We start from the raw sequence: 124,688 nt of genomic DNA, 5'->3' as shown, positions 1-124,688 counted from the left end.
AGCTAAGGGAGAGTTCCATTTACAAGGAATATAATATAAAAAACGAAATAATAAGAAATGTAGACAGAATGATTAAGATAATGTCATATTCATTGAACTCAGGCTTCCTAACAAACTGTAATGACTGCATTAAAAGAACAAGACGAAGAAGAAGAAGAAGAAAAAGAAGAAGAAGAAGAAAATAAAAAGAAAAAAAAAGAAAAGAAGAAGAAGAAAAAAGTAGAAGAAGAAAGAAGAAGAAAAAGACAAAGAAGAAGAAGAAGAAGAAGAAGAAGAAGAAGAAGAGGAAAAAGAAGAAGAAGAAGAAGAAGAAGAAGACGAATGAGAAGAAGAAGAAGGAAGAAGAAGAAGAAAGAAGAAGAAGAAGACGAAGAAGGAGAAGAAGAAAAAGGAAGAAGAAAGAAGAAGAAGAAGAAGAAGAAGAAAAAGAGGAAGAAGAAGAAGAAGAAGAAGAAGAAGAAGAAGAAGGAGAAGAAGAAAGAAGAAGAAGAAGATGAAGAAGACAAAGAAGAAGAAAAAGGAAGAAGAAGAAAGAAGAAGAAGAAGAAAGAAAAGAATAAAGAAGAAGAAGAAGGAAGAAGAAAGAAAAAGGAAGAAGAAAGAAGAGGATAAAGAAGAAGAAGAAAAAGAAGAAGAAGAAGAAGAAGAAGAAGAAGAAGAAGAAGAAAGAAGAGGATGAAGAAGAAGAAGAAGGAAGAAGAAGAAGAAGAAGAAGAAGAAGAAGAAGAAGAAGAAGAAGAAGAAGAAGAAGAAAAAGAAGAAGAAGAAGAAGAAGAAGAAAAAGAAGAAGAAGAAGAAGAAGGAAGAAGAAAAAAGAAGAACAAAAAAGAAGAGGATGAAGAAGAAGAGGCAGAAAAGAAAAAGAAGAAAAAGAAGAATAAGAATAAGAAGAGGAAAAAGAAAGAAGAAGAAAGAAGAAGAAGAAAAAAAAATGATAATGAATAAAAAAGAAGAAGAAAGTAATACTGTGCAAACAGATACGGAACTTGTTCAAAGAAGAACCTTCTATGCAGACACCACCAACCCAGCGCTGTGTCCGAGGATGAGACTCCTGCGGAGTCATTGGTAGCGTTTATTGGCGCTGGGTAATGGGATGATTGGTTTTAATGATTGGACTGGTACTGCGATGGTACTCGCTGTAAATGCGGGCATTAAAGTCTGCTGTTTTAACTATAATGCCATTACCTGCCTGCCTTTCAGGGAGATTTGCATAAACTGCAGTGAGCTCACGAGGCTAATGATGACAGCAGTGATGGTGATGGGTGTAGTGACAGTGGTAGCAGAGTGATGGTGGTAGAGGTGATGGTGGTGGTGATGGTGATGATAATGGTGATGATGATGACGATGACGACGACGATGATGATAGTGATGATTATGATGTTGATAGTGATGATGATGATAATTATGATGATGATGATGATAAGGAAGAGGAGGATGAGGATTAGGTGATAACGATGATGATGATAATAGCGATGATGATGATGATGATGATGATGGTGATGATGATAGCGAGGACAACAACAACAACAGCAACAACAATGACGACGCCAACGTCGACAGCTACAACAACAACAACAACAACAACAACAACAACAACAACAACAATGAAAAAAAAAATAACGGAACCAAAATAACTAACACAGCATAAGGCGCAACAGAAACTATGGACGACGCTGAGATCTGAAAGGAACAAAAGAATAAAATGGGGGAAAATAGAAAATAGAAAATAGAAAATAGAAAATAGAAAATAGAGAAAAGGCAAACGTCAGCTCCGTTCCATTGCTATTCCATCAGCTCCTCCGTTATGGAAAATGCACAGCTCGTTTGGCTCCAACAAAAAAGGACAAAAATAGGGTGAAGTCGTGGGGAGAGAGCGGTGAAGGAGGAGGAGGAGGAGGAGGAGGAAGAGCCCAACCCTTTGCGCTGCAATAAATGCTTCAAATATGGTCACCTAGCCAAATTCTGCAGCAAACAAACAGTCGTATGCGGTAAGTGTGCAGGCGAACATCCCATGGATGCTTGCTCTGCTAAGGTGTTTCAATGTGTCAACTGCCCCTCCAATAACAACCATGCATCCACCTCCCGAGACTGTCCCACTTTCAATGTAGAAAAACAAATTTGTACCGAAAAAGCAACTTGTGGCATATCCTTTTACGAAGCAAGGAAGCGTGTGATGGAAAGACTAGTCACCCCAACTAGTACCTCCGGAGCAACTTCCTATGCTTCGGCAGTAAAGAAAACTTACAGAACCATTGAAACGCAAACTGAGAGCAAGCACTCCAAGGACAAAGAACACCGCCAAAGTAACAGGCAAACTCACTCGCACCTTCCTTCCCCGGCCATCCCAGAGCCTTCCAAACGTGTGCCCACACGTACTGAAGAGGATGTCGATATGGAGATCTCCGTTTCCCAAAAACGACTTTTAAGTCCAATTTCTAGCCCAGACCGTTCATCCGGGGCTAAACACACCTCTCCCACTAAGGCCAAGAAAGGAAGAAACCGAAGCAGATAAAAAAAAAAAATAATAATAATAATAATAATAATCCAGTGGAATTGCCGAGATGTTAGAAGTAATGTAAATGACCTTTAAAAATTTAACTCGCTCAACAACCCCTCAGTAATATGTCTACAGGAAACACTCCTTAAGCCCAGTGTAGAGTTTACACTAAAAAAATTCACCGTATATAGGAAGGACAGATTAGCGCCTGGAGGGGGGTCGCAGTTGCAGTCAGCGACTGCCTTCCCCAAGTGGAATTACCACTATCCACTAACTTGGAGGCAGTCGCAGTTAAAACAACACTGCAAAACAAATTCGTTACCATCTGCTCCATCTACCTACCTCCCGACCCTCAATTCCCACTAAGGGAGCTTAACAACTTAATCAGACAACTACCCCACCACAAACTCTTGGTGGGGGATTTCAACTCCCACCATCACATGTGGGGTAGCAACAACATATCTCCTCGAGGAGAGCAGATGGAAGAGGTGCTTAATACCAACAACCTGGTCCTCCTAAACACTGGCAGTCCCACTCGAGTAGACAATACTAGGGGTTCCTTTTCATGCCTTGATTTATCCATATCATCTCCTGCGTTGTCTGACATGATCCAATGGACCACGCATGACGACACCATGCTTAGCGATCATTTCCCAGTTATCCTAAAAATAGGGGGTGACCACACTACGGCTACTCCAGCCTACGGAGACTACCCACCCCCTCCCTGTCCCAAATTTAACATCAAAAAAGCCAACTGGGAAATGTATCGCACAACCACCAACGTCAACATCACAGGGGATAATATGGATAACAAAATATCAAATCTATCAAACTCTATTTTGAATTCAGCTATTAAGCATATACCAAAAACCTCGGTATTTCACAAGCATAGAGTTCCTTGGTGGACATCAGACTGCAGAAAAGCACTTTGCAAGCGGAATAGGGCTTATCGAACTTTTAAAAATAACCCGATTGCACCAAACTTTATTACTTTTAAAAAGACGCAAGCAGAGGCCCGTAAAACCATCAAGCAGGCCAAACGAAAGTCTTGGCGTGATTACATCTCCACAATAAACGCAAACACTCCTCTAACACAAATCTGGTCAGCCGTCCGGAAAATCGACGGCAAATATACCCCTAACATCAAGACCCTGAACATTGGAAACACGTTTGTAGATGCACCCAAGGTCTAAATATACAGGTCAGACCGTTTGAATTCTTGTGCGCAGCTTCTGACGTCATTTGGCTGAGTCCATTTTCTCTTTGTGAAACACTGAAGAAAACTGTGAAACGCCAAGGAAGACAGGAACTATAATATTTTATATATTATATATATATATATTATATATCATATATATTATATATTCATATATATAGACAGGAACTATAATATTCTATATATATTTATATATATATTTTATATAATATTTGTCAGAATATAACTAATTGCGTGGAGCGGTGCGAGCGAAGGGAACGTCTTTCCCAAATGACGCACCAGCTTCAACTGACAGCTATAGGACCCGCCAACCCCACTTTGAACAGCCAGGTGACGTTCACGGGCCCGCTGCGCCAACTCCCTCGAAATTCGGTCGGAAGTGGTTAGACCTTATATTCTTAGATCTTGGATGCACCCATGGACATCGCAAACACAATCGCAGACACATTTACGCAAACAAGCAACACGAATAACTGTTCTCCAACCTTCTTACAACACAAACAAAGACGGGAAGCAGAACCACTGATCTTCCATACACAGACATACCATGACTATAACACCCCCTTCCAACTACACGAGCTTGAACAAGCCTTAAGCTCGTGTAGAAGAACCTCTGCTGGCCCAGATGGGATTAGGTATGAGATGCTGCAACATTTGAATTCAATTTCACTGGAAAAATTACTAGAAATATACAACGCAATTTGGATTAGTCAAGAATTCCCAAAAACATGGAGACATGCCCACGTCATACCTATTCTCAAAAAGGGGAAGGACCCAAAGAGTCCTTCCTCTTATCGTCCTATAGCGCTTACCAACTGCTTATGCAAAGTATTAGAACGTATGGCCAATAACAGATTGAAATTCATCCTAGAGTCTCAAAATTTAATAGTTCCTGCCCAATGTGGTTTCAGGAAAAATAGAAGTAGTCTTGACCATTTGGTCAACTTAGAACAAGATATCCTCTCCTCTTTCGAGAGGAAAGAATATCTTGTTGCTTGTTTTTTGGATTTAGAAAGAGCCTACGACATGGCATGGCGACGTGGTATCCTCGAAAAACTCTATGCACTTGGCCTTAGAGGGAATCTCCCTATTTTCATTCAAAATTTCTTAAAAGAACGAACTTTTTCAGTTAAAAATCAAAATGATTATTCAACAATACGCACACAAGAAAATGGCGTACCACAGGGAAGTGTGTTAAGTCCCACATTATTTATGTTACTCATAAACGATATTCTACCCGCTCCACCTCGGAACCTTAAATACTCATTATACGCTGACGACGTCGGAATCTGGCATTCCTCACCGAACGCCAAGTTTTCCGGCTCTCGCGTACAACTGGCCCTGAACTCGCTCCAGGACTGGTCTGACAAATGGGGATTTAAGTTTTCGGAATTAAAGTCAACAGTAATTGTATTTTCACGCAGAGCCCAGGCAGAAATAAATCTGCAATTACATGGTAATCCCATTCCAGTACAAAACTCAACCTTTTTCCTTGGCCTGAAACTGGACTCCAGGCTAAACTGGAAGGCCCATGTAAAATACTTAGTTGATGCGTGCAAGAAGAGAATTAATTTGCTACGTAAACTAACGGGCACAAATTGGGGAGCAGATAGGAAATCCCTGCTAATGATTTATAAGTCCCTAATTAGATCTAAACTAGACTATGGGTGTCAGATTTATGGTTCGGCAACACCAACCACGTTACAACCCCTGAACATCTTCCAAAACAAAGCGTAAGAATAGGACTTGGAGCATTAAGCTGCACAAGAATCGAGAGGCTGGAGGTTGAAGCAAATGTACCCCCCCTCCACTACAGGCGCGAGCACCTCACACTCCGATACGCCGCCAAAGTGCTTCGCAACCAACAACATCCCTGCAAGCAAACGGTAAACCAGCACCAACACTTCACCAACTCCAGCCTAAATCCCCTTTCCATCAGGATCCGATTCTTGTGCGAGCAGTATTCAGTGCCACTGTGGTCAATAGAAATGATGGAACATACGTACCCACCGCCGTGGAAAAGCATCGCCCTGAACGTTAATACCAACCAGGACCTCAGGAAGAAATCGTCTTCAGTAGAAGAAGTAAAACAGAAGACCCTACAAATCATCAACAAGTACAATGACCACAGGGCACTGTACACGGATGGCTCCAAGTGCGGCCACAAAACTGGGACAGGGTTATACAGCACCAAAACCCGGATGATGTTCAGATTGCCGGACCATATGAGCATATATATCGCAGAGCTCTTCGGCATATACAAAGCCATAGAAAATGCTCAATCTGACACACATAGTAAGTTCGTCATATTCACAGACTCTCTGAGCGCACTTCAAGCAATTAAGATAGGTAACCATATGGAAAAATTCCTCCTGGGCAAAATCATTAGCACATTGTCGACGACTAACAAGTCCATTATTCTCTCTTGGGTTCCCAGCCACATTGGGATCTTCGGGAATGAGAAAGCGGACACCTTAGCCAAATCTGCCTTAGAAAAAGACTCTATTACAGACATACCCCTGGACATAGGAACATTCAATTGTATACTAAGGAAACAATTACACACCCACTGGCAACTCCAGTGGGACAACCTTGACATCTCTCACAAACAAAAGGAACACATAACAGATTGGTCGACATCATACAGAAACAACAGACTCGAGGAAATCGCCATAGCAAGACTGAGGATGAACTCGACCCGCCTCACCCACTTAAACCCATATATAAACGGCGTATTCCCTCCCCAATGCAACACCTGCAACACTATACTATCCATAAGACACATACTCCTACACTGCTCAAGATACAACACACAGCGCCAAGCGCTTATACAACACTGTAAACTTAAAAAAATCCAACTAAACGCTACAAATCTTTTGACCGATGACCGTTTACTTATTGACAAAGTAGTATTTTATTTGCGCACTACAGGACTATTGTGGAAATTATAATGGTAGAATAAAAAGGATCGCAGGTTCACACCAGGCTTAATGACCTCATTATAGGTCGATAGCCTTAAAGAAAAAAAAAAAAAATGACGGCAAGACGAACAGCAGCAGCTGACAGGAGAAGACGTCGTGATTCCCGCGCATATTTAGTATCGTGCTTGTAAGCTGTAGCGAGGCTTCAAGTAGCCTTTCGAGGGTTGGCAAGCGACCCGAGGTGCCTCCTACAGCCCAGTATTGTTTTTGTAGTGATTCTGCGTAAATAGAAATATAAATAAACTTGGCGTTTTCGTCGCCTTGGGAACTCAGCAAGGAGACGAGGTGACAGGCAGCTGGGCGAAGCTCAAGAAAATTACCGTCGCGTCTGTCAATGATGCGCCGAACCCACGGATCCTCAATCGAGTGACGACCTTCAGTCTCTGGGGAGGTTTGTTACAGTGGTGTCAGAAGTGGGATGTGTAAGTATAAGTGCATTTTTAAGTGCGCCGCGGTGATCTATCGAGTGTGAGCGGGAGAAGCCGCGACCGTTTTGTCGTGACGGGTGACATTACACTAGTATGGCTGATACTGAAACCACACTAGCAGACGTTATAGGAGTTATGGCGGAACAAGGAAGGACACAGCACGCTGAACTGCAAGCAATGGTGAACCATGCTTTATCGGAGCAAGGAAAAGCACAGCGAGACGAAATTCAAGCAGTGGCGAACCGTGTTGACAGTGTGTTCGAACGGGTGCTTGGTCTCGTTAAGGAGGAGTGTTCGCGGGTGAAAGAAGAGGTTTTAAGTGCAGTTTTCACCAAGGACGAGGTGAAGGGAGAAGTTGAAAAAGTGGCCAGTGACCTTAGGAAGTATGTGGATAAAGTTGTGGCAGCACAAGTACCCCCTGCCCTCTCTCAGCATGAGGATACGCTGCACCGGGAGAGTGGGCAAGCTTGCGAGGCGGAAGATAGTGACGAGGACGAAGCTAATAGTCGGCACGGAAGACTCAAGAGCCTTTCTCCATTGGCAAGGGCGTTCCCGTCTCCCCCAGGTACCCCGGCGAGTATTTTGTCGCCTCCGCCATCCCCGCCGGCCTCGGTAATGTCGGGCCTCTCGGCTGCCAACTCCACGTCACGGAGGCTAAGGAGCGGGACGAGGCGCCGCCCGCAGGAGTTCGACGGAACAGTGTCTTGGAAAGCGTACAAGACACAGTTCGAACTCTTGACTAGCGCCCATCAGTGGAGCCGACCGGAGATGGCCATGCAGCTCGTGTGGGCGCTCAAAGGCCCAGCGTTGGAAGTCCTGAACCAGATGCCAGCCCCTCAGCGGACCTCCTACAGTAAGGTGACGGCGACGCTGGAGAGGAGGTACGGGCATCAGCATCAAACTGAGGTGTTCAGGACCAGGTTCCGGGCCCGGGTAAGAGGTCCGGGAGAGACCCTGACACGCTTAGCGCAGGATTTGGAGGTATTGGTGCGCCGTGCGTACCCGGAGGCCAGTGAGGAGATGATCACCATCCTCTTGCGGGATCAGTTTGTTGACGCCATCGACAACCAGCAGCTGAGGATATACGTCCAGCAGGCGCACCCTAAGGACCTACAGGAGGCCCTGGCGAGGGGCCTGGAGATGGAGTCGTTTCTCCGGGTTACGCGGGAGCGACCCAGCTGGAACAGTGACTCCTGCAAGGTGAGGGCAAGGAAGGGGAAAGTGGACAAACCCCCCTCTAGACCTGCATCACCCTCAGGTGAGTTCCGGGGTAAATGCTACTCTTGTGGGCAACAGGGGCATTCCAAAAAGTACTGCCCGCAGGGGACGAGTGGCGGAAAGGCTGTCGGTGCTGGAACAGGACCGTACGGGTACAAACCCTGCTGCTGGAGTTGTGGTGAGGGGTATAAGACGGCAGGGTGTGCCATCGTCTCCGACAAGGATAGCAAGAAGGTAGCGGGAAACTGGGAGGGGCTGGCGGAAGGGGTCGAATGCCAGTCGGAAGACGGGAGACCCCAGTCCGTTTAAGTTGCCGCGCCGAGGGCGCCCGGACCGTTCAGGTAGGCGGGCAAGTGGACGGTAAGTCTTGCTGCTTCACGGTGGACTCGGGCGCAGAACGCACATTCGTGCAGGACGGCATGGTGGCAACTGGACGACCCCCGGTGGCCCAGCAACAGCTGTGTGGGATCACGGGACACTGCACGCAGCTGCGGGGACCAGTGCATGCCAGGGTAACGGTTGCCAACACGGAGGAGCATCTTCCCGTTTTTGTAGCTGACGTCGGGGAGAACTTGCTCTGTCTAGACTACCTCCAGCAAAGCAGGACGGTGCTGGATTTCAGGGAGATGACCATGTCGGTCGGAGGTGACGTGGTGCCGCTTCGGGAGGGCGCCGTTGACGCAGAGGAAGCCCACACTGTACGACCACCTGAAACCAACCACCATTGCCGTCTAAGTAAAGAGCAGGAAGGGGAAAGCCTGGGCCCGGGCGAGGGTGGTGTACAGGCGACTATGGTCATGGAAGGTCACTTCGAGAACAAGCAGGGGAGTAACACTGAAGTCCCACTTCATCTGCAGGATCTATTGCAGAGGAGCTCGGCATGTCTGTCTGGGGAACAGGTTGACGAGGTGAGTAAAGTGTTGACTCAGTATGCAGATGTCTTCTCGAAGGGGGATACCGACCTGGGCCGGACCAGCCTGGTGAAACACCGTATACACACAGGGGATAGTCGGCCGGTCAAGCTGCCGCCCCGAAGGATCGCGCCCGCCCGTCGGCTGGAAGTGGAGAAAGCCGTGGAGGAACTGCGCGCACAAGGGGTAATCGAAAAATCGACCAGTCCCTGGAGTGCGGCCGTCGTACTCGTAAAGAAGAAGGATGGGTCCACCAGGTGTTGTGTGGACTATCGGGGCCTTAACGCGGTGACAACCAAGGACTCGTACCCTCTACCGAGGGTGGATGACACGCTTGACGCGCTCGCGGGTGCTCAGTGGTTCTCGACCTTGGACTTGAAGTCTGGTTACCATCAAGTTGAGGTAGCGGAGGAGGACAGAGAGAAGACGGCCTTCTCGTATAGGCAAGGGCTATATCAATTCCAAGTGATGAGTTTTGGCCTAGTGAATGCCCCGGCAACCTTTGAGCGCCTGATGGAGCGTGTGTTGGATGGGCTACTCTGGAAAAGCGCCCTGGTATACTTAGACGATGTGCTAGTGTATGGGAATTCATTTGAGTGTTCGATAGGTTCAGGGCAGCGAATGTGAAACTCAGTCCGAAGAAGTGCTACCTTTTTCAGAGGGAGGTGCCTTTTCTGGGGCACATAGTGAGTAGTGAGGGGGTGAAAACAGACCCTGGTAAGGTAGAGTCGGTTAAAGAGTGGCCGGTTCGGCGCAGTGTGACGGAAGTGCGCGGGTTTATTGGTTTGTGTACGTACTACAGGCGGTTCGTCAAGGGGTTCGCACAAATCGCAGTACCACTCCACCACTTGACTCGGAAAGGGGCCTCCTTTCACTGGAGTGAAGAATGTCAACGGGCCTTTGATGCATTGAAGGAGGATCTCGCTAACTCCCCTGTGTTGCCGTACCCGGACCCCACAAAGCCGTACGTGCTGGATTGTGACGCAAGTGCTGAGGGAGTAGGGGCTGTTTTGTCTCAGGAGAAAGATGGGCAGGAGTGGGTCGTATCCTACTTTAGCAGGAAGTTCTCAGCACCAGAGAGGAACTATTGCGTCACCCGTAAGGAGTTGTTGGCGGTGATTCTGGCCATTGACCACTTCCATCCTTACCTGTACGGGGCCAAGTTCAAGATCAGGACCGACCACGCTGCTCTGAGGTGGCTCAAAAACCTCAGAAATCCGGAGGGGCAGTTGGCTAGATGGATTGGGAAGCTGGAGCAGCACGACTACCACATCGAGTACCGGTCAGGGAACACGCATAACAATGCTGACAGCCTGAGCCGCCGCCCCTGCGATAGCGACTGTAAGCATTGTAGCCGCCGTGAAACGGAACCTGTGCGCGTGAAGGCTGCTGCTCTTGCTATTGACACGGAGTGGGGAGAGGACCTCAAGCAAGCCCAGCGAGATGATGCTGATATTGGGCCCATAGTGACACTGAGGGAGGAAGGCGAGATAAAACCGCCTTGGGAAAGTGTGGCGCCGCTAAGCCCGGCAGCGAAGGCGTTGTGGCAGCAATGGTCAGTATTGCGAGTAAGTGAGGGTGTGCTGCAGCGGCAGTGGGACTCGTGTGACGGCAGTATATCCTCCTGGCAAACCATAGTTCCCATTAATATGAGGGAAGCATTAGTGGGCGAGGCTCACAGTGGCAGTGCGAGTGGCCACTTCGGTGTGAAGAAAACCCTGGGGCGCTTAATGCAGCGAGTGTACTGGGTGGGCATGCGGAAGGACGTGAGCGAGTGGTGCAAATCTTGCGACGTGTGCGGTGGGAAGATGGGCCCCGGGAGGAGAACAGCTGCTCCCTTACAAGTGTATCAGGTTGGGGCACCTATGGAGAGGGTGGCGGTGGATATCCTAGGACCATTTCCTCAGACGGCCCGAGGCAACCGCTTCGTGTGTGTGGCCATGGATTATTTTACAAAATGGCCGGAGGCATACCCGTTGCCGAACCATGAGGCTGCCACCGTGGCAGGCGTGTTAGTGGACGAGTTTTTCGCCCGGTTTGGAGCGCCGCACGAGCTGCACTCCGATCAGGGAAGGGAGTTTGAGTCGGCAGTATTCCGGGAGTGCTGTAAATTGCTGGGCATCAAAAAGACTCGTACCACGCCCCTGCGGCCGCAATCAGACGGCATGGTGGAACGCTTCAACCGCACGCTGGGGCAGGAGTTGGCGAAGTGTTGTCAGGAGAGTCAGGAAGATTGGGACTTAAAAATCCCCCTGCTTCTATGGGCCTACCGTTCAGCTGAACATGAGGCAACCGGGTACACGCCAGCTCGGTTGATGTGCGGGCGGGAGCTGCGGATGCCGGTGGACCTTGTGACTGGCAGGCCGCCGGACGAGGACACGCCCACTTCGGCCACCCAGTACGCAGTGGCCCTCCGGGACCGCCTCCGTGAGGTGCACCATCAGGTGAGATCTAACCTGAAGGTGTCGGGCGAGGCGATGAAGGATCGGTACGACCGTCGAGCTACGTCACCGCCCTTTAGCGAGGGGGATCAAGTGTGGCTACACAACCCTCGACGTAAGAAGGGGTTGTCTCCCAAGCTCCAGAGCCCCTGGGAGGGACCATATGTGGTGGAGAAGGTCATCTCGGACGTCACCTTCTGGATCCGCCGGGGGGCAAGGAGGAGAGCATTGGTGGTGCATGCTGATAGGTTGTGGAGGTACCACGGCCCTGGCAACTTCTCCTGGGGGGAGCGAGCTTCTCAATCGAGCAGCGACGAGGAGGACGAGGACCGAAACCTGGGGGACGCCGAGCCATGGATGATGGGGGACAACGCGTCACTGACGGTGGGGGCGGACGGAGACCCGGACCCGAGGAGGACTACGTCACTGGTGCTGGAGGAGAGTGTAGCGGAGGAGCTGTGCCCCTTAGAGGGGGCACTCACAGACGTCGACGCTGGGCTCGTGGTGAGGAGACCCAGACGGGAGCGTCGTCTACCGGTATGGAGTGAAGATTACGTCCTCAGTTAGTTCTGTGATACAAAAAAAAAAAAAAAAAAAAAAAAATTATTTTCTCTTTTTGGTGATATATGGATGTAAGTGGAGTAGAGGATTGGGGAGCGAGGTCGCTCCATCTTTTTACAGGTGGGGGTAGTGTTACGAACGCGGCCCCCTATCGCATGGTGTGACGACTTCGTGGTACTCGTGGCGCCAAGGCCGGACGCCACCTGGAGTCACGTGACCTCGAGCAGCGACTGTAATTGGTCGAGGCGTGCTACCTAACCACGCTACCCGGCAATGACGGCAAGACGAACAGCAGCAACTGACAGGAGAAGACGTCGTGATTCCCGCGCATATTTAGTATCGTACTTGTAAGCTGTAGCGAGGCTTCAAGTAGCCTTTCGAGGGTTGGCAAGCGACCCGAGGTGCCTCCTACAGCCCAGTATTGTTTTTGTAGTGATTCTGCGTAAATAGAAACATAAATAAACTTGGCGTTTTCGTCGCCTTGGGAACTCAGCAAGGAGACGAGGTGACGGACAAAGGATTACAAAGGCGGAGCATGCCGACAGGAGAACTTTTGATCCATATCTAGGTCGGATGCGAAAAAAAAATCATATTAATAATAAAACAATAAATAAAAACTATAATAATGTAAATAACAAATAAAATACATAAATAAATGCATAGGTATAGTTAAATAATAAACAAACAGGTAAATAGTAAATAATAATAAATTGACATATAACTAATAATAAATGAAAATCAGACAGACAAATGATAACAAAACAAAAGCAAATAATATAAGATAAATTATAATCATTCCAGCATCTTACTTAGGTATTTATCTAACTGGTTCTTAAAGCTTTGAACTGAACTACATTGCACTACCTGTGCAGGAAGTTTATTCCATTCATTTACTACACGGTTGGCAAAGTTGTTTCTACCTACTTCCAAATTGAATCTATTTCCGGATAGTTTAAGACCATTGTTTCTTGTCTGATTCTCATTCAATGTGAAAATTTTGTCACTTTTGATGTTGTCAATTCCCTTTAAAATCTTAAAGACCTGTATCAAGTCACCTCTGAGTCTACGCTTTTTTTAGGGAAAACAGATTCATTTATTTTTGATATTTGGAATCAGTTTTGTGGTTCGCCGTTGTACTTTTTCCAGTCTGTCAATGTCTTAATGAGATTCGGTGACCATACAGAAACAGCATATTCCAAATGTGGATGAACTAACGATTTATATAGCTTGTTAATGAGTGATGGACTTTTGAAATCAAAAGATCGCGCAATCAATCCCAGAATCTTATTTGCTTTGTCAGAGGCTGAAATACATTGCTTGGATGATTTGAGGTCGTTACTGATAATTACGCCGAGATCTTTTTCACTATCCACTTTTGTTAACGAATTACCAAATAACTTGTAATCGTACTTACTGTTATTTTTACCTATGTGCATTACCTTGCATTTACTTGTGTTAAATTTCATTAGCCACTTTTCAGATCATTGCTGTAATTGATCTAAATCTTCTTGAATATCTAATTGATTTCAGTGATCATTTGCCACTCCGCACAGTTTTGTATCATCAGCAAATTTGGAAACAGTAGATTTTAGTCCATGGTCTATATCATTTATATATACTATGAATAGAAGTGGCCCAAGAACGGAACCCTGAGGAACTCCACTTGCAACACTTTTCCATCCAGAAGTTTTTCCATTTAAAACAACTCTCTGTTTTCGACCATTCAACCAATTACTAGTCCAACCTAATAGGCTACCACTTATTCCATGCAAAGCTAATTTAGTAAGTAGTCTTTCGTGTGGGACGGTATCAAAAGCTTTTGCAAAGTCTAGATATAACTGTGTTGTAGAATTCGAGTAAGTTAGTCACGCAAGAACGTTTCCGTCTGAAACCATGCTGGCTATCATTTATCAAACGGTTACTTTCTAAATGATGTTCGATAGCATCTCTGATGATAGTTTCCATTATTTTTCCTACGATTGAAGTCAAACTTATAGGCCTATAGTTATTTGGTTTCTTTTTGTCACCTTTTTTGAATATGGGAGTAACATTAGCTAGCTTCCATTCTCTTGGGACATCTCCGGATATGATGGATTTCTTGAAAATAATTTCTAATGGAACAACAATCTCATTTTTTATTTCCTAAGATTCTTGGATGCCAACCGTCAGGCCCTGGTGTTTTATTAACTTTGAGTTTGTCTATACACCTTTTAATTTTTTCTTTTGTTATATTTACCGTAGTGAGTAAGTTTACCCCAGACTTTTCACAGGTTTCTGTTTGGAATTCACTTTGAGGTGTTTCGTTTACGAATACCGAGCTAAAATAATTGTTTAAGATATTACACATTCCTTCATTTGAATATTCAAGTTGACCGTCAGCAGATAATAGTGGACCAATGTGATTCCTAACAACCTTTTTATCTCTAATGTAACTATAGAATTCTTTGGGATTCTCTTTGGATTTATCAGCGATGTTCATTTCGTACTGTCGTTTTCTTTTTCTTATTGTCTTTTTTAAATCTCTCTGTATTGATACATAAGTTTCATAGTCATTAGATGCACCCGAGCACTTATATTTCTTATAAGCCTGTCTCTTTTTAGCAATACTTTTTTCAGTTTCTTTGTCGAGCCACTTTGGGCGAGCCTGATTTGGGGGACGTCTGTCCTTAAAAGGAATGTAAGTTTGAATCATCTTAGTGAGCGTATTTTGAAATATTTCCCACATCTGATCTACAGGTCTTTCGTTTAATTTTGCCTCCCAATCTGTAAGCTGAAGCTCCTGACGTAGTCCTATGAACTGAGCTTTACTGAAATCAGGTATTTTAGAAACACAAGTATCTATTCTAAAATTGTTTAGGAGTTTGAATCTAACTAAGTTGTGATCGCTATTTGCAACAGATTCACCGACTTCTACATCAGTTACCATGCTTTCGCGGCTAGTAATCAAAAGATCGAGTAAGTTTCCATATCTTGTGGGCTCTTTTACATGCTGAATTAAGTAATTGTCACCAAGAAAATCAATCAAGCGACTACCTATATGGCCATGTTCAAGGGTCATCCAATCAATGTCAGTAAAATTGAAATCACCCATTATCAATAAATCCCGGTTGCAGAAACTAGACAGTTCTTGAAATAACAGTTGGTCGTCTGCTAATGATAATGTCTTTGGCCTATATATTACACCTATATTCATTTTTTGTCCATTTGTTTGGGTTAACTCAACCCACAAACTATCATATGCATCCTGTTTCACTTTCTCTAAAACACAAGCATGAACATTGTTTTTAACGTACAATAGAACACCCCCACCTTTCTTGTGGTTTCTATCCTGATGAAAGTATTTAAATCCCGCAATATTAAATTCACCTTCGAACTCTGTACCATTTAACCATGTCTCAGTTATTCCTATCATATCGGGTTTTTCGCTTTTGACATACGCCTGTATTTCTTGAAATTTGTTCCTAATACTGCGAGCATTAAAGTACATGATATTTTTTCCTCCACTATAATTACATCCCATCGTGATCTTTTGTCTTCCACTGACATTACATCCTATCTTGATATTTTGGCCTTCATTGACATTCTGTCCGGTATCCCTTCCCAAAATTATATTTTGTCCTTCACTGACATTATATCCTACCGTGATATTTTCTCCTCCATTATCATTACATCCTATCGTGATATTTTGTTCTCCACTATCATTACTTCCCATCGTGATCTTTTGTCCTCCACTCTCATTACATCCCATTGCGACATTTTGTCCTATGACATTACATCCTAATGTGACATTTCGTCCTCTAGCGACATTACATCCTATAATGATATTTTGGCCTTCATTGACATTCTGTCCGGTACCCTTCCTAAAATTATATTTTGTCCTTTACTGACATTATATACTACCGTGATATTTTCTCCTCTATTATCATTACATCCTACCGTGATATTTTCTCCTCTGTTATCATTACATCCTATCGTATTATTATGTTCTCCACTATCACTGACATTATATCCTACCGTGATATTTTCTCCTCCGTTATCATTACATCCTATCCTGATATTTTGTTCTCCACTATCATTACTTTCCATCGTGATCTTTTGTCCTCCACTGTCATTATATCCCATTGCAACATTTTGTCCTATGACATTACATCCTAATGTGACATTTCGTCCTCTAGAGACATTACATCCTATCATGATATTTTGGCCTTCATTGACATTCTGTCCGGTATCCCTTCCCAAAATTATATTTTGTCCTTCACTGACATTATATCCTATCGTGATATTTTCTCTATTATCATTACATCCTATCGTGATATTTTGTTCTCCACTATCATTACTTCCCATCGTGATCTTTTGTCCTCCACTCTCATTACATCCCATTGCGACATTTTGCCCTATGACATTACATCCTAATGTGACATTTCGTCCTCTAGCGACATTATATCCTAAAATTATATTTTGTCCTATATTGGCACATTGTTCTACATTAATGTTATACTCTACACTGTTTTCCCAAGTACATTCTATTTCCCTTTCCCTTTGGGCTTCTACCCTAAGGGTAGCGACTGTAATTGGTTGAGGCGTGCTACCTAACCACGCTACCCAGCAATGACGGCAAGACGAACAGCAGCAGCTGACAGGAGAAGACGTCGTGATTCCCGCGCATATTTAGTATCGTGCTTGTAAGCTGTAGCGAGGCTTCAAGTAGCCTTTCGAGGGTTGACAAGCGACCCGAGGTGCCTCCTACAGCCCAGTATTGTTTTTGTAGTGATTCTGCGTAAATAGAAACATAAATAAACTTGGCGTTTTCGTCGCCTTGGGAACTCAGCAAGGAGACGAGGTAACGGGCAGCTGGGCGAAGCTCAAGAAAATTACCGTCGCGTCTGTCAATGATGCGCCGAACCCACGGATCCTCAATCGAGTGACGACCTCCAGTCTCTGGGGAGGTTTGTTACAATACGCGCGCGCGCGCGCGCACACACACACACACACACACACACACACACACACACACACTGGAGCAAAGAAGAGAGAGAGGTGACCTATTGACCATCTACAGAATCATGAAAGGCACAGATACTTGATAGAGAGAACTTACTTAACTGGGACAAAAGAAACACAAGAGGACATGGTAAGAAAATAAATAAACATAGCTATAGAAGAGAACTGAAAAAAAACAGTTTTCCACATAGAGTTTTGGACACTTGGAACAAACTGGATAATGAAACAGTATGCGCAAAAACCATTCATGAGTTTAAAAACAAACTAGACACTGCGAGATACAATGGCGGGACAACACGAGCATAGCTCCCCTTCCCGCAAAATACAACTAGGTAAATACAACTAGGTAAATACAACTAGGTAAATACAACTAGGTACATACAACTAGGTACATACAACTAGGTAAATACAACTAGGTAAATACACACACACACACGGCTTGGTGGCGGATTGGTAAAGCACTGGCCTCACAAGCCGAAGAACCGGGGTTCGATTCCCCGGCCGGGCGGAGACAAGTTGGGTTTGTCTCCTTTCACGTGTAGCCCCTGTTCACCTAGCATCGAGTAGGTACGGGACGTTAGTCAAGGAGTTGTGACCTTGCTGTCCCGGTGTGTGGAGTGTGAGTTGTCTCAGACCTACCCAGAGATCTGCTAATAATGAGCTCTGAGCTCACTGCCGTAGGGTGGTGTCTGGCTGTCTCGAAAAGAGGCTACATCAGATCCGAGGTGAATACACACACACACACACACACACAGGGGCGTTAGTCAAGGAGTTGTGACCTTGCTGTCCCGGTGTGTGGTGTGTGAGTGGTCTCAGACCTACCCAGAGATCGGCTAATAAGGAGCTCTGAGCTCACTGCCGTAGGGTGGTGTCTGGCTGTCTCGACAGAGACTGCAGCAGATCCGAGGTGAATACACACACACACACACACACACACACACACACACACACACACACACACACACACACACACACACACACACACACACACATATATATATATATATATATATATATATATATATATATATATATTTTTTTTTTCCTCTTTACATTTTGCCTATAGCACCGGTAGGCATGTAGGGTAGGTTAGTGCTTCCTTCGTTCGTGATGCAGGCAGGATTTTTAAAGTGACGTTACAAAACTTGAGTTGTGACTATACACCATAGTAGGATGAAATTTATTAAGATTTAAGTCATAAAGGCGACTCGAACTTGGGACGTCACTACTACCTCACGAGTCTTTTACCGGTAATTCCGGTAAAATACCGGTAAGTCCGGTAAAATACCGGTAATTCCGGTAATTCCGGTAACGGCATTGTTGTTTACCAGTAATTCCGGTTCTGAAATTAGCGGTATTTGCCCAGCACTACTGACGCGTATTTCAGACTTGGACATACCATCGTTTCGATGTGGGTTTTTTTCATCCTCTCTTCGTCCACATAGTGGATCGCCAGTTTAATCTTCTTATGCGTCTGTCAGGTGGCTGGTTGTCTTTTATCATGTAAACTGAATTCAAACCCTTTCTTTTGAGTATTAACTTCTTTGGAGACTTGGAGAAATATGTTAGGTGGATGATATCTCATATTGCCCATATGAATTGTAAATGCCAGTTGTGATTTTAAAAACTCAAAAAATAAGTTCCTTCAAGCATTTCAGTGGTTATCGACAATTTAAGTAAATAAAGAAAGAAAATAGAATAGAAGTGATAAATGTCACAATTTTTTAAATTGTGACACCCAGCTCGTTGTCTCCCTTCCCATTTTTCTCACGTCCGATTTCTCACCACTACGGCCCTTTATTCCCTATACTCGGGGGAATTTCCAGAGTCCTTAAGACTTCTAGTAGCTACATCCTGTCCTTTCTCCTCCTCATTATCCTCTTTATCTGTCATGTCATTTTTTGACAATCAATTTCAGTGCCTTAACGAAGGGAGAGACTTCTAATTATCTAGAAACACCCCCCCCTTTTTTATTTGTGTTCTCAGAGCCATGCTCAACGGTTTTCGCGCCCACACAAAGCGCTCAAACACACACACACCCCCTGCGCTCTGCCACATATTTGTTTAAGCTAGGCAATTAGAATAATTAGGATTGTGTCTAACCCGCTCGTGAACAGTGTCTACCTCAAGGAACAATTGCAACTGTGTCACCTCCCACATGAACATTATTCGTAGTACCCTTCACAACTAGGGACGGAGACATAGAACTATTGGCAACGTCGGAAGCCGGCTAGCGAGCATCACGACCTGACATGCCGTGAGACAGAGGTCAGTCTAGCGTGGGTTCTCAGAGAACATGAAGTAACTCCTACGCGGTCTCGGAAGATTCAGGTGCATTGGTCTCGCACAGTGGCTGCGATGATTCACTTCGTTAATACGAACTAGTTAAACGCTATCCAAAATTCAAGACCGATTGACCCCTAGTGTCAGGTGAACACGCGTAACTAAAACATAAGTGTCAAGGAACTCAGTGCTACGGCGTTCCGTGTTACCTGTGATCAGGATCTCATCGCCATCGTGTAGATTACCAGGATCATCGCATCAAGGTCGCGAGATGCAGATACATCCCCTTTCGGGACATCCAGACCGGAAGGACGTTAGCGGAATAGCGGAGAGACGCCTACCCAGCCGTCTTCAGTGCCCGCTCGGAGATACCAACCGTGACCAGGCAGTTCCCGCCCATCGCTACAAAGGCCTCATCCGAGGTGCGAAGCCGTGCTCGTCTGAACACACTCCCACCACCAACAGTAGATGCTAAGTTTAATTTATTTGATGTTACTGTAAGATGTTTAGTTGAAGCGCAGGGAGACAGAGTACGATAGGAACCATTAATTAACTTTTAGACCAACCTTTATAGACTATACTAACCATATTTGATATTTGAACAAGTTATCAATTAAAGTCACATTAGGAATTCTGGGTTTCATTACCCAAAGACGGTCATCTTTATGAGTTGTCCCCACACCCCTCTTTGATTTACGTACATACACGTTTGCTGTGAGGAAGCACTCGTGGTCCTGTGTGGTAATGCGAATCTCCTGGACTTCGGCTTCCCCACTGAGATTATCCTCCTCCTCCATTCTTCACTCCCTTGAGGTACGTATTTCCCCACGCCCCCTCAACCACCTCCTCCTCCTTCCACTGTCCAGGAAATTTGTAATAATAAATAAAAATAGAAAACAAGAAATGAAAAAGTTAACAAACAAGTTATCAAAGAACATGTACAAATAAACTCCAAAAATATTTTAGATTATCTTAATATTTAGCGCATCGTGACTAATAAATCTAAAATTTTAGATGGTAGATTATCAAATCAATGAATTATGCTATGTATCCGTGTTATCACATTATTTTACGTTGAATAATGTTATTGCCTACTTATGCGTTTTAGTTGGGTATATGTTATATGGGTTTGGTTTGACATGCATATTTGCTATTCCTCTAGCTTGTAATAATTGGATAAAGAAATCGGACATAATCTGGGAGGGTGTTACTTTATTTCATATTTTTCATTAAAGTAGCCATACCAGTTCAATGGCACTATCAACACTTTATACGAAAAGGTCAGAAGTAGAACAGTTTAAATAATTCTTACAAGATAGGCAACATTTCAGTCTAAATATCACATTGATTATATATAGTGCAAAATATTTTAAAAGTTGTTCATTTAAGGGATATGGAACATGTTCCAAGGGAATATTATAATTTCAAGTCAATTATGAGGAAATCGAACTCTGAACTGCTCGACCAATTGAGAGTAGCCAAGCAGGCTACTCTATTCTCATTGGTTGTTTACATGTTTGGATAGACATTGGAGTAAGGACGCAAGTTCAGAAGACAGCTGTGGGTGGCGGTAATCAGAAAAGGTGTACAAATCTAAGTCAGGGCTAGAAAGGTTTGAGAGGGAGTGACATTTCCTGCACATTCAGAAATATGATTACTACAAAGTTATTACCACTATTGGCATTTGTGTCTTGGGCAACAGCTGTTTTATCGGAAGAGCAATGCCACACATTTGCGGGAGGTGCCGTCTACCCGAACACAGAAGGGCCAGCATCAGGCCATAAACTTCAGTGGACAAAAGCAATGAGTGAGTTTGGGGGTAGTTTTACTGTAAAATTCTATTATATATTAATTATTTGCAGCATATATGCCGTGCAAGTTAAGTATAAAATTTATATTTTATTTTGGTAGTTGTATATTTAGTCCAATAATTGGAGGTGGTTGTGTGACAGGTTTTCACTAGAGAGGTATTTGTACAGTTAGAGCTACATATAGGATTGTAACTTTATGATATATTTCTTATGGAGAATGATATATTTCAGCACAATACAAGCATTTTGTATTAATGCTATGTATTTGTAATTGTGCCAGATTATTTATTCGTTAATCCCCTCCATTACAAATAAAAACTAGTAAACCTCAGTAATGCATCAGTATTATCAGAAAGAAAGCCAAAATGAAGCCATTCTATTACTTGAGTATATCTAATAGACAACTGTTACTATAGTGACAAATGGGATGTAGTTGTCTGACTCAAGAAGTTGAAAATAATATCTTTAAATTTAAAAACTTTCATAGTATCTCAAGTGCCACCTCTGTCAATAAGGCCAAAGTCACTGGGTGTAGGCTGTCAATTACGTCCACTGCTCTGGGTCAGAAGCAGTGTTGCAAGACACAGCACATCCACAGCAAGGCCGCTTCATAAATTCAGCTATCCCCCCTCTCCGTCCCCTCATGTAGAAAAGGAGACGACGGGGAGAAATTCCTTTGGGCTGCGTCAAATTTTTTAATACATACTTCCTCACCCCCCATCCCCCACCCACTCCCCCTCTTGCATCACAACATCATCCATATACAACCATTCTCCATTTACCCTTATCTTCTGTCCTCTCCCGTCCTGCCCCTTTCACCCCATTCATCCATCTCATCCTAGGACGCCCCCTCATATTCATAAAAACCACTCCCACCCATTCCATCCCCAACATCTTCACCCTCTTCCCTCCCTTTTATCTTGGCACCTCCTGGATGACGGGTCATCCCTGCATCTTGTCCACTGCCCTGGGTCAGAAGCAGTGTTGCAAGGCACAGCACATTTAAATCGGCAACCCCCCCCTCCTCCGTCCCCTCATGCAGAAAAAAAAGAAGACGGGAGAAATCCCTTTGGGCTGCGTCAATTTATTTCTCACACATACTCCCTCATGTATCCCAGCATCATCCTTACACAACCATTCTCAGTTCACCCCTGTCTTCTGTCCTCTCCTGTCCTTCCTCAAAACACATTCCCTGCCTTCCCAGTCCCTGTTTTACCCCATTCATCCATCTCATCCTAGGTTGCCCCCTCATGTTCACTCCTTCAACTTCTGCCTTCCACACTTCTTTTAATAGTCTTTCATCACTCATTCTTTCCATGTGTCCAAACCATCCCATTACTTTTTCATCAACCCTATATCCCAACTCCCTTTCCACTCGTGTTCTCACCTCGTTTCTCACTGTCCATCCTAGTAACCCCTATCACACTTCTCAGGCACTCCTCTCTTCCTCTCTTATGTTCCATGTTTCTGCCCTGTACAGTGCTGTTGGCACAATTACTCCTTCATACAATCTCCTCTTAGCATTCATTCCAAAATGTCTGTTTTTCACTACACTTTTTAATCCCCCAAGGCATTTATTCACTTCTCTCAATCTACATTCTACCTCCACCTCCACTCCTCCCTTTCCAGCCACATTTGCACCCAAGTATCTAAAACTACCACTTCCTCTAGCCTCTCTCCCTTAATACTCACTTCCAGTCTGCTGCCATTTTCTCCCCTTGTACATATCTTCACCTTACTTTTACCCACATTTACTTCAACTTGCTTCTTTCACACACCTTCCCAAACTCTGTCACTAACTTCCTCAATCCCCTCTGATCCTGCTACAAGGGCAGTAAACAACAACTGGCTTATCTCTCACTTTTCTCCATTTCCTTTAACCATCTCCAATCCCGGACCCACTACCTTTGTATTCACCTCTCGCACCACCCCATCCATGTACAAGTTGAACAGCCAGGGTGACATAACACCTCCCTGATGAAGTCCCACCTTCAACTCAAACCACTTTCTTTCCATTTCTAATCCTAACATGAGCTCTACTACACTTGTAAAAACTCTTGACTGCTCTTAAAAAGCTTTCCTCCTATCCCACATATCTGCAAAAACCTCCCACTGTGACATCCTGTCTACCCTGTCACAAGCCTTTTCCAGATCTATAAAAGCCCAAAAAACATCCTTACCATTTCCTATAGCTTTTTCCCATATCTGTCTATCTGCTATATTATGTAGGTGTGCACTTCAAAAAAAAAAAAAAAAAAAAAAAAAAATTAATATTCGAAATCACTCATTTTGAATTTGCACACCCCTGCCCCTAATAGTCTGGGAGTTCCATGTTGTTAGGGCTGGTTTGGTTAGGTTATATATATGAAGGACTATGAAGTATTATATGATTTATGTATAGGAAGAAATATGTTTGAATGTGTAGATTTTTAAGAGCATAAAATGGTAATTGGGGATGAGGTAGATGTAATAGTAATACAGAAGAACCCATAAACTGTGGCCACTGAAGCAATGGAATTTGGTAACCATGATTTTTTTTTTTCTTTTCTTTTCTTTTTCACACCTACTCAATATAGCAATAGAAAATAAAGCATTCATTTTGTAAATTATAATACATCACTGTAAGGTACATTTTTCTTGGATGTCTGTAACTAAAACCTTACTAAGAGCAAATAAACTAATGAACAATGGTGTGGCAATAGGTTTGAGACGCCGTATTGTCGTTTGTCCAGTCTCATCAGTGTCATTTTGATGATGGCATTGACATGTACTGGGTGTTCTCCCTCTCCAAGTGATGTTGCCACACTGTATATTTTTTAAACATTGCTACGGAGTTGAAATTCATGATTTTCTTCGAGCTGTGAAACTTCTCTACACCCTGCAGTCTGATTAAATGCCAAAACTGGCTGTCAGCATCACTGATGACAACAAATCTGATGCCCTCTAGAATTATATGAATGAATGTGTGATTTTTGAATAATTATTTTAGCTCGGTATTCGTAAACGAAACACCTCAAAGTGAACTCCAAACTGAAACCTGTGAAAAGTCTAGAGTAAACTTACTACAGTAAATATAACAAAAGAAAAAATTAAAAGGTATATAGAGAAACTCAAAATTAATAAAACACCAGGGCCTGACAGTTGGCATCCAAGAATATTAAAGGAAATGAAAAATGAGATTGTTGTTCCATTAGAAATTATTTTCAAGAAATCCATCATATCTGGAGATGTCCCAAGAGAATCAAAGCTAGCTAACGTTATTCCCATATTCAAAAAAGGTGACAAAAATAATCCAAATAACTATGGGCTTGTAAGTTTGACTTCAATTGTAGAAAAAATGATGGGAACTATCATCAGAGATGCTATCGAACATCATTTAGAATGTAACTGTTTGATAAATGATAGCCAGCATGGTTTGAGACGGAAACATTCTTGCATGACTAACTTGCTTGGATTCTACAATACAGTTATCTCGAATTATGACAAAAGAAACAATATAGATTTAATATATCTAGACTTTGCAAAAGCTTTTGATACCATCCCCCACAAAAGACTACTTACTAACTTAGCTTCACACGGAATAAGTGGTAGCCTATTATGTTGGACTAGTAATTGGTTGAATGATCAAAAACAGAGTTGTTTTAAATGGAAAAAATTCTGGATTGAAAAAGTTATGAGTGGAGTTCCTCAGGGTTCCGTTCTTGGGCCTCTTCTATTCATAGTATATATAATTGTTATAGACTACAGACTAAAATCTATTGTTTCCAAAACTATGCAGAATGGCAAATGATCACTTAAGCCAATTAGATATTCAAGAAAATTTAGATAAATTACAGCAATGGTCTGAAAAGTGGTTAATGAAATTTAACACGAGTAAATGCAAGGTAATGCACATAGGTAAAAATAATAGTAATTATAATTACAAGTAATTTGGAAATTTGTTAACAAAAGTGGATAGTGAAAAGGATCTTGGCATAATTATCAGTAACGATCTCAACTTATCTAAGTAGTGTATTTCAGCCTCTGAGAAAGGAAATAAGATTCTAGGACTGATTGCATGATTTTTTTTACTTCAAAAGTCCATCACTCATTAACAAGCTAAATAAATCGTTAGTTCATCCACTTTTGAAATATGCTGTTTCTGTATGGTTGCTGAATCTCATTAAAGACATTGACAGATTAGGAAAAGTACAACGGCGAGCCACAAAACCGATTCCAATTATAAAAAATAAATCATACAAAAATTGACTATATGAATCTATTTTCCTTAAAAGAGCATAGACTCAGAGGTGACTTGATACAGGTCTTTAAAGGGAATTGACAACATCAAAAGTGACAAAATTTTCACACTGAATGAGAATCAGACAAGAAACAATGGTCTCAAGCTGTCTGGAAATAGATTTAATTTGGAAGTAGGTAGAAATAACTTCATCAACCGTGTAGTTGATAAATGGAATAAACTTCCTGCAGAGGCAGTGCAATGTGGTTCAGTTCAAAGCTTTAAGAATCATTATATAAGCACCTAAGCAAGATGCTGTAATGACTACCATTTATTTTATACTATTTGTTTATAGGTTTTGTTATCATTTCTGTTTATTTGCTTGATTCTCATTTATTATTAGTTATACTGTATGTCAATTTATAATATTTACTATTTGTTTGTTTATTATTTAACTACACCTATGCATTTATTTGTTTTATTATTTTCATTATTGTAGTTTTCATTTATTCATTTGTTTATTTATTTATTATCATGATTTGATTTTTTTTTTTTTTTTTATCTGACCTAGATATGGACCAAAAGGTCTCTTGTCAGTATGCTCCACCTTTGTAACTACTAAATGCAGTTTAGACAAATTTATTATACTTTAATTTCTTATACCTCTGTATCTTTCAAAACAAAGGTGGCATCTCAAGCAGTCACTGCGGCTCTGTTTATTAGTGTATAGCTTTTAGCAACTTTTTCTGGTATTAATTTCTGCCAAGAAAAATGTATATTACATTAATATTTTCTATTGCTATAATCAATAGGTGGGCACTTCTAAAAATTTATCAGATCAATGTGAAAATTCCCACAAAAATGTGGCAAAACGGGCTCTTGGTGCTTCAGTTGTTTGTCTGCCTCACTTAGGGCCACATGACTGAACATTCTTTTAAATAATAACAATATTATATTAATACTGTACCAAGATTTAGGGCATGGTTGTGTGATCATGTGTTTATTTGGAGTTGCACTAATTACCAACAGCTGCCGATAGCTCCAGTGATATTGTTTTTTAGTTAATATTGGTATAAATAAACTATTTGTGCCATAGTTTATTGATTCTGTAATTTTCAAAGCATCTGGCCAGATCTATATTGAGATAATCAAGATGTGATACACTACTGACATCTCACTGCAGTCTTCAAGATGCCATGAACTGCCTTGTAGCTTGTTACCAGTCAAGTCAGCATATCCAGGGCATATTGGAAATCTTAATGCCTCAATATTGTTGTGATCACATGCTTTCAAACTTGCAGATGTGATGAAATATGGTACACCCACTCCTCGTTTAACGACCTACTCGGTTAACGACAACTCGGAGTAACGATGGGCTTTATGACAGACCAATATTCGTTTAACATAAATCTCCCGAAGTTACGACACCGTGTACGATAATTAAGTTGGCCGAGGCAAATTTGTATGATGTTATAAATGAACTTGTACGGTGGATATTAGCTGTGAGGTAAAGTGTTCTGAAGCTTAGGTCTACATTACCATCCTGCAAGCTGGAAAAACTACCTGGGGTACAATATATACCGGTAGTGGTAAATTTTTAGTTTCGACCATGGGCGCAATATAACAATAGAAAATTAATTATTAATTTTGTAAATTATAATGTATCAACGTAATATGCAATTTTGTGAGCGGAAATAAAAAAAAAAGGTGCTAAAACAAATTTCGTAAGTAACGAAGTCATGTTGGACGAATGGTACACCATGTTTGTTATGATAGATGCTGATGTCGAGGAAATGAAAGGATGATATATTCGCCTAACCTAAACTAAACTAACCTAACCTGTGTTTGATAAATCATTACCTGCAAATTAAATGTCATCTGGCTTGTCCTCATCATCGTCGTGAGAGATGTTGGCAGACAACAAGATGGCATCCCGAGCCTATGCTACCGACTTCGTTCATTAGCATATTTTCTTGTAGCATGGTATTTTTTACTTTCATTTCACCCACAAAATTGCATATTACGTTGATACATTTTAATTTACAAAATTGATAATTAATTTTCTATTGCTATATTGCGCCCATGGTCGAAACTAAAAAAAATACCCCGGTATTCAATATGGAATGTCAGCATATGTGGATTTGGTCATATACGGTAATTTCGGGAACATAACCACCGTAAATAAACAGTAAATAAAGCTTTAATGTACTGTATAAAAGAGGGAAAATACACGAAAATAAAGATACATGTATTGCTGGACATTGTACGTATATGTATACACTTTCGCTTAACGACGGCGCGCTGGTCCCAATTGTCGTCGTTAAACGAGGAGTAGTTGTATAATATAGGAAATATATATAGTGGTCATGATGGTAATTAAATGTAGTAACAGAACTGCCTCATAGCTCATGTTTTTATGGCAAGATTAAAATTTACCCATACAAGACAATGTATTTAAGTCCTAGTCCTACTACCACTCAGCATTCAAGATAGGCCCATCCTCAGACTTCCATTAGTCTTCCACAACGGCTCATGCTAATCACTAGGGTTGTGACAATATGCTTTAAGCATAAAGAATTATTCTTTATGCTTTTTGAATGTTAAAGCATATATGAATATTCTTTTTACATAAAGAATATTATATAAATATGCTTTTTAAGTAAAGCATATTCTCAATAAGGAAAAATATTCTCAGTCATGAAAATACCTTATTGCATTATTGGAACCTATCTAGAAGGCACTTTACATTCCAGATTTAACGGGCTGCCATTTTGCGTCTTACCACTTGCAAACATGCCTAAAATTGATAAAGCAAGACTACGAACAAAATTACTCTCTGATTATATAGATTTCGAAGATGTCAATGGAGTTATACAATGCAAGTTTTGTAGTTTAAAGGTGAGTAGTAAATGGTAGATTATTCGTATAACGTACGATTTTATCTCGTACCTAACCTAACATTTTCGCCAGTACACTATTACAGCACAGAAAATGAAATTGTTAAGACTATCTGGTGCAGCCTTTGTTTCAGCAGTATTATTAAAAAAGTCTTTGCCTCATTTTACCTAAATATGTCAACAAAAATACTGGATTTTGATGGGGGTGAAGATCCAAAAATTGACCCACTCTTGTTAACTCTTGAAAACTAAAAAGCACAGAGAAAATAAAGAGAAACATCAAGAGAATGATGTACATGATATTCAAGATGATATTCCTGAAGGAGAAGAAGTTCAAGAGCAGGAGGGTACATCCACGCAGAAAACATGTACCTTCAATAATGATCTCTGTAAAGCTTTATTATCAGCAGATATTCCTTTGAATAAATTGAGTTCTACACCATTCTGTGAATTTTTGGAAAAGTATAGGGGAAATAAAATACCAGATCAAAGTACTCTTAGAAAGTACCATGTCCAACACATCTATAACAGCACGATTAATTCCCTACGAAAGAAAGTCGCTGGTAAAAAACTGTGGGTGTCGTTAGACGAAACTACCGATGTAGAGCAGAGGTTTGTCGCTTGTTTTGTATTTGGTATATTGGGAGAAGAGGAAGAACGTAGCAAATGCTACCTCGGGAACATGAGAATGTTACAATCTGTCAACCATGCCACAATAACGGCATTTTTCAATGATTCGCTCAGAGTACTATGGCCTAACCAAATCCTTTATGACAATATTTTAATTGTCACAACTGATGCAGCTCCATACATGTCTAAAGCCATGCGTGGATTGCGTGTTTTATTTCCTAATATGGTGCACGTCACATGCCTAGCTCATGGACTGCACAGGATTGCAGAGTTAGTTCGATCCAATTATACAGATGTAAATCGGCTGATTAGCGCAGCAAAGAGCGTGTTCCTGAAAGCACCCCGAAGAGTCGAGAAATTCAGGGATATGTGCCCTGGAATACCTTTACCACCCTCGCCTGTAGTTACTAGATGGGGTACTTGGTTGGAAGCGGCACAATACCATTCCACTCATTTTCAAAAAGTGAGCAATGTTGTTATGTCTCTTGATGCAAATGAGGCTCAAAGCACAGTTGAATGTCAAGAGCTTCTGAATAATGCCGAAGTGAATACTAGCTTATCCTTTATATCAGCTAACTTTACAATGTTAGCTACAACTATTGAGAAGTTGGAAACACGAGGTCTCCCTCTGGAATCGGCAGTGCATTTGGTCGAAGAAGTTGAGGAACACCTTAGAAAATTGTATGATCAACAATATTTTTATAACTTGATGTCAATTTTAAAGAAAAATCAAGGGTTCTCAACTGTGAGAGAAATTAGCTCTATTTTATCTGGAAAACTGAAGGAGACTAAAAATGAATTCATCAAACAATCCTCCAGCTCTGATTTAACTGCATTTCTCTTCGCACCTGTTGTAACTTGTGATGCAGAAAGAGTTTTTTCAGTGTACAAAACTGTATTAGCTGACAACAGACGTAGATTTCTTTTTGACAATTTAAAACAGGTTATGATTATCAAATGTAATGAATGCTAGATTTGATTATTGTGAGAGTTGTTACTAGGATTTTGAGGTTATTTACTAGATAACAAGCTATCTAATTGAAATTGTTCTCAAAGATTTTTTCACAATTTGACATAGTACTTCATACCCTCCATAATATATAAATGTACGATAAATGAAAAATCTCAATTAGCCATATTACAAAGAAAATAGCTGCATATTATTGAGCATATAAAGCTAACCTTAAAGCATAATTTTTTTTAAATAGCATAAAGCATATTTAGAAAGCATAAAGAGCATATTTAAAAAGCATAAAGCATATTTAACATGCATAAAGCATAAAACATATGAGCATATTTCAAAAAGCATATTGTCACAACCCTACTAATTACTGTCTGGGCCATCCAGAGCTGTCCAGATGCCATCCAGCAGCGTCAGGACAAACAACATATAAATTAACATAATGCTTGTTTTTGTGGTGAAAATTATTTCTCTACATCATACATGTAGAAATAAGTAAAGAAATAAGTCTCTGCTGACAAGTGCTGATTCTTGCCACTACACCAACAAGTAACATATTTGGGCTGACAAGTATTCAAAATGACCGACAAACAGCATATATAATTTTCACCATAAAAACAAGCATTATGTTAATTTATATGCAGCTCTTTCGTCATTATGAGTTACTTGGTCCAAATATGTTACTCTTATGTGTGCAACTGAAACACAGGGGGGATGTTTGGAATCTTTATTGTCATGTCAAGTGTACATGGAGTGAACCACAATAGGAGAGCTACATGCTCCCAGTCAGACAGACGGGTATAGACTGACATGGGGGCAATGTCATATTCCTTGCGCAGAAGGAAAACAATGCCACGTTCTACATGTTAATGAGGGCCTTGTGCCCAAAGAGTCCCTGTAAACCTATGGTGCCCTGCTCGTATCAAACACCAGGGCCCCTTAGAACACTATAACACACCTCCCCACCCACTGTGGTGGAGGTGGAAGTGGGGGGATCCGTGCATGAGGACGGAAGGTCCTCCATCAAATGATGAGATGTGATGGGGTGGCATCTCCGGAGGCCAGTAGTCGCTCCTGTAGATGGCGGGGTGGCAAGGCGGGTTGGACGACACCAATCCTCGTCGGTAGAAAAGGCATTTTGGAGCTTCCAATGCGGAGAGATGGAGTTGGGCATAGCATGGTGGTTGAATCGAAGCCCAGAGGTCACGTAGGACAGCGGTTGACCATAGGCAGGGCATATCTGTGCTGTGGCCCTAGTCTTCAGAGCGTTACATTGGTGTCGGTTGCAGGCAATGAGTCGTCACCGTGAAGCACCAGTATTGCTGGTGACGGTGCTCCTGATGTGAGGAGGGGGATGAGCGGGCAATGGTCTGTCATCCATGAGAAGTGGGGCTATCCAAACGGATGTGGCCCAGGTGGCAGCAAGTGTCTTCAGTGGAAATGGTGTGTCGGGTTTCAGCATCCGTCGGAAACCGTGGGCCACACTGGACAAGGCAGAAGTGCCTGATATTTCAGTCCTGCATGCACACTGCGTCGGTGGTGGAGTTGAAGGGGATCCGTGTACGAGGACAACAGGTCCTCTACCGAGCAGAGAGGGCAGCCTGGTGCTTGAAAGGCACCAGCATGGGCAGCAGCGACGGAGCTCATGAAGTGCCTGGTATTTCAGCCTTGAGTGCACACTGCATTGGGGGCAGAATCGAAGGGGGTCTGTGCACAAAGACGGCAGGTCCTTCGCCGAGTGGAGAGGGCAGCCTGGTGCTAGAAGGGCACCAGCACGGGCGGCGGCGACAGAGCTTGCCTTACGGCAGGCGCAGATCCAAGGGGGGGGGGGGGCTGAAGCCCTCCCCAAATATATTCTTCCATGAATCATTGTAAGGATGTCATTTAATCGATTTTAGTACTTTCTGATGTTTTGCCAGGTCCGGGGGTTAAATAAACTGACATCATGTGTGCGGTATTTGGGCGGAATTGTGCTGTGTTTGGCATTTGTTTAATTCCATTTATCTGTTTTGTGCTGCGCGTGTTGTAGGGTTGCCAGGGTTGTGTCCCAGTTGTGCTGAAAAGGGATAGAAAGGAGATATACCACATTCGTTGGCCATTTAACATACCTGTATTGTCACCTATATGATTGTTTTGTGTTGTTGAAGCAATCAAGTTGAAGCAATCAATCAAGAAGTATCATCTGCAAACAGTAAGTATTCAGGAATACCACAGGCTTTATACGTTAATGTAAATAAAAAACAAAATAGGACCTAGAATACTACCTTGAGGTACCCCCATACTTACACCCATTAATCTCGATTTAAGACCGTTAAATAAGACAGCTTGATTACGATTAGATAAATATGACTGAAACATCTGAAGTTCAAAGTCTCTTATTCCGTACTCAGCCATTTTCATCAATAGAAAACTATGATCAACTGTGTCAAAAGCCTTTTTAATGTCTAGAAAAACTGCTGCACATATTTTTTATTAGATAGTCGAGTTGCAATATATTCATGTAAGAGAGCAACAGGCATATATGTTGAGTGGTTTTAACGGAATCCAAATTGATTATCGAAAATGATCCCATGGTACTCAAGGTAATCTACCAATTGCTCAAGAATAACCGTTTCAAGTACTTTAGACAATACCGGAAGGATCGAAATCGGACGAAAATTTGATACGTTTGATGTGGGCCCATCTTTATGGATCGGGTGAACTACAGCAATTTTTAGGACATTAGGAAAGCAACTGTTGAAAGCACAAAGTGATTAAATGCATGAGTAAATGAATTAATATTGAAATAGACTGTGTAATCAATGTATTTGCCCAAAAAAACAGGAGGTTGATGTTCGTGTGAGATCCCATGAACAATGCTGTGTGTTATTAATGTAATTTAGATACTTTTATTAACAGGTTCAGAAGTTCATACATGTTTTTGTTTGTATTTCTGTGTTTTAAAGCTACTATTATTTTTTATTACTTCCATGAGTCCATGTGCACTAACACTACACACGGATCCTGCAATAATTTCTCTCTATGCGAGAGTATACGCGTGCCAGTGCCTTATCACTGACTAGCACAAGCGTGTAACAATATAAAACGAATATACATTCTATTATATATGTCTTAAATACAGAAAAATCTGAAAAACATTATTAAGTTAAGTATACCTCAGACTTCTGATACATCAGACTACTCAGAGGAAGGAATTCAGGTTAGCCCCCCCCCCCCCAATTTTTATCCTGGATCCGCCACTGGGCAGGCATGATGATACCTTGTGGCTCCATTGTGTCAAGGTCTTCCTTGGCTTGAATCTGAAATGCGAACTATATCTGCCTGGCCATGTAGGCAGTGAGAGGTGTCGCATCTGCTTGCAGGTGGGTTCTCACGAGGGGGGGAGAACCATGGTCTTTCATAGGGGGATGGTGCTGGGGTCGCCCTTGGAGACCTGCACGTCACTAAAGTCCTCTAGGAAGTAGTTGCAAGTGGCGGCCGGTGAGCTGTCAATGAGCAATGTTAACTCTGTGCACCTGTTCGCGAACGTCATCGCCAGGACAGGCTCGGGGAAGTTGAGTGGAACTGGCCAAGCTGAAGGATAGGAGGGGCTTTCAGATTTCCCCATAAATCCGTATGGTGGCGTTGCGGACCCTGTCTCCGACGTTGAGGCAGTTCCCTTGTGGGGGGGGGGGGGGGCATGTGATGTATGTCGGCCACGTCGTCTGCGCCGAGAGTGGCAGCTAGTTCTTGATATTTCTGACATGCCTAGGTGCTGAGGGCCTATCCCCATGATTTACGCACCTGTGTAGGGCAGTGCATTACGGGCACTGACAGGTGGTGGAGTGCTGTGTGTCGGAAGGCACTAGGATGGCAGGTGCCAACCTTCCCAGGAGAAGGGGGCAGGGGACCCTTTGCATGGTGACTCGGCACGTGTGTGCAGGTCCTACTGAGCGTCTGAGACAGTCGCCATCAATGCCTCCTGTGTGTGGCAGTGGTGTCGCCACCTCCTGCAGTGACATAATTGCCATGAAGGAGCAGAGACAGTGGTAAAGGTTCCTAAGCTGGGTGGGTGTGGCTTGTGCAAGTCAGCTGGGCTCCTCGCAGGTGGCTTTTGCGGTGAATGGGAAGAAGCAGGACAAAGTCATCTTTGTTGGCATGGCCTGCAGTGGCCTGGGCCCTGTGCAGGGTGACGTTCGCAACTGGTAGTGGAGCAGCAGGACAAAGGTCTCTTGTTTGCCCCACTACGTGCATGGAGGCGTGCCACTATCATTATTGCATGATTTTGCATGGTCCCATGCATGCACACTGTAATCGGCGCCGCACTCATGGTCCAGTGTGTTCACTGTCGCCTGTTGGTCTAGTTCCATTGGTACTCCATTCATGTATGTACCGCTGATTCACATATTGTCCCATGTTTTACTGTTGCAAGCAATTGCAAGCACTATCCTACTCACTGCGCCATCTTATGTGTGCAACTGAAACGCGGGGGGACATTTGGAATCTCTATTGTGACGTTAAGTGTACATGGAGTGAACCACGATAAGAGAGTTATATGCTCCTAGTAGGACAGACGGGTATAGACTGATGTGGGGGCAGCGTTGTAATCCTTGCACAGAAGGAAAACAATGCCACGTCCTACGTATTTGTCAATGAGGGCCTTGTGCCCAAAGAGTCCTTGTAACCCTATGGTGCCCTGCTCATGTTGAACACCAGGGCCCCTTTAGAACACTGTACCACAGTTACTTGTTGGTCTTTAGTTTGACCCTATCTAAATGATAACATGGTGTCTGGGTGATGCCCTGACAACTCTTGATGGTGTCCTGAGGGTTCCAGACAGCTCTGGATAGTACTGCACAATGTCTGAATAGTACTGGATGGTAATTAGAATGACCATCCACTACAAACAAAAACAAACTTGGCATCTCGAAGATCACATTAAGCTACAAATTGTCAGTAGTGTATGACATCTTTAATCTTGATGCATCCAAATGCTTTAAAACTTAGATATGATATGATAGAATATAGCACAAATAATTTATTATGCCAGTATTAACTAAAAACAGTGTATATCATAAGAGTTGATGGTAGTTGTTGGTAATTAGTAGGACCCTTTATTTATATATGCCTTTGGGGATTGAAAAGAGTAATGAGAAATAGATATTTGCAAATAGATGCTAAGAGGAGATTATATTTACCTAGTTGTATTTAGCGGGAAGGGGAGCTACGCTCGTGGTGTCCCGCCTTTGTATCTCGCAGTGTCTAGTTTGCTTTTAAACTCATGAATGGTTTTTGCGCACACTATTTCCTTGTCTAGTTTGTTCCAAGTGTCTACCACTCTATGTGGAAAACTGCTGACAGCACTGTATGGGGCAGAAATATAGAACATAGGAGAGGAAGAGTTTAAATGTGTTTGAAATGCCTGAGAAGTATAGTAGGGGTTACTAGGCTGGATAGAGTGAGAAACAAGGTGAGGAGAGCGGGGATGGGAAAGGGAGTTTGGAGATAGGGTTGATGAAAGAGTATTGGGATCATTTGGACGTATGGAATGAGTGAATAAAGATTAGTAAAAGAGGTGCAGAAGGCAGAGGTGGAAGGAGTGAACATGAGGGGGTCACCAAGGATGAGATGGATGGATGGGGTAAAAGGAGTATTGGGAAAGAGGGAAATGTCTACTAAGGAATGAGAAGACAAGGTAGGGGTGAGTGGAGAGTGGTGTATAGATGATCATGATGCTGTGATGCATGGAAGGGAGTGGGTGGGGGATGGTGTGGTGAGGGAGTATGTGTGAATGATATCTGAGACAGCCTGAAGGGATTTCTCCCCTTTTTAATTTTTATATCTGCATGAGGTGACGGAGAGAGAGGGCTGTCCCTTAAATGAAGTGGCCTTGCTGTGGATGAGCTGTGTCTTGCTACATTACTTCTGACCCAGGGCAGTGGGCAAAATGCAGGGTCGACCTATCATCCAGGAGAAGTCAAGAAAAGCAGGAGGGAGGGATGGTGAATGGCAGTGGAGTATGTGGGGGTGAAATGGGTGGGAGTGGATATGTGCCTTTGATTTTGGTTACCTCATATGTAAGGCGGAAAAGGCCATTGGTATATGTATGCATGTACATTCAACACATGGAACCTACGGACAAATGTCTTTAACAGACCAGTAGTCCCCCCTCCCCCCTTTAGTTTGTAGTTTCCAGGTTCATCTGTAGTATGTTGCCCAAGTTAAAACTTAGTTATTCAGAGATTTTGGTGTTTATGAGTATTCAAATGATTAGATTAAAATGAGATTATGGAAGACTGTCACTGTTGCTATGTCAGAAATGTATTCAATTAGTACATACATACATACATATACCAAGGCTTTTTCCCCCTCTCAAGGGAGGTAGCCAAAAAGGGAAAGGCATAAAAAGACTCCCACCCATTTCATCCCTAAATACACTCCACACCCCTCCCACCCTCCCTCTCATCTGAGCACCTCCTGGATGACAGGTCATCCCTGCACCTTGCCCACTGCCCTATCCTCCTTCACATTTAGCAACTCCCTAAAATATTCTGCCCATCTTCCCCTTACTGCCTTCTCTTCCATTATCATCTCTCCATCTGCACCTTTTACCTTTTCTTCCCTACTTGATTTGCCTCCTCTTCCTCTCTTAATTTCTTTCCAAAACATCTTTTTATTACTTTCAAAATTTTCTGTCATACTCTTACCCCATTTCACATCTGCTCTCCTCTTTGCCTCCTTTACCTTTTGCTTTACTTCTCTTTGTACGTCTCATATGACTCCCCCGTCTGGGGTATTGGCCCCGTCTGGGGTATTGGCTGCTTGTTATTGTGGCAAAGTAGCATGCAGTCGATACTTTAGGGTCTATATGGGGCACCCCTACGGACCAGAGCCACACATCATTTTGTCTATGATAGAAGAGAACTCTGTTCATAGAGAAATGATGACACTTTTATACTACGACTGTCCCTCCGTTATGCTGTCCCCCAACCCCTTGTTGCTGTCCTGTACCATTTCTCTGAGTATTCTCTTTCTGTAATGGGGGAAAAGAATACTGGCACCAAGTATCCCACTTGGATCGTAAGAGGCGAGAAAAAAGGGACGGGGAGTGGGACTAGGCATCCTTCTCCCTGTAGCCCCACGGGGCATATATCCTAAAAACAAAAGTGAAGGCATAAGGGGTGCTGGAGGGCCTCGGACCAGCACCCTAAGGTTTGGGTCTTTTAATGTGCGTGGATGTAGTACAGATGAGAGTAAAAGGGAAGAGATAGGTAGTATGTTTGTGAGAAGAAAGATGGATGTGTTGGCTTTGAGTGAAACTAAGTTGAAAGGGAAGGGTGAGTGTAAGTGGGAGGTTATCAGGAGTGAAGAGAGGGCGAGGGAGGGAAGGGGTGGCTATTCTAGTAAGTGAGGAGATAGGTAAACAGGTAGTGGAGTGGAAGGAGGTTTCCTCAAGGATAATGTGGATGAAGGTGAAACTGGGAAAGGAGATGTGGGTCTTTGTAAGTGCATATGGGCCTGGCAGTGAGAAGAGCGTGGAAGAAAGGGAGGCCTTTTGGATAGATTTAAATGAGTGCATAGAGGGTTTAGGAAGAAATGTCAATGTAATAGTACTGGAAGACCTTAATGCTAGGGTGGGAAATGGTCCAATCGATGGTGTGGTTGGGAAGTGTGGAGTTCCAGGAAAGAATCGTAGTGGAGAGTTGATGGTGGAAATGTGTCTAGAAAGAGAGTTGATGATAGCAAATACAGTGTTTCAGAAGAAAGTCAAGCATAAGTACACATGGGAGAGGGTGGTAGATAGTGTTAATGGATTATGTAGTGGTAAATAGGATTATAATAGGAAGAGTTAAGGATGTACATGTGCTAAGGGGAGAGGGTGGGGGAATATCAGATCATTTTTTGGTGGAAGGTAAGCTGAGAGTGGAGGATAGATGGAGAAAGAGGAAAGGGACAAAAGGTAGGGAGGTTCTTAGAGTGAACTCCTTGAATGAAATGGAAAAGGAGAAGGAGTACGAAAAGAAGCTGAAGGAGGAGTGGGAGGGAGTAAAGGATGGAGCAGAGATGGGTGTGGAGGAGGAATGGGGATGGTTCAAGGAGGGAGTCTTAAAGTGTGCAAGGATGGTGTGTGGAACAAGAAGGACAGGGGGAAATAGAAGAAAGGGTAGTGAATGGTGGGATGAGGAAACAAAGAAGGTTGTAGATGAGAAGAAGCGAGCATTCACAGATTGGTATTCAATTAGTGATGCTATAAATTGTAGCCAGTATGTGGCAATACATACTGTATGCTCATAATGTTGAAATTATCTGACCAAACCTAGGGATTATTTACTTATTTATTTATTTTTATTCAATTTCAATGGTAACATAATTTACTTTTAGATACTGTATACTTATGTATGGACTACTTTTGATGGTGAGTCAAAATAATAATATTTCTGCCATAATATCAACAGTGCAACACATTTGGCCATTGTGGTAGGGTATGGCTTGAAATCTTTCTCAACATCATGCCACATAGGGTGACTTTGTCCTTCCATCCTATATGTGACACTTTCTGATTATAAAGAAAAAAATATAAAACGTAAGAATACCTGTGACTCGAACCTAATCACCTAATGTACTTAGAATCACAAAGTTTAGAGTCTTCCTGTTAAAAGAGATGGAAGATTGCACTAATATGTGACCTATTTACTCGTGGAAATATTGGCTAATATGTGTGTGGGTCCAGATTTTTTTTTATTTGTTTATTATTTTTTTTTATGTATTTATTTTTTTGCTGATGAACTTTGTACAATGGATATTGTCAAAGGTCGTTTGAAGTCATGAAATGATGGTAGTACTCTCATCTTAATTTATCCTTATTGCTTTATGATTTAGTGGTAAATAGGGAGTATGATAGGAAGAGTTAAGGATGTATATGTTCAAAGGGGAGAGAGTGGGGGAATATCAGGTAATTTTCTGGTGGAAAGTAAGTTGAGAGTGGAGGATAGATGGAGAAAGAGGAAATAAACAAAAGTTAGGGAGGTGCTTAGAGTGAAGTGCTTAAATGAGAAAGAAAAGGAGTACAAGAAGCTGCTGAGAGAGGAGTGGCAGGAAGTGAAGGATAGAGTAGAACTAGGAGTGGAGGAGGAATGGGGATGGTTCAAGGAGGGAGTCACAAAGTGTGCAAAGATGGTGTGTGGAACAAGGAAGATGGGAGGAAATAGACGGAAGAGTAGTGAGTGGTGGGATGAGAAAGCAAAGAAGGTTGTAGAAGAGAAGAAGCAAGCTCTCACATATTGCCTACAAAATAGGATGAGGGAATCATATGAGAGGTACAAAGAAAAGAAAAGTAAAGCATAAGATAAAGGAGGCAAAAAGGAGAGCAGATGAGAAATGGGGTAAGAGTATAACAGAAAATTTTGAAAGTAATTAAAAGATGTTTTGGAAAGAAATTAAGAGAGGAAGAGGAGGCAAATCAAGTAGAGAAGAAAAGGTAAAAGGTCCAGATATAGAGATGATAATGGAAGAGAAGGCAGTAAGAGGAAGATGGGCAGAGTATTTTAGGGAGTTGCTAAATGTGAAGGAGGATAGGGAGAAAAGGGTAGTTGCATTGGGAAGCACTAAGAAAATGACCATGATGAGTGAGGAAAATGGAGGAGTAATTAGGAAAGATGAGGTGAAGGCAGTTAAGATGAGAGCAGGTAAGGCACCTGGGTTGGATGGATGTCATGCAGAATGTCTGAAAAAAGGAGGTACAGTGATGGTGGACTGGGTGGTGAGGTTATTTAATGTTTGTTTAGGAGAGGGTAGTGTGTCGAAGAACTGGAGGAGTCCTGTATAGTTCCACTTTACAAGGGAAAAGGGGACAAATGTGAGTGTAGTTTCAGAGGGATCAGCTTGTTAAGTGTAGTTCGGAAGGCTTATGGAAGGGTCTTGATTGAGAGGATTAGGAGAGGAACAGGAGTAATTGGTGAGGAATAGTGTGGGTTTAGGACAGGTAGGGGTTGTGTAGATCAGATTTATGTGGTAAGACAGATATGTGAGAAAGCTATAGGAAAAGGTAAGAATGTTTTTTGGGCTTTTATGGATTTGGAAAAGGCTTATGACAGGGTAGACAGGAAGGCACTATGGGAGGTATTGCAGATATGTGGGACAGGAGGAAAGCTTTTAGGAGCTGTCAAGAGTTTTTACGAGAGTAGTAGAGAGTGTGTTAGGATTGGAAATGGAGAGAGTGAGTGGTTTGAGGTAAAGGTGGGACTTCATCAGGGATGTGTTATGTTGTCCTGGGTGTTTGATTTATACATGTATGGGGTGGTGCAAGAGGTAAATGCAAGGATAGTGGGCCAGGGATTGGAGATGGTTAAAGAAAATGGAGAAAAGTGGGAGATAAGCCAGCTGTTGTTTGCAGACGACACTGCACTTGTAGCAGGATCAGAGGAGGGATTGAGGAAATTAGTGACAGAGTTTGGGAAGGTGTGCGAAAGAAGGAAGTTGAAGATAAATATGGGTAAAAGTAAGGTGATGAGATGTACAAGGGGAGAAAGTGGCAGCAGACTGGAAGTGAGTATTAAGGAAGAGAGACTGGAGGAAGTGGATAGTTTTAGATACTTGGGTGTGAATGTGGCAGGAAAGGGAGTGGAGGTAGAACGTAGATTGAGAGAAGCAAGTAAATGCCTTGTTGGATTAAAAAGTGTAATGAGAAGTAGACATTTGGGAATGGATGCTAATAGGAGATTGTATGAAGGAGTGATTGTGCTGAACATAAGGGAGAGAGGAGTTTGAATGTGTTTGAGATGAGGTGTCAGAGAAGTATGAAAGGGGTCACTAGGCTAGAGTGAGAAATGAGGTGAGGAGAAGAATGGGAGTGGAAAGGGAGTTGGGAAATAGGGTTGATGAAAGAGTATTGGGATGGTTTGGATACATGGAAAGAATGAGTGATGAAAGACTAGTAAAAGAGGTGTGGAATGCAGATGTGGAGAGAGTGAACATGAAGTGTCGACCTAGGATGAGATGGATGGATGGGGTAAAAGGGACTTTAGGAAAGAGGTGAATGTCTGTTGAGGAAGGACAGGAGAGGACAGAAGATGGGTGAATTGAGAATGGTTGTATATGGATGATGCTATGATGCATGAGGTGGAATGAGTGGGGGTTGAGGGAGTATGTATTTACCTAGTTGTACATGCATACATATACCAAGGCTTTTTCCCCCTTCCAAGGGAGGTAGCCAAAAAGAGAAAGGCATAAAAACACTTCCACCCATTTCATCCCTAAATACACTCCACACCCCTCCCACCCTTCCTCTCATCTGAGCACCTCCTGGATGACGGGTCATCCCTGCACCCTGCCCACCGCCCTGGGTCAGAAGCAGTGTCGCAAGACACAGCACATCCACGGCGAGGCCGCTTCATTCAATCGGCGACCCCCCCTCTCTGTCCCCCCCTGCACACAAGGCGAGGACGGGGAGAAATCCCTTCGGGCTGCGTCAAAATTTACTCACATACCACCCCACCGCCCACTTCCCCGCCCATTCCTCCTCATGCAGTCACAACATCATCCATATACAACCATTCTCCACTCACCTCTGTCTTCCGTCCTCTCCCTTCCTTCCTCAACAGACATTCCCCTCTTCCCCAAAGCCCCCTTCACCCCATCCATCCACCTCATCCTAGGACGTCCCCTCATGTTCACTCCCTCCACATCTGCCTTCCATACCTCTTTTACTAGTCTTTCTTCACTCTTTCTTTCCATGTGTCCAAACCATCCTAATATTCTTTCATCAAACCTATCTCCCAAATCCTTTTTCACCCCTGTTCTCCTCCTCACCTCCTCATTTCTCACTCTATCTAGCCTAGTAACCCCCACCATACTTCTCAGACACCTCATCTCAAACACATTCAAACTCCTTCTCTCTTCTTCTCTTATGTTCCACGTTTCTGCCCCATACAGTGCTGTTGGCACAATCACTCCTTCATACAGTCTCCTCTTCGCATCCATTCCTAAATGTCTATTCCTCATTACACTCTTTAAACCACCAAGGCATTTACTCGCTCCTCTCAATCTACATTCTACCTCCACCTTCACTCCACCTTTTCCTGCTACACTTGCACCCAAGTATCTAAAACTATCCACTTCCTCCAGTCGCTCTCCCTTAATGTTCACTTCCAGTCTACTGCCACTTTCACCCCTTGTACATCTCATCACCTTACTTTTACCCACATTTATCTTTAGCTTTCTTCTATCACATACTCTCCCAAACTCTGCCACCAGCTTCCTCAATCCCTCCTCTGACCCTGCCACAAGCGCAGTGTCGTCCGCAAACAACAGCTGGCTCACCTCCCACTTTTCTCCATTTTCTTTAACCATCTCCAATCCCTGACTCACTACCCTAGCATTCACCTCTCGCACCACCCCATCCATGTATAAGTTGAACAGCCAGGGCGACATAACGCATCCTTGACCTAGTCCCACCTTTACTTCAAACCACTCACTCTCTCCATTTCTAATCCTAACACATGCTCTACTACTCTCATAAAAACTCTTGACAGCTCCCAAAAGCTTTCCTCCTATCCCATAAATCTGCATAACCTCCCACAGTGCCTTTCTGTCTACCCTATCATAAGCCTTTTCCAGATCCATGAAAGCCCAAAAAACATCCTTCCCCTTTCCTATAGCTTTCTCACATATCTGTCTTACCACAAAGATCTGATCTACACAACCTCTACCCGTCCTAAATCCACACTGTTCCTCACCAATTACTCCCTCTGTTCCTCTCCTAATCCTCTCAATTAAGATCCTCCCATAAGCCTTCCCTACTACACTCAACAGGCTAATCCCTCTGAAATTACTACATTCACACTTGTCCCCTTTTCCCTTGTAAAGAGGAACTATACAGGCACTACTCCAGTCCTCCGGTACTCTACCCTCTCTCCAGCAAACATTAAATAACCTCACCAACCAGTCCACCATCACTGCACCTCCCTTATTCAGACATTCTGCATGACATCCATCCAGACCAGGTGCCTTACCTGCTTTCATCATCTTTACAGCTGCCTTCACCTCATCCTTCCTTATTTCTCCTCCATTCTCCTCACTCATCACTCTCATTTTCTTCGCATTTCCCACTGCAGCTATCTTTCCTTCCCTATCCTCCTTCACATTCAGCAACTCCCTAAAATATTCTGCCCATCTTCCCCTCACTGCCATCTCTTCCATTATCAACTCTCCATCTGCACCTTTTACCTTTTCTTCTCTACTTGATTCGCCTCCTCTTCCTCTCTTAATTTCTTTCCAAAACATCTTTTTATTACTTTCAAAATTTTCTGTCATACTCCTACCCCATTTCACATCTGCTCTCCTCTTTGCCTCCTTTACCTTTTGCTTTACTTCTCTTTTCTTTTCTTTGTACGTCTCATATGACTCCCCTGTCCTCTTTTGTAACCAATCTGTGAATGCTCGCTTCTTCTCTTCTACAGCCTTCTTTGTTTCCTCATCCCACCATTCACTACCCTTTCTTCTATTTCACCCTGTCCTTCTTGTTCCACACACCATCCTTGCACACTTTAAGACTCCCTCCTTGAACCATCCCCATTCCTCCTCCACACCCATCTCTGCTCTATCCTTTACTCCCTCCCACTCCTCCTTCAGCTTCTTTTCGTACTCCTTCTCCTTTTCCTTTTCATTCAAGGAGTTCACTCTAAGAACCTCCCTACCTTTTGTCCCTTTCCTCCTTCTCCATCTATCCTCCACTCTCAGCTTACCTTCCACCAAAAAATGATCTGATATTCCCCCACCCTCTCCCCTTAGCACATGTACATCCTTAACTCTTCCTATCATAATCCTATTTACCACTACATAATCCATTAGCGCTCTATCTACCACCCTTCCCTCCACCACCCTCTCCCATGTGTACTTATGCTTGACTTTCTTCCGAAACACTGTATTTGCTATCATCAACTCTCTTTCTAGACACATTTCCACCATCAACTCTCCACTACGATTCTTTCCTGGAACTCCACATTTCCCAACCACTCCATCGATTGGACCATTTCCCACCCTAGCATTAAGGTCTCCCAGTACTATTACATTGACATTTCTTCCTAAACCCTCTATGCACTCATTTAAATCTATCCAAAAGGCCTCCCTTTCTTCCATGTTCTTCTCACTGCCCGGCCCATATGCACTTACAAAGACCCACATCTCCTTTCCCAGTTTCACCTTCATCCACATTATCCTTGAGGAAACCTCCTTCCACTCCACTACCCCTTTACCTATCTCCTCACTTACTAGAATAGCCACCCCTTCCCTCCCTCGCCCTCTCTTCACTCCTGATAACCTCCCACTTTCACTCCCAAACTTACACTCACCCTTCCCTTTCAACTTAGTTTCACTCAAAGCCAACACATCCAACTTTCTTCTCACAAACATACTACCTATCTCTTCCCTTTTACTCTCATCTGTACCACATCCACGCACATTAAAAGACCCAAACCTTAGGGTGCTGGCCCGAGGCCCTCCAGCACCCCTTATGCCTTTCCTTTGATTTTTAGGAATTTGCCCCTTGGGGCTACAGGGAGAAGGATGCCTAGTCCCTCTCCCCGTCCCTTTCTTCTCGCCTCTTACGATCCTAGTTGTACCTAGTTTTATTTTACGGGACAAGAGCTATGCTCATAGTGGGCTGTTTTCATATCTCTCTACATCCAATTTATTCTTAAAATCGTGTATATTTTTGGTATTCACTGTTTCTCCATTTAGTTTGTTCCAGACATCAGTCACTCTTATGTGGGAAGCTATTCCTTTTCAGGTCTCTTCTATAACTGTCCTTCTTTAGTTAGTTTTTGTGTCCTCTTGTTTCTCTTCTGTCCCACTTTAATAAGTCGTCTCTATCAAGAATTTCCATCCCTTTCATAATTCTGTAAATTGTCAATAAATGTTGACATGTAAATTCTCCAATCTTTGTTCGTATGTCAGATTTGACAGTGTAGGTGCCATTTTTGTCGCTGCTCTTTGGATTCTTTCTAATTTTCTTATGTTCTTCTTTGTGCTGGGTGCCCACAGTGCTGCAGCATACTCTAGTTTAGGTCTTATCAGTGTAACCACTATTTTTTTTTAACCATCTCCTCATCTATGTAGTCAAAGGCCACTTTCATTGATCTTAATAAGTTAAAAGTCTCTCCAAATAATTTATTGACATGTTTATCAGGTGTCAAGTCACTTGAGATGATTACTCCCAGGTCCTTTTCTGAATAGACTTTTTTTACTTCTTTGTTTCCAATTCTATATTGACCTGATACAGTACTCTATTTTTGCTTTTTCCAAATTCCATTATGCTACATTTCTTAATGTTGAAGTTTGTCTCACATTTCTGACTCCTTTCCCATATTTTGTCTAGGTCTTCTTGTAGCAATCTGCAATCTTCTGTTCTTACTCTCTTGAGTAATTTGGCATTGTGAGAAATAATTTGACACAGCCCAAAGGGATTTCTTATCGTCTTCTCCTTTTCTGCATGAGGGAACGGAGAGGGGGGGGGTCACCGATTTAATGAAGTGGCCTTGCTGTGGATGTGCTGTGTCTTGTGACACTGCTTCTGACCTAGGGCAATGGGCAAGATGCAGGGATGACCCATCATCCAGAAGGTGCCAAGCTAAGAGGGTGGAGGGGCATGGAGTATGATAGGGATGGAAAGGGTGGGAGTGGTTTTTATGTCTTTGTTTTTTGGGTACCTCCCTTATAAGGGGGGGGAAAAAACCTTTGGTATATGTATGTATGTTTCATGATTACTTGTAATGGGCTATTTATAGCTGTTATTGTCAATTGTGCAAGTTCAGTGACAGTGGAAGGGAATTTCATTCCATATATGCCTTCATATATTTTTTACTATATATCTTGTTCATTTCATTACCATTGACAAATTTTGGAATGATACATGAATAAATGGTATTTGTTTGAGATTAATCAATCAGTCCCTTTGCTCTAGGTCTCTTACAAAAGACCAGTTTGTGAGAACAAGTACAGTGCGTATGCAGTATTCCTATACTTTATCAATTTTATTTATGTATATATTGTTATTGTGCTGGCTGTGGGCAAATGTGTGAAACCAGGATGAATGATGAGTAATTGCAAATGGTAGTCTTGCAAGATGACATCAGAAGGAATAGTCTCCCCACTCCATCTGAAGGTGCAATCCCAACAAATATATACTATTTGTGGACTACATTCCAATGTCTATTCACCAACTTCTACCAGTATTATGTCTATTTTTTCACATAAAGAGCTGACAAGTGGCAACTGCTCCCCTTCTACTATAAGGTGATAATATTGAAACTGTCCCACACTAATACAACACAGATAACTGCAAAGTTTCTTCCTGGAAAGATATATGGGAGGGCCCAAGGACTACTGACAGATATTGTTGGGCTGCAGGCTTCCAATCTGTTGAAGGAGAGGGGGTTGACAGATTTTAGTTATGGTACTTTTCCCTGCCAGCCATTTTGTAGGGCCTCCAATAGCAGGTGGTCCCTGTGTTACAAATATATGGAATAGTGGTTAATTAGTTAAAGGCAGTCAGACATTTGAACATTAGTAGGGAATGTATGAGGGTTGTTGTTGTTGTCGTTCCCTAGACTGTCTGTCCGAGCAGTCCCGTCTCCCCAAGGAATGCCACAGCCGAAACTGGGTTTTCCCACAAATCCTTTATAGAGTGTATGTTGTGTTGTTTGCATGCATGATTGTGTATAATGCAGTCTTCCATTATGTGTTGTATGGTATGGGGTGAAGTGTTACATCCTGGTCCTGGAGCTGCAGTGTCTATGTCGTGGCACCACCCCCCAACCCCAAGAGTTGGGGGCCAAACGGCGGCAACTAGCCCTGGCCACCGGCTCTACGCAGGTGGCACCGATCCCCAAGAGGAGCTACGTCTGCCTTGGGGAGTACCACAATCATTTTTCTCAACATGTATGAGTGCTATGGTTGCTCAACATCTGATAGGGTGACAAGGGAGGGTTTGGAATTGGGTGAAAATGGAAGACTAGATGATGTGCAGTATTAGTACTTTCTTGGTTGTTGTTGTTGTCGTTCCCTAGACTGTCTGTCCGAGCAGTCCCGTCTCCCCAAGGAAGGCCACAGCCGAAACTGGGTTTTCCCACAAATCCTTTATAGAGTGTATGTTGTGTTGTTTGCGTGCATGATTGTGTATAATGCAGTCTTCCATTATGTGTTGTATGGTATGGGGTGAAGTGTTACATCCTGGGCAGCTGTTCACAACACGGTCGTCCAGCCTCTTCTGGTAGCTTAGAAGTGCTGGGTGGTGACCGCATCGCAGTCTGGCCAAGTGGACTCTGTCCTTTCGTGGGAGAGAGGATTCAGAAGGGTGGATATCAGAGGGTCTGGCATGCAGCAGTGTGTTAATGGAGCGGTGAGTGATATGATTATGAATATGTTTCCGGAGGCTGGTATTTGGTGGTTGTGGAGGAAGAGAAGAGAGTATTTGTGCGTATTAAAGGTCTTTGGGTGTTGTTTTAATGTTTCTTGGTGTGTGTGGGTGTTCTGCTATGTAGTGTAGTGGGTGTGATGTGTTTGTGGTGGCTGCAGCAAGTGTTTGTGTGCCTCTCATGTCGAGGTGGTCCTTGACTTTGAGGACTTTTGTTTCATGGTGTAAATGGTCTGTAGGTGTTGTATTTGTGCAGCCTGTAATTGTTTTTAGGGCTTTGTTATGTATGATTTGAAGGGTGTTGTGGTGTGTCTCACTGAGATTAGGAGCCCATGCAGGACTCGCATAATTCATCACTGAGCGTATGCATTGTTTGTATATTGTTATATTAGTTTCTTTGTTTTGTCCAAATGTTGTTCCAGTGATTGACTTAAGTGCGTTAAGTCTAGGTGTGCATTTGTTTTTTATGTTTGTGAGGTGTTGTTTGAAAGACATGGATGTATCGTATGTTACACCAAGAATTTTCGGTGTGTTTGTGTGTGGTATTTGAGTGTTGTTGATGTAGAGATGAGGTATGTATTTGTGTTCTTTTGTCCAGTTGGTGAGAAGTGTTGCTGTAGATTTGGTTGGAGCTATTTTGAGTCTGTTTGTGATGAACCATGTGTTGAGTGTGTCAAGGTAAGGCTGGATTATTTCTGCAGCTTTGTGTTACGATGTGTGCATGTGATTGTTATGTCATCTGCGTAGGAAGAGATTTGTATTTCTGAGGTGTCTGGTGTGGGTAAGTCATGCATGTATAGATTAAATAATGTGGGGGATAGAACTGAGCCCTTTGGTACTCCGTTCTTAATGTTTCTGATGTGCTATGATTGGCCATTATATGACACATGAGCATTCCTGCCTGCCAGATAATTGGCCAGCCATCTTTTGGTGTTATTGTGCATGTCTGTGTTATATATTTTATTTGTTAGGTTGTGGCAGGGGATAGCATCAAAAACTTTACTAATGTCCAATGTTATAAGAAGTGTTCTGTGGTGGGGCCTATCTGAATTGATGCCATTTAAAATTCTTTGTGTGAGGTTTGTCAGAAGAGTGTTTGTGGAGTGTAGTGGCCTAAAACCGTGTTGTTAGTCAGCAAGGGGAATATATGGTGTGACAAGTTTAAGTATTAGGCGTTCAATGACTTTAGAGGGGGTGCAGAAGTGTGATTGGGCGGTGCGATGTTGGGATTGTTGGGTCTTTGTTCGGTTTTGGAATGGTGATTATTTTACCATGCTTTCAGATGTCGGGTATAGTGTTGTGTGAATAGCTGTAGTTTGCAATGTTTGTGAGTGCGTGTATACCTTGTGGTCCAATGTGTTTTAGGTGGATGTTGCTTATGTTATCAGGGCCACAGGCGGATGAGTGCTTGAGATTATGCATTATGAGTTTTGTCTGACTGTCTATGAAGGGTGTATAGTCTGAGTCTGTGGGGAAGTCTTTCTTACGTCGAATGGTGTGTCGGTCGTCAGGGTGAGATGTAAGATGGCTCGTCTGTGCAAAAAGACGTATGAGTGCGTTTGGTTGTTGTCTGTTTGAGGGTAGATTATCTGTTGTTGTGATTATTGCTGCGTGAGAGCGTGTAGTGTTAGTGTTGGATAGTGTGATGCTGTTGAGTGTTTTGTACAATTTGCTGGTGTTTGTTTTGTGATCAAGTGTATTGATAAAGTTTTGCCAATTTTGTGTTTTTTGTTCATGTATTTTATTGGCAATCACAGTGTTTAGTGTTTGTATTTGGTCTGCTATGTTTTGAGGAATAGGTGTGGGGGTATCGTGTTTAAGTGTGTCACGTTGTCTGATGAGGCCTTGGATTTCTGGTGTGAAGTTGGGGTTGTGTGATTTTCTGTTGCCTCTAGGGATGTATCTCTTGTCTGCGTTTTGTATGATTGTATTAAAAGCGTGCACAGCATTGTTTATGTTTGATTGGTGTACTGTTAAGTGTTTCAAAATGTTGTTCTGTCTCTTCAGTAAAAGCTTCCCAGTTAGCTCTCTTGTAATTGGTGTAAGTGTGTCTGTGGCCAGCTGGGGTGCATCTTGTTTTGGTGGTGATGATGATTGGAAGGTGGTCAGAGCCAAGGGCTCCGACCACTCTCCATGATGTTGTTGGGGTTAGGCAGGGGGAGCAAAAGGTGATATCAGGAGAGGAGGGAGTGTAGAGGGCTTGGTATGGGATATGTGTATGATTATGCGTGTTGTTCATGATAGTCAATGAGTCGAATTGAGTCTGTATATCAAGCCCTCTGTCTGTGTCAGGGTTGTCGACATACCAGGCAGATGACTTGGTGTTGAAGTCACCACCCATGATCAGGTTGGGGATTGAGGTTAGTTGGCTAAGTTGAGGTCTGAAGGTGTTTGGAACTGTGGGGGATGATTGGGGGGGAATGTACATGTTAACTATTGTCAGTGTTGAATTGTTGCCTGTGCGGATTCGAATGGATTGGGTTTCTGTTGTGTTATCTGTGGTAGGGAGGAGAATTTAGGTTGTGGCACTTTTGTCCACAAAACAGATGTTGTTGTTGTTGTCGTTCCCTAGACTGTCTGTCTGAGCAGTCCCGACTTTCTTGGTGGTAACCATTGCTTGTCTTAGTGAGGTTTAGTATTAATGAGGTGATGTCAACTTGTTTAGTTAACTGACTTCTTCACTGATATAGACTTAGAGATGCAAAGAAAGCCATAAATTAAGTATTATTCATGCTGTAGACTGCAATTCTAATTAGGTAGTTCTATTTTGATTTAATGCTTAAGAGGAAACAAAAATTACAGGTAATATTTAGTGTTGCATTTTTGTATTTCCATTTACTATTGCTTATTAATCATTTGTTTAACATGTTTTGCAGTTGAAATGTATTCAAGCATATTAAACTTTCATTTTGAAGGTTGTTAATATTGTTATGTGGGGCAAGTATGCACATAATTCTTTAGGTTTACACTTTTTGAGGGGTTGAGGGGCTCAAGGTCTTCATTTGCCCATTGATTGTGGTTATATACAAGATGACTCTGAAGAACCTTCTTTAATGTATGTGAATCTTGACAGTCAGCCAACCAGCTCCAGACTGGAAAGGTACGGCAGTTGTTGATGGACAGTTCCAAGACCTGAAGCTATCAGACTTCAAGGGAAAGTACCTCGTCTTCTTTTTCTACCCATTGGACTTGTGAGTGGATTTTATGTACAAAAGAATGCTTAATTATTGAATTTTGAAGTACATTGTAATAACCTACCTTAGGGATCCCTTATGCATGTGGACTAGTGACAGGCATATGCATGAGATGATTCTGTTGAACAGATATTGGAGAGGATTGTCAACATTCTCATTGTATTGGGGGGGCTGAGGGGGGGGTTGACACAAAGACCTAGCAATTTATCTTTGGATTTGGCCAAGGTATTTCATTCAACTTCTATTTCACTACTTTTTCACAAAGGGAGAACAGACAACCAATGACTTCACATCTCTTTTTGACACTGATGTAGAAAGCCACTTCTGTAACATAACATGGACAACTATCCAATATTTCATATATGGTGTATTGACCCAAAGACTAGTGTTAGCTTAGGGTTTTGGACAGAGAAAGTTATAATTCTATTAATGACAGTACTTGTTTCTTGATACCCAGTTTCAATTTGAGTTTAGGAATGAGAAGGCATTGTTTATATACAGGGTGTTTGGGATAATTTTATTTATTTATTTTATTTATTAATTTATTTATTTTTTTATCTTGTCATTTCAGAACCATTTGAAGGATTTAATAACGGTAAAGTGCAAAGGATAGCTGATTCTGTGTACTATTGGTGGGTTTTAGAGTTAGAGAGCATGGACAACTGGAAGGCACCAGAATATTGGAAGAGAGTGACCTGCATTATGCTGATTCACACTGGATTAAAAAATTCAGAAATCTTAGCTGTAGCTCAGTGCTCCTTGAATATCGTGAGATGTGAGCTGGAGAATTGCAATGGAGCTGTGGAGGCAATGGCTAGCAGGAAGGATCACAGCAGGCGTTCTGAATGAAATTCATCGAGAAGCTGCAAAATAAGGTGTGGCAAGATCCAGGCAAGGCGATGGGGACCTTGGCAAGAGAGATGGACATTGGAGTGGCAACTATGAAGAAAGTGCTGAATGAGGATCTTCGCTACTCGTCATACAAGAAGCGCAAGGGCCAATTACTTGCCGCCAAGGCCCAAGAGAACTGCCTTACGAAAGCCAAGAAACTCCTCAACAAGTTCAAGCACCCAGTCGAACCAGGGATACTCTAGTTTTTCTCAGATGAGAAGAACTTCTGCCAGGACCAGTTTCATAATTCACAGAACAACAGGTGGCCAGCCTACAGTCCACATGAAATCCCATGCTTCATGAAGACCAAGTTCCCTCAAACTGTGATGGTCTTTGGGTGTTTCCAGTGGAGGCCACATCATGTCGCCCCACTTCTTTGAAGAGGGACTCAAACTCCCTTCAGGTGGCTATATTGAGTTGTTGTCTACTGTTGTCAAGTGCTGGGTGGAGAGGGTGGTTGCAGGAAGACCATACATGTAGCAGCAGGACTCTGTTCCATGTCACACCTCACATCTGGCCCCCTACTTGCCTGATTGCAACTCCATGGACTATTATGTGTGGGGCACAGTTGAAAAAGACACCAATTGTACTGCCTGCAATACCAAGGACAAACTGATTGCCAGGATCAAACTTGAAGGCCATGTGGTGCAGATTCGGGTCCCACCTCGAGGCTGTGGTGGAGGCTCAGGGTGGCTTCATTGAGTGAGCTGTATTTGGCAAAAGACCCTCTAAGAGATGCACTTTGAATTTTGAGAATACATAAATTTTTTACCAAGATGTGACATTTTCTCTCCTTTCTGAAAGTGTCAAATTTCTCCTGAACACCCTGTATAAAAGTTGGTCATGCTAGTCAGTGAGATTTATGTACACTGTTGATAGTGAGTATAGGGGCTTGTATTTTAGTGACTTTGAATTTTTGTTCAGTTACAGTTTAAGTTTGGATTTAAATTTTATTTTCAACCCCCCTCACTTCCCTCAGGAGGTGCAGCCTTAAGTTGGCACTGCCCATGGACTGGGCCCAAGATCTCTGTCCAAGCTGAAACTGTATTTCTTACACCTTTTCACATGTTGAGAGCTGACAACCAGTGGCTGCTCCCTCTTCCTACCACTCACAGCTGGTGATGTAAAAACAATTCCACACCAGTACAGCACAGACAATAGTTCAAAGTTTCTTCCCAGACAGATCTGTGGGAGGGCTCAAGGATCATTGCTAGTTGTTGTGCTGTGGGTTGTCCACTTTGTGAAACTCAAGGCAACAATTATCATTATTATTGTTGATTTTAATCTTCATACAAATTTATTTGCATTTTGAATAACTTAACAAACTTATTAAATTGGAGCTCAATTTTATTTAATACTCCCCTTTAGCACCTTTGTGTGTCCCACTGAAATTCTGGCCTTCAATGACCGTGTGCCTGAATTCCGTGCACTGAATACTGAAGTTGTGGCTTGTTCCATCGATTCACATTTCACTCACCTGGCATGGACCAACACACCACGCAAGGTGAGATGAGGAATGGATCTGATTTGTAGTTTTTGGAGATTCATATGGTATAAAGATATGTTAACCAGTCAAATGTGAAAAAAATATGTATATAATGGAACTCTTGTATTATGTGCAAAGAAATATATTGGAAATGGACAAAGTGTAATCAAGTCAATCTGTTGCCCCAGATCTCTCTTGGTGGAGACCCAAGACTCCCAGGTAATTGGCAAGACTTTCAAGTTACTGATGAACAAAAGACTTGGAATATAAGGGATGCAGAAAGGAAAAAAAAAATTGTCTTAGATGAAGTGTTTGATAAGTATGGTTAGGGTTAGAAGGATGGATAGTGACAGAGTGAAGCAGAGAGTGGGAATGGAAAGGGAGGTGGTAAGAGGTTGATCATAGAATACTGGAATGGTGTGGGTATATGGTAACAATTGGTTAGGGAAGATGAGCATAAAGAGTGCAGAAGGCAGTATTTCAGATGCCAAACAATTGTGTTTTGCTGAAAAGTCCTAATAGCCAAGATGTAGATATCACTGAATAATTTCTATGAATCTGTAAATAAGAAATATATAGTAAGGTGACACATTTTAGAATACAGTTATAGACTATATTTTGATTCTTAATATTCTATGAGGCTCATTAGAAAACCATAACCAACCACACACACTTCTGGCTGAACCTGTACTTGTAGATCTAAACTACAACTAACTGTACTGATTCTGTACAAGTAGCAACATGTTACAAAAATTACCAGATTGTTCAGCACTTATGAATTGACAAACAATTTGTAAATACATGGTGTTCACTTATAAGTTAATTACATGAAAATTACCAAGATAAACAACCTTTATATGGCTGTTTATAATAGCCTAGAGATGTGCTTTTATTTATTTATTTTTTATTAAAAAGGTAATTAGATTGGTGCCAAAGTGTGAAAAATATGTACAGTTGACAGACGTATAAATATGGCACTCACTTGTGTGTTGATTGTATGAAAAATACTAGCAAACACTTTTTTTTACTTATTGTAATAGCCAAAGCTTATGCCTTCATTTTTTCTCGTGTATATATATATATTTATATATATATATATATATATATATATATATATATATATTAATACCCTCAAATTTTTGCTAAAGTGGGTTTTTTATTTTTCAACTTAGAGTTCTTACAATCTGATATTTGGATTCCTTGTCTTTTTCTGATTCTAAATATACATACATATACCAAAGGCTTTTTCCCCCTTACACAGGGGGGGGGGGTTAGCCAAAAAGAAAAAGGCATAGAAATCACTCCCACCCATTTCATTTCCCATATATTCCACTCCCCTCCACCTTCCTCCCTCCCTCCTATCTTGGCACCTCCTGGATGACGGGTCATCCCTGCATCCTGTCCACTGCCCTGGATCAGAAGCAGTGTCGCAAGACACAGCACATCCACAGCAAGGCCGCTTCATAAATTCAGCGACCCCCCCTCTCTGTCCCCTCATGCAGAAAAGGAGAAGACGGGGAGAAATCCCTTTGGGCTGCGTCAAATTTTTTCCTACATACTTCCTCACCCCCCATCCCTCACCCACTCCCCCTCATGCATCACAGCCTCATCTATACACAACCATTCTCCATTCACCCCTATCTTCTGTCCTCTCTTGTCCTTCCTCCACAGACATTCCTCTCTTTTGTAAAGCCCCTTTCACACCGTCCATCCATCTCATCCTAGGATGCCCCCTCATGTTCACTCCTTCCACCTCCGCCTTCCACATTTCTTTTACTAATCTTTCTTCACACATTCTTTCCATGTGTCCAAACCATCCTAATACTCTTTCATCAACCCTATCTCCCAGCTCCCTTTTCACCCCTGTTCTCCTCCTCACCTCCTCATTTCTCACTCTATCTAGCCTAGTAATCCCTATCATACTTCTCAGACATTTCATCTCAAACACATTCAAACTCCTTCACTCTTCCTCTCTTATGTTCCATGTTTCTGCCCCGTACATTGCTGTTAGCATAATCACTCCTTCATATAACCTCCTCTTAGCATCCATTCCCAGATGTCTATTTCTCATTACACTTTTTAATCCACCAAGGCATTTACTCGCTTCTCTCAATCTACATTCTACCTCCACCCCCACTCCTCCCTTTCCTGTCACATTCGCACCCAAGTATCTAAAACTATCCACTTCCTCCAGTTTCTCACCCTTAATGCTCACTTCCAGTCTACTGTCACTCTCTCCCCTTGTACATCTCATCACCTTACTTTTGCCCACATTTATCTTCAACTTCCTTCTTTCACACACCTTCTCAAACTGTCACTAACTTGCTCAATCCCTCCTCTGATCCTGCTACAAGCACAGTGTCGTCAGCAAACACAAGCTGGCTCACCTCCCACTTTTCTCCATTTTCTTTAATCATCTCCAATCCCTGACCCACTACCCTTGCATTCACCTTTCGCACCACCCCATCCATGTAAAGATTGAACAGCCATGGCAAGATAACACATCCCTGACGAAGTCCCACCTTTACCTCATACCACTCACTCTCTCCATTTCTAATTCTAACACAAGCTCTACTACTCTTATAAAAACTCTTGACTGCTCTTAACAGCTTTCCTCCTATCCCATATATCTGCAGTACCTCCCACAGTGCCTTCCTGTCTACCCTGTCATAAGCCTTTTCCAGATCCATAAAAGCCCAAAAAACATCCTTACCTTTTCCTATAGCTTTCTCACATATCTGCCTTACCACAAAAATCTGATCTACACATCCCCTACCCATCCTAAAACCACACTGTTCCTCACCAGTTACTCCCTCTGTTCCTCTCCTAATCCTCTCAATCAAGACCCTCCCATAAGCCTTCCCAACTACACTCAACATACACATTGCGATTTTACAAGAAACAAAATTAAGACACTCACACAAAACACCATCATTTCATAATTACACCACCATCAGACAAGACCGGACTGACGGCAATGGCGGTGGACTCATCACCCTGATCCACCACTCCATCTGTTTTGTGGACACAAGTGCCACAACCAAAATTCTCCTCCCTACCACAGATAACACAACAGAAACCCAATCCATTCGTATCCGCACAGGCAACAATTCAACACTAACAATAGTTAACATGTACATTCCCCCCCAATCATCCCCCACAGTTCCAAACACCTTCAGACCTCAACTTAGCCAACTAACCTCAATCCCCAACCTGATCATGGGTGGTGACTTCAACGCCAAGTCGTCTGCCTGGTTTGTCGACAACCCTGACACAGACAGAGGGCTTGATATACAGACTCAATTCGACTCATTGACTATCATGAACAACACGCATAATCATACACATATCCCATACCAAGCCCTCTACACTCCCTCCTCTCCTGATATCACCTTTTGCTCCCCCTGCCTAACCCCAACAACATCATGGAGAGTGGTCGGAGCCCTTGGCTCTGACCACCTTCCAATCATCATCACCACCAAAACAAGATGCACCCCAGCTGGCCACAGACACACTTACACCAATTACAAGAGAGCTAACTGGAAAGCCTTTACTGAAGAGACAGAACAACATTTTGAAACACTTAACAGTACACCAATCACAAACATAAACAATGCTGTGCACGCTTTTAATACAATCATACAAAACGCAGACAAGAGATACATCCCTAGAGGCAACAGAAAATCACACAACCCCAACTTCACACCAGAAATCCAAGGCCTCATCAGACAACGTGACACACTTAAACACGATACCCCCACACCTATCCCTCAAAACATAGCAGACCAAATACAAACACTAAACACTGTGATTGCCAATAAAATACATGAACAAAAAACACACAATTGGCAAAACTTTATCAATACACTTGATCACAAAACAAACACCAGCAAATTGTACAAAACACTCAACAGCATCACACTATCCAACACTAACACTACACGCTCTCACGCAGCAATAATCACAACAACAGATAATCTACCCTCAAACAGACAACAAGCAAACGCACTCATACGTCATTTTGCACAGAGGAGCCATCTTACATCTCACCCTGACGACCGACGCACCATTCGACGTAAGAAAGACTTCCCCACAGACTCAGACTATACACCCTTCATAGACAGTCAGACAAAACTCATAATGCATAATCTCAAGCACTCATCTGCCTGTGGCCCTGATAACATAAGCAACATCCACCTAAAACACATTGGACCACAAGGTATACACGCACTCACAAACATTGCAAACTACAGCTATTCACACAACACTATACCCGACATCTGGAAGCATGGTAAAATAATCACCATTCCAAAACCGAACAAAGACCCAACAATCCCAACATCGCACCGCCCAATCACACTTCTCTGCACCCCCTCTAAAGTCATTGAACGCCTAATACTTAAACTTGTCACACCATATATTCCCCTTGCTGACTCACAACACGGTTTTAGGCCACTACACTCCACAAACACTCTTCTGACAAACCTCACACAAAGAATTTTAGATGGCATCAATTCAGATAGGCCCCACCACAGAACACTTCTTATAACATTGGACATTAGTAAAGCTTTTGATGCTATCCCCCGCCACAACCTAACAAATAAAATATATAACACAGACATGCACAATAACACCAAAAGATGGCCGGCCAATTATCTGGCAGGCAGGAATGCTCATGTGTCATATAATGGCCAATCATCGCACATCAGAAACATTAAGAACGGAGTACCACAGGGCTCAGTTCTATCCCCCACATTATTTAATCTATACATGCATGACTTACCCACGCCAGACACCTCAGAAATACAAATCTCTTCCTACGCAGACGACATAACAATCACATGCACACATCGTAACACAGACAAAGCTGCAGAAATAATCCAGCCTTACCTTGACACACTCAACACATGGTTCATCACAAACAGACTCAAAATAGCTCCAACCAAATCTACAGCAACACTTCTCACCAACTGGACAAAAGAACACAAATACATACCTCATCTCTACATCAACAACACTCTAATACCACACACAAACACACCGAAAATTCTTGGTGTAACATACGATACATCCATGTCTTTCAAACAACACCTCACAAACATAAAAAACAAATGCACACCTAGACTTAACGCACTTAAATCAATCACTGGAACAACATTTGGACAAAACAAAGAAACTAATATAACAATATACAAACAATGCATACGCTCAGTGATGAATTATGCGAGTCCTGCATGGGCTCCTAATCTCAGTGAGACACACCACAACACCCTTCAAATCATACAAAACAAAGCCCTAAAAACAATTACAGGCTGCACAAATACATCACCTACAGACCATTTACACCATGAAACAAAAGTCCTCAAAGTCAAGGACCACCTTGACATGAGAGGCACACAAACACTTGCTGCAGCCACCACAAACACATCACACCCGCTACACTACATAGCAGAACACCCACACACACCAAGAAACATTAAAACTACACCCAAAGACCTTTAATACGCACAGATACTCTCTTCTCTTCCTCCACAACCACCAAATACCAGCCTCCGGAAACATATTCATAATCATATCACTCACCGCTCCATTAACACACTGAAAGACAACGCACTGCTGCATGCCAGACCCCCTGATATCCACCCTTCTGAATCCTCTCTCCCTCGAAAGGACAGAGTCCACTTGGCCAGACTGCGATGCGGTCACCACCCAGCACTTCTAAGCTACCAGAAGAGGCTGGACGACCGTGTTGTGAACAGCTGCCCAGGATGTAACACTTCACCCCATACCATACAACACATAATGGAAGACTGCATTATACACAATCATGCACGCAAACAACACAACATACACTCTATAAAGGATTTGTGGGAAAACCCAGTTTTGGCTGTGGCCTTCCTTGGGGAGACGGGACTGCTCGGACAGACAGTCTAGGGAACGACAACAACAACAACTACACTCAACAAGCTGATCCCTCTGTAACTACTACACTCACACTTGTCCCCCTTTCCTTTGTAAAGTGGAACTATACAGGCACTCCTCCAGTCCTCCGGCACTACCCTCTCCTAAACAAACATTAAATAACCTCACCAGCCAGTCCACCATAACTGTACCTCCTTTCTTCAGACATTCTGCATGGCATCCATCCAACTCAGCTGCCTTACCTGCTCTCATCATCTTAACCTCTTCACTACGGGGCACATCGCACATCTGGCAGCATTAGCTGCCCGACGTGCGATGTTGCCTTATAATAATCACATTATAAAAAATAAAGTCTGTGCTCAATCGTTTGTTCTCTTTCACCCGTGTATTTTGATAACCATAGAAAACTGATGAAGCCAGTTTAGAGAGAATGAAAATTACGTAGGTACGACTACAATAAATATAATTAAGATGGCGACGTCGGCAACATCGAGTACCCACTTGCTCCTCATGCCGCCTACGTAGGCGTCACCGTATGGAAGTGGTTAATGGCTGCTTTAACCTCTTCACTCCGGGGCACATCGCACGTCTGGCAGCATTAACTGCCTGACGTGCGATGTTGCGTCGTAATAATCGCATTATAAAAAATAAAGTCGGTGCTCAATCGTTCGTTCTCTTTCACCCGTGTATTTTGATAACCATAGAAAATTGATGAAGCCAGTTTAGAGAGAATGGAAATTACGTAGGTACGACTACAATAAATATAATAAAGATGGCGACGTCGGCATCATCGAGTACCCACTTGCTCCTCATGCCGCCTACGTAGGTGTCACTGTATGGAAGTGGTTAACTTCATCCTTCCCTATTTCTCCTCCATTTTCCTCACTCATCACTCTCATTTCCTTAGTGCTTCCCACTACAACTACCTTTCCCTCCCTATCCTCCTTCACATTTAGCAACTCCCTAAAATACTCTGTCCACCTTCCTCTCACTGCCTTCTCTTCCATTATCGTCTCTCCATCTGCACCTTTTACCTTTTCTTCTCTACTTGATTCGCCTCCTCTTCCTCTTTTAATTTCCTTCCAAAACATCTTTTTATTACTTTCAAAATTTTCTGTCATACTCTTTCCCCATTTCACATCTGCTCTCCTCTTTGCTTCCTTTATCTTATGCTGAGGGAATCATATGAGAGGTACAAAGTAAAGAGAAAGGAAGTGAAGCATAAGATTCTAAATATATAAACATTTATTGGTTCCCAAATATCACTGGCCCCTCATATGACCTCAAAATATCTGAAGTCATATCTCCTGAAGGTTTTTTTGGATTGACCTTAACATTTCAGAAATGTGTTTATAGCCATAAAACCACGTATAAACAAAATTTCAGCAAAATCAGAGATAAAGGTGTTAAGTTGATGATGATGATTTTTTTGTCAATCTCACAGAGGTACCTCAGTTACCAGTGTGAATAAGGCCTTAGGTAAAAGAGGAATGTAATGTCCATTGGTAAGGAAGGGACAGGTCAAGAAATAGGTGTGAGTGGAGAGTGGTTCCAAATTTATGATAAATTGTTGTAATTGTAACGACTTAGACGATGGGTTAAATAGTGATGTTAGTAAGTTTGCGGATGACACTAAAATAGGACGCCTAATTAGGTCAGGAGAAGACGCCCAGATTCTGCAGGATGATCTTGATAAACTGTTAACATGGTCGGTGAAATGGCAAATGAACTTCAATATCTCTAAGTGTAGCGTGTTAAACGTAGGGCTACACAACCCTGAAAATAGATACAACTTAGATGACACGTTTTTAGAAAAATCTGAGTGCGAGAGGGACTTGGGAGTTCTGGTGAGTCCGGACCTTAAAACCAGGAAGCAGTGCATTAGCGCCAGAAATAAAGCAAACAGAGCATTAGGCTTCATTACTAGGACGGTAACGAATAGAAGTGCAGAGGTAATTATTAAACTCTATCTAGCGATAGTTAGACCCATCCTTGACTATGCGGTACAGTTTTGGTCTCCGTCCTACAGAATGGACATAAATTCACTAGAATCAGTACAGAGAAGAATGACCAAAATGATACAAGGACTCGGAAATTTGCCTTACGAAGAGAGGCTTAGGCACCTAAACTTACACTCTCTGGAAAGACGCAGAGTGCGGGGTGATCTAATAGAAGTGTTCAAGTGGATCAAAGGCTATAACAAGGGTGATGCAAACAAGGTCATCATAATAAAACAACAGGGCAGGACTCGCAGTAATGGGTATAAACTGGACAAATTTAGATTTAAGAAGGAAATAGGCAAGAATTGGTTTACAAATAGGGTGGTCGATGAATGGAATAAACTTAGTAACCACGTAGTAAGCGCTGAAACTATCAGTTGTTTTAAAAAACGATTAGACAACTTTATGGATGGGGACGACAGGTGGTGATGGATACGGAGCTGCCTAGTGTAGGCCTTATGGTCTTTTGCAGTCTCCTTTATTTCTTATGTTCTTACTCATGAGTGGATGAAGAGGGAGGGCCACCATGTAAATGAAATGGTAGGGGTTAGTCCACTTCAACTGTCGGGCCATGCTGTGGAGGTGTGGTGTGTTGCCACATTACTTCTGACTCTGACAGTGGGTGAAGCAAGGATGGCCCTTCATTTATAAGGAGCTAAAATATTTTTAAAAGAGAAACAAAGAGTGTGGGAAGGGTATATACCTTGGTTGGCCTTTTGGTATACAGAGATGGGGTTTACTCCAAACTTGAGTATGCAGTAATGGTGTAGTCATAATGCTTAAAGAAATGTATAAACATAGCATATACAAAGGGTGGCAACCCAGAGAATCCCATGATGGAATGATGAGACAAATGAGGAGAGACAGAAAAGCACGACTTCCTACATTGAAAGAGTGAAGAGAGTTGATATGATATTTAGATAGGGAAAAGGAATAAAAAAAGGACGAATGATCTGCTGGCATAGGATGAAAGACCAACAAGAAGTCATAGTAAAATATTAGGGGGGGGGGGTCTCAAAAGATGTTAGGAAGTACAGCTTTCCACATAGATGTGTGGATTTGTGGGATAAGTTGGATAAAGAAATCCATTCCAGCAACATAAATAGATTTAAAGTAAGTTGATAAATGAAGACAGACAGGACCCAGTGAGCACAGCTCCAACCCTGCAAACTAAAAGTAAGTAAATCCAGAGAGATAAAATATATGTAATTGATGTTTTTTACAGGATGGAGGATTGGGTAAACTTAACATTCCCTTGCTGTCTGACATCACCCACATAATATCCAAGGACTATGGTGTCTATTTAGAAAATCAAGGTGTGGCTCTCAGGTATGATAATAATATATACCATATATATGTATGTGTGTATTTACCTAGTTGTATTATATGGAAAGGGGAGCCATGTTCGTGGTTACCCATTTTTGTATCTCACAAGATCGAGTTTGTTCTTAAATTCTTGTATGGTGTTTCCACACACTATTTTTTCATACAATGTGTTCCATATATCTATCACTCTGTATGGGAAGCTGTTCTTTTTCAGGTCTCTTCTGTAGTTATCCTTTTTGAGTTTCTTTGCATGCCCTCTTGTTTTTCCTCTGTCCCACTTTAATAAGTCCTCTCTATCAAGGCATTCTTTTCCTTTCATAATTCTGTAGATATGGGTAGTAGGTCTCCTTGTTCTCTTCTTTGTTCTAGGGTCAGCAATTCCAGTTCGGCCAGTCTTTGTTCATATGTCAGGTTAAGTGTTGGGGCCATCTTTGTCGTTCTCTTTGTATTCTTTCTAATTTTCTTATATTCTTTTTTTTTGTACTGGGTGACCATATCAGCGATGCATATTCCAGTTTTGGCCCTATCAGTGTTTATAATATTTTCTTAATCATTTCCTTATCCAGGTATTTAAAGGCCACCTTTACTGATCTTAACAAATTGTATGTTTCTCCAACTATTTTATTTATATGTTTATCTGGTGGCATGTCTGGTGATGTGTGTGAGTGATGAAGTAATAGGGGTAAACCTGCTTCAACTGCTGGCCCTTGCTGTGAAGGTGCTTTGTATCAGACCAGCAACTGCTCCATGAGACTGCCTGACACTTTCAGCCTGGCCCATCAATGTACACATTGACATCACACAATCCTGACTCTATCCCACATTCACCACAAACTATTTAATGTCTTCATGCTTAATATTTCCCACATGCTTGTTGTACTTTAAACACTTTGTCTACACAGCCTCATAAGCCCCCACTACCCAGTTACCCTCTCTGTACTGTTCATAATTCTTATGATCAATGACAAGTACTAGCTTGAGGTAGTGCTGCAAGGTGGACAGCTAAGTTGCCTATTCTCAAAACCTGTTAACCCCCTCATCTCTGTCATAAGGTGCAGCCATGAGGGGTTGACACCCAAGTCTGGACTAGGCCCAAGATCTTTCTTTTAACTTGAACTGTATTTCTTACATTTTTTTGCTTGTGGAAAGCTGGCAATTGGCAGCTGCTTTCCTCTCCCTACCACTGAGTCGGTGACATAGAAAGAGCCCCCAGACTGATACACCACACAAGAGTCCAAAGGTTCTTCCCAGAGAAATTTGCAGGAGATTACAGGAACCATTGCCAACCACCATGGGGCTGTGGATTATCCATTAAGTGAAACCTAAGGCAATGATTGATTGACAATCAACACATACCCATTCAGCTTACCGACCATACTACTAAATTTATTACATTCATTCTGGTTTCCCTTCCCTTTGTACAATGGAACTGTAAATGCTCTCCTCTAATCCTTTGGGACACTTCTTCTGTGAGGTGCACATAGAACAATCTTTTTAACTCCAGTACAATTCAGTACTTCATTCCACATGACAGACACCCAGTCCAGATGCTTTTCCATCCTTTTTTTGTTAATGTTGCTTGTACCTCCTCTTTGGCAATGGCTTAGTCATTCTTCAGTTATAGTTATTCTCTTAACATCTCTCTTTACCATGATCAAAGTCTGCAATCCACAACTTTTCCTTAACTTCCATTAACAACTGTCCTTGTGCTCTCTACCCTACTCACCTTGTCACTTTTATACCATACCATATGCCAACAGCCTTTTCCCCCTTACAAGGGAGGTAGCCAGAGTCAAAGGCATAAATCCACTACTACCCATTTCATCCCCACATACTCCACTCTCACCCACCATCCCTCCCTCCTTTCTTGGCTCCCCCTGGATGACAGGTCATTCCTGCATCTCCCTCATAATCCCCTGAGTCAGAAGCAGTGTAGCAAGGCACAGCACACCCACAGCAAAGTCGCTTCATTAAATTGAAAAAAAAAAAAAAAAAAAAAAAAAAAAATATCATTCATACATACTCCCCCACCCCACCCGTATCTTATGTTTTCTCCCTTCCTTCCTCAACATTCTCCTCATCCCCAATGCCCCTTGTACCCCATCCATCCATCTCATCCTTGGTCACCACCTCATGTTTACTTCCTCCACATCTGCCTACCATACCTCTTTTACTAATCTTTCTTCACTTGTTCTTTCCATGTGTCCAAACCATCTCAATACTATTTCATCCACCCTATCTCCCAACTCTTTCCACCCCTGCTCTCCTCCTCGCCATGTTTCATACTATCCAACCTAGTAACCCCTACCATACTTCTCAGGCATTTCATCTCGAGCACATTTAAACTCCAGAGAAAAAATCCTTTTTTGTTCTTTTCAAAATTTAGATAAATATCACCTCAAATGTGACCATCTTTTGGCCTCCCTCACCTTTGAATACATTTCCATCCTCTTTATACCCTGTCTGGGGTATTGGCTGCATGTTGTGGCAGATTAGTATGCAGTTGATACTTTAGGGTCTATATGGGGTGCTCCTACAGACCAGAGCCACACATTTCGTCTGTGATAGAGGAGGACTCTGTTCACAGATAAATGATGAAACTTTTATTATACTGCTACTGTCCCCTTGTTGCTGTCCTGTACCATTTCTCTGAATTTAATTTCCTTGTTTCGCCTACCCTGTAGTGGTGGGGAAAAGAATGCTGCCATCAAGTATTCCCACTTGGATTGTAAAAGGGGAGAAAAACGGGACAGGGATTGGGACCAGGCATCCATCTCCCTGCAGCCCTACAGGGGACATTCCTAAAAAAAGTAAAGGCATAAAAGGGTCTAGGAGTTTTCCAACCAGCACCCTAAGGTTTGGGTCTTTTGATGTGCGTGGCTGTGGTACAGATGAGAGTAAAAGGGAAGAGATGGATGTGTTGGCTTTGAGTGAAACTAAGATGAGAGGGAAGGGCAAGTGTGAGTTTGGGAGTGTAGTTGGGAGGTTCTCAGGAGTGAAGAGAGGGCCAGAGAGAGAAGGGGTGGCTATACTAGTAAGTGAAGAGATAGGTAAATGTGTAGTGGAGTGGAAGGAGGTTTCTTCAAGGATAATGTGGTTGAAGGTGAAACTGGTAAAGGATATGTTGGTTTTTGTAAGTGCATATGGGCCTAGTAGTGAGAAGAGTGTAGAAGAAAGGGAGGCTTTTTGGATAGATTTAAATGAGTGTATAGAGGGATTAGGGAGGAATGTCAGTGTATTAGTATTGGGAGACCTTAATGCTTAGGTAGGAAATGAACCAATTGACGAGTTGGGAAATGTGGAGTTCCAGGAAAGAATCATAGTGGAGAGTTGATGGTGGAGATGTGTCTAGAAAGAGAGTTGATTAGGAAATACAGTGTTTCGGAAGAGTCAAGCATAAGTACACAAGGGAGAGGGTGGTGGATGGAAGGGTGGTAGATAGAGCGTTAATGGACTATGTAGTGGTAGATAGGAGTATAATAGGAAGAGTTAAGGATGTACATGTTCTAAGGGGAGAGAGTGGGGAATATCAGATCATTTTTTGGTAGAAGGAAGTTGAGAGTGGAGGATAGATGGAGAAAGAGGAAAAGGACAAAAGGTAGGGAGGTGCTTAGAGTGAACTGCTTAAATGAGAAGGAAATGGAGGAGTACAAGAAGAAGCTGAGAGAGGAGTGGGAGGGAGTGAAGAATAGAGTAGAACTAGGAGTGGAAGAGGAATGGGGATGGTTCAAGGAGGGAGTCAGAGTAGAGTCCTGGAGTACTGGAGGAGTGCCTGTATAGTTCCACTTCACAAGGGAAAAGGGGACAAGTGTGATTGTAGTAGTTTCAGAGGGATTAGCTTGTTAAGTGCAGTAGGGAAGGCTTATGAGAGGATCTTGATTGAGAGGATTAGGAGAGGAACAGAAGGAGTAATTGGCAAGGAACAGTGTGGATTTAGGACAGGTAGAGGTTACGTAGATCAGATTTTTGTGGTAAGACAGATATGTGAGAAACCTATAGGAAAAGGTAATGATGTTTTTTGGGCTTTTATGGATCTGGAAAAGGCTTATGAACAGGTTGACAGGAAGGCATTGTGGGAGGTTTTGCTGATATACAGGATAGGAGGAAAGCTTCTAGAAGTTTTTACAAGAGTAGTAGAGCATGTGTCAGGATTAGAAATGGAGAGAGTGAGTGGTTTGAGGTAAAGGTGGGACTTCATCAGGGATGTGTTATGTCACCCTGGCTGTTCAACTTATACATGGATGGGGTAGTGCGAGAGGTAAATGCAAGGGTGGTGGGTCAGGGATTGGAGATGGTTAAAGAAAATGGAGAAAAGTGGGAGGTGAGCCAGCTGTTGTTTGCGGACGACACTGCGCTTGTAGCAGGATCGGAGGAGGGATTGAGGAAGTTGGTTACAGAGTTTGGAAGAGTGTGTGAAAGAAGAAAGTTGAAGATAAATGTGGGTAAAAGTAAGGTGATGAAATGTACAAGGGGTGAAAGTGGCAGCAGACTGGAAGTGAGCATTAAGGGAGAGCGACTGGAGGAAGTGGATAGTTTTAGATACTTGGGTGTGAATGTGGCAGGAAAGGGTGGAGTGGAGGTGGAGGTAGATTGTAGTAAAGTGTAATGAGGAATAGACATTTGGGAATGGATGCTAATAGGAGATTGTATGAAGGAGTGATTGTGCTAACAGCACTTTATGGGGCAGAAACATGGAACATAAGAGAGGAAGAGAGGAGTTTGAATGTGTTTGAGATGAGGTGTCTGAGAAGTATGATGGGGGTTACTAGGCTGGATAGAGTGAGAAATGAAGATGTGAGGAGGAGAACAGGGGTGTTAAGGGAGTTAGGAAATAGGGTTGATGAAAGAGTATTGGGATGGTTTGGACACATGGAAAGAATGAGTGAAGAAAGACTAGTAAAAGAGTTATGGAAGGCAGATGTGGAGAGAGTGAACATGAGGGGGCAACCTAGGATGAGATGAATGGGGTGAAAGGGGCTTTGAGGAAGAGGGGAATGTTTGTTGAAGGACGGAAGAAGACAGAGGACGGGTGAATGGAGAGTGGTTGTATATGGATGATGTTGTGATGCATGGGGTGGAATGGATGGGGGTGAGGTAGTATGTGTGAGAAAAATTTGAAGCAGCCCAAAGGGATTTCTCCCCGTCTTCTCCTTTTCTGCATGAGGGGATGGAGAGGGAGGGGTCGCCGATTTAATGAAGTGGCCTTGCTGTGGATGTGCTCTGTCTTGCGACACTGGCTCTGACCCAGGGCAGTGGACAAGATGCAGGGATGACTCATCATCCAGGAGGTGCCAAGATAAGAGAGAGGGTGGAGGGGAGTGGAGTGTATTAGGGATGGAATGGGTGGAAATGGTTTTTAAGCCTTTTTCTTTTTGGCTACCTCCCTTTGGTATATGTATGTATGTAAGTTCTGGTATATTTGTTGGTATTAAACTATTGGAGTGGATATTTGTTTTGCTCTTTAGGATTTGTATGGTAGAAACTTGACAAAATTGTGTCTGGATTTTTGACAGAGGCCTCTTCATTATTGATGACAAGGGAATCTTGCGCCAGATTACCATGAACGATCTGCCGGTTGGCAGATCTGTAGATGAAACACTACGGTTGGTTCAAGCCTTCCAGTTTACCGACAAACATGGAGAAGTTTGCCCAGCAGGGTGGAAGCCTGGAGATGACACGGTAAGGCTATAGACTAGGGGTATGTATTTGTTTCCATAAAAAATTCTTGTTTACAAATATTTTTAAACCAGCATCACTAAGCATCATTAATTAGTGGTTTTATTCTATAAGCCAGTAGTACAAAATCACTAAAACAATACATAAATGCATAAAACAAAAAATTTAAATAATAATCCGTCTGGGGTATTGGCTGCATGTTATGGCAATAGCATGCAGTTGATAGTTTAGGGTCTATATGGGGTGCCCCTACAGACCAGAGCCACACATCAATTTGTCTGTAATAGAGGAGGACTCTGCGCTCAAAGAAATGATGAAACTGTTATTATACTGCTACTGTCTCTCCGTTATGCTGTCCCCCACCTCTTGTTGCTGTCCTGTACCATTTCTCTGAATATTCATTTTCTTCTTTCACCTACTCTCTGGTGGGGGATAGCATACTGCCACCAAGTATTCCCACTTGGATCGTAAGAGAAGAGAAAAACAGGACGGGGATTGGGACCAGGCATCCCTCTCCCTGTAGCCCCACAGGTGACATTCCTAAAAAAAAATAAAGGCATAAGAGGGTCTAGGGGTTTTACAACTAGCACCCAAAGGTTTGGGTCTTTTAATGTGTGTGGATGTGGTACAGGTGAGAGTAAAAGGGAAGAGATTGGTAGTATGTTTGTGAGAAGAAAGATGGATGTGTTGGCTTTGAGTGAAACTAAGTTGAGAGGGAAGGGCGAGTATGAGTTCGGGAGTGTAGTGGGGAGGTTCTCAGGAGTGAAGAGAGGGCAAGGGAGAGAAGGGGTGGCTATACTAGTAAGTGAAGAGGTAGGTAAGCCTTTTCCATATCCATAAAAGCCCAAAAAACCTCCTTACCTTTTCCTATAGCTTTCTCACATATCTGTCTTGCCACAGAAATCTGGTCTATGCAACCTCTACTTGTCCTAACTCCACACTGTTCCTCACCAATTACTCCCTCTGTTCATCTCCTAATCTTCTCACTCAAGATCCTCACATAAGCCTTCCCAACTACACTTAACAAGCTAATCCCTCTGAAACTACTACACTCACACTTATCCCCTTTTGCCTTGTAGAGTGGAACTATACAGGCACTCCTCCAGTCCTCCAGTACTCTACCCTCTCTCCAACAAACATTAAATAACCTCATCAGCCAGTCCACCATCACTGTACCTCCAATTTTTAGACATTCTCCATGGCATCCATCCAGACCAGGTGCCTTACCTGCTTTCATCATTTAAACATCTGCCTTCACTTCATCCTTCCTTATTTTTCCTCATTCATCATGGTCATTTTCTTAGCACTTCCCACTGCAACTACCTTTCCCTCCCTATCCTCCTTCACATATAGCAACTCCCTAAAATACTCTGCCCATCTTCCTCTTACTACCTTCTCTTACATTATCATCTCTCCATCTGCACCTTTTACCATTTCTTCTCTACTTGATTTGCCTCCTCTTCCTCTTAATTTCTTTTCAAATTTTTTTTTTAATTACTTTCAAAATTTTCTCTCATACTCTTACCCCATTTCACATCTGCTCTCCTCTTTGCCTCCTTTACCTTGTGCTTTACAAGTACAATGGCGAGCCACAAAACTGATTCCAAATATCAAAAATAAATCATACGAAAATCGACTAAAACATATGAATCTGTTTTCCCTAAAAAAGCGTAGACTTGGAGGTGACTTGATACAGGTCTTTAAGATTCTAAAGGGAATTAACATCAAAGGTGACAAAATTTTCACAAATTTTCTCAAACTGTCCGGAAATAGATTAAATTTGGAAGTAGGTAGAACAACTTTGCCAACCGTGTAGTTAATGAATGGAATAAACTTCCTGCACAGGTAGTGCAATGTAGTTCAGTTCGAAGCTTTAAGAATCATTTAGATAAACACCTAAGCAAGATGCTGTAATGATTATAATTTATTTTATATTATTTGTTTTTGTTTTGTTATCATTTGTCTGATTTTCATTTATTATTAGTTATATATCAATTTATTATTTACTCTTTACCTGTTTGTTTATTATTTAACTATACCTATGTATTTTATTTATTTACATTACTATAGTTTTTATTTATTATTTTATTATGTTTTTTTTTTTTTTTTTGTATCCGACTTAGATATGGACCAAAAGGTCTCCTGTCGGCATGCTCCGCCTTTGTAATCCTTTACTTCTCTTTTCTTTGTACCTCTCATATGACTCCCTCGTCCTATTTTGTAACCAATCTGTGAAAGCTCTCTTCTCTTCGTCAACCTTCATTGTTTCCTCATCCCACCACTCCCTACCCTTCCAATTCCTCCTGCCCTTCTTGTTCCAAACACCATCTTTGCACACTTTGTGACTCCCTCCTTGAACCATCCCCATTCCTCCTCCACCCTCAGTTCTACTCCATCCTTCACTCCCTCCCACTCCTCTCTCAGCTTCTTATACTCCTTTTCCTTCTCATTTAAAGAGTTCACCCTAAGCACCTCCCTCCCTTTTGTCCTTTTCCTCTTTCTCCATCTATTCTCCACACTCAACTTGCCTTCCACCAAAAAATTATCTGATATTCCTCCACTCTCCCCCCTTAGAACATGTACATCCTTAACTCTTCCTATTATACTCCTATCTACCACTACATAGTCCATTAATGCTCTATCTACCACCCTTCCATCCACCACCCTTTCCCATGTGTACTTATTCTTGACTTTCTTCCAAAACACTATTTGGTATCATCAACTCTCTAGACACATCTCCACCATCAACTCTCCATTATGATTTTTTCCTGACTCCACATTTCCCAACCACTCCATCAATTGGTTAATTTCCTACCCAAACATTAAAGTCTCCCAATACTACTACATTGATGTTTCTCCCTAATCCTTCTATGCACTTGTTTAAATCTATCCAAAAAGCCTCCCTTTCTTCTACACTCTTCTCACTACCAGGCCCATATGCACTTACAAAAACCCACATCTCCTGTCCCAGTTTCACCTTCATCCACATTAACTTTGAAGAAACCTCCTTCCACTCCACTACACATTTACCTATCTCTTTACTTACTAGTATAGCCACCCCTTCTCTCCCTGGCCCTCTTTTCACTCCTGAGAACCTCCCAACTACACTCCCAAACTCACACTCTCCCTTCCCTCTCATCTTAGTTTCACTCAAAGCCAACACATCCATCTTTCTTCTCACAAACATACTACCTATCTCTTCCCTTTTACTCTCATCTGGACCACATCCACGCATATTAACCCCTTCCATACGGTGCCGCACACGTAGGCGTCATGAGGAGCAAGTGGATTCGCGTCGCTGCCATATCGGCGTCTTGATTATATTTATTGTAGTCGCCCCTGTGTTTTTACATTCTCCCTAATCTGCTCTTAATCCCATTCTCTGTGGTTTTCAAAATTCACGGGTGAAAGAGAGAACGATCGCTATAAGCCGTGACTATATTTTATGATGCGAGTATTATTATGACACGTATGTCTGGCATTGGCTGCTGCCCGCGAGATTTAAGTCCTGTAGTGAAGTGGTTAAAAGACCCAAACCTTGGGTGGTGGTTGGAAAACTCCTAGACCCTTTTATAAAAAGTCTTTACTTTTTTTTTAGGAATGTCCCCTGTGGGCCTACAGGGAGGAGGATGCCTGGTCCCAATCCCTGTCCTGTTTTCCTCGCCTCTTGCAATCCAAGTGGGAATATTTGGTGGCAGCATTCTTTTCCCCCCACCACAGGGTAGGCAAAACAAGAAAATGAAATTCAGAGAAATTGTACAGGACAGCAAAAAGGGGTTGAGGGACAGCATAACAGAGGGACAGTAGCAGTATAATAAAAGATTCATCATTTCTCTGTGAGCAGAGTCCTCCTCTATCACAGACGAAATAGACCCCAAAGTATCAACTGCATGCTACTTTGCCATAACAACATGCCACCAGTACCCCAGAAATTAAAAAAAAAAAAAAAAAAAAAAAAATCAATTTCCACATAGTCAAACCTCGAAAGCCCGGACTAATTGGGGGGAAGGGTGGTCTGGTCATGCCAAAAGTCCGGTTATCAAAAATATTGCCCTAACACCCGTAGATTTTTGTAGTGGTATACATATAGGTAGTGTATATGGCATAGAAACACACAAGAATAATACTCTAACAATGTAATAATAACTGCAATACAGGCATGTAAATGTACTGTATATACTGTGTACTGTACTGTATTTTTTATTATGTACACTGTAAATATCGGAAGGTATGCACGCGGGACAGTGGTGGCGGGCAGGGCTGCCGCGTTTTCTACACTGCCGTGTAGAATGGGAGTGTTGCCATACCGGGGCATACATTTTTCTCAGGCGTGTGCAGACTTTCATAGCAAGATATACTTGTCAAACTTTGACAAAATGTTGGTTCTATTTTTTTTTTATTCTTGAATGTATATAAGCCCCCCATGCCCTAACGTATTCAGTAAGATATAAAAATTATTTTTTTATATTATCGCTAAAAGAAAGCTGAAACTTTAGCGTAAATTTTTTTCTACACGGTAAAAACGTATCTTTTGGGATATAATATTTTATAAGTAACACAATTACCAATAAAAGTCATATTTTGATGTACCATTTATTATTTGATAACTAGTTATGATTTTTAAACAAAAGTGAGTTTTTGAATGTTTTTAACAGCCCGCTGATATGTAGAAAAAATTTCCTCGTGTCCTTGTGCAGTTGCCACATGCCGCTATTTTACTATGTTTTGGCACAAAATTCTACGAAACGGCAGCCCTGGTGGCGGCTTGACTGGGCCGGGTTTGAGTACATATGTACGGCCGTCGCTGCCACCTACCAGACAAATAGGGAACTTTGCTTGAAAAGTCCGCCCTTTGTTCATTTCAACCGGTCATACGAGGGTCCGGGCTTTCGAGGTTCAACTGTATTTACCAAAAAGTCCACAAAAACTATTTATAAACACGTTTTCCGTTGTAAGTGTCCGACTAATATGAGTGACTGTACATTGATTTGAAACATCATAAATATAAAATTCCTTCACTGAAATTCTAACGAAGCTTCCCCGAAAAGTATGACCTCGTTCAACCCGCGTGAGGAGCGAAAAATAGTCTATAGATGTTCTGCCAAACTTTTGCACGCATATCACGACAAAATTTACCCAGTTTCTCCACTTCTAGGCTAAGGTGAATCAAAATAAGCAAGATTTGTTTATATTACATCAGTTTGAGTTGATTTAAGCAAAAAAAAAAAAAAAAAAGATCTATTTTGGCTCCGACTATGTATGGGTTAATGCCTATCCCATCTTGGCACCTCATGGATGGAGTTCTTCCACCACACTGAATTGAAAGCAATTCAGCAGGGCATAACACTTCTAGTAACCCTAAGATACTTAATACCATAACTATTCTTCTTTTCAGTTTATGAATATAAATTATGCAGCAACTGAGGAATGGTTAAAACTAATACTTTATTTACAGATCATTCCTGACCCAGCAGAAGCATTGAAGTACTTCAGCAAGGCTAACCAGTGAAGCTGATGCAAGTAGTATTTCAGCTTTTGATTCTCTACCACTAAGTATTTCAGCGGCTTTGACCCATCGTTTTTCACTCATATTTCCAAAATAATCATACACATCAGCATGGTATATTAGCACAGCCTAATTCACACCCAGCCATAATTTTTGACGTTATAGTGTGTTCACAAGTGTATTTAATTACGGTGTTTACTCTTGATATTGTGTGTGTCATAGCCGACACCCGTGAAGTAAATCGAACAAGTGAAGTTGGGATACACGAGGTAGTTTGTGATGACGTCACGACTTCACCTGTTCGATTTACTTCACGGGTCTCGGCTACGACACACTTAATATCAAGAGTAAACGCCGTAATTAAATACACTTGTAAATGCACTCTTAACGTCAAAAATTATGGCTGGGTGTGAGTTAGGCTGTGCTAATATATCATACTGATGTGAATGGTTATTTCGGAAATATGAGCGAAAAACGATGGGTCAAAGCCGCTGAAATACTTAGTAAGTTTTTGAGTTTTGTGTTATGATTTCTCTTACATCAGCCTAAAATAAAAATCAAGGAATATGTGGAAGGTGCTCCGTAGTTGTTTGCCAGGCATGTTGGAGTGTAAAATTGGGCATGATTATATTTGGGACCTATAACGATGAAAGTAGTAGTAGCCTACTGGATTTAAATGCTGCCCAAGATACCATGGCTGTCATTGTAACCACATCCAGATTTCTCTTCAATCAAAAAAAGTAACAAATATCTACAACAGTGCAGTGATATGCATTCATGATTTATATATATATTTTTTTCTTTCTTGTAATGTTAGAGATATGACCAGATCCTTATTTGATACATCCAGAACAAGCATTGTTGGTCAAACTTACATTTGCTAAGGTCATGTACCTACTACATTTCAATTGGACCCAATTTTGTGAAGGCATTCCAGTCTTGCAAGTATGATAGTTTTTATATTGTAATATGCAAGTGAGGAAATTTTTTTTCATGTGAAGAATAAAAATTTACTTTGGTTTCAAGTAGTTTCTTTTTACCATGTGAAAAATTACAAAGGAGATGAAGTGGAGAGCAGGGGGTGGGAATGTAGTTAGCATATGGGGTTGATAAAAAAAATACAGGGATGGTTTGGGCATATGGAAAGAAAGAGTAAAGACAAATTAGCAAGAAAGAGCGGAAGGCAAATGGAGTGAATGTAAGGGAAATTTTGATGTATGAAGGGGGCACTGGGTCAAAGAATGCTGAGCAGGAAAGGGTTGTGGCAAGAGATGGATGTGAGTGGTTGTGAATATGTGGCAAGTTGATGTGGCCCAATAGGGCCATGTAAGTGAAGTTGTATGAGTAACCAGTTTTGGATGTGGAGGTGCTATGTCTGCATTGCTTTTGACCCATGCAGGGATACCTCTTTATTCACAAGGAGCTATGATAAAAGGGAAAACAAATGGGTGAAGGATGGGTGCATGCCTTGGCTTGCTACCTCCCATATAAGGGCAAGAATATTTTTTTTGTACATGTATTATGTAGGAATGGGGATTGCCAATAAGTGAGGTGGCCATGGTGTGAATGTACTGTCTTGCTGCATTGCTTCTAACCCTGGCAGATGTGGATGATCCTCCAGGAGGAGCCAAGATGAGAGAGGAACAAGGGTGATGGATGGGAGTGCAATCGGTTGGAGTGGGTGTGTGCCTTTGACTTGACTACCTCCTTTATAAGTGGGAACGAAACCCTTAGTGCATATAGATAATGTAGAGGAAAACCAAAGACCATGGGATGTTGCAGGGCTGTACTCTTGTATTGCAATTCCTAACCCATAGAACATTATGAATATGCAAAAGATTAACTCTATCCTCTTCAGATGTACAACAAGGAGCCCTCCAAGTGAGTGCCTTCAGTATTCTTTTCATACATACATATACCAAGGCTTTTTCCCCCTTACAAGGGAGGTAGCCAAAAATGAAAAGGCATAAAATCATTCCCACCCATTCCATCCCTGAATACACTCCACACCCCTCCACCCTCCCTCTCATCTTAGCACCTCCTGGATGATGGGTCATTCCTGCACCTTGTCCACTGCCCTGGGTCAGAAGCAGTGTCGCAAGACACAGCACATCCACAGCAAGGCTGTTTCATTAAATCGGCGACCCCTCCCCTCTCTGTCCCCCCATGCATAAAAGGAGAAGACGGGGAGAAATCCCTTTGGGCTGCGTCAAATTTTACTCACACATACTACCTCACCCCCCATCCATCACCGCCCATTCCACCTCATGCATCACAACATCATCTATGTACAACCGTTCTCCATTCACCCGTCTTCTGTCCTCTCCTGTCATTCCTCAACAGACATTCACCTCTTCCCCAAAGCCCTTCACCCCATCCATCCACCTCATCCTAGGATGTCCCACCACATCTGCCTTCCATACCTCTTTTACTAGTCTTTCTTCACTCTTTCCATGTGTCCATCCTAATACTCTTTCATCAACCCTATCTCCCAACTCCCTTTCCACCCCCATTCTTCTCCTCACCTCCTCATTTCTCACTGTCTAGCCTAGTAACCCCCATCATACTTCTCAGACACCTCATCTCAAACACATTCAAACTCCTTCTCTCTTCCTCTCTTATGTTCCATGTTTCTGCCCCATACAGTGCTGTTGGCACAATCACTCCTTCATACAGTCTCCTCTTAGCATCCATTCCCAAATGTCTATTCCTCATTACACTCTTCAATCCACCAAGGCATTTACTCGCTTCTCTCAATCTACATTCTACCTCCACCTTCACTCCCTCCACCTTTTCCTGCCACATTTGCACCCAAGTATCTAAAACTATCCACTTCCTCCAGTCGCTCTCCCTTAATGCTCACTTCCAGTCTACTGCCACTTTCACCCCTTGTACATCTCATCACCTTACGTTTACCAACATTTATCTTTAGCTTTCTTCTATCACATACTCTCCCAAACTCTGTCATCAACCTCTTCAGTCCCTCCTCCGATCCTGCCACAAGCGCAGTGTCGTCAGCAAACAACAGCTGGCTCACCTCCCACTTTTCTCCATTTTCTTTAACCATCTCCAATCCCGGACCCACTACCCTTGCATTTACCTCTTGCACTACCTCATCCATGTATAAGTTGAACAGCCAGGGCGACATAATGCATCCTTGACGAAGTCCCACCTTTACCTCGAACCACACTCTTTCCATTTCTAATCCTGACACAAGCTCTACTACTCTCATAAAAGCTCTAGACAGCTCCTAGAAGCTTTCCTCCTATCCCATATATCTGCATAACCTCCCACAGTGCCTCTGTCTACCCTATCGTAAGCCTTTTCCAGATCCATAAAAGCCCAAAAAACATACTTCCCCTTTCCTATAGCTTTCTCACATATTTGTCTTACCAATACCCCATCGATTCATATACCTAGGGCTTTTTCCCCCCCTTAGGTGGCCAGTCAAGGCATGCAACCACCCCCACTCATTCCACTTTCATCCACCACCCTTGCTTCCCTCTCATCTTAGTTCCTCATGGATAGAGGGTCATTCCTATCTCCTGCCCACTGCCCAGGTCAGAAGCAATACAGCAAGACACAGTACGTCCACAGCAGGGCCACTTCTCTTACACACTGATCTTCCCACCTTGTCTTCTGTGAAAAATGGCAAAGACGGAGAGAAATCCCTTCAGGCTGTATCAAAATATCCATACACAACCATTCTCCAGTCATCCCTATACCCTGTCTACTCTCTTCAGTGCTGAACAGATATAACTCTTGTTCAAAGCCCTTTAAACCCCATCCATCTAACTTATTCTCAGTTGTCCCCTCAAATTTACTCCATCCACCTCGGCTTTCCATACTATTTTTGTCAATCTTTCTTCATTCTTTCCATCAATAACATAAATCTATTTCATACCCCATATTTCAAAGGCTTTTTCCCCCTTATAAAGGAGGTAGCCAGCCAAGGCTTGCACCCATCTCAGTGCCATCATCACCCATTTGTTTCCTTTCATCTTAGCTCCTTATGGATGAAGAGTTATTCCTGTCTTCTGCCTGCTGCCCAGATCAGAGTAATATACATATACCAAGGGCCTTTTCCCCCTTACAAGGGAGGTAGCCAAAGTCATAGGCATAAATCCATTCCATTCCAATTTGATGTTAGGGGATAAATGGTTCAACTTGTCCAGAAATACTTCGAACGCACCCCACCTATCATCCTACGCTCAGAAAATGTCATCAACATAACGGAACCAAAACATCTCGGGTGGTTTGATGGCGGGTAACAGAGTGCATTCAAAGTACTCCTGTTTTGGCTAACTTGTACATGGAGTACTTTGAATGCACTCTGTTACCCCCATCAAACTACCTGAGATGATTTGGATCCGTTATGTTGATGAAATTTTCTCAGCATGGGATGATAGGTGGTGTGCGTTTGAGGATATTTCTGGACAAGTTGAACCATTTATCCCATAACATTAAATTCAAAACTGAGTGGAAAGAAGGCCAACAGATCCATTTCTTAGATATTTAATTAGAAGGATTGATGGAGCTTTATCTCTTACAATTTATAGAAAGCCCGCCCATTCAGGCAGTTATCTCCACTTCTTCAGCAACCATCCCGACAAAGTTAAGAAGAGTGTTGCCTCTAGCCTTTTCTTGAGAGCTTTTAGGATTTGTAGTCCTAGATTCTTGGACTGGGAGATTGACCTCATCAAAATGCAACTTTTGAATTTGGCATACCCGTCCTGGTTCTTGGATCAAGCCCTCGGCAAGGCTAGAGCCAGCCACTTTAAAAATTCAGTTCCACCACACAACCCTCTTTCAAAAATGTTTTAAAAATCCCCTATTGTAACTCCATCAGTCCTTCTTTTAAATTAATTCCAAATGAGCGTCTCACAATTGCCTACCATTACCCTAACACTGTTCACAAACAAATTGTTAATGTTCATCAAAGGTTAAAGGGAAATGAGTCCCCAGGAGTGTATAGCCTTCCTTGTAATGATTGTGATTTAGTGTACCTTGGTCAGACTGGAAGGGATCTTAAAACCAGGTTAATGGGGCACAAAAGGCCCATTAGGTATGCCCAGGAAAATTCCACTGTGTTCCAACAGGTCCATACCAAAAATCACAGTTTTGACTGGGACAAGGCCAAAATTTTGTTTAAGTCCAACTGTAGTTTTAAAAGAAAAATTGTTGAATCAGCCTTAATCGAAGAATGTCCGAACTTGAACATCTCCAAAGGTCAATGGTCCCTGGACATAATCTCACGGCTAGCTGTGAGCTGCTTGGTTAAGAATTATCACCCTCCTGATCCCGCTTCCGGCCCGCCTCCCTCCTGACCTCACACCTCCCCTCACCTCTGACTCCACCCTGTGTGACTGATTGTCCTATTTTAGCTCTGCAATTGTCCTATTTTAGCCCTTCTACTCGCATCTCTGCAAATTCTTGTAATCTGTACTTTCCTGAAGAGGGCTATAGCTATTAGCTGAAATATAGAAGTTACACTTTCTTCTCAAGTCTCCTTTTAATCCAACTGTGGGTTCTTTGTGATTATTTTTTACAAATGTGCTACAGCATTTTCTCTAAGCGATATATAAATATATATATATTTATACACACACACACGTCTCCTTTGTGGCTACAGAGATTAGGATGCCTAGTCCTATCCCTGTCCTATTTTTGTTGCCTTTTACGACTCAAATGGGAACACTTTGTGGCAGTATTCTTTCTCTCCTACCACAGGGTTCAGCAAGAGGAAATGTATATTCATAGAAGTGGTACAGGACAGTATTAAAAATGTGTGGACAGCATAACAGAGGGACCGTCACAGTATAATAAAGTTGCATCATTTCTCTATGAATAGAGATTTCCTCTATCACAAAAATTATGTGTGGCTCTTGTCTGTAGGGGCATTCCATATAGATCCTAAAGTACCAGCTGGATGCTACCGAGTAGATTTTAACCTCGCAATAACATGCAGCCAATACTCCAAACAGGGATCAGAAATAATGCAGTAAAACCTAGCACATTCACAATAGATCCAACCACTTCATTTCCATGGCAACCTTCCATCATCCCCTGAAGTGGAAATGGAGAAGACCTAGGGAAATCCCTTCAGGACATGTCAATTTATTGTCCATTCACAATCTTGCTCCAGTCATACCTATCCTCTGTCCCCTCCCCCACTTCCCTACTCAATAGAAAATTCCCCTTTTATTCATGGCCCCCTTCACCCCATTCACCTATCTCACTCTAAAGGGGGTTTTACACAATCAAACGTGTTGTTGTCGTTCCCTAGACTGTCTGTCCAAGCAGTCCCGTCTCCCCAAGGAATGCTACAGCCGAAACTGGGTTTTCCCACAAATCCTTTATAGAGTGTATGTTGTGTTGTTTGCGTGCACGATTGTGTATAATGCAGTCTTCCATTATGTGTTGTATGGTATGGGGTGAAGTGTTACATCCTGGGCAGCTGTTCACAATGCGGTCATCCAGCCTCTTCTGGTAGCTTAGACGTGCTGGGTGGTGGCCGCACCGCATTCTGGCCAGGTGGACTCTGTCCTTTCGTGGGAGAGAAGATTCAGAAGGGTGGATATCAGGGGGTCTGGCATGCAGCAGTGTGTTGTCTTTCAGTGTGTTAATGGAGCAGTGAGTGATATGATTATGAATATGTTTCCGGAGGCTGGTATTTGGTGGTTGTGGAGGAAGAGAAGAGAGTATCTGTGTGTGATACAGGTCTTTGGGTGTTGTTTTAATGTTTCTTGGTGTGTGTGGGTGTTCTGCTATGTTGTGTAGTGGGTGTGATGTGTTTGTGGTGGCTGTGGCAAGTGTTTGTGTGCCTCTCATGTTGAGGTGGTCCTTGACTTTGAGGACTTTTGTTTCATGGTGTAAATGGTCTGTAGGTGTTGTATTTGTGCAGCCTGTAATTGTTTTTAGGGCTTTGTTTTGTATGATTTGAAGGGTGTTGTGGTGTGTCACTGAGATTAGGAGCCCATGCAGGACTCGCATAATTCATCACTGAGCGTATGCATTGTTTGTATATTTTTGTATTAGTTTCTTTGTTTTGTCCAAATGTTGTTCCAGTGATTGACTTAAGTGCGTTAAGTCTAGGTGTGCATTTGTTTTTTATGTTTGTGATGTGTTGTTTGAAAGACATGGATGTATCGTATGTTACACCAAGAATTTTCGGTGTGTTTGTGTGTGGTATTAGAGTGTTGTAGATGTAGAGATGAGGTATGTATTTGTGTTCCTTTGTCCAGTTGGTGAGAAGTGTTGCTGTAGATTTGGTTGGAGCTATTTTGAGTCTGTGATGAACTATGTGTTAAGTGTATCAAGGTATGGCTGGATTATTTCTGCAGCTTTGTCTGTGTTACGATGTGTGCATGTGATTGTTATGTTGTCTGCATAGGAAGAGATTTGTATTTCTGAGGTGTCTGGTGTGGGTAAGTCACAGAACAGAGCCCTGTGGTACTCCATTCTTAATGTTTCTGATGTGCGATCATTGGCCATTATATGACACATAAGCATTCCTACCTGCCAGATAATTGGCCAGCCATCTTTTGGTGTTATTGTGCATGTCTGTGTTATATATTTTATTTGTTAGGTTGTGGCGGGGGATAGCATCAAAAGCTTTACTAATGTCTAATGTTATAAGTGTTCTGTGGTGGGCCTATCTGAATTGATGCCATCTAAAATTCTTTGTGTGAAGTTTATCAGAAGAGTGTTTGTGGAGTGTAGTGGCCTAAAACCGTGTTGTGAGTCAGCAAGGGGAATATGTGGTGTGATAAGTTTAAGTATTAGGCGTTCAATGACTTTAGAGGGGGTGCAGAGAAGTGTGATTGGGCGGTGCGATGTTGGGATTGTTGGGTCTTTGTTCGGTTTTGGAATGATGATTATTTTACCATGCTTCCAGATGTCGGGTATAGTGTTGTGTGAATAGCTGTAGTTTGCAATGTTTGTGAGTGCGTGTATACCTTGTGGTCCAATGTGTTTTAGGTGGATGTTAACTTATGTTATCAGGGCCACAGGCAGATGAGTGCTTGAGATTATGTATTATGTGTTTTGTCTGACTGTCTATGAAGGGTGTATAGTCTGAGTCTGTGGGAAAGTCTTTCTTACATTGAATAGTGCGCTGGTCATCAGGGTGAGAAGTGAGATGGTTTGTCTGTGCAAAATGATTTATGAGTGTGTTTGCTTGTTGTCTGTTTGAGGGTAGATTGTCCGTTGTTGTGATTATTGCTGCATGAGAGCGTGTTGTGTTACTGTTGGATAGTGTAATGCTGTTGAGTGTTTTGTACAATTTGCTGGTGTTTGTTTTGTGATCAAGTGTATTGATAAAGTTTTGCCAGTTTTGTGTTTTTTGTTCATGTATTTTATTGGCAATCACAGTGTTTAGTGTTTGTATTTGGTCTGCTATGTTTTGAGGGATAGGTGTGGGGGTATTGTGTTTAAGCATGTCTCGTCTGATGAGGCCTTGGATTTCTGGTGTGAAGTTGGGGTTGTGTGATTTTCTGTTGCCTCTAGGGATGTATCTCTTGTCTGTGTTTTGTATGATTGTATTAAAGTGTGCACAGCATTGTTTATGTTTGTGATTGGTGTACTGTTAAGTGTTTCAAAATGTTGTTCTGTCTCTTCAGTAAAAGCTTCCCAGTTAGCTCTCTTGTAATTGGTGTGTGTGTGTCCGTGGCCAACTGGGGTGCATCTTGTTTTGGTGGTGATGATGATTGGAAGGTGGTCAGAACCAAGGGTTCCGACCACTCTCCATGATGATGTTGGGGTTAGGCAGGGGGAGCAAAAGGTGATATCAGGAGAGGAGGGAGTGTAGAGGGCTTGGTGTGGGATATGTGTATGATTATGTGTGTTGTTCATGATAGTCAATGAGTCAAACTGAGTCTGTATATCAAGCCCTCTGTCTGTGTCAGGGTTGTCGACATACCAAGCAGACGACTTGGCGTTGAAGTCACCACCCATGATCAGGTTGGGGATTGAGGCTAGTTGGCTAAATTGAGGCCTGAAGGTGTTTGGAACTGTGGGGGATGATTGGGGGGGAATGTACATGTTAACTATTGTCAAATGTGTTGGTCAACTCGCTCATCAAACCTCCAACACAACATCTTTGAAGTGTTGTTACACGTTCAGACAACCTCAGTCGGTGCCAAGAGGAGAAGGGGGCAACATGCCCCTTACTCAAGACGAGGTGATGGCAATTGGGATAGTGATTGCCCTGAACGAAAAGAAAAGGAAGCATTCAAAGTGGACAAAGGCCTGGTTACTGGATGAATCAACATATTTACAACTTCTGAATTTGGTCACTCCATTCATTACTTGTAAAGACACCGTTATGAGAAAGTCCATTAGCCCTCATGAACGGCTGAGTGCAACATTGCGTTTTTTAGCAACAGACAGATCTCTGGAAGACTCGAGATTTTCAGCTCTCATCGCAACTAGCACCTTATCTAGGATAATACTAGAAATTTGTTCAAGTTCTTTTAGCTTTCCATGCCATTCATCTATACCTTTATTTCTTAAATTCCTATTAGAGTATTCTTACGATTACATCTTCCACAATGCTATATGATTCCTATATATGTAAATGAAAACCACCATAATATCCCTTTCATTGTCCTTAACGGCACACGTATCATTCATTTTGGAAATAATCGGCAAGTCTGTCACTGAAGGAGCTGCTATATAGATGTTAACTCTGCAAGATTTGAGTATGTATGATGGTTGGAGACTGATGCGTGTTCAGACGTTCATGCATGGACATGAACGAGCAAGCTCCGCCCACAAATGTCAGGCCAGATCAGACATCTGTCCAACACGTTGGTCCAACATGTTTACCCCTTTCACATGTTCAAACATACTCTCAAACATCATGTTGTCTAACGTGTTGGCCAACATGCTTGACCGTGTAAAACCCCCTTAAGGCTTCCCCTCAAGTTCTCTACTTCCACTTCTGCCCTATACACTCTTGCTGTCAATCTCTCCTCACTTGTTCTTTCCATGTGCCCAAACCATCCAATACTCTATCATTTGCCAGGTCCCCTTCCACCCTTGGTCTCCTCCTCATCTCATTTCTAAGCAAATGAAGAAAGAAGAAAGAGAAAAAAAAAAGCCTACCTTCATGTAAATAATATGCACTGGTATCCACCCTATATCAACTGCCTCCTCCAAAAAGCTGAAGAACAGAGTGAATAATGTAAGCAAGATTGAGAGAATACAACGGGCAGCAACCAAACTGGTCCCCAGCCTGGTAGATAATCCATATGAAGAAAGACTAAAAGCACTGGGTCTGCCAACTTTGAAAGACTGAAGAGAAAGAGGTGATATGATTACAGCATTCAGGTCACTAAAGGGGATAGATTGCATTGACAGAAGAAATCTAATTAAAGACTTGGGGGGGGGGGGCAGGCTTTAAGAGTTCATGGGAGCAAATTAAGACCACACATCTAAAGGGGGTGAAGAAATAGTTTTCCATATAGTACATAAATACTTGTAATAGCTTAGGAAGTGACATAACTCAACCTCAAATAATACATGGGTTCAAATCTAAATATGATAATTGGAAATTGATGATATCAATTAAGTTGGAACTGTACATGAATTTGAGAATAGGTGAAGACCCAACGAGTGTTGCTCCTTTCCTGTATACAACAATTAGGTAAATGCACACACAGGAGTGCAGTGCTAATTTTGTAGTTGCTAGAGCTGTTGGCTAGTTTTCACCCATAAATGCGAGTGAAGTGCAACACCACCCCTACATGTATATATACATATATATTGGTATAAATGGCTGTAAGTTCTCTTGTAATCATGTTTGAAGACCAGAGTTAATTCTGTATCCATTATCTTTTTTGAGATTTTCTTAATTTTTCTGGATGGATTGTTTTTTTAATGTTGATATTTTTTAAACCAGGAAAACCACAAAGATAATTTTCAATTCCATTTTATTTTCAAATATAGCAAATATACTCAGGTTATACAATAATAGTAACTATTGATTTCTTCCAAACATCCCATGACCTATGTTCCCCTAGAAATAAACATCATGAAACTTCATTCTTGCCAAGCAAACTAATGCACTTCCCAACATAACTCTAGAATATCAAATTTCTATAACAGCATACCTGTAATATAGGAAAGCTGAAATACATTCAGTGAGGGTTCCCCAACAGTACAAATAGAAAACAACTTTTCTTTAATATACAGCACATGTAAAACTGATTTCTTTCAACTGAATTGTAAGGTCAATTTTTGTTTATATATGCATTCATTAATCCTTTTCAGATACATACTTTACTTATTTATTGGTCTAATTCTAGTCATTTCCAAACTTTTTTCAGATGGGTAGACTCAAATTGCTTCATGTTAGTCCCCTCTCATGAATAACATTCAAATCATAGAGTTAATGCCAAATTGGCTATTCATGTACGAGTCTAACCCTGTACTGAAAGGAATTAGTGACTAGATCTTATAAATTTTGAAGGAACAGTATTTGGCCAATATATAGCTCCTATTCAAAATTATCTCAGATTTCCCTCCCTCTTGTCTACAGCAAAATATATGTTGGGAGTCCTGCACAGAATACATAACATAAACACAACCTCATCCTCAGGGTTGATGCTACATACATAAACCAACTTCTATATTGCAGATACTTTACATTTTCCATAATATAGGGAAGCTGAAATACATCCAGTGTCAAAGACCCAATTCCAGCTCCAAATCCAGTACACTTCAACTACTCTAACTAGGTGACTACTTAATGATTTTATGCCAACACTGGACTATTTATTGTGTCCTATTCCACTCTTGAAATTTACTTGCCCAAATAAAACCTGGAATGAGCAAAAGTGTAATGAGCTGCATTTGCTATCACTGATTAACTTTACCAGATCTACCACACACTGTGCTTTTACCATTAGCATATTGTACAGATTTTGTTCTAGCCAAATCCATAATTCAATTCGACTTGGGGATCAAAGAGCAAATGGGATTTCTGTGATATCTTCATCTGCTCCCTACCCTCCTCTGATGGACAACACTGTCTGGCAAATGCCCCACACCTGGTATGGCACCAAATTACATTGAGAAGTCTACCTAGTTCTGATTAGTTTTTAGTGATGAACAGGGTCAATGCTTGATTACTAAAGTAGCTGTTAAGATTAGTTAGGGTTCCTGAACAGTACAAATAATAAACAATATACACTTATAATACAAAAACTTAAATCATTCTCCATATGCCCCCCCCTCTGACAGAACATATTTAATATAGCAATAAATGTACATATGCTAAGATATGATCACAAATATGCAAAATGTTTTCTTTAAAGCAGTGATGAACTCTTCATATGAAAACATTGTTAGTTCCTTAAAAAGAAAGAAAAAGGGGAAAAAGGGAAAATCTATTCCATACAACCATTAGATGGAGGAAAAAATAGTAATAAAAAAGAAAAAAATTAATGTCACCATCACAGCCTTCAGTATAGTTCACAATTTTCACAAATACCCCTCTTCAAAAATTCAAACAATTATCAAAGGAAGGAAATACTTGCCTCTAAACACTTAAAAATAGTGCTTACATTTTCATACAAATTTTCATGTTCAGGACAAATGGATTAAGGCATTCATCTCATATGTACAAGTGACAAACCTCCACTAACTGTTGAGATTTTTCCAACTTTGTCAATATGACTAACCACTATCTGGATTTTTTTTTTCCTGATACATAATTCTTTCAAACAGAAAAAAAAATCCTACTCTAAAAATTGTATAACTTTACCTTGTAATACATACACACTTATACCAAGGGCTTTTTCCCCCTTACAAGGGAGGTAATAATTGTAATAATAATAAAACCTTTTGGTTCATGATTACATAAATTTTTAAAGAAAGAAATAATGGGAGAGCAAGGGTATGAAAATTTTGTCTGTTGTGAGGGCTCATAACTCCATAGATGGTAGATACAGTACTTCTGCTACAATACTTTTTCATCCCTGAGTACAAGAACCACATGTACCAGATGTGCAGTGCTTAATTCTTGGGGAAAACTTGGTCAAATTTGTTGGGTGATCATTTCTCCGAACCTGTAATCCAAAATAGTACTGTACCTCTCATTTTCAGTGCGGACCTGCTTGACCAGAACAGCCTTTTACTTCACTAATCCTCCTCTTCAAGAATCTGAAAGAGAGAGGAATACTACAACCTGCCACTCCTGGCATGCCAAAACCAAACCTGGCATCATTATATGCATCCTCTCCATGAAGGATGAGATGATACTTTGCTGTGGAAGGGGTTGGGGTTAGAGTAGGAGTTGTTAACTGGTTGAGGCTGAAAATTTGGATCACACCTGGGCTCTATAGGCTATATAATTATGGGTGAAATATACTGAGGTTACTTTTTAGTATGCATTCATGCACCAAAGGCCCCTTCCCCTAAACTGGGGAGGCCCAATCAAAGCACATGCCTCTATAATTAAATTTCATAATTCATATTACCCGGTACATGAAGGGCTGCCTTGCCCTATCACCCTGCCTGGGTCACAGGCAATGCAGTAAAGCACAGCTCTTCCACAGAGTCCATCAGCCAGAACTGGTTTATCCCTACTTCATTATATGGCAACTCTATTTTTCATCCATTCACTCCTATCTTTTGCATTCTTTCCTGCTTGGTAGACATTCAATGTGCAACCAAATACCTCATCCATCCATCTCATTCTTGATATTTCTATCAAGCTCACTCCATCTACTACTTATGTTCCACACTGTTTGCTAGTATTTCCTTATTCATTCTTTTCATATGCCCAAGCCAAATCAGCACTCTCTGTTCTACCATACAATAGCTTACTTCCTATGTGTTCTCTGCCTCACCTACACATTTTTCACTTTATCCATTCTTGTAATACCTACCATATTCCTCATACACTTCATCTCAAAACAATTCAGTTTCTTTCTATCTCCCTTATATTCCAAGTCTCTTCTGAGTATCAGCTAAGTCCAGTGCTCTGGATAAAATCACTCCTTCACAGAATCTTTTCTGCATTCATCACATAGAAAGAATGAGTGAAAAAAAATTAGTAAAAGAAGTGTGGAAGGCAGAGGTGGATGGAGTGAACAGGAGGGGACAACCACATATGAGATGCATGGTTGGGTAAAAGGGACTCTGAGAAAGAGGAATGTATGTTGAGGAATGTCTGTTGAGGAAGGGAGAAGACAGAAGATAGGGGTGAGTGGAGAATGGTTGTGTTTAGATAATGCTGTGATGCATGGAAGAGAATGGGGGGTTAGGGTTGGTTATGTGTGAATGATATTTTGATGCAGCCCTATGGGATTTCTCCTGTCTCCCCTTTTTCTGCATGAAGGGACGGGGAGGGGGGTCACCAATTAACCACATCAGTATGAGTCAAATTCTTGTGCACAGCATCGGCTGCCATATGAACGCTGCATCACACTACTCGCATTATAAAATATAGTCACTGCTGTATTACTCACTCTTTTATTCTGAGTAATAATAAACACAGAAAATGTGATAAAACCAGTTCACAGAATCTGGGGGTAACTTGTGTAAAACTACAACATACATATACCAAAGGCTTTTTCCCCCTACATGGGGTGTAGCCAAAAAAAAAAGGCATAGAAATCGCTCCCACCCATTCCATTTCCTATATATTCCACTCCCCTCCCTCCCTCCCTCTTATCTTGGCACCTCCAGGATGACGGGTCATCCCTGCATCCTGTCCACTGCCCTAGGTCAGAAGCAGTGTTGCAAGACACAGCACATCCACAGCAAGGCCACTTCATAAATTTGGCAACCCCCCATCTCCGTCCCCCCATGCAGAGGAGAAGACGCGGAGCAATCCCTTTGGGCTGCATCAAATTTTTTCTCATACATACTTCCTCATCCCCCACCCACTCCCCCTCATGGTTTGGACACATGGAAAGAATGAGTGAAGAAAGATTAGTAAAAGAAGTGTGGAAGGCAGAGGTGGAATGGATGAATATGAGGGGGTGTCCTAGGATGAGATGGATGGATGGGGTGAAAGGGGCATTACAAAAGAGAGGAATGTCTGTGGAGGAAGGACGGGAGAGGACAGAAGATAGGGGTGAATGGAGAGGGGTTGAGTATAGATGATGCTGTGATGCATGCATGATACTCAGTGAATGTACTCTAATAAATCATTTCGGTCAATCGTTAAGCGATGCTCACCTTTCCCAATGCAGTCAACTCTCAATTAACATGAGGGTTACGTTCCTGGAGATGTGTTAATCAAAATTGCATTAGTTAAACATATTTTTCCCTTAGGAAATAATGGTAAGAGGGGGGGGGGGTAGGTTTCTGGACACTGGTAAAGTCTTGTCTCTTTTGTGATTTTGTTACTCTGAACTTGAACACACATTATCAATACATTTGTAGGTTACAGAAACAACAAAAAAAACACATTCTTTGTATTTATTTGTAGTACACAGTTATTTATTCTGTGTGCGCACTCATCGCCTCTTCCTCCGACTCCCGGGCACTCATAGAACAAAACGCGAGTTTACAATCTCTAAATTATTCATTTCTCTGTAAAAAAAAAATTCAACCTTTTAAGACTTATGATCACAGTCCATACATTTAAAAATTAGTTTACCATTAATTGTGGGTTAGTGACACCGTTTTATTTTTTGTTTTGGTGTAGAACAGAAAACGAGTTTACAATCTCTAACTAAATTATTAATTTCTCTGTAACAATTTTTCAAGCTTATCACAGTCCATACATTTAAAAATTAGTTTACCACTAATTGTGGGTTGGTGACACAGTTTTCATTTTTGTTTTGGCGTAGAACAGAAAACAAGAGTTTACAGTCTCTAACTAGATTATTCATTTCTCTGTAACTTGTACACGGACACTTCCACTCACAGTGCAGGCTAGCTTCAGACGGAGATCAAAACAGAGCGCGGGAGACTGACCGCATGGAGGCTGTCTCTCTGTGTTCTTACCACCAACTTCAAATTGTTAAATCGAAATTGTGTTATTTAAAAAAAATTCCTTAAAAATTAACTTGTGTTAAATAAAAAATGTGTTAGTTAAACTCATGTTAATTGAGAGTTGACTGTACAATACTAGGTGTTTCCTCCAACTTAGCAAAAGATCGCTGTACACCCATTCCTCGTTTAACGACCTACTCGGTTAACGACAACTCGGAGTAACGACGGGCTTTATGACGTCGTTTAACGTAAATCTCCCGAAGTTACGACATCGTGTACGATAATTAAGTTGGCTGAGGCAAATTTGTATGATGTTATAAATGAACTTGTACGGTGGATATTAGCTGTGAGGTAAAGTGTTCTGAAGCTTAGGTCTACATTACCATCCTTCAAGCTGCAAAAACTACCTGGGGTACAGTATATACCGGTAGTGGTAAATTTTTAGTTTCGACCATGGGCGCAATATAGCAATAGAAAATTAATTATTAATTTTGTAAATTATAATGTATCAACGTAATATGCAATTTTGTGAGCGAAAAAAAAAAATGCTAAAACAGATTTCGTAAGTAACGAAGTCATGTCGGACGAATGGTACACCATGTTTGTTATGATAGATGCCGATGTCGAAGAAATGAAAGTATGATAAATTAATTTGTCTAACCTAAGCTAAACTAACCTAACCTGTGTTTCATAAATCATACCTGCAAATTAATTGTCATCCGGCTCGTCCTCGTTGTCGTCGTCGTGAGAGACGTTGGCAGACGACAAGATGGCGTCCCGAGCCTATGCTACCCACTTCGTTCATTAGCATATTTTCTTGTAGCAAGGTATTTTTTACTTTTATTTCCACCCACAAAATTGCATATTACGTTGATACATTTTAATTTACAAAATTAATAATTAATTTTCTATTGCTATTTTGCGCCCATGGTTGAAACTAAAAAAATACCCCGGTATTCAATATGGAATGTCGGCATACGCGGATTTGGTCATATACGGTAATTTTAGGAACCTATCCACCGTAAATAAACAGTAAATAAAGCTTTAATGTACTGTATAAAAGAGGGAAAATACACGAAAATAAAGATACATGTATTGCTGGACATTGTACATACAGTACATGTACGTATATGTATACACTTTCGCTTAACGACCAATTCGGTTAATGACAGCGCGCTGGTCCCAATTTTCGTCGTTAAACGAGGAGTACCTGTACTGTATAAAAGAGGTAAAATACACGAAAATAAAGATACATGTATTGCTGGACATTGTACATACAGTACATGTACGTATATGTATACACTTTCGCTTAACGACCAATTCGGTTAACGACAGCGAGCTGGTCCCAATTGTCGTCGTTAAACGAGGAGTGGTTGTACTCCAGAATTTGTTCTAGATGTCTGTTCCAGGCTTTGGTTCATTGGTAAATTTACCTAGTTGTATTTTACGGGACGAGAGCTATGCTTGTAGTGACCCATTTTCATATCTCTCTGCATTCAGTTTATTCTTAAAATTGTGTATAGCTTTGGCAGTCACTGTTTCTCCTTTTGGTTTGTTCCAGATATCAATCACTCTATGTGGGAAGCTATTCCTTTTCAGGTCTCTTCTATAACTGTCCTTCTTTAGTTTCTTTTTGTGTCCTCTTGTTTCTCTTCTGTCCCACTTTAATAAGTCATCTCTATTGAGAATTTCCATCCCTTTCATAATTCTGTAAATGGTCAATAAATCACCTCTTTACCTTCTCTGTTCCTGCGTTGACAGATGAAATTTCTCCAACCTTTGTTTGTATGTCAGATTTGACAGTGTAGGTGCCATTTTTGTCACTGCTCTTTGGATTCTTTCTAATTTTCTTATGTTCTTTGTGCTGGGTGCCCCCAGTGTTGCAGCATATTCCAGTTTAGGTCTTATCAGTGTAACCACTACTTTTTTTTAACCATCTCTTCATTCTCCACTTTCATTGATCTTAATAAGTTTAAAGTCTCTCTAAATAATTTACATGTTTATCAGGTGTCAAGTCACTTGAGATGATTACTCCCAGGTCACTTTCTGAATTGACTTTTTTGACTTCTTTATTTCCAATCTTGTATTGACTTATATTTCCAAATTCCATTATGCTACATTTCTTAATGTTGAAGTTCATCTCACATCTCTGACTCCATTCCCATATTTTGTCTACTGTAGGTCCTCTTGTAGCGATCTGCAATCTTCTGTTCTTACTCTCTTGAGTAATTTGGCATCGTCAGCAAAGATCATGTAACAATTTACTCCCTCATCCTTATCATTTATATATATGGAAAACATTAAAGGAGCCAATACAGACCCTTGCGGGACACCACTTTTTACAGCTTCCCAGTTCGAATTTTTGTCTGTAAGTACCACTCATTTTTCTCCCAATTTCAGCAGCTTACCTTGTATTGCTCCTATTATTTCAATTTTTCTTAGTTATTTATTATGTGGTACTTTGTCGAATGCCTTCTGCAAATCCAAGAAGGTGCAGTCTCCCCAACCTTCTCTTTCTTGTATTATCTCAATTAATCTCGAGTAAAAGCAAATTAGGTTTGTGGTACATGATCTTCCACTTCTAAAGCCAAATTGTTTAGGATTTACTATTTCATTTTCTTCCAAGTGTTTGGTCCATTTGTTTCTGATGACTTTTTCACATATTTTTGCTACTGTGCTTGTAGGGGAGACCGGTCTGAAGTTTGTAGGATCTTCCCTATTTCCTCCTTTATATATTGGTACTATGTTTGCATCTTTCCAATCTTGCAGTACCTATCTTTCTTTTAGTGAGAAGTCTATTATCTTGTATAATTTGTGTGTCAGTTCATCTATACACTTTCAGTATCCAATTTGCAATTCCATCTGGTCCATGCGATTTCCTGATATCTGGGTTTTTTATTTGGTCTCTTATTTCTTTTTGTGTTACCTTTATTTCTTTCATTTTGGGTGATCTTTCTTGTTGTCCATCTTCCCAAAATTGTGAGCTCTCAATTGTAAAAACAGACCTGAAATGTCTGGCCATAACTTCTGCCATTTCTGTGTCATCTATATATTCTTTATCTCCTTCGCGCAATTTCAACATTTCATGTTTATCCTTTATTTTTTCATTTATATATCTGTAAAAGAGTTTAGGTTGATCCTTACATTTGTCTATTACATCTTTTTCAAATATATATATTTTTTTCTTTCCTGGATATATTCACTTATTCGTTTGCCTTTTGGATGTTTTTTTTTTTTTTTGTCTTTTTTCCATTTTTTCCAGGCTTTGTCTCTTCTGTCTCTAGCCTCACTACACCTTTTCTTATACCAACACTTTATATAAATCTCTTTTTGTTTCTTTTTTGGTACATATCAATTTCTTGCTAGTATTTTTCTTTAAATATGTTCCAATATCTGGTTAAGAAGTTAATATTAAGTCTAGTTTCGATGGTTCCCCATTGTTCCTATATCCAGTATTTTCCTTAACTCATTGTGTTAGGGTGTATTCGATGGTCATATCTAGTAGAATGTTGCCCCAATGTTCTTCCCCTTTTACTATCATTTCTTCCTAAATTGATTACTATGTTTCCACCCTTTTTCAGTAACTCGTTTAGCACATTCATTGTGTCTTCCAGTAATTTAGAATGTTTGCTATCCGACCAAGCCTGTGTTTTTGGTGGTACATACACTGCTACAAATTTTCTGCTTTTCATCTTTTTGTTTACAATTTTTATCATAATTAATTCTACATTGCCTTGGCCTTCATTTATCTTTGTCACATTTAGACCCTTTTTGGTCAATATCATGACACCTCCTCCCTGATTGTCTGTTCTATTTTTTAACCTAGTGGTTGTTTTTTAACTTGTCCCACTATGCTTGTTGATAGAGGTCCTTTCAGTTTTGTCTCTACAATTCCCATAAGGTTTTTCTATTTCTAGATACTCATTTAGTTCATTGATTCCAGAGATAATGCCATCAATATTTGTGCATGCCACTTTTAGTTTCATATTATCATTTCTTTTTTGTAAGTTTCCATTTTCCTTTATGTACCATTTTTTCAGTCTCAAGTCCAGCACTCTCCAAAAAAACTTGTTTTTTTCCGTCTGTGTTCTTTTCTCATTTCTATCATTGGCTTAAATTCTGAGAGCTTTGTCTTTCTCTTTTTCCTCATCACTCATTTCCTTTTTTATCCATATATGTTTGAATTTCTCGCTCTCTGCCAATTTAACCACTTTTGATAATACCTCCTCAGCTATCATTTGAGTTCTTAGTTTCATTTTCAGAGGTCTATGTTGTTTTTCTTTTGAATATTTACCTATACTGTGGATTTCATAAATTTCTTTATCAAAATTTTGCCCTCCATCATGTATTTCTTTCAAATTTTCCCTAGCTATTTCATTCTCCTCCTTTTCTCTCTGGTATCTATACATATCATGTTTTTCCTGGATAACATGGATCACAATGCACTTACCTTTGCCAACTGTATCTGTCACCCAATTTTTCTTTTCTTTAATTACTGTCATAACTGTTTTTGTATTTTCCTCCATCTGCTTTTGTAATATTTCTCTAAAAGATATATATTTTTTTTCTGTTCTTGTTTTTATTTTATTTTTTATTTCAATGAGGTCTGTTTCTATGACTTCCACCTTATCAGTCACTACTTGTAATTGCTCTTTGACCTCCTTTTTCAGTTCTTCATTTTTATTTTTGTCCTCATTTTTCATTCTTTCATTTTCTCTTTTGAGGATTTCAATTTCGCTCTTTAGGTCACTTAATTCTTTAATCGTTTGCTCATTACTCTTATGCAAAGTAATCAATTCCCTAAGTACAGCTCGGTAATCCAAGCGATTTCTTAATGCATTACTATATCTAATTTCTCTATCTATATCTAAGTTTTTCCTTGGAGTATCTATCAAAAAATGTCTTTTGGGGATGACACCTCTCGGACTTTCCATTATACTTACATCCAGTCCTCTTTTCGTTGGTTCATTATTATTTCTTCTTTTTCTCTTTTGCCAAAAATATACTTTTTTTTTAAGAACTGGATTGCTTTTAGCAGTCACTCAAGTACCACAATCTACCCATCCCGTACAATAACAACTGGTTTCAAGTCATGTCCAAACTTGGTCTGCTTGTGGGGGAGGGGGGAGGAGATGAGAAAGCAATGGAGCAGTGGGCCGGTTCTTCATCTCTTTTGTCTATCTTTATATACATGGGCAGGTCATGACCCATGCTCTTAATTGATGTGAGGTCAAGTGTAATGTGTGGAAAGTCTGTTCATCATCATGTGGTCAGGCAAGACTGTGGTTGAGTCATCACTGACCACAGAGGTCCCCTGGGGTCAAAGATTGTGGGACGGTGAAGTGAAGGAGGAGGAATGAGGACCAAGGAGTGAGGACTAGAAGTGAGGGCAACTTCCTGTGTGTTTATGCTTTGCCATTACTGCCTGCTTGACAGCACAATGCTGAGAAACAATCTGATTTTATGTATTTGTACATGTATATATGAGAAGTATGATAGGGGTTACTAGACTAGAGTGAGAAATGAGGAGGTGAGGAGAAGAACAGGGGTGGAAAGGGAGCTGGGAGATAGGGTTGATGAAAGAGTATTAGTATGGTTTGGACACATGGAGAGAATGAGTGAAGAAAGATTAGTAAAAGAAGTGTGGATGCGGAGGTGGAAGGAGTGAATATGAGGGGGCGTCCTAGGATGAGATGGATGGATGGGGTGAAAGGGGCTTTACAAAAGAGAGGAATGTTTGTAGAGTAAGGACGGGAGAGGACAGAGGATAGGGGTGAATGGAGAAGGGTTGTGTATAGATGAGGCTGTGATGCATGAGGGGGAGTGGGTGGGGGATGGGGAGTGAGGAAGTATGTACGAGAAAAAATTTGACGCAGCCCGAAGGGATTTCTCACCGTCTTCTCCTTTCCTGCATGAGGGGACGGAGAGGGGGGGTCGCCGAATTTATGAAGTGGCCTTGCTGTGTCTTGCGACACTGCTTCTGATCCAGGGCAATGGACAGGATGCAGGGATGACCCGTCATCCAGGAGGTGCCAAGATAGGAGGGAGGGAGGAGGATGGAGGGGAGTGGAATATATGGGAAATGAAATGGGTGAGCGTGATTTCTATGTCTTTTTCTTTTTGGCTACTCCCCGTGTAAGGGGGAAAAAGCCTTTGGTATATGTATGTATGTATGTATATATGTGTACAGTACAGAGCAACACTCATAAATCCTAAGTCCATGTTTCGGCAAAGTAAGATTAGTGTTATGTTTGTGTATTTGTGCCTTTTCTTATTTCATGTATACTTGACCTCCAACATTCATGGAAGGCTCCTAAATAAATTGGACCTCCTCTAAACTGCCAAAATCACTAAAACAACACTATTTGGAAGAGGAAGAAGAAAAAAGTGGAACCTGAAAATGTTAGGGGGTAGGTCTTCTTTGTACTGTAGGCCATCAGCTTTTGATCAATGCAGCTACACACCTCTGTTAGTGTATATTTCAGTTACATACACAATGAAATGCAACAGCATACCCAACATTGTACACATCATTTTTAGTGCACATTTTAATTACATACACAGTAAAACCCTATGTTTAATGATCAATTTAATTTTTTTTTTTTTTTTCAACCTATGAGCTGCCTTCCAAAATATACTCATTTGTACCTTGTGGACTCCACATTGGAGAGAGAAGAAGAAAAAAAAAAAAAAAAAAAAAAAAAAAATTACATGAGTTTCTTTGGTAGGCAGCAAATCCAACCTTGCAGGTGTGTCACCCTTCTTAATTTTGTTATCCCCATAACCCATTTGTTGTATTTCCCATCACAACACATTACTCCATGAGATTTCACTTCCACTTCTGTTTACATCTGTATATCAAAGGTCTGTCCTCCCTCATAAGTAGTGTGGTTGAGTAAAAGTGCAGTCACTCCACACCCTTCCAAAACCTGTTCATTACCACTCCCATCTCAACACCTTGTGGATGCCATACCACCCAGGTCAAAGGCACTGCAGTAAAATACATTGCCTCCACAGCACTCACCCCCACCTTTGTCCATTTGAAAATTTTTGAGAGCACACAAAATTCTTTTTAGATTGCTTCATTTCTTCATTCATTTACCTCTCTTCATTCATTTATCTTTGTTATTGTCTTCCTTACTCAACAGACTATCTCTTGCATCCAGTGCTCTTTATACCTCTTCCAAGTTCAGCAAACTACCTCTAGCATCCAATGCACCCTTCACCTCATACATCCATCTCCTTCTAAGTCTTCCTATCAAGTTCACTCCATCCAACTCTGCTTTCCACACTTTTTTTTGCTAGTTTTCCCTAACCCATTCTTTCCATATGCCCATATCACCACAGGATTCTTCTATCTACCATGTCAAATCTCCACCCCCCATTCTTAGCCTCATCTCCACATTTCTCACTGTATTCATCCTTATATCAACTATATTCTACAACCACTTCCTCTAAAGCATGTTAAGGCAGCCTTTTTGCCTCTCAAATTTCAAGTCTGCTCCATACATTACTGTCGGTACAATCACTCCCATATGACCTTCTCTTTCCATTCATCCTAAGATACCTATTTCTCATAACACCTTTTCATTTCTCAGACACTACCTGCCTCCTTTAAAATTTGCATGCACCTCTACTCCATTCAGTGCCTCATGCAAACCTTAATACTGAAATCTCTCCACTTCCTCTAACTTATTGTCCTTCATATTCACATCCAACCTGCCACCATCATCACTCCTTGCACATCTTACTTTTGCCCAAATTTACTTTCAGCTTCTGCTACTATCTGATTCAGCCTATACTCAGACTTACCCACAAGCACAGTATTATCCATAAATTGGGTCACATCCCACTTCACTCGCACTCCAAACCCCTACCTACCACTCTTACAGTCTCCTTACTATCCCATCCACATAAATACTGCATAACCATGGTGACATTACAGAACCCTGGCACAGCCCTACCTTTACTTCAAACTATTCACTTTCTCAATTCTTAATCCTCACATGAGCTCTACTACTCATGTAATAACTTTTGACCACCCTCAACACTTTCCCCTCTATATCCTATATCATACCTGTCCCCTTCTTCCTTATATATTGAAAGTAAACATACATTCCTCCAATTTGGTGGTAAACTTTCTTTCCTTAGACATGCATTAAACAATCTCATAAGCCACTCCAATATAACTACTATTCCCTTTATCAGACATACTAAATGAAAACCCTCTAACCTCAGTTTACAGCTTTGATCTCAGTCACTGCCTATTTCATCTTCTCTTTTGCTAAAGCCTTATCATTCTCCCATCACAGTCAGTCATTCTCCTGGCAACTCCCACTGCCATGGCAAAAACCTCCCTATCCTTCTCTAATTCAACAACTTGAAATATTCTATCTTCCACTTACCACCTTCATTTCCATTAACATCTGTCCATCTCCTCATGGAACAAATCACTCATTACAAAGGCGGAGCATGCCGACAGGAGACCTTTTGGTCCATATCTAGGTCGGATGCAAAAAAAAAAAAATCAATAAAATAATAAATAAAAACTATAATAATGTAAATAACAAATAAAATACATAAATGCATATGTATAGTTAAATAATAAACAAACAGGTAAATAGTAAATAATAATAAATTGACATATAACTAATAAATGAAAATCAGACAGACAAAGGATAACAAAACAAAAACAAATAATATAGAATAAATTATAATCATTACAGTGACGTCTTTCAAATAATCAACTTGGCTGTTGTGGGGCTTGATCCAAGGCCCAACATAATGCTAGCCTTCCACTCTACCAACTACTCCACTGAGCATATCAAAAAAGAGGAGAGCCTATTGATGCTCTTCCCTCCCAGATCAGATTTTCTGTCGATTTTACTCCTTTCACTGATCTAAACACTGTAATCATGCCACCTCTAGCCTCAAAGGAAGAAGGGTACCACAGCTGTTTCCATTATCATTACCATTCAATCAATTAACTGACCTTGTCCTAGATGTCTCTTGCAGGAGACTTACAGCCTCAAAGATTCCTTACAATCTCTAATTATGCTCAAATTCAACCACCATTACTATCATTCTATATATCTATATACCAAGGGCTTGTCCTCCCTTAGGTAACCAGCCATCCCCTCCCCCCCACCCAATCCACTTCCATCCACTACTCATTGTTTCCCTCACAATCTTAGTTCCTTGTGGATCAAGGGCCATCACTATCTCCTGCCCACTGCTCAGCTCAGAACCAATGCAGCAAGACACAGTAAAACCACAGCAAGATTGCTTCATTTACATGGTGACTTTCCTTACTTGTCCCCATCATGTGAAAAAGAGAAGACAGGGTGAAATAGGAGTATCTTCAGGCTGCAACAACATGCCATCACTACCATCCATATTACCATCACTACTCACCATTCTACTCCCACAAAGTAGGAAATAAGAAACTCCTGTCAGTTGCAGGAAGCTGTTGGGTTTTTTTCAGGCCACTGTTTGGATCGCCTTCCCACCTGGCCAAGGCTGTCAGGAACCAACACAAGAAGCATGTAGCAGGTTCCAGGAATTGAACTCATGACCACCTGCTCATGAGTTTGACATGGTATCCACTGAGCTAACATTTTAAATTCAATTGTTGCCTTGAGTTTCGTTCACTGTAAACCCATGGCTACAAAAACAGCTGGTGATAGTTTTTGGACCCTACTGTAGATCTCTCTGGGAAGAAACCTTGTAGTATGTACAGTGTATTAGTATGAACTATTTCTGTCAATGGTTGAAAGAATTAAGAGGGAGCAGTTGTCAGTGTTCCTTGTGTTTCATGGTGGAGAAAATACAGCAAAAACTGATAAAGAGATATCTTAGACCAAATGGAAGTGAGGAAGTTGACTGGGTGAGAGATGACTCTTTTTCACATCCTTCTCATAGGACCACGTTGTGCAGGTACCCAATGTCAGTCCATATATACTTATAAATGTGTGTATATATATAAACAAATAAATAAAAGTGGTTGGGATAAAAATAAATAAAAAGAAATTGGCATTTTAATTGACTGTTCATATTATTGATCTTAGCCTATATGAAAGCAGACCTGAGATTATATAAAGCTGTCAACAAAATAATTTATATACAAAGAGTATGTACATACAGTCTGCATACTATCAAATTAGGAATGTTCAAAATATTCCAATCATACATTTGCATCACTGATCCTATTTAGTGGTACTAAGTTTACATGTAAAATAATTAATATTTTTTTCTAACAACAAAATGAAAAAATCTGCCAAGATCTCATGAAGTAAAATAGCCAGGCCAGCATATAAAACATTAAACATAGCATGCTTTAAACTGGACGATATTTGCAGTACAATTATTTCACCAATAACAACATTCTCTCATCCACCTCTTGGTGTAGCTTTCTTATTTTGATTATTCATTGAGATCCCTCTCAGATTACCTTTCTTATCAATTATTATTTTTTTTTACTTCATCCCTTCATCCAAACCAATACTTAACTTTTGAAATAGAAAGGCAACTGCTGACCAGAGTTAGGAGAAGCCTCATGTGAGGGCTGTCTTAAATGTTAAACTTTAACCACAATGTAACATTAGACACTGTCTTTACAAGGTGCTTTTCCTTAATTACATTACTCTTACACATATCTACTTGTAGTTTTCAGTTTTCACATAAAATTCTATTAATATTTGTTTTACCATTTCTCAAGTCACTCAAGCAATGCACATGAAAGGGATATAATGAAATTTAACATAACCCTGCAATTACTACATATTAACCTATATAGCCTATAACCCTTTTGCTAGGATGGAGATTACTTGGATTTAAAATAGTCTAGTATTTACCTAGTTATATTATATGGGAAGGGAGCTGGAGTGTTACATGAACTTCTTTGCTGATGATGTCAAATTACTCAAGAGAGTAACCACAGAAAAAAAATTGCAGATCACTACAAGAAGACCTGGACAAAATATGGGAGTGGAGTCAGAGGTGTGAAGTGAAATTTAACATTAAGAAATGTAGTATAATGGAATTTGGAAAAAGCAAAAATAGTATATCGGGTCAATATAAAATTGGTACCAAGGAAGTCAAAAGTGTCGACTCAGAAAGGGACCTGGGAGTGATTATTTCAAGTGACTTGACACCTGATAAACATGTTAATAAATTAGATGGAGAGACTTTTAACTTATTAAGATCAATGAAAGTGGCCTTTGACTACATGGATGAAAAAATGGTAAAGAAAATAGTGGTTGCACTGATATGCTGCAACACTATGGGCACCCAACACAAAAAAAAATATATGAAAATTAGAAAGAATTCAAAGAGCAGTGACAAAAATGGCACCTACACTCTCAAATTTGACAAACAAAAATTGGATAAATTATATCTATCAACACTGGAACAGAGAAGAGAAAGAGGTGATCTGTTGACCATTTACAGAATTATGAAAAGGATGGAAGTTCTTGATAGAGACGACTTATTAACATGGGACAGAAGAGAAACAAGAGGACATGAGAAGCTAAAGAAGGACAGTTACAGAAGAGATTTGAAAAAGAATAGCTTCCAACATAGAGTGATTGATGTCTGGAACAAACTAAACAGGGAAACAGTGAATGCCAAAACTATACAAGATTTTAAGTGTAAACTGGATGCGGAGAGATACGAAAATGGGTCACTACAAGCATAGCTCTTGTCCCATAAATAACAACTTGGTAAATACATTCAAACTCCTTCTCTCTTCCTCTCTTATGTTCCATGTTTCTACCCCATACAGTGCTGTCGGCACAATCACTCCTTCATACAATCTCCTCTTAGCATCCATTCCCAAATGTCTATTTCTCATTACACTTTTTAATCCCCCCAAGGCATTTACTTGCTTTTCTCAATCTACATTCTACCTCCACCTCCACTCCTCTCTTTCCTGCCACATTTGCACCCAAGTATCTAAAGCTGTCCACTTCCTCCAGTCTCTCTCCCTTAATTAATACTCACTTCTAGTCTGCTGTCACTTTCTCCCTTGTACATCTCATTACCTTACTTTTACCCACATTTATCTTCAACTTTCTTCTCTCACACACCTTCCCAAGCTGTCACTAACTTCCCCAATCACTCATTCTCCATTTCCAATCCTGGCACACGCTCTATTACTCATAAAAAATCTTGACATATCCTAAAAGCTTTCCTCCTATCCCATATATCTGCAGAACCTCCCACTACCCTGTCATAATCCTTTTCCAAATCCATAAAAGCCCAAAATACATCCTTACTTTTTCCTATAGTTTTGTCACATATCTGTCTTGCCACAAAAATCTGATTTATGCAACCCCTACCTGTCCTAAACTCACTCTGTTCCTCTCATAATCCTCTCAATCAAGACCCTCCCATAAGCCTTCCCAACTACACATAACAAGCTGATCATAATGAACTCCACATTATTTCCTTCTATTATCTTTGTCACCTTTAAGCCATTCTAAGTAAAAACCATAACTCCTGCACCCTGTTTCTTCTATTCTTTACCCAACAATTATATAAACCCCGTCCCACAGTATTAGGCAGTAGTGGGCCTTTTAATTTTGTCTCCACAATTCCCATTATATCTGGTTTCTCTTTTTCCAGATAGTTGTTTAGTTCATTTAATCCTGAAATCATGCCATGTTGGTGTACATTATTTTAAATTTTTCCCTTTTACCTGTTTTTTATGTTTCCTTTTCTCATATATACAATTTTCTCAGCCTCAGATCCAGTATTCTCCAAAAAACTCATTCTTTTCAGTCTGTTCTTTTCTCATTTGCTTCAATTCTTAGTGTCTTTTCCTTCTCTTTTTCCTCATCACTCATTTCTTTATCCATACATTTTTGTAATTTTTGTTTTTTGCCAACTTTGGTGTTTTAGATAGTACTTCTGCTATCATTTGAGATCCTAGTTTAATTTCTAGTGGTCTATTTTTTTCTCTATAGTCCCATTCTATGCACTTCTATTTCTTGATTGCCCTTCCTCTTTTATCTCTTTCAGAATTTCTTTTCCAATTTCTTTCTCCTCTTTTTCTCTTAGTTATCTAGCTAAGGATAAAAAGAGACAAAGCTTGGAAAAGATGTAAAATAAGATAAAAAAAAAAAAGTAAATGGCAAACATATATCAAACCAAGAAATGATTATATAAAAATACACAGATGAAAAGAGAAACTATGAAAGAGATATAATAGAAAAATGCAAGGAACAACCTAAACTATTTTAAAGATATGTAAATGATAAACTAAAAAACAAACAAGAAATGGAAAAACTGCACCAGGGAAATTACGAATATACAGAAGTAGAAATGGCTGAAATTATGAACAATCATTTCAAATTGGTATTCACAATTGAAATATCACAGAACTGTGAGGGAATAGAGAGATATCCCCCCAAAGGAAATAAATGTAACACAGAAGGAAATCAGTGACCAAATAAAAAACCTTGATGTCAGAAAATCACATGGTCTGGATGGAATTACAAATTGGATATTAAAAGAATGCATAGAGGAGTTGACGGACAAAATATACAATATAATTAAATACTCACTCAAAGAAGGAAAGGTACCACAGGACTGGAAAAATGCAAACATTGTACCAATTTATAAAGGAGGGAACAAGGAAAATCCAACAAACTACAGATTGGTCTCCCTAATAAGCACAATAGCAAAAAAATGTGGAAAAGTTATCAAAAGTAGATGGGTTAAACATCTGGAAGAAAAAAAATATACTGAATCCAAATCAATTTGGATTTAGACAAGGAAGATCATGTACAACAAACCTGATCTGCTTCAATTCGAGACTAATAGAAATAACACAAGAAAGCAACGGATGGATGGAGTGTGCCTTTCTAGATAAAGTACCACAAAAAAACTAATAAGAAAAATAGAATCAATAGCTGGCATCAAAGGAAAATTATTGGAACGGATGGAAGACTTCCTGACTGGGAGAAAAATAAGGGTAGTAGAGACAAATACTCGAATTGGGAAGAAATGATAAGTGGTGTCCTGCAAGGTTCGGTATTGGCTCCAATCATGTTTGCCATATATATAAATGACATTGATGAAGGAGTAGTGTTATATAAATTTCTTCGCAGATGACACAAAAATACTAAAGAAAGAATTGTCTCGGGTTCAATATATTATTCTCCTCCAGATATTTTGTCCATCTATCTTTGATGATTCTCTTACAAATTTTAACTATTGTACTTGTTAGGGACACCAGTCTATAATTTGTTAAATCTTCCTTATTTCCCCCCATTATATATTGGCACTACATTGGCATTTTTCCAGTCTCCTGGTAGTTTTCCTTCTTTGAGTGACCATTCAATTATTTTATATATTTTTCCTGTTAGTTCATCTATACATTCCTTTAGTATCCAGTTTGTGTGTGTATTTACCTAGTTGTATTATACGGGAAGGGAGGTATGCTTGTGGTGACCCGTCTTTGTATCTTTCAGCATCAAGTTTTTTCTTAAAATCTTGAATTGTGTTTGCACACACTTTCTTTACCTAGATTATTCCAGATATCCAGCATTCTGTGTGGGAAGCTTTTTTTTTCAGATTTCTTCTATAGTTATCCTTTTTGAGTTTCTTTTCCTGTCATCTTGTTTTTCCATTGTCACTTATTAGTAAATCCTTCCTTTCAAGGATTTCCATTCCTTTCATGATTCTATATAGTCAGTAGATCACCTCTTTCTCTTCTCTGCTCCAGTGTTGGTAATTCCAATTTGGATAATCTTTGTTCGTATGTTAATTTGGAAAGAGCTGGTGCCAACTTTGTTGTTGCTCTCTGTATTCTTTCTAAGTTCTTTATATTCTTTTTAGTACTGGGTGTCCAGTTTCGCTGCGTATTCCAGTTTTGGTCTTATTAATGTGACTACTATTTTTTTTCATCATTTCTTCCTCCAAATAGTCAAATGCTATTTTCATTTACCTTAATAGGTTGAAGGTTTCTCCAACTATTTTGTTGATATGTTTGTCCGGTGTCATGTCTTTGCTGATTATTACTCCAAGGTCTCTGTCAGAGTTCACTTTTTTTATTTCTTCACCAATTTTATAATTTTTTGATATTCTGTTTTTACTTTTTCCAAACTCCATTATACTACATTTCTTGATATTGAAGTTCACTTCCCATTTTTTAGTCCATTTCCAGATTTTGTCCAGGCCTGATTGTAATGATTGACAATCCTCCTCTGTTCTTACTTTTTTTAGTATTTTTGCATCATCTGTGAAGAAATTCATATAACATTCCATTCCTTTATCCATGTCATTAATATACAGTCAACTCCCCATTAACACGATTTCGATCTTATATGACTGTATATGACAAACATTATTTGAGCTAGCACCGACCCTTGCGGGACACCATTTATCATTTCTTCCCATTTTGAGTATTGTGTGTGTGTGTGTATTTACCTAGTTGTATTTTACGGCAAGGGGAGCTATGCTCGTGGTGTCCCGTCTTCATATCTCATTTTATCTAAACTATTTTTAAATTTATGTACCGTATTTTCCGGCGTATAGTGCGCGACTTTTTTCCGTTGGAAGGGCCTAAAAATGGGGGGTGCGTGTTATCCGGTGGTGTGCATTATCTACGGCCTACGATAGAAATTCTGCGGCTGTGCGTGTAATTTTTTTCACAACAACGTGACGATGTTGGCCATCACAAAGTCGGGAGGCACACTTCTCCGTGACGTTCCGTGAGAACAAGAAGAACAGCCATGGTGACATGAAAGAATATGCCAGCATGGGCTACCATATATAAATATTTGGTATAGGTAGGTATCTATCGAATCTTATTTTTCATGTTTAAATAGGCCTAAACACCATGAAACATGATCAATATTCATGATATTTGCCCATGTTCACAGCATCCTAGTTTGAATTTTTATGTTGGCTTTGTTGCTTCACTTTAGGTATGGTACAAATTCCGTTGCGGCTGTTCATAAACTCGTGTCAAACACCTGACTACAACACCCTCTTTCGGGAGTTATATTAACTAAACGTCACCTCGATGAGAGACTGTCCTATTTCACCACTGTCATTGCAGGTTCAAAGCTAAAACGAAACCGTCTGTAGTTTGTTTCAGTATTGAATAAAAAAAAAAAGAAGGCAAAGACGAATTATTTCCTCAAGATATAAAATGAACATTTTCTGTAAAAATCCCAAAATTTTTCTGTATATTTTACTTTCAATAAACTTTTTTTTAGATCATATTTCCTACAAACTATTTAAGCTACAAAGTAATAAGGAAGGGACCAATGCACAACATGAGTCATATACGGTACTGGTACATGTAGTTCCGACTTTTTCTTAGTTGTGTCCTGATTGATCCCTAAACTGACACTTAATTTAGTGACAAATCAACAGATTTCCCAGCGGTGGCTCTAGCCAATGAAAAAGACTTCTCCATGTAACCTCGTTCACATGATATAAATACCGAGGTAAAACTGCATTATAGACAAATGCGATCGGGTATGCGCGTTATACATTGGTGCGCGCTATCTGTGTACTGAGATAACGAAGTGCATGGGTGCGCATTATAACCCGATGCGCATTTTAAGCTGGAAAAATACGGTATTGTTTTTGCACACACCACTTTCTCATCTAACTTGTTCCAAATGTCTATTACACTGTGAGGAAAGCTGTTCTTTTTCACATCTCTTCTATAGCTGTCTTTCTTGATTTTCTTTCCGTGTCCTCTTGTATTTCTATCATCCCATTTTATCAGATTCTCTCTATCAATAATTTCTATGCCTTTCATGATTCTGTAAATAGCTATCAAATCTCCTCTCTTCTTTGCTCTAGTGTCTGTAGTTCAAGTTTTGCTAGTCTCTCTTCATATGATAGTTTTGAGAGTGTTGGTGCCAATTTTGTAATTGCTCTTTGGATTCTTTCAAGTCTTTTTATACATTTTTTGTACTGGGTGACCATATCATTGCTGCATATTCCAATCTTGGTCTTATCAGAGTGATTAGAATTTTCTTCACCATTTCTTCATCCAGGTATGTAAATGCCACTTTGATTGTTCTTATTAAATTATAAGTTTCTCCAAAAATCTTATTTATATGTTTCTCAGGTGCCATATTCATAACAATGACTCCCAGGTCCTTCTCATTTTCTATTTTTTTTTATTCGTGTGTGTGTGTGTGTATTTACCTAGTTGTATTATACAGGAAGGGAGCTATGCACGTGGTGTCTTTGTATCTTTCAATATCAATTTTTTTCTTAAAATCTTGAATTGTGTTTGCACACACTGTTTCTATATCTAGATTATTCCAGATATCCAGCACTCTTTGTAGGAAGCAATCTTTTTTTCTAATCTTTTCTATAGTTATCCTTTTTTGAGTTTCTTTTCGTGTCCTCTTGTTTTTCCATCGTCTCCTTTTAGTAAATCCTTCCTATCAAGGATTTCCATTCCTTTTATGATTCTATAGTCAGTAGATCACCTCTTTCTCTTCTCTGCTCCAGTGTAGGTAGTTCTAATTTGGATAATCTTTGTATGTTAATTTGGAAAGAGCTGGTGCCAACTTTGTTGTTGCTCTCTGTATTCTTTCTAATTTCTTTAAATTTTTTTTTAGTACTGGGTGTCCATAGTGTCGCTGCGTATTCCAGTTTTGGTCTTATTAATGTATGTATGTATTTACCTAGTTGTATTATACATGAAGGGGAGCTATGCTCGTGGTGACCCGTTTTTGTATCTTGCAAGATCAAGTTTGTTCTTAAATTCTTGTATTGTGTTTCCACACACTATTTTTTCATCCAATTTGTTCAATATATCTATTACTGTGTGGGAAGCTGTTCTTTTTCAGGTCTCTTCTGTAGTTATCCTTTTTGAGTTTCATTGCATGTCCTTTTGTTTTTCCTGTCCCACTTTAATAATTCCTCTATATCAAGGCATTCTTTTCCTTTCATAATTCTGTAGATGGTTAGTAGGTCCCCTCGTTCTCTTCTTTGTTCCAGGGTCGGCAATTTCAGTTCGGCCAGTCTTTGTTCCAGGGTCGGCAATTTCAGTTCGGCCAGTCTTTGTTCATATGTCAGGTTTGAAAGTGTTGGGGCCATCTTTGTAGTTGCTCTTTGTATTCTTTTTTGTACTGGGTGACCATATCAGTGATGCATATTCCAGTTTTGGCCTTATCAGTGTTTGTAATATTTTCTTAATCATTTCCTTATTCAGGTATTTAAAGGCCATCTTTATTGATCCCAACAAGTTGTATGTTTCTTAAACTATCTTATTTATATGTTTATCTGGCTATTTGGATGAAGAAATGATGATTACTCCTAGGTCCCTTTCAGAATTTACTTTTTTTACTTTTTTTTACTTTTTTTTTTTCCATCAATTTTATACTGTCCAGATATTCTCTTCTTGCTTTTTCCAAATTCAATTATAATGCACTTCTTGATGTTCTTAGCCTATCCCTGTATTTACCTAGTTGTATTATACAGGAAGGGAGCTATGCTCATGGTGACCCGTCTTTGTATCTTTCAGCATCAAGCTTTTTTTTTAAATCTTGAATAGTGTTTGCACACACTATTTCTTTGTCTAATTTGTTCCAGGTATCTATCACTCTGTGTGGGAAGCTATTATTTGTCAGATCTCTTCTGTAATTATCCTTTTTGAGTTCCTTTTCGTCTCCTCTTGTTTTTCCATTATCCAATTTCAATAAATCATTCTTATCCAAGATTTCCATTCTTTTCATAATTCTACCAGTTACCAGAGTTGGTAATTTTAATTTGGACAGACTTTGTTCATATGTCATTTTGGAAAGAGTTGGTGCCAGTTTTGTTATTGCTCTTTGTATTCTAATTTTTTTATATTCTTTTTGGTACTGGGTGTCAATCTTGGTCATATCAGTCATGCTGTTGAGACCAAGATGTATGCTGTGACAGTATGGACACCCAACACAAAAAAGAATATAAAGAAATTAGAAAGAATCCAGGGAGCAACAACAAAGATGGCACCAACACTTTCAAAATTTACATACGAACAAAGATTGTCCAAACTGGAACTAACAACCCTGGAACTAACAACCCTGGCCATTTACAGAATCATGAAAGGTATGGAAGTCCTTGATAGAGAAGATTATTAAAGTAGGACAGAAGAAAAACAAGAGGACATGAAAGAAACTCAAAAAAGACAGTTATAGAAGAGATCTGAAAAAGAATAGTTTTCCACACACAGTGATAGATATCTGGAACAAATTGGACAAAAAAATGGTATGTGCTGAGAGAAACAAAGATGGGTCACAATGAGCACAGCTCCCTTACTGTATAATATAACTACCACATATATTCATGTATAGGTTGCACCAGTGGATAGGTCACACTGCTAGTTTGTGGTTGTCAAAGTGGTTATTTGTGGTTGACCCGTGGATAGGTCGCACTATAATCTGGCGATTTACAAGACCCATTCAAACATAAAAATGATCAGATATTTACCTTTATTTCAAAACTTTACTCACAAAATTTTAATATCAGAACACATGTAGATTGTCCGACTTATGCGTGCACATAATACAAACTTATATAAACAACGGATACGTCCTAAAACTATAATCGTCAACAAATGCACTAGCATAAAAAACGTTATAGTCAATTTGAAAAAAAAAAAAAAAAAAAAAAAAAAAAAAAAAAAAAAAAAAAAAAAAAAAAAATCACAATAAGGCCATTATTTCTAAGGTCTACAACCCAATCAAACAATTCTTTTTCAAGACTTTGGTATGGAGATACTGAAAACCTTGCTGCTCTCTTGGATTTCGGCATTTCTTTAAGCTGATCTTTCTGCTTTCTCCATCCCGTCACTACCTTTTCTGAAACCCCAAACTCCCTTTCTGCAGATCTGTTTCCATGTTCTTTCAGCTTAAAACCTATTTCATAGCTCTTTCTCTTACCGGTACTCATGATTGGGGTTTGCAGCTATTAGGCCTAAAACTCCATGCGATCTACTGTAGATCTAACAGTATGGTAGGCCAAATGGAAGTTTAGGAAATAATTTTTCTTTATGAAAATCATAAATTTATTTAAGATACGTTACGGGATGTTATGTTATACTACGAAAACATAATTTGCACACATATCATAGAAACGCAGCCACGAGTGAAACAGGTTATATATGGTAACGTACGGTAAACAAAGGGTCAAGGTCTCACTGCTTATAAAGACTATAACATGTGAAAGAGTTGGAAAAGAGAATACTTTATGATTTTATTGTAATTGATATATGATTTTCTAGCAGCAATAATTCAGTTTAAACATGCAAGTCAGTAGGAACCTTTGACATACAGTGATCCCTCATTTATCACAGTAGGTTGGTTCCGAGACCGGCCGTGATAACTGAATTTCTGTGGAGTAGGGACACCATATTTACAGTATCTATTTAATGTGTATTTGGACTTTTAAAACCCTCCCTGTACTGTTAACAACCCACCCATTACAGTACAACTGTTAAGTAATAACACTTATAATTACATACATACGAAAGGCTTTTTCCTCCTTACATGGGCGGGTAGCCAAAAAAAGGCATAGAAACCACTCCCACCCATTCCATTCCCTACATATTCCACTCCCCTCCACCCTCCTCCCTCCCTCTTATCTTGGCACCTCCTGGATGACGGGTCATCCCTGCATCCTGTCCATTGCCCTGGGTCAGAAGCAGTGTCGCAAGACACAGCACATCCACAGCAAGGCCGCTTCATAAATTTGGCGACCCCACCTCTCCGTCCCCTCATGCAGAAAAGGAGAAGACTGGGAGAAATCCCTTTGGGCTGTGTCAAATCTTTTCTCATACATACTTCCTCACCCCCCATCCACTTATGATTAAAAAAAATATTGTTACTGTACTCGACACGAAAGAAGTTGAAGTAAAATTTGAATGATGATGGTGATGAATTTGCTGTGCAGTAGAAATGATGATGATAAAGCTGATGATGACTTCTACTGTGCAGCCAATGATTGTATTTTACATCTCTTCAGACGGTGGTGCCCTTCCTGGGACACCTCTTCCACTTCTTCCGAAGGTGCAACTGTAGTAGTAGCAGCAGGAACTGGCTCTTTTTTGCGAGGCTGCAAAAACATTGTGATAGGAAGTTGCTGCCACTGCTTCTTTTTCCGTTCAAAGAGCATCTTGTAGAGATTCATGACTTCGTCAACCTTGTTGCAAAGTTGCACAAAACAAACCATATCATTGTCCCATTCCTGTGTGTGACCCCTCTTTCAATTCTTTAGCCAGGTTGCAGAGCTTGGCCAGCTGTTCCAAAGTCAAGCCAGTTTGGTTGACAACTTTTTCCGTTTCTTCTTCTTCGCTGGCCAACTTCGTCAAGTCTTCGAGGTCTGCGTCTGTTAGCAGCTATGAGTAGCAGTCTAATAACTCGTCGATGTCTCCCATGGTCACGTCTACAAAGCCATCACCTCCAATGATTGTAGCCAACTGCAAAGCTTTCTGTACTGCGGAGTGTTGGACTTCGGCAGGTGTAAATCCCTTGTCATTGTAAATAACCTCGGGCCACAACTTCTTCCAGCTCGCGTTAATGGTGGCAGGCTTCATTTCTTGCAATGCCTTCTGGATATTTTGAAGGCACATAGCAATTGTGTAATGCCACCAGTATGCCTTCAAGTTAAAATTTTCGTCTTCGTCTTCTTGGGTGGCATCCACAGAAACAACCAGGTTCGCCAGGACATTCCTCAAGTATAGGGCCTTGAACATCCCGATAACCCCCTGGTCCATTGGCTAAGTGATGTAGTGTTGGGCAGCAGGAACTCAATCTGAATGCCCTCATGCAACAGATCAGTGGCGTGGCCACCCGCGTTATCCATAAGGAGAAGGATTTCGAATGGCAAGCCCTTCTCTAATAGATACACCTTGACTTGCGGGATAAAACACTGGAGGAACCAGTTGAAGGTCAGCATCTTCGTTATCCACATCTTTGAATTGTGCATCCAATACATGGGTAGCAGAATCTTGTTTTTGTTTTTTAAAGCCCTTGGGTTTTTAGACTTGTAAATAAGTCCTGGCTTTAACAAAAATCCCGCAGCATTGCCACACCTCACAAGGCTTTTGCTTCCTCTTTGAACAGGAAAGTTTGCGACGGCATTCTTTTCCAAAAAAAGCCTGTGTTGTCCATATCAAAAAGTTGTTTGGGCTTATATCCACCTTCAGAGATAATATTTTTGAAAGTTTCATTCACGTATGTTTCAGCAGCGCTCGTGTCAGCAGAAGCAGCCTCGCCATGCAGGGAAACACTTTTTAGCCCAAAGCATTTCTGAAACTTAGCAAACCACCCTTTGCTAGCAGAAAAAAAAAGGACTTTTTTTAGGTTGTAAATCACTGGACGTCCCTGGTTGCGGATCTTCTATGTCGTCTTCATCTTCTTCCTCTTCTTCGTGGTTGCCATTGTCATCCTCAGGTTCTTTAGTGGCGAAAGTCTTGTACAGGCTCCTAGCCTTTGTTTGGATGATGTTCGTATCCAAAGCTATGTTCTTCTTTTGGCAGTCAGCTATCCATATGGCCAAAGCAGCTTCCATATGGATGATAGTTTTATTACAAGCTGTAACAACTCTCTTTGCCTACTTATTAAAGGTGATGGCAGCCGTCTTCCTAATGTTAGCCTCGTCCTTCTTAATGTAGCAAAATGTTAGCCTCGTCCTTCTTAATGTAGCAAACATTGGACTCGTTCATGCTAAAATGACGGGGTACAGCAGCAAAAGTACTCCCTTCAACATATCCAGAAGTTTCACCTTCTCAGCGATCGTTATCATGCTTTGCGTTTAGGCTCAGTACCAGCCTTGGAAGAAGCAGCACATTTGGGAGCCATTGGAGGGGATGAAATCACAAAGTTTGCAAAAAAAAAAAAAAAAAACAGCACAGTATAAAGTGGTATAGTAAACTGCTCAGCGAGAAAGCTTGAAGCGAAATGGCCACATGAGAGAGACAAGGGAAGATGCTGCTGATCTGAGCATCAGTCAAAGCACCAATCACATGCCAGATTAGAAAATAGAAAGCTCTCTCCATTGCACCAATCACAGCCTGTCTTACAACACACTTCGTCACTGAGATGGCACACTTTGTGTTTTCTCAACAACAGGATACACAGGTACTGTATGCACATCGCATTCTAGATTTATTTTTTTGTCATGCATATGTTTTTTTGTTATTTTACGCTTGTTTTGTTGTTCCTAGACTAGAAAATAATATTCATTAAAATCTTAATGGATTTAATGAAAAATTTTAGGTGTTCATATATCGCAAATTTTCTACAATTTTCCGGAAATTCCGCAATATATTTTACATATAAATATTTTAAAATCCGCAAAGTCGTGAATCCACAATAGTTGAACCACAAAGTAGCAGGGGTTCACTGTATATATATATATTTTATGCATAGAAAAGGCTTGAAGAGCTTTCCGATGCATTTTGTGCGAACACCATTGAAATTCTGTGTCATTGTCAGATTGAAATTGCCAATTGTTGCAACTTCGGTGACAGAGTAGTACTGTCCCTCATTAATGTCGAGTGGATAGGTCACACCCCTGATTTTGGTGAAATATTTAGTTAAAAAAAGTGCGACCTATATGCAAGTATAAACGGTAGGTAAATACAAACTACCTGGATGAAGAAATAGTAAAGAAAATGCTAGTCTCCTTGAAAAGGCCTAAATTGGAGTATGCAGCAACATTATGGTCACCCAGTACAAAAAAGAATATAAAGAAGATTGAGAGAATCCAGAGACCAGCCACAAAGATGGCCCCAGAACTATCAAAACTCTCATATGAAGGTTGTTAAATTTGGAATTACAGACTCTGGAACAAAGAAGGTGACATGTTGACCATCTACAGAATTATGAAAGGCATGGAAGTCCTTGATAGAAAAGAGAAGATAAGAGAAACACAAGACATGGAAAGAAGCTCAAAAAGGACAATTATAGAAGAGACCTGAAAAAGAACAGCTTTCCCATATTGTGATGGATGTATGGAATATATTAGACAAAAGAACAATGTGTGCATGAACAATACAAGAATTTAAGAGCAAACTAGATATGGAGAGATACATAGACGGAACACTAGGTAAAATACACACACACACTTACGTCGGACAGACGGCGAGGATTGACGTCCTGGAGAAAAAGTGAAATATTCGTGGATCTCAACACAAAGGAAGTACCTATTGTATTTGCAGGGAAGGGGATTGCTCGTGGTGTAGTGGGAAAGTGAGGAAAAGGGAGAAGGGGAGGGATTACTGAGGGAAATGGAAGGAAATGAGGAAGGAGAGGACTTGGTCCAGGCAGCCAGACGCCATGTAAACAAGCGCGGGCCAGAGCAATTTAGTGCCCCAACTGGCAAAACTGCAGGGAAAACTTGAACAAATGACCGAACATTGGGAGATTAGGTTCGGTAGAATGTCAAAAATTGCGGAAAGGGTTGAAAGATTGGAAGAGCTAGAGAAGGCGAACAAAAACTTAACTGATGAAAGAAAAGAACTAAAAAGACAGTTACGAGAAGTAAAAGAGGAGAACGAAGAATTAAAAAGGAACAATAAAGACAATAAAGAGGCCATAGCAAAAGAGGCACAGGGGTGGAAGATACAGGAAAATAGTAAAGTTGCATTTACTGATATAATTAAACTGCAAATGAAAGAACAAACTGAAGACTCAGTTATCAAAGTGATGAGACGGAAGGAGAATATTGTAAGAGACTTAGCAGATAAAAAGAAATGTATAATTATATTAGGAATGGAAGAGAAACATAACCCAGATAGAACCACAAGAATCAAGGAGGAAAATGAAAAAGTAAGCAGATTACTAGAATTAGTTCAGGAAGATGAACCTGAAATCATGAAACAAATTGAAGAGAAGTTTAGACTCGGAAAGTATAGTACAGATAAGACCAGACCAATTAAGATTAAATTCAGATCACGAACAACAGCAGAGAATATCTTAGCAAAAACAGGGAAGCTAGCAGCAAGTGAACATTATAAAAAAGTATGGATAAAAAGAGAAATGAATAAAGAGGAGAGAGAGGAAGAAAAAATGAAAAGGAAAGAAGCTACAGAAAAAAACGAGACCAGAATGGAGTCAGAAAAAGAAGAATTCTACTGGAGAGTAGTGAATATGAAATTGAGGAAATGGACCATAACAGAGAACAAAAAAAGAATCAGAGAATACAATGGAAATAACAAAGTTAAGAGTATCCTACACAAATATAGATGGATTAATAACAGGACTAAATGAACTGAACTGAAGGAAAATGATCCGGACATAATGGGAATTGTTGAGACAAAATTAAAAGGTCCACTACCACCCAACAGCATAGGACACAATGCATATAATTATTGGATTAGAAACAGAGAGATAAAACAAGGGGATGGAGTTATGTTCCTGACTAAGAAGGATATAAACGTGAAGAATATCACATATGGAAAGAACAGAGTAGAGATGATTATGATAGAAGTAGAAGACAGAGATAGGAAGAGCAGAAAGTTTGTAATAAACTATGTGCCCCCAAAAACAGCCTCGTGGGAAGAGAGTGAACATAAAAGTATGTTAGAAGACACAAGAATAACACTAAACAAGATAATGGAAGATGGAGGAAGAATAGTTATGATGGGCGACTTTAATTGCAAAGAAATCTGCTGGGAAGAAATGACAGTAAAGGGTGGAGAAGACTCATGGGGAAATGTTCTACTTGAGATGATTATTGACCACACAATGACACAATGGATCCAGGAGAATACTAGGTATAGAAATGAAGAACCATCGAGACTAGACCTAATAATTACATCAGAACCTGAAATTGTGGAAAAGATAGAATACCAGGCACCAATAAGTAAAAGTGACCACATATTGATAGAACTAGAACTAAATGAGAAAAAAATACATGAAAAGAAATGAACAATATAGAAAAGGAAGATTGATGTATGAAAAAACAAATTTTGATCAAATAAGGGAATTCTTCCAAAATGAAAACTGGGAAAGAATACACAAAGAAGATACAACAGTAGAAGAGAAATGGAATATTTTGACAAAATTTACAAAAAAGGAGTGGAAAAGTATGTCCCAAGACAAAAACAAGAAAAAGAATATGTAAAGTGCTGGTACAACAAAAGTTGTAGAGTGTTAAAAGACAAAAAGAGACATAGCTTGGACCAAATGGAAGAAATACAAAAGACCTGAAAAATGGAAAATATATACTTGTTATAGAAATGAATATGTACAAGCGTGCAGAGAGGAAAAGAGAAAATATGAAAAAGATGTCATAGAAAAATGTAAAGATCAACCAAAACTATTCTACAGATTTGTAAACAACTGAAAAACAAACAAGACTTGGAGAAATTAAGACAAGGAGGAGTTGAATACACAGAGGAAATAGAAATGGTGAAAATTATGAACAAGCATTTTAAATCAGTGTTCACAAGGGAGAATATACAACCGGAAGAGATCGAATGGAAAGAGAAAGTTCCCCCTATGAAAGAAATAGAAGTAACTAAGAATGAAATAATGAAACACTCGAGTAATCTTGATGTTAGAAAATCGCATGGACCAGACGAAATAGCAAACTGGATTTTGAAAGAATGCAGAAATGAACTGCCAGACAAAATACATAGCATAATAAATAGTTCCTTGAAAGAAGGAAAAGTTCCAGAAGATTGGAAAAAAGCAAATATAGTACCTATATATAAACGAGGCAATAAAGAAGACCCTACCAACTATAGACCAGTCTCTCTAACAAGTACAATAGCAAAAATTTGTGAAAGAATTATCAAAAGTAAATGGGTAAAATATTTAGAAGAAAAAAAAAACAGCGTGCTTAATCCAAGGCAATTTGGATTCAGACAAGGATGATAATGCGTCACTAATTTAGTATGTTTCTATTCAAGGCTAATAGATATAATACAAGAGATGGATGGGCTGATTGTGCATTTCTTGACCTAAAAAAAGCCTTTGACAAAGTACCACATAAGAAGTTGCTTAAGAAATTAGAAACTGAAGGAGGAATACAGGGCAAACTGCTTAAATGGATGGAAGACTTTTTGCTAGAAAGAAAAATGAGAGTAGTGATAACAGACAAGCACTCAAGATGGGATGACGTAATAAGCGGTGTTCCACAAGGAACAGTTCTGGCCCCAATAATGTTTGCTATATATATTAATGATATGTATGAAGAAATTGAAAGTTATATGAGCTTCTTTGCAGATGATGCAAAACTATTAAAAAAAGTGAACACGGAAGAAGATTGTGAGTCACTACAGAGTGATCTAAATAAAGTATGGGAGTGGAGTAGGAAGTGGGAGAAGGAGTTCAACACTAAAAAGTGTAGCATAATGGAATTTGGAAAAAGCAAAAATAGAATAACAGGATCATATAAATTGGGAGAAGAAGGAATAAAAAAAGTAGAAAATGAGAAGGACCTGGGAGTCATTGTTATGAATAATATGTCACCTGAGAAACATATAAAAAGATTTTTGGAGAAACTTATAATTTAATAAGAACAATCAAAGTGGCATTTACATACCTGGATGAAGAAATGGTGAAGAAAATTCTAATCACTCTGATAAGACCAAGATTGGAATATGCTGCAACGATGTGGTCACCAAGTACAAAAAAATGTATAAAAAAACTTGAAAGATTACAAAGAGCAATTACAAAATTGGCACCAACACTCTCAAAACTGTCATATGAAGAGAGACTAGCAAAACTTGAACTACAGACACTAGAGCAAAGAAGAGAGAGAGGAGATTTGATAGCTATTTACAGAATCATGAAAGGCATAGAAATTATTGATAGAGAGAATCTGATAAAATAGGATGATAGAAATACAAGAGGGCACGGAAAGAAAATCAAGAAAGACAGCTATAGAAGAGATGTGAAAAAAACCCAGCTTTCCTCACAGAATAATAGACAGTTGGAACAAGTTAGATAAGAAAGTAGTGTGTGCAAAAACAATACATGAATTTAAAAATAGTTTACATAAAATGAGGTATGAAGACGGGACACTACGAGCATAGCTCCCCTTCCCGTAAAATACAACTAAGTAAATACAACTAGGTAAATACACACACACACACACAAAAAAAAAAGTACACTCAGAAAGGGACCTTGAAGTGATAATCAGCAATGACATGACACTGGACAGACATATAAACAAAATAGTAGGTGAAACTTACAACCTACTAAGGTCAATGAAAGTGGCATTTGAATACTTGGATGAAAAAATGAAATAAAAAAAAAAAAAATAGTCACATTGATTAGACCAAAACTGGAATATGCAGCAACACTATGGACACTCAGTACTAAAAAAATATAAGGAAACTAGAAAGAATACAGAGAGCAACAACAAAGTTGGCACCAGCTCTTTCCAAATTGACATACAAACACAGATTATCGAAACTAGAACTACCAACACTAGAGCAAAGAAGAGACAGAGGTGATCTACTGACTATATACAGAATCATGAGAGGAATGGAAATCCTTGACAGAAAAGATTTACTAAAAAATGACAATGGAAAAAAAAAAGAGGTTATGAAAAGAAACTCAAAAAGGACAACTATAGAAGAGATAGGAAAAAGAATAGCTTCCCACACAGAATGCTGGATATATGGAATACGGTAACTTAGATGAAAAAACAGTGTGTGCAAATACTATTCACGATTTTAAGAATAAACTTGATGCTGAAAGATACAAAGACGGATCACCACGAGCATAGCTCCCTTCCCGTATAACACAACTAGTTAAATAACTAGGTAAATAAATACAGATGACACAAAATTATTAAAGAGAATAAACTCCGAAACAGCCTGTGACTCGTTACAGTGTGATCTGAACAAAGTCTCAGAGTGGAGCAAGAGATGGGAGGTAGAATTCAACATCAAGAAGTGCAGTATAATTTAATTTTGTTAAAGCAAGAAGAGAATATCTGGACAGTATAAAACTGATAGAAAAGAAGTAAAGAAAGCAAATTCTGAAAGGGACCTAGGAGTAATCATCACTTAAGACATGTCGCCAGATAAATATATAAATAAAATAGTCAGAGAAACATACAATTTGTTGAGATCAATAAAGGTGGCCTTTAAATATCTGGATAAGGAAATGATTAAGAAAATATTATGAACGCTGACATGGCCAAAACTGGAAAATGCAGTGCTGATATGGTCACCCAGTACAAAAAATATAAGAAAATTAGAAAGAATACAAAGAGCAACGATAAAGATGGCCCCAACACTCGAACCTGACATATGAATAATGACTGGCCAAACTGGAATTGGTGACCTTGGAACAAAGAAGAGAATGAGGGGACCTACTAACCATCTACATACATACCAAAGGCTTTTTCCCCCTACATGGGGGGTAGCCAAAAAGAAAAAGGCATAGAAACCACTCCCACCCATTCCATTTCCTATGTATTCCACTCCCCTCCACCCTCCTCCCTCCATCTACAGAATTATGAAAAGAAAAGAATGCCTTGATAGAGAGGATATTAAAGTGGGACAGAGGAAAAACAAGAGGACATGCAATGAAACTCAAAGCTACAGAATAGACCTGAAAAAGAACAGCTTCCCACACAGAGTGATAGATATATGGAACAAACTGGATGAAAAATTAGTGTGTGCAAACACAATACAAGAATTTAAGAACAAACTTGATCTTGCGAGATACAAAAATGGGTCACCACGAGTATAGCTCCCCTTCCTGTATAATACAATAAGTGTAATACAAGGAAAATTATTGGAATGGATGAAAGATTTCTTGAACGGAATAAAAATGAGGGTGGTACTTAGAGAAAAGAACTCAAGTTGGGTAAATATTGGCTCTGATAATGTTTGCTGTTTATATAAACGACATGGATGAAGGCGTAGAATGTTATAGGAACTTCTTTTGAGGATGAAAAACTATTGAAGAGAGTAAGTAGAGAAGAGGCTTGCAAATCTTTTCAAGAAGACCTGGACAACGTCTGGGATTGGAGTAAAAAGAACAAAGTAAATTTCAACATTAAGAAATGTAGTATAATGGAATTTGGAGAAAGCAAAAATAGAATCTCAGGTCAATATAAAATTGGTACAAAGGAAGTTATAAAAGTAAACTCAGAAAGGGACCTAGGAGTAATTATCTCAAACGACATGACACCAGACAAACATGTTAACAAAATAGCTGGGGAAACTTATAACTTAATAAGATCAATGAAAGTGGCCTTTGACTACCTGGATGAGGAAATGGTACTAGTTACACTGGTAAGACCAAAATTGGAATATGAAGTGTCTCTATGGACACCTAGAAGAAGAGGAAAAAAAAAAAAAAAAAGGAATTTGACAAAGATGGCACCAACACTTTGCAATTTGGTATATGAACAAAGATTGGACAAACTAAACTTATCAACCCTAGAACAAAGAAGAGGTGATTTGATAACCATCTACAGAATTATGAAAGGGATGGAAATTCTTGATAGAGATGATCTACCAAATTGGGACACACAAGAAATACAAGAGGACACGAGAAGAATGTTAAGACAGTTACAGAAGAGATCTGGAGAAAAAAAAAAAAAAATCCAGAGTAATAGATAACTGGAACAAATTGAATGAGGAAACAGTGAGGGCTAAAACTATACGTGATTTTAAGAAAAAACTGGATGTGGAAAGATACAACTGCAGGTCACTATGAGCATAGCTCTCCTGCAAAATACAACTAGGTAAACACATACACACATACATGTCGGATTGATGGCAAAGATTGGAACTCTGGAGAGAGAAAAAAAAAAAAAAAAAAAAAAAAAAAAAGGCAATTTTCGTGGATTTCAATGACGAGGGAGTACCTGTGTTGTATTAGAAGGGAAGGAGAAAGCCCATGGTGTAGTGGGCATGTGAAGAAAAAGGAGAAGGGGTGGGATTATTGAGGAAAATGGAAGTAAATGAGGTTGGGGACGAACGGGCCTCGGACCCCAGAAGGAATGTAAACAAGAGATGTGCAGACGACACAGGAGAAGTTGAAGAAATCAGTAAAGTCATAAAAATTATAAATATAGATAAGAACAACACAATAGAAAGTGGAGATAATTATTTCTATGGATTCAATGAGGGGGGAGATGACAAAAATGAATGAATCATGGGAGATTAGGTTTAGCCAACTTGCTCTAATTACACAAAGAGTTGATAAATTGGAAGAACTAAAGGAGAACCAAAACCTAAATAAATAGAAGAATTAGAAAGACAGTTAAAAGAAGTAAATGATTATTGAATAATGAGGAATTAAAGAGGAATAATAAAGAGAATAAAGAGTCCATAGCAAAAGAGGTAAGTGGTTGGAAAAAGGTTCAGGATAGCAAAAGTGAATTTAGAGATATAGTGAAACAACAGATGAAGGAACACACCAGGGACACAGTTATTAAAGTGATGAGAGTGAAGGAGAATATAGTAAGAGGCTTGGCAGATAAAAATAAATGTATAATTATATTAGCAATGGAAGAGAAGCATAATCCAAATAGGACTACAAGAGTAAGAGATGAGAAAGAAAGAGTGAACAAGGTATCAAAAATATTTCAAGAGGGTGAACAGGAAATAGGGAAAGAAAATGAAGAAATATATGGACTGGGGAAATACAGGACAAGACCAGACCAATTAAGGTTAAATTCAGGTCACACACAACAGCAGAGAATGTCTGATCAAAAACAGGGAAACTAGCAGAAAGTGATCAGTAAGGGAAACTAGGAGAAAGTGATCAGTACAAACAGGTATTGATAAAAAGAGAGATGAATAAAGAGGAAAGAGAGGAAGAGAAAACAAAAAGAATCAAAGCTAAGGAAAAAAATGAGAACAGAACAGAGTCAAAGAGAAATTCTATTGGAGAGTAGTGGATATGAAAGTGAGGAAATGGTCCATAGGAGAACAACAGAAGGGAAACAGTAAACAGGATGGAGGTAACAGAAAATTAAGTGTCCTTCACAAATATAGATGGATTAATAACAGGCTTGAATGAACTGAATGATTACCTGATGGAAAAGGAACCTGACATAATGGGAATTGTGGAGACAAAATTGAAAGGTCCATTACCACCCAATAGTGTAGGACATGGTGTATATAATTATTGGATTAGAAACAAAAGGTGGTGGAGTTATGTTCCTGACTAATAATATAAATGTGATGAACATTACATATGGAAAGAATAGAGTGGAAATGATTATGATGGAAATAGAGGACAGGGACAAGAAGAGCAGGAAGTTTGTGGTAAATTATGTGCTTCGTGGGAAGAGAGAGAACACAAGAATATGTTACAAGACACAAGGATAACATTTAGATAATGGAAGATGGAGGAATAATTAAAATGGGTGACTTTGTAAAGAAATCTGGTGGGAAGAGATGACAGTAAAGGGTGGAGATGACCTATGGGGAAATGTACTAATTGATATGGTTATAGAACGTACAATGACACAATGGATACAAGAGAATACAGTCGAACCTCGAAAGCCCGGACTAATTGGGCCAAAAGTCTGGTCATAGAAATTGTCGCCCTAACACCCGTAGATATTCGTAGCGGTATACGTATAGGTAATGTATGATATGGCATAGAAACACATATGAATAATACTCTAACACTGTAATAATAACAATACTGTAATAATAATAATAATTCTGCAATAATAACTGTAATACAGGCATGTAAATGTATTGTACATACAATGTACTGTACTGTATTTTTATTACGTACACTGTAAATATCGGAAGGTATGCACGCAGGACAGTGGTGGCGGCCAGGGTTGCCGCGTTTTCTACACTGCCGTGTAGAATGGGAGTGTTGCCATACCGGGGCATACATTTTTCTCGGGAGTGTGCAGACTTTCATAGCAAGATATACTTGTCAAACTTTGACAAAATGTTGGTTCTAGTTTTTTTTTTTTTTTTTTTTTATTCTTGAATGTATATAAGGCCCCCATGCCCTAACATATTCAGTAAGATATAAAAATTATTTTTTCTATATTACCATCGCTAAAATAAAGCTGAAACTTTAGCGTACAATTTTTTTCTACACCGTAAAAACGTATCTTTTGGGGTATAATATTTTATGAGTAACACAATTACCAATAAAAGTCATATTATGATGTACCATTAATTCTTTGATAACTAGTTCTATGATTTTTAAACAAAAGTTTGAGTTTTTTAATGTTTTTAACAGTCAGCTATGTAGAAAAAAATTCCTCATGTCGTTGTGCAGTTGCCACATGCCACTATTTTACTACGTTTTGGTACAAAATTCTACGAAACGGCAGCCCTGGTGGTGGCTTGACTGGGCCGGGTTTGAGTACACGTGTACGGCCATTGCTGCCACCTACCGGACAAATAGGGAACTTTGCTTGAAAAGTCCGCCCTTTGTTCATCTCAACCGGTCATACGAGGGTCCGGGCTTTCGAGGTTCGACTGTACTAGGTATAGATATGGGGAAGAACCATCGAGACTAGACCTAAGAATCACATCAAAACCTAAAATAATGGACAAGATTGAATATAAGACACCAATAAGTAAAAGTGACAACATATTAGTTGAACTGGAACTAAATGAAGAAAAATACATGGGAAAAAATGAACAGTATAAAAAGGGAAGAATACATACATACATATACCAAGGCTTTTTCCCCCTTCCAAGGGAGGTAGCCAAAAAGGGAAAGGCACAAAAACACTCCCACCCATTTCATCCCCAAATACACTCCACACCCCTCCCACCCTCCCTCTCATCTGAGCACCTCCTGGATGACGGGTCATCCCTGCACCCTGCCCACCGCCCTGGGTCAGAAGCAGTGTCGCAAGACACAGCACATCCACAGAATGATGTATGGAAAAACAAATTTTGATAAAATGAGAAAAAAAAAAATTCTAAATCAGACTGGGAAAGGATATACAAAGAGGAAACAACAGTAGAAGAGAAATGAAATTTTTTGACAGTTTATAAAGGAATGAAAAAGTACGTTCCAAGACAAAAACAGGAAAAAGGATATGTAAAATGTTGGTACAACAAAAGATGTAGATAATTAAAAAATAAAAGGGATAAAGCTTGGATAAAATGGAAGACATAAAACCCAAAAAATGGAAAATATATAGTGGATATAGAAATCAATATGTACAAGTGCGCAGAGAAGAAAAGAGAAAATATGAGAAAGATGTCATAGAAAAATGCAAAGATCAACCAAAACTATTCTATACATTTGTAAACAACAAACTGAAAAACAAACAAGAATTAGTGAAACTACGACAAGGAAAAATAGAATACACAGAGGAAATAGAAATGGCAGAAATTATGAACAAGCATTTTAAATCAGTGTTTACGAGGGAGAACATACAACTTAGAGATGTCGAGTCGGAGGGGAAAGTCCCCTCTATGGAAGAGAGAGGAGTAACAAGGAAAGAAATAATGAATCATTTGAGTAATCTCGATGTCAGAAAATCGCATGGTCCAGATGAAATGGTAAACTGAATTTTGAGATAATACAGGGACGAACTAAAAGACAAAATACATAGTCTAATAATCAGTTCATTGAAGGAAGGAAAAGTTCCAGAAGATTGGAAAAGAGTAAATATAGTACCAATATATACAGGGAGAAACAAAGACCCTACAAACAATAGACCGGTCTCTCTTACAAGTACAGTAGCAAACATTTGTGAAAGAATTATCAAAATTAAATGGGTAAAGTATTTAGAAAAAAACAATGTACTAAATCCGAGGCATTTTGGATTCAGACAAGGAAGACAATGTATCACATACTTAACCACTTCACTCCGGGCCAAAATCTCGCAGGCAGCATTAGCTGCCAGACGTACGATGTTGCGTAATAATACTCGCATTATAAAAAATAAAGTCACGGCTGTATCGATCATTCTCTCTTTCACCCGTGAATTTTGATAACCATAGCAAATATGATGAAGCCAGTTTACAGAGTATGGGGGTCATGGAGGTATAACTACAATATATATAAAGACACCGACATCGGCATCCTCGCGAACCCACTTGCTCCTCATGACGCCTATGTAGGCATCACTGTATGGAAGGGGTTCATATGTTTCTATTCACAATTAGTAGATATAATACAGGAAACAGATGGATGGGCTGATTGTGCTTTTCTAGACCTGAAAAAAGCTTTTGATAAGGTGCCACATAAGAAATTGCTAAAGACATTAGAAACTGTAGGAGGAATACAGGGCAAACTACTTAAGTGGATGGAAGACTTCTTGCAAGAAAGGAAAATGAGAGTGGTGATAAGAGACAAACATTCCAGTTGGGATGAGGTGATTAGTAGTGTTCTACAAGGA

The 124,688-nt window shown here is 40.5% G+C and overlaps 3 protein-coding genes across 7 annotated transcripts in view; 2 read left to right on the top strand and 1 right to left on the bottom strand.

The window, feature by feature from the left end:
• Positions 1 to 7,215: 7,215 nt before the first annotated feature.
• Positions 7,216 to 8,650, top strand: LOC143032188 (uncharacterized). The gene has a single exon (XM_076196659.1). It carries the CDS (start codon positions 7,216 to 7,218, stop codon positions 8,647 to 8,649), a length of 1,434 nt encoding a protein of 477 aa, XP_076052774.1. The 3' UTR covers position 8,650.
• Positions 8,651 to 21,048: 12,398 nt separating this feature from the next.
• On the top strand, positions 21,049 to 74,466 carry Prx4 (Peroxiredoxin 4). Its single transcript, XM_076196881.1, has 6 exons — positions 21,049 to 21,344; positions 50,518 to 50,635; positions 52,898 to 53,033; positions 62,163 to 62,266; positions 67,777 to 67,942; positions 73,395 to 74,466. Exons 1-6 carry the CDS (start codon positions 21,188 to 21,190, stop codon positions 73,446 to 73,448), a joined length of 735 nt encoding a protein of 244 aa, XP_076052996.1. The 5' UTR covers positions 21,049 to 21,187; the 3' UTR covers positions 73,449 to 74,466.
• A 9,896-nt stretch (positions 74,467 to 84,362) lies between these two features.
• LOC143032334 (uncharacterized) overlaps positions 84,363 to 124,688 on the bottom strand; it is a 173,955-nt gene continuing 133,629 nt past the window's right edge. For 2 of the 5 annotated variants that reach the window (XM_076196894.1, XM_076196890.1), the window contains 2 exons: positions 97,805 to 97,900; positions 84,363 to 86,612 (listed from right to left, as the gene is read on the bottom strand). In XM_076196894.1, the coding sequence (XP_076053009.1) occupies positions 97,850 to 97,900 (51 nt within the window). In that variant the 3' untranslated portion in view covers positions 84,363 to 86,612; positions 97,805 to 97,849. Of the gene's footprint in view, positions 86,613 to 88,862; positions 88,995 to 97,804; positions 97,901 to 124,688 lie in introns of those variants that run through there. The other 3 variants (XM_076196891.1, XM_076196892.1, XM_076196893.1) reach the window with 3 other exon arrangements.

This window comes from Oratosquilla oratoria, chromosome 13 (genome assembly GCF_046742065.1).
Source record: "Oratosquilla oratoria isolate Oo_2021 chromosome 13, ASM4674206v1, whole genome shotgun sequence".
Lineage (NCBI taxonomy): Eukaryota > Metazoa > Arthropoda > Malacostraca > Stomatopoda > Squillidae > Oratosquilla > Oratosquilla oratoria.
Note: the sequence above shows the minus strand (reverse complement) of the source record. Positions and strands in the feature narration are given on the sequence as shown.

What these genes read in the sequence shown, in the direction of transcription:
- LOC143032188 (XM_076196659.1), top strand. Translation starts at nt 7,216, where the DNA reads ATGGCTGATACTGAAACCACACTAGCAGACGTTATAGGAGTTATGGCG.
- Prx4 (XM_076196881.1), top strand. Translation starts at nt 21,188, where the DNA reads ATGATTACTACAAAGTTATTACCACTATTGGCATTTGTGTCTTGGGCA. An exon ending in TCAGTGGACAAAAGCAATGA is followed by an intron (nt 21,345 to 50,517) that starts GTGAGTTTGGGG and finishes GAATCTTGACAG; the next exon opens with TCAGCCAACCAGCTCCAGAC. An exon ending in GGACCAACACACCACGCAAG is followed by an intron (nt 53,034 to 62,162) that starts GTGAGATGAGGA and finishes TGTTTTTTACAG; the next exon opens with GATGGAGGATTGGGTAAACT.